The sequence below is a fragment of the Podarcis erhardii genome, assembly GCF_964252035.2.
Source record: "Podarcis erhardii genome assembly, chromosome: 2".
In the NCBI taxonomy this organism is placed as follows: Eukaryota; Metazoa; Chordata; class Lepidosauria; order Squamata; family Lacertidae; genus Podarcis; species Podarcis erhardii.
This window is the reverse complement of record NC_138498.1, coordinates 67,684,176-67,828,354: the sequence shown is the minus strand read 5'-3', so window position 1 is coordinate 67,828,354 and position 144,179 is coordinate 67,684,176. Positions and strand designations below refer to the sequence as shown.

At 42.5% G+C, this 144,179-nt stretch overlaps 2 long non-coding RNA genes across 2 annotated transcripts; one reads left to right on the top strand and one right to left on the bottom strand.

The window, feature by feature from the left end:
• Positions 1-37,566: 37,566 nt before the first annotated feature.
• On the bottom strand, positions 37,567-110,147 carry LOC309336137. The gene is made up of 3 exons (XR_014153908.1): positions 110,084-110,147; positions 105,659-105,866; positions 37,567-37,982 (listed from the first exon to the last, which is right to left on the bottom strand). It is a non-coding gene; the product is annotated as an uncharacterized lncRNA (long non-coding RNA).
• LOC309334776 lies at positions 54,592-58,548 on the top strand. Its single transcript, XR_014153267.1, has 2 exons — positions 54,592-54,901; positions 58,266-58,548. It is a non-coding gene; the product is annotated as an uncharacterized lncRNA (long non-coding RNA).
• Positions 110,148-144,179: the final 34,032 nt, after the last annotated feature.

Below are 144,179 nucleotides of genomic sequence, written 5' to 3'. Positions count from 1 at the left end.
CAATATTAACTTGCTTCTAATGTTTCTTAACTCTCTAGAAAACTTTTTTATTTTTTTGCAGTAAATACAATGTCAGCGGCATAGATAGAAAATGCAGAGGTCAAGTACATTGCCAATATTCAATATCCACATTCATTTCATAGAAATCATGGAGCTAATTTCATAAAATTGTCAAGTTGAAAGAGACCCAAAGGTTTGTCTAGTCCAATTTGAAATTATTCGCTTTACAATGGGGATTCCTACTAATGCACCTACAAGTAATTCTAGATAATTTTTCAATACCATTTTTCTGCTTGGTTTGTTTTAATTTTTGATAACAAGACACAAAGAACCACGTGGAGCAAACTGTTTAAAATAAATAAATAAATAAAAGTGACTGAACGTCCCCTCCCCTCCCAGCAAATAACTGCCGCAACACAGCTTCACAACCAGAAGGGTGAACTTGATCCCACTACACTCAACAGAATTATAAAGAAATTCTAGGACAGAAAGCCTCTTTCGCAGGGCAAGAAAACTTTTGACAACCTGGAGGACATGTTTTGGAGCAACACCACTACAGCTGGCTTCTCCCCAATTCTTTGTTTTGCTTTGTTTTCCATTTAGCCTGATGGAAGAGTTATGGAGAACTCAAAGCTTGTGAACTATTCTGTGATATTTGGGTTGGCCTAATATGGGATTTGGATTTTTTTTCTTATGGGCCAACACAACTCCCTTTTGTAACACAAGGAGGTCAGGGTGGAGACAGTAGGCATTAGTCCTCTCCCTTCATACTGTATACCAGTTTGCTATTGTTCAAAAAGGTTGTATATCTTGTGAAGTATTCTCTGCATTTTCCCTATGCTTTTTGAAACTCTTGTCTAGTGTGATCTCTAATTGCCTCTTTTAATCTAGCCAATTCAATATACTCTCACAGTTTGTCTTGCCATTCCTTTTTTGTTGGCACAGTATCTTTTTTCCAGTTTTTAGCAATTAGGATCCTTGCCACTCCTGTGGCATAGAGGAATATTTTCTGATCTTCTCTTGCTATACCTGTGTCCATTATCCCTAGTAGAAAAGCTTCTGTATTTTTCATAAAGTTATACTTAAACATTTTTTTAAGCTCGTCATATACTGTGTCCCAGAAGCTTTTGATTTTTTCACAGGTCCACCAAACACGTATAAGTGTCCCCTCTGTTTTACCACACCTCCAGCACAGATTTGTTTTTGTCTTATACATTTTAGCTATTTTGGTAGGTGTTAAATACCATCTATAAAACATATTGATTAGGTTTCCCCTCAATACTTCAGTGCCCTAAGATACATACCTGGACTTGTTTCGATTAATGTCTGCAGGAGACTTTGTGGATATTTAAGTTACAATTATAAAAATCTTAATAATTATTCATAAAGGAAACAGTTTATAAGAGGTATATAAGGAGGCCAGACAGATACAGGATAAAGGAAGTCTTTTATTTCGTTGTTTGTATTGTTGTATGTTATGCTCACTCTCTGTTATGTTCACGTTTAATGAGGGTGGGTTGTGTATTGGGGGTGGGGGGTTTATGTTATGTTGTAAATAAAATTCTAATAAAAATTTAAAATCTTTTTTTAAAAAAGATTGTATGTCATTCAATAAACCCTTGATCTTCTGAACAATACATCTACCCTTGTAAGTCGCTTCTGAGGAAACTTTCTACATGTCTGTTCTACATGCTTAATCCTGTCCCTACCCTATCAAAACTTGGGAGGAGGTATCCTAGACTCATTTATCTGGGAATAATGGGGCATTTTCTGAATAGGATTGACTTTTTTTTTTGGCAAGTTTGAGCATTGTTCTTTTAAAAAAACCTAACATTAATTTTCCAATTGTATCCAACATATTTTCCTGGACACCAGATTGGAACAAAAAGAAATTCAAAGTAATAAGTTTATTTTATTTTTTCCAAAAAGCAACTCTTATTACTTTTTATTGAATATTTTTTCTGGCATGAATTGTTTCTGGATATTATTTTTCATAATGTACAGCAGATATTCTGATGCCCAGTGAAGAAACTGAAATCTCAGTATTAAAACTTATTTATTGCTTCATAAATAACAATGTTTAAAACTATGAAGAAGAATTAGCCCTACTTAATGTCTACAGCTAATAAATGTCTGTTGACCCATTATGGATGCATAAGGGGGGGCGGAGAATAAAAGACCACTGTCACCTGTGACCTTAGAATCAAAATGGAAATTAAGAAACTAAATGCCTTTCTGAAGGCTTGCTCTTTGTTAAGTCAATTGTTTGTTGAGAGAAATCCTACTCCATATCTTATAAGATCATATCTACATAAGACAATCTAGTTCTGTTTGAAGTAGCTCAGAAGTAGGATGACCAAATATATATTCGAAAGTAGACAAATAAAGCAAATCCTGGGTAATCAGAGGCAAGAGATAACAGACAAAGCCACCAGCAGATGGGTGAATGTAACACTGAATCAAGACCAAGAGTTCCAAATCACAAGCAGTAATAGGCTAATTTGGCTTAAATCTCCCTTGTTGCTGTGCTTGGTCTTTAGAGTCTTTACAGATTTTAAAGCTGAAATGGATGCTTTTGGTTCGCTAAAATGTATGTGTGGGGCAAAATGAGAATGTTGGGTATACTTTTACTGGCCTGTCTGGAAGATAGACCAGCTGCCTATTCTGGACAGAGTGGCCCTCCCTTTAAAGGAGCAGGTATGTAACTTGCTCCTTTAATCCAGGGTACTCCTGGATACACCTTTGTCATTGGAGGCCCAACTGACCTCTCAGAAATCACTCTACCAGGTTCATCTACAGCCGTATCTGGATCATGATCACTTGTTCACTGTATTTTTTTTAAAATAATATTTATTAAGAGTTTAAAGATTACAAAAAGAAAGAAAGAAAAAATTAAACAAAACAATATAATACAATACCAAAAAACAAAAACAAAAACACAACATAGAACATTGAATTAACAAAACAAAACACGAACAATTAAAAAAAATCCAATATTTGCAATCTTATCTTTCAATCACTTGTTTCATCGACTTCCTCACGCCTCCCTTTTTGTATTCCACTTCAATTAACTGTTTCAGCAATTCCTTTCCATCTTCCTCTGTTTTCTGTCCTGTAATTTATCTTAACATATTCTAACCTTGTTTTTTTCCCTTTAATACATTAACAATCTATCTGTACCTAGTTCCTTATAACATTTCTGCCAAAGCCATATAACTTCATTCCACCATTTTTCTAAAGCTCATTAATTTTACAATATTTCTGTAAATAATCTTTAATTTTTTTCCAATCTTCTTCCACCGACTCTTCTCCCTGGTCTCGGATTCTGCCAGTCATTTCCGCCAGTTGCATATAGTCCATATAGTCCATCAACTTCATCTGCCATTCTTCCCGGGTGGGTAAATCTTGTGTCTTCCAATACTTCACGATGAGTATTCTTGCTGCTGTTGTTGCATACATAAAGAAAGTTCTGTCCTTCTTTGGCACCAATTGGCCGACCATGCCCAGGAGAAAGTCCTCTGGTTTCTTCAGAAAGGTATATTTGAATACCTTTTTCATTTCATTATAAATCATCTCCCAGAATGTCTTAATCATTGGGCATGTCCACCAAAGGTGAAAGAATGTACCTTCAGTCTCATTACATTCAGTCTCATGAGCCCAGCCTTGGCTGGGGAGGGCGGGGTATAAATAAATTATTATTTATTATTATTATTATTATTATTATTATTATTATTATTATTATTTCCAACATTTATTTTCGGGCAAATGGTAAATTTTTGCAAGCTTGTTCACTGTATTCCATGCAGCGTTTAACCCACTGGTGGACGAAAGTGGGGGTGACCTGCCCCGGGTGCCAGCTGGGGGGGTGACATTGCAGCCGCCCCCACCCCCCAGGACACTCACCACTTGCCATGCATGCCCCGAGATGCGCATCACTTGCCTCACACCCTCTCAATACGCGCCACACCTCCTGAGACGCGCACCAGCCACGCCCCCGTATGTACGCCACTCCCGGTGCTGGAGCAGGTAGCTTCGCCACTGGGTTGACCTCAAGACTGGATTACACTCTATGTAAGGCTGGTCCAAAAGCTCCAAGTGTTGCAGCATGCAGTGGCTGGATGACTGGTGATGGCAGATGGTCAACAGCATGTAACACCTCTCATAAAACACCTAGACTGGCTGAATAGATGCTGCCAGGCCAGGTTCAAGTTTCTGGTGTTGATATACAAAGCATTGACCAACTTAGGCACAGGATACCTTGGAGGAATGCTGTTACTTATCCTCTGCATACTCTTCCAGCAGAGACTCAACAGGCATCCTCACTTTTTACTTGCAAGCATCCTTGAAGACCTTTGTATGTCAACAGGACTTGGCAGCTGTTTATTTCTTCTACTACTACTACTACTACTTCTTCTTGTTAGCAGCTAGTCACCTTAATGATTATCTGTATTTTTAAAATGTCATTTTAGGTTTTAACATTGTGCACTGCCCTAATACACACACACACACACACACACACACACACAATATTTCTATAAATAAATAAACAACAACAAATCTGGAGTTGTGAACCAATTTACCCCAGCTCTAACCTGCAATGTCTCAATCCCGTCACTGTGGCAAACCAAATAGTAGATATTATAGTAGATAAGAGTTGGGGGAACTGTATAACTGGACTCTGACAAGATTTTTAAGGTTCAAATTATAGCAATGTCATCATTTCAGCATCTCTCCAAAATCAGACTCACCCTCATATATACTTATGAGGCGGGCAACTAAAGAATAAGGATATTGAACATGTAAATAAATGGTGTATTGGAAGCATTCTAAGCTCTGCATGTCTCACAACAGTTCTGAAAGGTAGTACAGTATTCTCCTCCATGCAGTCCAGGCGAACAGAGGGAAGGAAAAGGCTGTGAAATAGTCTCCTGACAAAGGCTGCCTAGTAAGTTCATAGTTTGTGAGATCTGATCCAGGGGCTTTCGGCTCTCTGATGACATTCTTACATCACTATGCTAAACCAGCTACAACAAGCATCCTCTACATCATCCTTTAAAATATTCTGTATGTTCATGCCAATAAAAATGCTAACATTTCAGTATGCTGATAATGACTCCCAGGTCTTTCTGGTTTTCCCCAGCTAAGTCACATGGAGGCCAGCACTGCCTTCACTGGGCCCTCAGCATGGGGCCTCATGGGGCCCCACCTGACGGCAACCAGGGCCTTTTCCCAAAGCTGCTGCTTGCCACCATGGTGCCACACATTGCCTCCCTCTCTGCTGCTATGATATCACTAGTCTGATATCTGTTGGGCACTCTTCTCCAGCATCAGTCTGCCCATCCATTAAGATGAATGGTATGGAGATCTTTGTCTGGGTTTCCTGAAATCTAAAGTGTGGCTGGTGTCAAATGGAGAAACCAACTTTTCAGTTCTGGCTCCTTGACTTTAGAATGCCTTCCCCAGGGAGACCTGCCTGGCACCAAGCAAAAACAGGATCTGTTTCTCCAGGCTTTAAAAAAAACTGCTATTACTAATGTTCTTAAACTTAGAAATGTTTTTGATCTTACTGTCTAAACAAATGGGCTATTGCTATTGTTGTTTGTTGCATTAGTTGCTATGCTTTTTTCTTGGTAAGCTTTATTTTATTAGTTTTTACTTTTTGATGTGCTTTGTTTATTACCTTGTTAGATTATCGGAGATTATTTATGTTATGTTGAACATACTGGATATAACTAGTGTAAATAATAAGAAATGAAACATTTCAGCATGATTTGGAACATAATCCAAATTTGCACTGGGTATCGACATCCCATTTTTCAATTTGCCAGTATTTATCCTGTGGCTTATCTTAAATACAGACATAGTTCTATAAGAAAGGAAACCCGTCAGATTGTTCATAACTGCATGATTATTCCAGAATTGTGACCTCTGGGCCTTTAAGATAAATTTGATGCTGGAAAGTTCCCCATTGTTTTTCACAGTGGGCATTATTCCAAGTGATGGGGACTGCAGACAACATGACCTCCTCTTGTCATTCTAACATCAAGACAATAACAGCAGCTGATCCAAAGTCTGACATCTAAGGGATATCATTATCTAAGTAATAAGTCAATATGCATGACAAACAACCTTTCATCAAGTAATCACTTTTACCCTTGAACAAGTAAAACAGTATGGAGGACTCCAGGTCAGTGCAACAGCAACAGACTGATCAAATTATTACTGTGGCTATTATGGGACTATGAACAAGCAACATCTCCTGACTGCTCACAGAAATAAACAGAGCATGTTCTTCTTTTACCAGCTGCAGTGCTAGATGTGGTAACAAGTGAACAGTAGAAGGCAGTACTGAATGTCATTGCTATGCAAGAGAAAATGTGGCCAGTTTCTGACCATTATACTTTATGCTTTGTCATTTCAATATTAGCGAAGTCGATGGCCCTACAATTTTTCTAAAAAGAAAGTTAACATAAAGTTCATTATTTCTCAAAGGAAGCCTTCTGTGTGATCTTAACAAAGAAAATATATATATATATATATATATATATATATATATATATTTGCTTTCGTAGATTTTCACGGGTACAGGAATGCAGGTTTTGGTGTCCTCGGGTGTCTTCCCGTGTAAAAGTTGGGGTGTCTAGGCGACGTTTCGACGAGGTCTCACTCGTCATCTTCAGGCTGGTGCTTTCGGCTTCTTGTTACTGGAACAGAGCAGGATCTCAGTGTTTGAGTTCCTATAAATACTGTAGAGGGGGTGTGGTGTATAGCCTCCAATGTTCTGGGCAGAGAGGAAGTTCCCAGGCTAGTGTGCCTTTTCTTCTTTTGTTCCTTAATTACTTGAGAGATATCTTGAGTGATTTCTTGAGTGATATCCTGAGTACCACTTAGGTGGGTCATTAGGTGTGGATTAGTTGTTAAAGTCTTTGTGTCTTGACCTCTTGAACTTTGTGAAGAGTTTTCCTGAGAAGATGGCTGTACTGTACTTAGTTGTGCTCTGGCTTGGCTTCGTGTATAGGGGCGAGCTGTGGTTTTGTGGCTTGTGTCAGCCAGATCTGTGTAGGGATTGCAGGGGGGTGCAGCATCCGGAGGTGCCACCATGGATTGGCTACTGGATGGTGTCTGTAATTCATCTGTGGAGAGGGTCTGGGTTTGGGTCTGGTGTGGTTGATTGGTGTTGGCGTTCTGTGTGCCTCTGGATCTGGTGTCAGTTTTTGTGGGGAGGGCTAATTTCCAGATGTCTGGCAAGCGGGATGTGTCGTCACGCTTGTTCATGTTGTGAGGGTGTTTCTCTATCTCGATGGCTTCCATGATTATTCTCTTGTGGTGATGTTCCGTGTTAAAGAGCAATTTGGAATCTGCAAAATTAATTTCGTGTCCTGTTTCTTTCATGTGTTGGAAAAGAGAGGAAGTTTTTTCTTCTTTTTTGACGGCATTCTTGTGTTCTGCGATACGTGCATTTATTCGTCTGTTTGTTTGTCCAATGTACGTGGCTGGGCAGACTTTGCAGGGTATTTCATAGATCCCTTGGTTTTCCAACTGGATTTTATCCTTGGGGTTTCTGAGGATATTGGCTATTTTTTGGTTGGTGCAAAAGGCTGTTTTGATATTGTGTTTATGGAGGATTTTGCTAATTTTATCTGTAGTGCCCTTGATATAAGGAAGGAGGGCCATGCCATTGTTTTCTTCTGTGTCTTGGTTTTTGGGGGGTGTTTCCTTTTGGATTAGCTTCGTAATCCTGTTTTGCTGGTATCCATTGGCAATTAACACGTTTGAGAGATTCTGTAACTCAGTTGTCAAGTGGTCTTTGTCAGCCAGGCGTTTGGTTCTGGAGATGAGAGTCTTGGCTACGGAGTTTATTTGTGCAGGGTGGTGGTGTGATTGTGCATGTAAGTAGCGGTTGGTGTGTGTTTCAACCACACCAGACCCAAACCCAGACCACACCAGACCCAAACCCAGACCCTCTCCACAGATGAATTACAGACACCATCCAGTAGCCAATCCATGGTGGCACCTCCGGATGCTGCACCCCCCTGCAATCCCTACACAGATCTGGCTGACACAAGCCACAAAACCACAGCTCGCCCCTATACACGAAGCCAAGCCAGAGCACAACTAAGTACAGTACAGCCATCTTCTCAGGAAAACTCTTCACAAAGTTCAAGAGGTCAAGACACAAAGACTTTAACAACTAATCCACACCTAATGACCCACCTAAGTGGTACTCAGGATATCACTCAAGAAATCACTCAAGATATCTCTCAAGTAATTAAGGAACAAAAGAAGAAAAGGCACACTAGCCTGGGAACTTCCTCTCTGCCCAGAACATTGGAGGCTATACACCACACCCCCTCTACAGTATTTATAGGAACTCAAACACTGAGATCCTGCTCTGTTCCAGTAACAAGAAGCCGAAAGCACCAGCCTGAAGATGACGAGTGAGACCTCGTCGAAACGTCGCCTAGACACCCCAACTTTTACACGGGAAGACACCCGAGGACACCAAAACCTGCATTCCTGTACCCGTGAAAATCTACGAAAGCATATATATATATATATATATATATATATTCACATCAGTTGCAAATATTTCATTTCAAACATAAAGTACAATCCCCTTATAATAACCAGCCAGCTCATGCCAAAATTGGTGCCTGCTTTTGGTTATTATATTATAGACCGCAAGGGTTATTGTGCATAATTAAACGGGGTGGGGTGGGGCTGGGGGAGAAACTCTCCAACCTGGAATTATAAAACCGTCACCACAATCCAACAATTCCACTTGATGTGTATTAAGTCATTTAATTTATTTTGTTTTCTTCTTTTAAAGGGAGAGGGGAAAGCAAATGAGAGGAATTTTTTTCCCTGCCTTGTAAATCATAAAAAATGCATGAAGGTTTAAAGCATGCCAGAAACAACCCGCACATTCACTTAGGAGCATATGCAGAAGAAACCTACTGCATTAAAAATAAGAAAGAAGGTTTTCTGAAACTGGCATGGCATTCTATCAAAATAAACACTATACGGCCTTTGGGAAGGAAATGCTTCAGGGAAGTAAGGGGTATCTACTAGTTGCAATGTACTTTTGCTTAAAAAGGGGTGGGGAAAATGCAGTGCATCTGCCTTGTAATAATTTAGTTTGCCAATGCTTTGAATTTTGCAACAGCCCATAAAATCTTTTTAAAGGTTCGTCCTAGAGGAGATGGAAAGGCGGAGAAGTATACTTTCCTGTTCTTATGTGTGGATCATGGAGTTGCTGGTGCAATTTCTGCCTCGAGATAAGGCAACCACAGTGTCAGAACTCACCAGGTCAAACATGAGTATATTGAGAATTCTACACATACCTGAATTGTGTCTTGCAAACAATGTGTCTGATAATGCTGGAGGTCCTCAGTTAGAGATGAGACAGCCATCTCTTGGGGATGCTCCAGCTCTAGATTTCCTGCACTGAACAAGCAGGTGGTTTAGAAGGCCTACCTATGGGAACCACCCCACCTCTATGATCCTATGATTTATATAGTAGCATAAGTGTTCACAATGCTTTCCAGGATAACATAAGCTGAATATAAGTTCCTGACCCAAGGAGCTAATAATCTAAATTTAAAGACTGCATGTCAGGAGGCTGGGAGGCTCCTTCCTTGGAGGTTTTTAAGTAAAGGTTGGATGGCCTTCTTTCATAGATGCTTTAGTTGAGATTCCTGCATCGCAGGGGGTTGGACTAAATGACCCTTGGGATCCCTTTCAGCTCTACAATTGCATGATTCTATGTGGGCAGAAATACCAGATTAAGAGAAAGAATGATGGGAAGACAAAGTATCATTTCAGAGAGAGACAAGGAATGGGAAAAGCAAGGTAAGCAATGGATGAGTTTAAGGAGAGCACTAGAAATCTTCCAATATTTTTGCCCAGGAGTGGGGTAGCAGGGCACTCACATGACAAGATGTTTGAGGAGCCAACAAGCTTAAATAGGAGGGTAGCTACTTATCAGCTTGAGAGCTCATTCAGTTCTGCTATATGAGATAGAGATCAAAATCACTCCCAGTCATTGATTCTCTGGCATTCTGGAATATCCAGCTGCCCATGTTAGGGGCAAAATTCTAAAGCAGTGTTCCTAGAATCGATGTGTGAACCAAGAAATAGCTTCGTTTTAAAATCCTTGAAGGGATGCTATAAAAATAGCTCTGATTTTGGTGCCAAAACCCTTTCTTGTGGAATATAGACACTGAAAAGTCCTGCAGGTTATCCGCATTCCTCTATGAGAGAGATGTGCCACATGACTGTAGGAACTTCTCGTTGCAAAGTGCTGAGTTGTTTCACTTTTCTTCCTAAAGAGCCACTTCTGTACATACATACACTTTCCTTAACTAGCATCAATAACAACAGCCTCTGTGGCATTTTAAGAGATTAACATATTTATTATGTTATGAGCTTGTGCAGCAACAGAGCTCAGTTCATTAGGTGCCTTTCTAATGAATGGCTGTTGCCATTCACGCTTTGATGACTTCCAGACTTGACCATTGTAATGTGCTCTATGTGGGGCTGCCTCTGAAGATAGAAATTTAGTTAGTGCAGACTACAGTGGTCCACCTGTGTAACCAATACTCTGATACATCACCTAATATACTGTTGATTTCTAGGTTCAATATTCAAGTTCTAGTTCTCACCTTTCAATCCCTGTTTAGCTCAGGTACTGATTATCACAGGGAATGTCTCCTCCTGTGTAGGCACGTCCCCAGTACCAGTTAAGATCTTCTGTGGAGGCTCTGCTCCAGATTCATGGGGGTTGGCGGCTAGATTAGCAGATTTGGAAGCAACATCAGTGCTATGGATTTCTCTCTCAAAGTAAGTTCATACAGTTTCCACCTTGCTGGTAGGTAAACACTTTTTTTTGGTCTCAGGTGGCATTAGGGAAAATTGCTCATTTTCCCTTCCTCAGAGGGAAGGTTGGGTGATGGTGTGCCATGCCCCAAAGGGAAAGGCAGAGTGCCTATGTGGACCAGTGGTTGGATGCATGTGTCCATTGTGGCAATGGCTAACGGAGAAGGACATGGGGAAGTGGTATATGAACAACCCATCCACCCCTTTCCCAGGGACAGAGATATCCAACCCATCTCACTGTGCTGGGGTGGGTGGCTTGGGCAGATGTAGCTTTCCACCCAGCTCTCCTAGTTGAGCTGCAGATCTTCTTTGGAAAATATGTCTGATTAAGATTAAGCTTTTGCTGGATCAAATAGTAGCTCTCCCCTGATCCAGCATAGAAGAGTAGAAAACAGCAAGCATGGGCCTGCCTCTTCTGCCTACCTGGTGCACATGACTCAAGTCTACCATCACTGCACATCTATGCAGTGACAGAACATGACTGAACATGCCCTACAGCGGAAAGGAGCAGCCAAGCATACTAGGACTCAATTTCTTGACTTTAAGAAAGCCGACTTCATAAAACTTAGGGAAGTGCTGGGTGAGATCCCATGGACAGTAATACTAAAAGGAAAGGGAGTTCATGATGGCTGGGAGTTTGTTAAGAGGGAGATAGTGAAAGCACAACTTCAGGCAATACCAATGAGACGGAAACATGGAAGGTGCCTAAAGAAGCCAGGGTGGCTATCTAAAGAACTTTTAACTGAGTTAAGATTTTAAAATGATGTGTACAAAAAATGGAAAAGGGGGGAAACCACCAAAGAATTCAAACAAATAGCCAGCATGTGTAGACACAAAGTCAGAAAAACTAAAGCACAGAATGAACTCAGGCTTGCTAGAGAGGTTAAAAGCAACAAAAAAGGCTTTTATGGGTATGTTCGTAGCAAAAGGAAGAACAAAGAAACAGTGGGGTCACTCGGAGGAGAAGATGGTGAAATGCAAACAGGGGACACAGAAAGGGCTGAACTCCTCAATGCCTTCTTTGCCTCAGTCTTCTCCGATAAAGAAAACAATGCCCAACCTGAAGAATTTGGAGCAAATGATTCAGCAGAGGAAACACAGCCCAGAATAACTAAGGAGATAGTACAAGAATACTTGGCTAGTCTAGATGTATTCAAGTCTCCAGGGCCAGATGAACTGCATCCAAGAGTATTAAAAGAACTGGCAATGTGATCTCAGAACCACTGGCAGTCATCTTTGAGAATTCCTGGAGAACAGGCGAAGTCCCGGCAGACTGGAGGAGGGCAAATGTTGTCCCTATTTTCAAAAAGGGGAAAAGAGAGGACCCAAATAATTACCGCCCAGTCAGTCTGACATCAATACCAGGGAAGATTCTGGAGCAGATCATTAAGCAAACAGTCTGTGAGCACCTAGAAAGGAATACTGTGATCACCAATAGTCAGCATGGATTTCTGAAAAATAAGTCATGTCAGACTAACCTGATCTCGTTTTTTGACAGAATTACAAGCCTGGTAGATGAAGGGAACGCAGTGGATGTAGCCTACCTTGATTTCAGCAAGGCATTTGACAAGGTGCCCCATGATATTCTTGTAAAGAAGCTGGTAAAATGCAGACTTGACTATGCTACCACTCAGTGGATTTGTAACTGGCTGACTGACCGAACCCAAAGGGTGCTCATCAGTGGTTCCTCTTCATCCTGGAGAAGAGTGACTAGTGGGGTGCCACAGGGTTCTGTCTTGGGCCCGGTCTTATTCAACATCTTTATCAACGACTTGGATGATGGACTCAAGGGCATCCTGATCAAATTTGCAGATGACACCAAACTGGGAGGGGTGGCTAACACCCCAGAGGACAGGATCACACTTCAAAATGACCTTGACAGATTAGAGAACTGGGCCAAAACAAACAAGATGAATTTTAATAGGGAGAAATGTAAAGTATTGCACTTGGGCAAAAAAAATGAGAGGCACAAATACAAGATGGGTGACACCTGGCTTGAGAGCAGTACATGTGAAAAGGATCTAGGAGTCTTGGTTGACCACAAACTTGACATGAGCCAACAGTGTGACGCGGCAGCTAAAAAAGCCAATGCAATTCTGGGCTGCATCAATAGGATATAGCATCTAGATCAAGGGAAGTAATAGTGCCACTGTATTCTGCTCTGGTCAGACCTCACCTGGAGTACTGTGTCCAGTTCTGGGCACCACAGTTCAAGAAGGACACTGACAAACTGGAACGTGTCCAGAGGAGGGCAACCAAAATGGTCAAAGGCCTGGAAACGATGCCTTATGAGGAACGGCTAAGGGAGCTGGGCATGTTTAGCCTGGAGAAGAGGAGGTTAAGGGGTGATATGATAGCCATGTTCAAATATATAAAAGGATGTCACATAGAGGAGGGAGAAAGGTTGTTTTCTGCTGCTCCAGAGAAGCGGACACGGAGCAATGGATCCAAACTACAAGAAAGAAGATTCCACCTAAACATTAGGAAGAACTTCCTGACAGTAAGAGCTGTTCGACAGTGGAATTTGCTGCCAAGGAGTGTGGTGGAGTCTCCTTCTTTGGAGGTCTTTAAGCAGAGGCTTGACAACCATATGTCAGGAGTGCTCTGATGGTGTTTCCTGCTTGACAGGGGGTTGGACTCGATGGCCCTTGTGGTCTCTTCCAACTCTATGATTCTATGATTCTATGATTCTACATGTTAAATCCAAAGCACATAGGCCAAATGTTCTGCCGATCCCGTGATTTTTTTCTTAGCAACACAGGAATGCTAGGAAGACCAAGCCTACACTCAGTCCTCTTGAGGCAGTGAGTTGGATTGGGGGCGGGGAATGTATCATAAGAACATAAGAAGAGTCACTCTGGTCAGACCAAAGTCCTGACCTCCCCAAAAAAGCTCAACAATTTTGGTCAATCCAGTGGTTGGATTACTGCTGCCAGTGTTTTTATAGTGGGAGTAGATTGCAGTCTCTTGAAAGTTGGACATCCCTGGTCTATGGGAAGCCCACAAGTAGGCCTGTTTTGTGTTGCCTCCTTCTGGACTTCTCACAGAGCAGACACACGAAGAAGGGCCTCAGATGATGATCACAGGGTCCGGGTCAGTTCATATAAGGAGAGGTGGTCCTCGCTGCCTCTTGTGAGAGCAAATCCCACAGTTCTGCTGGGTGAAGAACTATGCACTGTGTGAAGAAGTACTTTCTTTTGTTTGCACTGAATCTTCCATCCTTCAGCTGTGTTTGATGGTCCTGGGTTCTGCTTCCATCTGTCCACTTTCTCCACACCAAATGTTTTCCTTTCTGCACAGGAGAGTTGTGGCAGCCTTGTCATCTTTTGGGGTGTTTCTTTCTGCCAAGGAAGGGTCTAATTCCCTTTTAATGAGAACACAAAAAGACATCATCCGATTGAATCTCCCTTTTCATATCACAAAAGTACTCCCATTGGGGAATTTTACCCTGGTTTCAAAATATGTGGATTTAGTAATCATGTTCCAGATTTAGGGTTCTCTTTTCACCTGAACTCTCTGGCTAGCTGTTAAGAGAAGGTTGCATAACTGCAACCTCCCCCCTCCCCCTGTGCTCTCTTTCCCTTAATGATGCCATTTCGTATCATAGTCACTAAGGTTGGCCTTAGTCAGCAATTTCCTACCTTTTGATTTTCTTGCCCCTTTTGTCAATATTCATTTTAAATGCTTGAAGTCAGGCTCCTTTTCAGCTGACATGGCTCCATAGCCTCCCACACCCTTCAGGTGTATAACTGACAGGTGACCAGTAGCGCATCGGGAGACTTTAAATGAATCCCAGAAGGCAGTATTTGTATAAGCATGAAAGGGCATCCCAGCCTTTCTGCTGAATAAAGGATGTGATCATAATTATAGGGAGCTAATACAAAAGGACTTTCTGCTAACCAGGTTTTTGATCAAAAGATGTGAGAGCTTAAAAAAATCACGTGTATATGGCAAACATGTTGTTCTGCTGACTTTGAGAAGGAGCAGCTGCCAATTAGTGAATCAAAAAAACTAGCCATTGTAACACATATTCATGTCCTTCAGTTTACAAGTGAAATTAGTGATGCACACACATTGCTCCAGAATACGTTTACTTCAAATAAGTCCTGTGCAGTGCTGTCCTAGATATGTCTACTTGGAAGTAAGTTTCCTTGAGTTCAAAGGAATTTAGATGAAAGTTGAGTGTGCATAGGACTGCAGCACAATCCCCTCTGCATTTACTCAGAAGAAGCCCTATTGTAGTCAGTGGGGTGGAAATGGAAGCTCTTCAACATATGACAACACAGATTTGCAATAATGGTGGAAGGACCATAGTGGTAGAGTTTTTGCTTTGCATGCAAAAAGTCCCAAGTTAATAGAATCACAGAATTGTAGAGTTGAAAGGAACCCAGAGGGTCATCAAGTCCAACCCCCTACAATGCAGGAATCTCAACTAGTTCATACATGACAGATGGTCATCCAACCTCTGCTTAAAAATCACCAAGGAAGGAGAGTCCACAACCTCTCATGGAAGTCTGTTCCAATGTTGAACAGTTCTTCGTGATGTTTAGTCAGAGTCTCCTTTCTTGTAACTTGAATCCATTGGTTTGGGTCCCAGCCTCTGGAGCAGTAGAAAACAAACTTGCTCCACAGCCCTTTAGATATTTGAATACGGCTATCTTCTCTCAAGTCTCTTCTTATCCAGGCTAAACATGCCCAATTCCCCGAAACATTTTCACACCCCTGATCATCTTGGTCATCCTCCTCAGCACACCTTCCAGTTTGTCAATATCCTTCTTAAATTGTGGTGCCCAGAATTGTCCAAAATACTCCAGGTGTTGTCTGGTCAAAGCAGAATAGAGCGGGGCTATGACTTCCCTAGAATAGCATTTAGCCTTTTTTAAATTTTTGCTGCTGCATCACACTGTCGAAATGTTAAGCTTCTGGACTACTAAGACCCCTAGATCCCTTTCACGTGTACTACAAGTAATCCAGGTGTCCTCCATCTTATATTTGTGCAGCTGGTTCTTCCTACCTAAGTGTAGAACCTTATATTTTAGGATCCTTTCCTTCATTCTACAAATAATCTCGTCCAACCCTATGATTCTGATTTCAGCCACCCCATCCCAAATAAAACAGCTCTCAAGTACACATATAATCTATTCCTTCAGGAATGCAGAGGGAAGAATGGGCTGGACTGAGAATTAAGGGGGTGGACATTTTTGTGGTATATTCCAAACCAAATTGTATTCCATTTCCTTGCGATTCCCCCCTGCCCCCATCCCCACCCACACACTTCATGATGAAAAGAGAAGTTTATGAGGGGGGAAACGTGGTTGCTGAGGAAGACTTGAACAAAGTTCCCTTGGGATTCAGCTGCTGCAAGACAGATGAACTCACTGAGTGACCTTGGGAAAATCTTTTCAAGGCAAAAGCTCCTGCTGTTGGAATCAATTTGGGTGGGGTGAAACAATATTAACGAGAACACAATCAATTTAGATTCTCAAAAAATCATCATAAACCCCTTCAGTCTTCCACAGGAATTGCAGCACCTCACAACACTGTTCCAACACTGAAGGCACTTGGCAGGGAAAACATTGTTTGAGACTTTGAGTAAAAATGCAAGTCACAAATGGAGCTCAAGTCTTTGTACCTCTCTGTACATACACCCAAAATGGATAATGTAGCTTTGGGACAGGGGTTATCATCCCTAAACCGTCTGATACTCTAAGTCCCCCCCTGCTGACACCAGACAGCTGAGGCAGTAACTGAGGTTGGCACTCACCCCACAACCCCAACGTCCACATGCCAGGAACTTTAAAGCTTCTGAGAAGGAGGTCTGCTCTCCCTTTTACAGATCAAAAAGTCATCTGAGAGGTAAATTTTAAGTGGAGAAAATGCTTTCACCTCCAATACCCTCATCCAAAGGTCCTTTTAGGGACACCGACTTTCTTCAAGGATCCTGGAAGAGACAAAATGGAATTAGGCTGTGTTTGTGTCCTCCCATTATTAGGTCCTAGGTCTGCTGCTTGCTTCCTGTCAGGCTCAGCCACCCATCATACCAAAGTTTTGCACCAGAACTCTGCTCTCTTGCTGCAATGTCTCCCTAATCTGACCTCTCCTTCTATTTCTCTATCAACCTACCAACCTACACACACAAACACACACACATTTACCTAGGCTGTTTCCCCTGATATGCAGAAGCCATTATCGTCTCTTGGGAATGGTTCATTTAGGAGGCAAAGTACAAATGTATTGTTTTGAACTAGGGATGGATAATTCTGTGAATTATGGTTTCTCTCCGTTTCTTCATCTTAAGTTCAGTTCTCCACATTTTCACATATGTTTGTCATTTTTTAAAAGTTCTCAAATGTTCTTATGACAACCAACATTTTAATGCAAATGTATCCTATTGTACAAAGTTTTGCCCATATTACTTGGCTGGAGAATTGCATTGCAAAAATTGGAGTATGAATCACATTCTTCTCCAGCCTTCATCCAGATGAGCAAGAGGTATCATCAGAGTTCAAGGACAAATTATTTGAGCCAGGGAGAAAATTCTCAAGGAAGGTAATATAAAGCCCTACACAGCTTAGGCCCAAGATCATATTCCCTCCTACACACTTGTATGAAGTTCTGAGCTCTTTGGGGGAGGACCTTTGGGGGGAGGAAGCAGGAGAGGGCCTTCTTGGTGGCTACACCCAGACTCTAGAACTCCCTCTGTGGAGAAGAAAGACTGGCTTCCTCCTGGTTGTCCTTCTGCCAGCAGGTTAAGACCTTCTTGTTCCAACAAGCTTTGGGGAACTGGCTGCTTTTAATGAAACAGCTAGTGCCATGCTGTTTTTTCATGGTAATTATTTGTATCTTTTAAACATATTTTATATACATATATCATTCTAATTCTATCCGTGTTTAATTGTTTTTTAATTATTATTTTTTTGTGTGTTTTTAGCAATTCTTGTTTTTATCTGTAAGCCACGTTGAGTCCCATCAGGAAAAAAGGCAGGGTGTAAATAAATTCATGAAGTTGTTGTTGTTGATGATGATGATACAAAGCAGGGCTGAGAGGGAAGGCCTGGATAGAGGAGGTATGACTGATAAGAAATGACCTGGCGGTAGTCTTGAGGGCTCCATTCATTTTGCCTCTGAGTCTGAGGTTCCCCACCAGCCTTTAGGATCTTTAAAAACAAACAAACACCTTTTGCAGACTTGGGGGTTCCTCCCAGTATGGTGATGTGTCTCTTTTGCTTATCAGTGGCCAATTTTACATCCACTCCTGCCACTCCTCAGCACTCAAACGCTCTCTTAGTTGGAGTGAAGATGATGAAGATGTAACTTGCCCTGCAATGCTTCCCAGCTCTCTCCAGCAAAAGCTTAAGTTCCCCTTTCTGTCAAATACACGGTGAGAAGCTCTTGGGCTGGAAAGATGCCGTCAGTCAAAATGTTGCCTCAAAACAACACGCTCTGAGGTTTGCTTGCTCTGTGTAATTTCAAAATTATCCGACGACAACGAGGATGCTACACATTCCGTACAAAGTTTTAGGATAAAGGGAAAAAGTGACACACATCCTGAGATGCAAATGAAGACAAGCAAAGCCCCATGTATTCCGGATGAAGTCTCTCCAGCTGCCTGTGCTTGGCTGAGGATGCTGTCACTGTGAGTGATTATCCTACAGTGCCTCAGGAAAGGGCTTTTGTTTGTGTTTCAGGTAGACAGCTTTACTGCATTATATATGATCCTGGTGATTGTTACCAATATCTGCTTCACCCTAAATACAGTGTGGATGTTCATTGCTTACACGACTGTCATCTCCACCATTCACACACCCACTCAAGGTGTCGCATATTGGTGCCAGCAGTTACAAATCAGTACAAATGAGTCCCTATGTTTAAGAGGTCAGAAATGGAGGGGGAGTGGATTCGGAGCAAACTTTCCTGCATATCTGTGAACAAATCGGAAGAGCCAGTATCTCACAAGCAGAACAGAAATCTTGTCCAGTGGGTCATGTCTATATCTTTGGTAAGACAGGGTTTGTTCTGACAGGCTTTCATCAGATTTATGACACATACAAGTCATACACAAACAAATTTTATCTGCTCATTACGGAGTTTTCCACACATGGCACATTTCAAACTGGGAACATGTGCGAAAGCATTGGTTTTGGTTTTTTGATGAATCTGTTTTCAAATGTCTTTTCGTGTTTAGGAGGGGTTGGAAGATGAAAGAGAAATCATTGGATTTTACTGTCTGATCTCAAACTAAAGCAGCACAGCGGGTGGAATTTAGGGTCAGATGAGCAACTCTTTAAAATGACATGACATCATGAATGTTCTATATTTATGCTCCTCTCTGTAAAGCTCCTATCAAATCCACTCATTCTGAAGGTCAAAATACAGTAGTAGTAGTCACTGACTGAGCAGTAGGTTCAGCTTGGCACCTGAAAATCAAAATGGACTTTTGTTAAAAAATATATATATCCTTGTCACCTTCCATCACTTTGGCAGAGGTTGAGGGAAGGAGATCCTAACTAACAAGCAAGCTGTTATCAAGATATGTGAACTAGGACAAAACACAATTGTGTTCTGCCCTTGCTTGCTTTCTGTCAATTCTTGAACTGGTGATGTGTGTGAATATATATATATGTGCGCAAATCTGCTAAGGAGAGTATGATTCAAAAATAACTTAGTAGCACAGTGCCAAGATGACAGAGCCATACTTTTCCTAGGATACATGATTTCAAAGACATAAAATAAAACTGCAAGCAAGTACTTTCTGAGAACCAGTGTGATCCCAGTGAACTGCGGGAGGGTTCGAGCCAGAGCTGAGAAACATGACATGGGTTTTATAAATCAGTTTAACCAAGGAATAGGAGACCACTTAACACACAGTGATTGCCCTACAAAGAGAATGCTCTGGTGAAGAAAAATAGTGTGTCCACAGCCTGCATTCATTGAAGTGCAATGCATTTACTTCATAGTATTTATACACAGTGGAAAAGATAGGCATGTGTTTATCACATGTTATGGTGGTGTACATGCAATTTTCCTACAGTAAAGTGATATCTTTGAAGCAAAATTGCCATATCTCTCTCAGTGTATAGCCTTAGGAACGTCAATCTCAGGGTTTTTTTCTTATCACCCCCAAAATAGGAATATGTATAGTGACATTTCTGAAAGGGGTTGTTGTGAGGATAATGGAGGCAAAGTGCTGCAAAGCATTGTCTTTCCTTACCTTACATTCCCCATAGTGCATGTATAGCATAAATGTGCAGATTTACATTGAATGGAATGAAAGTTTTTCTCATCTATAATCATTTGTTCCAAGGGAAAAATTTGTTTGAAGGGGAGGGGAAGGAGAAATCTGTACTTTTAATGTTGAGAAAACAGATGGAAACTGTTGACAGCTTTCCAACTGGAGCTAATAGGAATGAGTCCTGGAGAGGTGAAGGCAAATGTCAACACGGTGAGTCATTGGAGAGCAAAGAGGAAAAGCAGAAGGCCATGAGATGCTCTCAGATGAAATCCACCTAAAGAAGGGAAGGCAAGTTCACCCCTTGAGCTGCAGCTCATTAGCTTCCAAACCCTTCCAAGCTTGTTTTCAAAAGTAGGTGAACTTTGTGTCAGCATCACAGCTGTAATTGCAGCTTTCCCTAAACACTGTCTGCTAAAATTCATCAGCTGTTAGCTTAATAAAAAATGTACACAATGAAGCAGACTCCTCTGCTATCAGCATGTGTCCTGGGTGGCATTCAGTCAAATGGAAGGACATTTACGGACAGCTTCAGATTGTTATGCTCTATCAGCAAAATGCTGCGGTGGTTTTTCATAGAATTATAGGAGGAGGAGGAGGAGTTTGGATTTGATATCCCGCTTTATCACTACCCGAAGGAGTCTCAAAGCAGCTAACATTCTCCTTTCCCTTCCTCCCCAACAAACATTCTGTGGGGTGAGTGGGGCTGAGAGACTTCAGAGAAGTGTGACTGGGCCAAGGTCCCCCAGCAGCTGCATGTGGAGGAGCGGAGACGCGAACCCGGTTCACCAGATTACGAGTCCACCACTCTTAACCACTACACCACCCTGGCTCTCCAGGGAAAGGACCCCAATAGATAGAGTGGAAAGGACCTCAAGACTCATCCTGCCCAACCCCCTGCAATCTCTAACAGATGGCCACCCAACCTCTGCTTAAAAACCTCTATTGAAAGGGAGTCCACCATCTTTTGAGACAGTCCATTCTACTGTTGCACAGTTTTTACCATCAGCATGTTCTTCCTAATGTTCAATTTCCATTCCTGCAATATGAATTCAATGTTTTGGGTCCTAACCTCTGGAGAAGCAGAAAACATATTCACATGGAAGCTCCATCTTCCATGTGACAACCCTTCAGATATTAGAAGACAGCTCTAATGGACTTGGATAGGACCCCGGCATGGGGTCAAAAATCCACAGTTAGTCACTTGGGGTATGTTCCCTATACCAGATACAAACTGCCCTTACTATAATGCTCGTACTAGCTGCTGAACAGGTGGGACACATGGCCACCACCAATTGAAAAATGATGACTTCGCTAAAGCACTGACTCAGCACTGCAGTGATGTGACTAAAGGTGACATCACAATAAAGCTAAAGGCTTCTCTGCATGAAATAATGCTTCTCTAGGGAATAGTTTCCGTAATTTCATTATGTGTATGTATGTGTGTCCTTTAACCAGCAGACGTTCTTCAATCTAAACTACATTAACTATGACAATAGTATGCAAACTAGTTTGCCAGATTAATTGACACACAGCTGCCACTGCCAGAGTTTGTTGCTCATTGCTCATGTTTGATTTCTGTGGAAAATGGGAAATCCAGAAAGAAAGAAATTTCTACTTTCAGACTCCATTAATTATTTTGGAAGTTCTGGTTTGCTAGAAAATTGTGACAGTATTGTTACAGGTGCAGCACAGAACCCCCACATTTTGTAGAGACAAGCTGTGCAAAATGATTCCCTCCCATGGAATGACATGACTACTGATGTTGTCATTAAAAAAATGTTGGGCAGAGCATGGGGACACAGAGTGCTACTGCCCTAGTCCAAACTTCCCAAAACTGATGTCCTTCACATGTTTTGGGCCACAACTCCCAACATTCCTGGCCACTGCTTTCGCTGGCTGGGGCTGATGGGAGTTCTAGTTCAAAACTTCTGGAGGGCACCAGGTTGGGGAAGACTGCCCAACTATTTGGAAATAGAACCAATGCTACTGAATGAAAACAGAAAACCAGGTAGGCACAGTAATTGCATCCACTTCTTCAAGGACTCAGACTTCAATAAATAACTCTATGAAATATTGTGCTGGGAACTTTAACTTTTCCCATTTCCTTTTGTTGCTAAAGAGAATGATATGCATATTGTAGCTTTAAGATTAACTGGGTAGCAATGACTGAAAAGATTCCACTGATTAAAAATAGAATAAAAACTGCACAGACCACAAGAACATTTCATTTTATTGTGCCCTATTGTTTTTTAAAGATTGACTGGAAAGCTACAATTTAAAACCAGCTCAGAATGTGCGCATTGAACTCACAAAACAAACTGGTTCCTGTCGAATTCCCATACCACTCACTGCTCCTGACACTTTCCACTCCTGAGTATGCCAGCATATCCCACTTTTCTAAAATCTGAGATGACCAATTCAAAATGACACTGAGCCTCTCTTGCCTTCCACACATGCTAATGGAACATGGATAAATAATAGCACAACTATTGCTAGAGCTGATCTCTACTGGCAGAAGTAGTCTGACTGAAACAACAGCTTGTAAAAAAGCTAACATGTCACTAAAATCTGTGTTTTAACTTGGGGGGGGGGTGCGTGTGTGTGTGTGCCCAGCTGTGTTTCAGTTGCATTTATGTGGCTCTGGATTTTATGCTTTTGTGTCTTTATTTTTTCAAATTGTTTTCTTAGTTTTTTTATTGTAAGCCACCCAAATAACTTTGTATCATGGGCTGCATGATAATTTAATAATAATAATAAAAATACTTTATTTACTCTTTCAAGTGCCCATTCAGCATTCCTGATGTTTTATCAAATGCATGCAAACGGAATTGGTTAAAAATAAGGCCAGATCATTTCACAAAATCGCAGCCCAGCACAAGGGAAGGGCCAGGTTCCATCCCCTTGCACACAGAAGGACCCTAGTGTAGCTGCTGATGTGACTGATCTCTGCCTTAGGCCCTGGGAAGCCATCGGCAGTCAGAGTAGATCCCCTTAAGTACAAACAGACTAGGCAGCTTCTTATGTTCCTGACACTTCAAGAGTTAAACTACAAAATACGAACTGAAATGGGGGTATTTTTTTGGCAATTATAACACTTACGACACAGGCTACATATACACCATACATTTTTAAAGTGCATTTAAAACACATCCTCCCTCCCAAAGAAACTTGGAAACTGTAGTTTGTTAAGGGTGCTGGAGATTGTAGCTTTGTGACAGATAAACTGCAGTTCCTGGGTTGTATGTTCTTTGAATGCATGGTACACACACAGCCACAGTCTAATACAGAAATTACCGTATGTTTTGCTCCATAAGAGGCACCTAGTTTTTAGAGGAGGAAAACAAGAAAAAATATTCTGAACAAAACAGTGGATGTATGATTTTTGTGGTTCATACTGTGGCCACAGACATGTTATGTGATTTGACTGTGAGTTTGGGGTACCCCAATGCAAAAATCCTGAGAATCCATGTGGATCCATGCTTTGTAACCATGTTTTTGCACCATTGCGGCCCCACAAAACAGTGGATGTGTGATTTTTTGGGTGCAGGCTGTAGCCATGGACATGCTATGTGATCTGATGCTGAATTTGGGGTGACCCAATGCAAAAATCCTGAGGATCCATGTGCTTTTACCTTGCCCCTCCCAGGCAGCCTCCTTTATCTCTGGAGTCCCTTATCTCTCTCCTGATCCCTTGCCGAACAGCTGCTCAGCTGCTTTGTTTCAACACCCCCTTCCCTCTTGTTTGCCTTAGTGTCTTTTCCTTAGCTGGAGCAGTTTTTTGCTCCCCCTTTTCTTCTAATTTCTCTCCTCATTGCTTTAATTTTCCTGTCTCCTCTCCTTGCAAGTTTGCTGTCTTTACCTCCCCCCTCCCAGGCAGCCTCCTTTATCGCTAGAGTCCCTTATCTCCCCTCCCGATCACTTGCTGATCAGCTGCTGAGTGGCTTTGTTTCAACACCCCCTTGCCTCTTTCTAAAAAAAAGAGCACGATCTGCTTTTGCCCCTGGGCAATTCAGCTCCAGGGACCACACATTCGCTCCATAAGATGCACAGACATTTCCCCTTACTTTTTAGGAGGGGAAAAGTGTGTCTTATGGAGCGAAAAATACGGTACATCATTTCCCAGAATGCTTTTAGAACCTTACAGGTCCACCCCATGTGATAGAAGGTGCCTTCCTTTTGCTTACATTTCCAGCAGATATTTGCACTTGTCTTGTACATTTTTGCGGTCAGTTTTGTCATTTCGGCATAGTCCAACAGCTTGGTTTGCCATTCCTCTCTGGTAGGGACTTTGTAGCATCCACATTGCTGTTGTCACATACATGAAAATTCTTTTCTGGAATGTTGGTACCTATAATTCCTAATAAAAGGCTTCTGGGTTTGTTTGACCCCACCCTGGGTCCCAGCTCACAAGAGACCAAAGTCCAGTCCAAGCTATATACAAAAGGTTTTATTGAAGATCATTGTCGTCATTACATCCAAACTCCGTGGCTCCGCATCTGTTACCCTTAGATGTTAGAAGTCCCCTCTGAGTCCGTCCCTCCCCTGCACCAATTTAAGAGGCTTGTGCTGCTCCACCTTTTCCTCTCTTTCCTTTTCCGCAGGGTCTTCCTGCCCCCCTGTGTTCCCTCCTTCCGGGACTCCCCAGAGGCTGAGTCTTCTCCTGCCTGCTCCCCCCTCCTTCGTGCTTTGGCACCAGGCTCCTCCCCAGAGCTCTCCCCACTTCCGCGCGCCTCCACATTTGAACTTGGCGCGCGTACGTTGCTCCTGACCTTCCTTTCAACAGCCACACTGCTCCCGGTACTGCTTTCCGCCCCTTCCGGCAGGACGTCTTGCCCCGATCTCCTTCCCCCCTCTGCTCCTTGTTCTGTTCCTCCCGACCCACTGGTAACTCCACCCTCTTCACTCCGTTCCGGTGGAGAAGCCGGTCCCGATCTCCAACTCCCACTGGCGGTTCCCCCTACGTTCCCCTGCTCCTGACTGCTTCCCCCTTGGGCTCCCCTTGGCTTGACCAGGGGGGCTCCCTTTTGGGAATCCTCCGATTCACTGGACGGACTCATGGACCATCTCGGGTCATTGTCGTCCTCTTCCTCGTCAGCCTGGAATCCTTCTCCCTCACTCTCGGTCTCCTCCCTCCTCTGCGCCTCTCTCCCTGAACCCCTGACATCCATCCCCCCCTCGAAGCCCCCCCTTCCCCCCTCCCCCCCATCGGGTGCGGGTTGTGGGAACTGCAGCTCCTCGGAGGTAGATGCAGGATACAGTTCGGCTACGTCCATGTCCTCTGCTGGCAGCTCGGTGTACGTGTGTTCGAATTCGGGTTCTTCACCCAAAATGTTCGCAGTTCCCTCTTCCATTGCTACTTCGTCTGGTGCTGCCGGCCAAGGCCCCTTCAGCCATTTCTTGCGCCAGGCTTCCTCTGGTTGCTCATCCCACCAATAAGAGGGCTCTGTGTCCACCCCCGAACACGATCCCCTGGGCGAGTTTGAGTCCGGCGTTCTTTCCTCGGCTGAAGAAAAGCCGTGGAAAGTGCTGCCTGAACATGTGGGGGTAAAGAGCCAGTCATCGAAGTACTCGGCTGGCATGGGTCTATGTGGGAAAAGGGCATGGAACTCGTCCTTTAAAAGAGGTTCGTCTAAAGCGTAGTCCGGCACCCACCCACTGGCACTGACTGGTGCACCCTCTCTGACTAGAAAGTATTCTATTCCCTCTTCCCCCCATCTCGAGTCCAGGATCTCTGTGACCTCGTTGAGTGGTTCGACCCTAGGCGATCCCTCCCTCCTAGGTGACTCTGTGCGTGGCTGCGGTACTGTTTCAGACTCCTGAAACCTGTGCGGGGCCTTGTAGGGAGTGAGCACCGACCTATGAAAAACCGGGTGGACTCTGGAACCTTCGGGGAGGGCCAGTCGAAAAGCCACGGGGTTGATCTTAGCCTCCACCTGGTATGGTCCTAGCTGCCTGTGCCCTAGCTTCTTCTTGGCCAACGACTTGGCTGGCATCGCCTGGGCCGCTAACCACACCCAGTCCCCCACCTGGATGTCCTCTCCCACTCTTCTGCCTTTGTCTGCCTGCACCTTATATGCTTGTTTGGCTAGCTCCAAATGTCTCCGCAGCTCCTCGTGCACCTCTTGTAGTTCTGCAGCAAACTGGTCGGCCTCTTGCGGCTCTCCCTCTCTTGGTGCTACGAACCCCGGGAAGGTCCTGGGATGACGTCCATTGTTCGCGAAGAACGGCGTCACCCCCGTCGACGCATGCTTCGTGTTGTTGTAGGCAAACTCCGCCATCGGTAGGTAGTCCACCCAAGCTGCGGGTCGCTGATTTGCGTAACATCTCAGGTACTGCTGCATGATCGCGTTGACCCTCTCGGCTTGGCCGTTGGTTTGTGGATGTCTTGCCGACGCTAGGTTGATCTTGACGTGCAGGATACCTAGGAGCTTCTGCCAAAAATTGGAAATAAACTGGCGCCCCCTGTCGGACAGGATGGCCCGCGGCAGCCCATGCGCCCGGAACACGTGGTCGATGAAGAGCTTGGCGGTCTGTTCCGCCGTCGCCACCTTCGCGCAGGGAATGAAGTGCGCCATCTTGGTGAACAAGTCCACCACCACCAGTACCGCCGTCTTGCCTCTGGAACTGGGCAGGTCAGTGACGAAGTCCAGCGCCACCCTCTCCCACGGTTGCTGTGGTGTTTCCAGTGGTTCCAGTAAGCCCGCCGGCTTCTGGTGTACTGGCTTGGACCTCTGACAAGTGTCACATCTGGCGACGTACTCCGCTACTTCTCCTCGCATCTGGGGCCACCAAAAGTCCCTGGCCACCAGTTCCATTGTCTTCTCCCTGCCGAAATGGCCCGCACTGGGAGCGTCATGCAACTGCTGCAGAACCTTTGCTCGGAGCTCGTCGCTCGGCACGTAGACCCTTGTGAGTTAACAGTCCGTCGCGTAACTGGAACTCATCGTCTCTCAGCGAACCCCTACGCAGCTCCTCTATTTTGGATTGTGCAAACTGATCTACCTGCAACGCGCGTCGTACCGCGTCCAGGTCGACAGCGATGGCAGCGCACGCCCACGCCTGCGGTGCAAAAATGTGCCTGGCTGCTATTGGCGCCGCTTCCTCAAGATATTGCGGTTTCCTGGAGAGCACATCGGCTATGACGTTGGAGTCCCCTGGGACGTACTCTATCCTGAAGTCGAAATCCGCGAAGAACTCAGCCCAGCGCATGTGTCTTTGGCTCTGGAGTTTCGCCGTGCGCCAATACTCTAAGTTCTTGTGATCCGTGCGGACCTGCACTGTGTGCTTGGCTCCAATGAGGAAATGTCGCCACGCTTTGAACGCTGCGTGAATGGCTAACAGCTCCCTGTCCCATATGGTGTAGTTTTGCTCCGCTTTGCTGAGCTTTCTGGAGTAAAAGGCACCGGGTCTCCAGTTTCCATGTGGATCTTCTTGCAGGAGTACGGCTCCAACCGCTCTGTCTGACGCGTCGGTCTCTAGTCGTATGGGCTTGCCTGGATTCACGTGCAGCAGCTGCTCCTCGGAGGCGAAAAGGCTTTTAAACTTCTGAAAAGAGCGCTCCGCCTGTTCCGTCCACACGAACCTCTTTTTCTTGGAACTGAGAGTGTCCGTGATCGCTGCCGTCTCCTTTGCAAAACCTCTGATGAATTTGCGGTAGAAGTTGGCGAAGCCGATGAATCTTTGGACTTCCTTCCGATTGCGAGGGCTCTTCCAGTCCAACACCGCGCGGACCTTGGCGCTGTCCATGGCCAGCCCCTTGTCGGACAGCTTGTAGCCTAGGAAATCCACGTCCGTCACATCAAACTGGCACTTCTCTAACTTGGCGTAGAGCTTGTTCTCCCGTAGTCTCTGCAGGACTTCCTTTACGTCCTTCTCATGGGCCTCCTCCGTTTCCGAAAAGATCAGGATGTCGTCGAGGAAACACACGCATTTCTTGTAGAGAAGTCCCGCTAGCACGTGATGCATAAATGCTTGGAAGACGTGAGATCCATTTTGGAGACCAAATGGCATAACTCTGTATTCGTACGTGCCCAGAGGCGTGAACATGGCCGTCTTCCACTCATCGCCCTCCCGGATGCGTATGAGGTTATACTCTCCACGCAGATCCAATTTGGTGAAGATCTTCCCCTTCCTTACGGTTGCCAGGAGATCATCTATCTTGGGCATGGGGAAGGCCTTGGGTTTGGTCTTACTGTTTATGAATCGATAGTCCACAATGAGTCTTTTTTGGGGCGTGTCCTTTTTCTTTACAAAGAAAACAGGACTGCCCCCCACCGCTTTCGATTCTCGGATGAATCCGCGCTTCAAATTGTGCTCTATGAACTCCCTGAGTTCTTGCATCTCGTCCTCAGACATGGAATACAGCTTTGCAGTCAGCAACTGCGCCCCTGGCACCAGGTCGATGGCACAATCATAAGGCCTGTGGGGCGGCAACTGGTCAGCTTCCTTCTCGCAGAAAACCTCCAGGAACCCCTCGTACTTGCGGGGTACTGCCTGCACCATGCCAAGTTGCAACTGCTGCTCAGCTCCCTCCTCCTGGCTGGACTGGATGCAATGTTGAGCACAGTACGATGAGCAAAAGGTGATCTGCCGTTGGTACCACGCTACAGCAGGACTGTGTCTCTCCAGCCAACTCATGCCTAATACTATAGGCGTGTCTGAAAGGCGGGTGACATTGAAGCTGATGACTTCTCGATGATTTCCAATCCTCATCACCATGGGAGGCGTCTGTTGCACAACTTGTCCTCCTAGCAATTTCCTGCCATCCACCGTGACTACGTTCAGAGGTGTTGTCGCTGGCAGAAGCGCTATGCGATGCTGCTTGACAAAGTGCGTCCCCACAAAATCTGCGTTGCTCCCAGAATCAATCGTGATGGGGACTTCCAGGGTGGTTCCATTCGGCAACTGAAGTGTTGCAGTGAGCTGCACCGCTGGCTTGGGTGGTAAAGGGTCTGTGCGTTGCAAAAGCGCTGGGGACTGCTCTACAGATTCGCCTGGCTGAGCCCCAGCAGCTCTGCTTCCAGCCAGGCACTGTCGTTTCCCTGAGGTTGCTCTGCTTGCATCATTTCTGCTGCAACAGTTGCTAAAGCTGCAGTGTGTTTCTGCAGCCTCTGGGGACACTCTTTCGCCATGTGCTGTGCACTGTCGCAAATGTAACACTTCCTGGTCCCTCTAGGAGGCTTTGCCTTCACTGCACCGGAAGCTGGGGCTCTGGCTGTTGCTTGAGCCTTAGCACCACCAAGTTCCATGGGCTCCTCCCCCTGCCTTCCCAGTGGCGAAGGATGTGACTGACTGAACTCCCTGGGGATGAAAGAAGACGTCCTCGCTGGTGGACGCACCTGACGTTCTTCCTCAGTGTGCCAAGGACGTCCCTCGTGCCGTATCCCAATCACCAAAGCCCTCTGCACAAGCTCCTCCAGGGTCTGGGGTCTGTCTCCCCTGGCAAGTTCATCCTTAATGGGACCGCTGAGCCCCTCCCAGAACAAATCCCTCACAGGTGCACAATCCTTCTCCCAGCTTAGCGCAGTCAGTAAAGCAAAAAATCTAGAATGGTACTGACGCACAGTGGCTTTGCCTTGCCGCAATCCAAAAATTTCCCTGCGTGCAAGATCCACATCTACAGTTGACTGGAAGCAGGCATCCATCGCTTTAATGAATTCATCTGCATCGCGGCGGGCAGGGCCATCTTCACGCCACAAATTGCGCAACCAGTCTCTGGCCGGCCCATGCAAGTGAGAAACAATAAACCCCACTTTCTCCTCCTCATCTTTAAAGTCATGACGAAGCAAGTGCAATGCATACAAAACGTCTGCTCTGAAACTGGGGTAGTGCTTCAGGTTCCCATCGAAGTGGGTGACTAGGCTGCCCCCCCTCCGTCCAAGTCCAATCCCCTCTGATCTGGACCCTGGGAACCCTTCCCTGCTTGCACGTTCCCACCTTGTTTGCAGGTCCTGGCAGCGCTTCTCCATTTCGTCATGCTTCTTCTGAGACGCAAGGACTGCAGCAGTGAGTTCGGAAACTGTAGTTCGCAGCGCTGTCAACTGCTCCTCCGCACTCATGGCTGTCACCGTTCGTGAGCTTTGCAAAAAAAAAAAAAAATTTTGCGTTCTTTGGAGGGGACTTTCTGTCAGAGCCACCCTGGGTCCCAGCTCACAAGAGACCAAAGTCCAGTCCAAGCTATATACAAAAGGTTTTATTGAAGATCATTGTCGTCATTACATCCAAACTCCGTGGCTCCGCATCTGTTACCCTTAGATGTTAGAAGTCCCCTCTGAGTCCGTCCCTCCCCTGCACCAATTTAAGAGGCTTGTGCTGCTCCACCTTTTCCTCTCTTTCCTTTTCCGCAGGGTCTTCCTGCCCCCCTGTGTTCCCTCCTTCCGGGACTCCCCAGAGGCTGAGTCTTCTCCTGCCTGCTCCCCCCTCCTTCGTGCTTTGGCACCAGGCTCCTCCCCAGAGCTCTCCCCACTTCCGCGCGCCTCCACATTTGAACTTGGCGCGCGTACGTTGCTCCTGACCTTCCTTTCAACAGCCACACTGCTCCCGGTACTGCTTTCCGCCCCTTCCGGCAGGACGTCTTGCCCCGATCTCCTTCCCCCCTCTGCTCCTTGTTCTGTTCCTCCCGACCCACTGGTAACTCCACCCTCTTCACTCCGTTCCGGTGGAGAAGCCGGTCCCGATCTCCAACTCCCACTGGCGGTTCCCCCTACGTTCCCCTGCTCCTGACTGCTTCCCCCTTGGGCTCCCCTTGGCTTGACCAGGGGGGCTCCCTTTTGGGAATCCTCCGATTCACTGGACGGACTCATGGACCATCTCGGGTCATTGTCGTCCTCTTCCTCGTCAGCCTGGAATCCTTCTCCCTCACTCTCGGTCTCCTCCCTCCTCTGCGCCTCTCTCCCTGAACCCCTGACAGCATGGTAGAAGAACCAACAGTGGGTGAGCATCCTTTTCCTACACCCTATCATGGTCATGCTGGCAAGGTGGAAGGTGGAACTCGTGATTTTTCCCATTTTTTCTCCTATTTTACGGGGTCCTCGTTATTATTATTTAAAAGAATAGCTTCCTGCTCATTTATTCCAATGGGAGAATAATAAGCTAAGACAGCTCCAGAGCTGATGTGGTTTGTTCTCTATTCTGGAGGTATGTCAAGGGAATGTGAGAACCACCCTGGAATTATGGCTGGAGGCTGGCATGCAAACTTTTTTTTTTTTAAGTTCTGTTTACTTACATGCAACACATGAATGTTGCTCTGGCTTCCCCCTTATTCTCAAGTAATCCGGTGAATTAATCGTGAGTAAATGCTTTCAATATTGCAGCCTGTACAAATCCCCCCCCCCCAACAAAATTCCACGATCACTCACACCTGATGGGTATTCCCCAATGACAAGAAATGGTGCTAAACTCATGCTGTTATGGAGACAAAAAAAGAAAGAAAAGAATATATTAATTTTAAAGGGAGTCAAGGAAAATATGTTGCTGTTAACATCACCAGCCAGCCTCCTTTATGTCGAGAAGCAGTGCAGCTCAGCCTCTCTCTTGCTGATCGCAAACTACATCAGCCCAGGACGCAGGGAGAGCAGGGGAGCAAGTGGTGAGTCCTAGAACTGCCTCTGAGATGATTTAGAGATTGACTCTTAAAGAGCAATTCATTATGAGCTGCTGCAGGCTTCCCAAATGTGGAAAATTCCAAAGATCGGTGGGCTATGCTCAGAAAATATCCAATAGACAAAAATGAAATCTAGACAGGCTTTTCTCAGGCAAACCCTTGATTAGGGTGGGAGAAGAGCAGCTGGGAAAGTAAATCTGTTCTCAGCTCTTTTGCATAATTTCTTTTCTTTTCTTCTTTACTGCTTCCCTTGGCACCACGAGATTGGCTTTTGGAGCCTGGGAAGGAATATGAACAGCAGATGCTGTGCGTGTCTCTCTGTCACAGGGTAGAGCAAAGTAGAAATCGTGGGGCAGAATTCATCTGTGAAATATACACAACAGGTTAACCAGTTCTGGAGAGCCAAGGTCACAGATCTTCCTGTGAAAGGTTCTCTCTCTCTTTTACTATTATTGAGTGGAAATGATTCTGTAAAGCCACACCAGCAGTCCTGCATTTCCTTTCAGATGCACGTGCCCTATTCATGGAGTGGCTCCTTTGTTTTTCTTTGCCAGTATTTTCTTGCTTTGATACAGAATGACAGAAAAACAATACTTTTTTGAAAAAAAGAAAAGAGAGGGAGAGAAGTAAACTTTGGGTTGAAACTAGCACCTCATCAGGCAATTGGCTGACATTAGCCCTCCTGAAATCAATGAATACTGTTGTTGTTGTAGTAGTAGTACTTAAAGGACCATTTGCTAGGAAATAAAGGGTCATTCTGAAGTACTGCAAAGTTGCTTCCTAAAGTGCACCCAGCACTTTAGAAGCCAAGCTTCAGGATTGGTTTTCAGAGCCAGGGCTTATGCCTGGAATGCATTAGTGACTACAACTGATGAGCAATTGCAACTAATCTATGTCCCTCTAGCATGGTGCTCCCAGATCATCCCAGATCATTGTCCATGGTGGCTGGGGCTGATGGGAGTTGGAGTCCAGCAGCAGCAGGGGGCATGGGGTGGGAGACACAGGTTCCCAACCCTGTGTTTAAAGAGACCAAAGGCATCCAGGACAAAAAGTGAGAGTTCCCAATTTTTTGAAATCCCATGATATTTCATATTGGAAAGTAGTGTAAGATTGTAAATAAATTAATCAATGGTCCATCTATCTGGTAGGCAGCTGCATACACATTCCCAGCCTGAAAAGCTCAGGGCCAGTGAACTTGCTGGTGAAAGCAAAGGTATGGCAAAGATTTGACACCCAGTTCTAGGCAGATCTGGAGAGGGTGCGGACAGAGGCGGAGCAAGGTGGGTGCGGTGGGTGCGGTCCACCCCAGGTATCACCTCTGAGGGGGAGGTGACAAAATGTTATGCGGCACTGTGAGAGACGTCTGTGAGAGACCCTGTGGCTTTGGCGTGCACAGCCTTCTCTGGCTGCACAATTATTATTTTTTGAAATAAAGTCAAACCAAATTTCAATGGAGGGGGTGGCAAGAAATTTTCCATTCTGGGTACCACCTGACCTTGCTACGCCACTGGGTGCAGAGTGTGCATGAGGGGAGAAGTGGGGCGGAGACCTGTTGCACAAGAGGGAATCCTTGCACTGATAGGATGCTTACTTAGTGTTGCATTGGCTATAAGCCGGAAGTTCTATTCACGTGATGTAACTGGGAATCAATGTGGGGATAGAGAAGGGTGAGATCGCACACTGGCCTTTCTCTCTGTGTGTTCAATGGAAGCTCTCAGCAGCTGCTTTTGCAGCACCTGCTCGTGCATGCATTTCCACATGCAGCTAAGCCTAGATAGGCTGAACGTTGTGTAGGGTCACAACGAGGGTATGAAAGTACTGCATTTTCAGAAGGCAAAAGTGCAGCCTCATCTATCCTCTGTCAAGAAGCCTGACATTGAGGGCATTAAGTTTCCAGGATGGAGATGAGACCTAGAAATAATGGCAGTTTCCCCGAATTGGAGTGCTTCCTGGTACTTTCCCTTCCCTCCACATGCGCCACGTTTTGAAGAGGATAATAGTGGTCCTCTGAATCTATAAAGCCACTCTTGTAATGGAGTACTCGGCAGTGCTTGAGAGAAGGTTACGTATGTGTCAAAGCAGGGCAGGAGAGAAGGGAACTGTTGCAAGCACATAATAGTGCTTTCTGAACTTAGGCCTAGTCAGCTGAAAATAGCCTTCAAATTCTAAACTTCTCTCAGTAGCTAACTAGCTAGCTTGCTAGATATGGATATGTTGATTTTACATTTGACACACACAAACACATTGTCCCCGAATTCCCCCCCCCAATAAAATTCAATTTTTCTTAAGCACAAGGGTTAGCCAAACTGCAGGAGACTAATAATACTGATTTCCTTTAAGCAACCACAAAACTCAGGCACAATAAAGGAAACTACATATATTCACTGCCCCGAGGCCTCATTTCTGACCTCAGAGGGCCACTGCTTATGTGAAAGATAATTAATCATCCATGCTGGCTCAGGCCTAGTCTTTTCCCCTGAGTAGCCGCCACCACTGGTGCCAAATTGGGCCTAGCAGTGTAGATGATAAACAGGGTCTGACATTCAGTCCCATGGACCAGCTGCCTGCAGTGGATCACTAGCCGCACTCTGCAAGCTAATTACCTCAAGCTCACCGCTTCTAAGCAGGCAGCCACTCCGCCGGTGACAATTTTTCATGCGCAAGCAGAAGAAACTGACAGTTTCGCTTTAAAACAAACGTTTCTAGATTGGAATATTGATTGCAAGCACAGGAAAATGCAGGCCCTTGACATGAAATTATCACATGCCTTTTATTCAAATTAAAATAAAAACTTCCAGATCATGAGGGGGGAAATGGCCACAACAGAAGAAATAAACCCAAAAGAAATAAATTCTTTATTATTATTAAAGAGTTAAAAAAATTACCCCAACAATGTGTGTGTTTGTGTGTGTGAGAGGGGGGGGGGCAGTGAAGTGCCACTCACAAGGCAGGCAGCACTCAGACTAACTCTCTTACACATTAAAATATTGTGAATTGCTCTGTTTTTAAAAAAATCTACTGGTGGTTTTTATTAAATGGTGCTATTGGTGCTGATGTTTTAATTTTATAAAATTGCACTGCAACTGATTACCATACTTTTCCAGGTATAAAACGAGGTTTTTTTTATTTAAAAATTACCGTATGTTAAAAATTGGCAGGTGAGTGATTTGTGGCAATCCCTCCCCCCATAAAAAGCTCAACAACTCTGGGCAATCTTCCCCCATTTTCTTAATCTGGAGTCCCCCAAAATAGGGGGTGTCTTATACATGGGGGAGTGTTATACATGGAAAAATACGGTAATTAAAAGCATGCTATGGGTCCATGTGGGCTGGTGCTATCTCCACACCTATACACAATATGGCCACACTCCTGCCAGTCATGCATTCAGCATCAGGGGATGGCTGTCCCCAATTGCCTTTCCCCATCCTCCTCCAACTTCAATGACATTCATAATAAAGTTGGTTCCAGAAGAACTCATGAACCCTTTGGGGTTGAGACATAAAAGACTGGAGGGTAGTGGGTGTTTGCTAGGTACTAATGCCAACTCTGAGGCTACTTTTGGATGTGAAGTTACTGGATATTTTTTACTTGACTTTATGGTTGGCTTTATGCTTACTAGTTGAATTAGCATGCTGGCTGAACGGTTAATTGTTTAATTTTATTTTGTAGGGATATACTTTTTGTTAGGAATCATTAATATGCTACCGTATTTTGACTGTTCGTTTTTAACATGAACTGGTCTTGCTCTGCTGGCTCTTTATTGCACCGTGTGCTTGGCCACCCAGCCATTAGTTGAAATAAAGAAAAATCCTTCCCATTGCTGCCTTGTAACCCATGGACCAGAGCACACCAGGCACTCCTGTCTTCCACTGCCTCCCGCACTTTGGTCAAACTCATGTTAGTGGAAGCAATAGCAGGAATTAATTTATGTTTTGAATTTTTAAAAGTCTAAATGAAGAGTGCAACTCTGGAAGTAATCCAAACCCCACCTCAAAGTTGATGGCTGAAGGTTTATGTGTGTTAGGACGAACTGTGGATCCCTCTCCACGGTTCTCTGTGATGGAGGCACAACCTCTGCCTGAGGAGGTAGGAAGCTAGCACCAGCAGTCATCTTGTCTGGTAATAGCTGGTACCAAGATAGAGTGCTTTGAGGCAGGGTGAAGCTGTGCTAGCCAAGGTCCCACTGGATCCTATCCTGACCCATTTTCAGCTGAAAGTACAAACTCTGTGGTCAGTTTTATTTGGTTTTCTTGTAATGTTTTACAGAGAGCAGAGATGGCCTTGCCCTCCCATTCACCCTGTTTCTCTACAGCACTTTTTCAATGCAGCCTTCCAAACTCATCTATGGACAGATGGAGCTAACATCATGGTACTTTCCACATATACATGAAGAGAAAATTGGGGGGGGGGGTCACCCAATTCAGAGATATGCTATGAATTTCATTGTGGCCTATTTGCAGTAAAACCCTGCTGGATTCTACAGAAAAATTTAAGTGAATTACTATAGATCCCCATTTAATTTCTTCCCTTTATCCCCATCCCACAAAATACTTTTATTGATTTAAGAGTTTTTGTTTTTTTAAAAAGTCAAACTGAAACTTGAAGATCACGCTTGATTGCATGGGACAAACCATTTTAAGTGGTGAGAGTGAGGGATGGAAAAAATGAAAATGGTGTAATTTAATCACATCCCACAACAATGGGGCAAGAAATCTTCCAGGAGCATTGCTGACAGTGATCATCTTGGCATGCCAACCCCCTTGGCTGAGAGGATCCAAGATTTTCCCACTCCCACCCTTTCTCAAACATAGGCCTTGCTTATTCCATATTTCCAAGTACAAAACAGAATGTTGGCTGGTTTGCATTATGCTGCTACATACCAATTAGTTTTTGAGAAACTGGCAGATTAAATATTGGATACATATGAATTTCATATAGTTCTAGAATAATAACTCAGAGATGTTGGTGTTTTTTTGAAGAAAGCAGGCATCACTATTCATTTTCCATAGATCACTTAGGAGTAGACTAACTTGACCAAAGCATAATGACCAGAAGGGTCTTTAAAATATATGACCAAGTAATGATGATTGTCCTTCCCCATTTGTCTGCAAAGAAAACAAGACCTATCAAATAATACAGTATTCTAAACAAATTATAGATGCTTAGATTTAAGTGAAGAATTAATACCCTTGCATTCCCAAGGTTTAATGGAAAAATCTTAACCTTCTTGTGATCTATAACCTCATGTGATGTTATTTATTTTGTTTCCTGTGAAAGCAGAGTTTAACAGATTATTAACAATGCAGACACTGTGATCAAATATGGAGTACATATTGGATTAGGATCTGGACTGATAACCAAGCTTAGTCAGGGGCTTGGGCAAATGAGTATGGGTCAGGTTACATACCTGCTACCTAGAAAGACTGGTCATGTGATGGAACAGCAAAAAACATACATGCCTCCAAAAGCATGAGCTTTTATATTGCATATGCGCAATGTCCCAGACTTCTATAATCTTTCTTCTGCGTCGTAGAAAATTATTATTCCTTTTGAAAGAAAGCACATAATATAAATTTAATAAACTGCAAGGCAAAAGGCAGAAAATGGGCAACACAGAGATCTACTGTACTTTTTCATGTATAGGGTTTCTGAACGATACATGTTTCAATTGACCCCATCTTGGTGCCCCACTTCTGCATTTGGGAGAAGTTTCTTTCATACACCCCAGTTGCATACATAAATGAAATAGCTGCTGAAAAACATGTTTGTATATGTTAAGATTCTAATAATTAATAGCGAAAGTCCTGTCCATTGTAATGTTGGTTTTTATTTTTAACAGAAAGTAATTTGACTCTCTGTTTGTTTACTGACAATCAAGTCTCACTGCGTTCAGTGGGACTTTCTTACTATGTATGCATAAGACTGGAACCCTAAGACAATGGACTTCCACCAAACCTATTCTTCTAAGTCCCAAGCCCTAGTCTTTAGTTCCCAAACTCTTATTTCAGCCAGTAAACACATCACAAATTGACCAGGTAATGTCCTCCCCATAATGAAAAGTCTGTAAGTTCTGCCTATTAAACGCTTATTGAAGGCACACAAACCATACAGGGGACAGGCGGGAGATGGATTTCCAGAATACAAGTTTCATTCATTATATCAGTTTCATTCAGCTTCTGAAGAAGTGACTTCCAGTATGTAAATGGTTAATTCAGTCTCCAGTGTAGCTTAGCAGGGAGCCATCCTCAGCAGGGATGGATGCAGGGACTCCTGAAATGACAAAGGCCACTGCTCAACATTTCTAACTTTAAAGCTTGAGTCCGTCTTAGATTGACAGCCCTGACAAAGTCCTTTATGCTACAAGCCTGACATGAACTACCAGCTACCCAAGAGTTCCAAACCAAACTCTTGCTGACACAATGCCCCAAGAGCAATATATGGAGGAAGACCTGGGATTTCTTTATACTCATTAATGCATTTCAGCATTAACCATTTTATGTGGAAGGCAATAGCCTATTAGGTTTATGAGAGTCGGTATTAAATAGGTAACCCAGGAGCTACTAAAAATTTAACAGGATAAAATTAACAGCACATGAAACAAGAAATCCACAGCACACTTATGTATGTTGCCCTTTCTTGCATGCAGTTTTGTTAATTGTCCATCAGTGGTATGAAACTAACAAACCAGGTTTTCCTAAAGTTACAAAAGCCTTACTTGCATAAGGCAATCTGATACCCATCTCAGTGGCAGAACATGGTGGAGAAAGACACAGGTGTCATCAATTCTCTGAAGTATCTTCAGTTTATAAGCAGTTGAAGGCAGGAGGAAACATCCAGAGGCATTCTCCCATACCAAGAGAGCTGTCTCCACTGTCAACCTACTTTTGCCCCTGCTGAATTGTTTCAGTTTTCTTGCCCTTGGAGAATGGAGATGGGTAGCAAGCAGTGGGAGAATGAAACCCTTTGAATTCTGTTTTTAATGGTCAAACCCACCGTTCCATGCACTGAATGAAAATACCACACGCCATACATCACAAGGCTATTTATCTACCTAACCAGCAGCTACCAAAGTCTTTATCTTTGTTTTCTGTCTCTCACAGGATGACATTCATGGGGCTATTTCATTTTTTTGGGGGGGGGGATTCTTAAATTAGCTAGTAAGAGCTTCAACATTTTGCTATAAATAAGTAATAAAACCGAACGAGAATCAATTGCTCCTCCGGATGTTATGAGATGTTATGAGAACAAACAAGACATATAGGATGTTATGAGATGTTATGAGATGTTATGAGAACAAACAAGACATATAGGGAGGCTGACTCTATCCAAAAAGATAGATTAGGATTCAAAATTTCTTTTTCTTTTTCTTTTCTTTTTTAACTAGAAACACTTTTCAAGAAGATATTTTTAGTGTGCCTTGGGGGAAGGGAGAGTGGGGAAACAAGCCTCAATAGGAAGAATTAAAATGAGTTGGGTAGTAATAAATGCCAACCCCAAAGTGGTATAGCTGTCAAAAACCCAGATTGTCCTAGGCTGGAAGGCTGGTCTATTTCTGTATCCTGGGAGAGCCCCCTGATCTCTCTTTCTCTCTGCTTTGACACAACCCTGACTTATGGAAGGGATTATCCCTTCCTATCAAAAAAGGAAAGCTGCAGAGCAGACACCCGTCTATTCTTCCAAAGCAATGAGCCTGAAAGGCTTCTTTTCAGCCAAGCTCCCATTACCAGCTGCCCTACAGTGAGAAAGCTAAACTCTACATAAGGCTTGTGTCAGGCCACTGAAGGAGCTGGGGCTTGAGGATGGGAGACAGGTGAAGTGTGTGCTGGCGGGCGTGAGGGGGAGGGGAGAGAAGAAGCCTGCACAGACTATGGAAGTGCTAATCCTATTTAGCACATACAGTATATATTACCAAAGACCGTGTGTGTGTGTGTGTGTGTGTGTGTGTGGTGACTGGGGTGAGGGGAGAAACAGGGAAGCTGAGAAACAGCAACAATGACACAAAGCCATTCACAAGTGGCTTGCAGTGTCAAAAAGGTGACACAGTCTGCTACTGGCTTGACTCCAGATGCTTAATTCATGTTAAAATAAAAGCATCCTGTGCAAGTAGCCAACCATCCCTCTGACAGCTTGTTTCTATTCAGTACCTTCCACTAGGACCCACCACAGCCTGTTTTCTGTCACTACAGTGACAATTTGAAGCAAGTTGGCCAAATCCGCTAATGCAACGTTTCCGTGTAACATCACGCCATTTAAATAATGCTTCAGTGGCAGCACTTGGTGGATTGTGCCCAGTTTCTGAAATTCTCACCTGAATTTTGAAGTCTTGAATTCTGTGGGGTTGCTCCTGAAGTACTATGCCCAATAGACAAAATAAAAACTGACAAATCTCCAGGTCAAAGAACTCAGATGTGAAATTGCTGTTCTTCTAAGAAAGCATGGCACTTCCCTCCCCACCCCCCACCCCCAGGATCTGGGAGTGGGGGTGGGATCCTGGAAATTACAGACTGGTTAGTTTAATGCCTTCCCCTAGAAAACTGGTGGGAAGTATTGTCAACGATAAAATAGCCAACCATAAAGAAAAAGGACTGATGAAGCAAAACCAACATGGCTTCTGCAAGGGCACATCCTTTCCCATAAAACTATTAGAGCTATTTGAGAGTGTTAGAAAGCATATAGATAGAGGTGATCTGGGTGACATTCTGTACTTGGATTTTGAAAAAGTTTCAACAAAGTATCTCACCAAAGAGGTAAGCTTAGAGGTCCTCTTGTGGATCAGAAACTGGTTAAGTAACTGGAAGCAAAGAGTAGGGATAAATGAACAGTCCATTGAATGGAGAGAAGCAGAAAGTCAAGTTTGCCAAGGATTTTTAACTTATTGATAAATTATCTAGAGTTAGGAGTTAGGTGGTTGATGATAGTAAATTCTTCAGGGTCATTAAAATAAAAAGAGAGCCAAAAGAACCTTTCCAAATTGAGCGAATGGGTAGTAAAATGGCCAATGTAGTGATGCATGTTGTGGCAAAAAAATTTAATAATTTCACATATATGCTCCTGGGGGAATGAACTGGCAATGACTGACCAGGAGTGACATCCTGGGTTTGTAGTGAACAGCTTGATGAAGATGTCAAACTAGTGTGCAACAGCAGTGGAAAGAACAAGTTCCATGCTAGGGATCATTAGGAAAGGAAACAAAACTCCTGATAGCATAATGCCATTATACAAAACTATGATGTGGCCATCTTTGGAACACTGTGGACAGTTCTGGTTGCCTTATCTCAAAAAGGAAATTATAGAGTTGCACCACAGTCTGACGGGGGCTGATGGGAGTTGCTCTGCTATCCAAAATATCCTGATTTACTCATTAATCAGTCCCTTGTCTATCCTGAGCCTATGTGGCTGTGGTTTTTTTACTCAGTCCAGAGCAAACTTTGCACTAGATTTCTATGAACTTAAAAGGTCATATGAAACCCCGTTAAATTTCTTCTGGACCTTTAAGGGGGGGGGGACCCTAAACCTTAAAAGTCTTATTGGTGAACAGTTTGCAGCTATAATGATAAATACTGATAGGTCAAGTTTATTGCTGAATATATATATTTTGTATATATTATATTATTATATTATATTATATTATATTATATTATATTATATTATATTATAATATTATTATTATATTGTATTGTATTGTATTGTATTGTATTGTATTGTATTGTATTGTATTGTATTGTATTGTACTGTACTGTACTGTATTATTATTAATGTGTTAATTTTTGCAAGTTAGATGACACACATTTGTTTCATTTCTAGCTTTTGGGCAATTTAAATTAAAACAAACACAAATACAAACATTTTGGCTTGTCACAAATCCTTCACACAGAAAGATTGACAACTTTCAAGGGACTTGAAGCCCACATTTATTTTAAATTACAGGGAGATCAAAGGCTAGCTGGGGCAAGTGATTTGAAATGCATAAGGAATCTTAGGCCGTGGATCTTCTCTTCCCCACACCCCTAAAACTACAAGATGTATTTTGGACAAACCACTTGACTGCTAATGAACCACAAACATGGCTCCTTAATTTGCATTCAGTACCAGAAGAGACCAGCTTCTAATGAGCACTGCTGGTCACCCTTCCACAGCTGCTGAAAGGCGCTTGCTTATTCCTCCGGGGAAGCCGCGACTGGGTAAATCCTCAGGCTTTGGATGGCAAATCACATTGTGCTGCATACCTCTGGCTCCCGTTTCCATCGGCGATGCTCTTGCATTCTGCCTGCCATCTCCATAGGAATCAAAAGGGCAGCAGGGGTCCTCAGATCCCCATACTGTACACACAGAGAGATTTTAATCCAATTATGCAGCTTCTGCTCAGCAAGAGGTGCTCCCTCCTTCTCTCCCCCCCCCTTTCTCCATTTGCTTTCAATAAAGAAGCTTAATATGTTTGGGAACTTTCCAGAGCTACAGAATCAGCCCTTGACCAAGAGAAAGCAGCAAATCATGGTATGTGTTTAAGTGATGGGGTGGAAATAGCATTGTGATTTCAGAAAATAAAAATAAAATAAATAAAACAAAACCTTATTAAGCAAGCTGTATTTCAAAAGAGGCCTGAATTATTCATATAGCTAAAGATTCTACATAGCCTGTCTCTTTAAAAAAAAACACACCTAGTAATGGACGGTGCAATCCTATATGTGTCTACTTAGAAATAAGTCCCACTGAGTGCAGTGGAGCTTACTCCTAGATAAGTGGGTGTAGGATTGCAGCCATAGGCACCAACAGAGCCCATGAAGCATTGATTTTGTTACTTAACAGAATTAGAAATGCCATCTTGCACCTGCTTTCTTAAGCTTGAACAGATAATGTATACTCATCATAAAAACCATTAAGGAAGCTCCCTTTTATTACCAAGATCCTGTTATATTTAAAGTGTTATATGTAACATGCACACATGCTCACAAAAAGCTACAGAATGTTAACTCTGTTCTAAGAAATGGGCCAATTTACTGCACCTCAGTTGTGGGCAGTATAAAGCCCTTGGGCCACACACAGCACTGCTGCACAGGCGCATACAGCCTGTGGAGTAAAAAAAAAGGTAAGGGATCATCAAGATAAATGGATCTTCTACTTTCCCTTGAGGACTAACAGGTAAATGGTGGCTCCACCCCTCTTGAAAGGGGAAATTTACCACATTTTACACGCTGGATTTTAGGTTATTCCACCTAACAGAATATCCAAAAAGAGGTCTTAAAAAAAACTCCAAGAGGGCTTTTGTGGATTGCATCCTCAGTAGGAATGAGGGAGAAATCTGATTCAGTCCACATTTAAAGATGAACCTCCCTAGTTTGAGCCATTCTGAGAATGGAGCACCTCCATACTTTGAAATTCACACTTCAAGGAATGTGGATGCAGTTCTTCAGCCAAGTAATGTGTACAAAAATATATGTAACCAGGGGAAAGTGTGCATAAAAATCCAGGTGTTCGTGACACCTACGTAACAAAAAAATAAATTCTATTAGGAGAAATTGCTTTGCAAAAATGTGCATCTTAAGGAAGACTGCATACCATCCTGTGTACCTGTATATTAGTGCTAGACGTACTAAAATGCTGGTGTATTTTACGAGGACTTTAAAAAGAAATATTTCAAACTGATGTGGAAATGTGGAGAACAGAACTTTAGACTGAAAACATGAGAACATGATGTGCGTAAATGGAAAATGATTTTCCCATCCCTAATCCTTAGTTGTAATGAGACTTGGCTCCTGGCTATTTATTAAAGCAACTGTTGAAGGAGAAAAGCGTTGAACGTTCACCAGTGCTGCTCAGCACATGGTAAGGGTTCCAGTGGCAGACTGGGGAGAGAAGCAATTTTCACCAATTTCCCCTTCCCTTTGCACCTCTCTAAATTTGGACGATTCCCAAAAAGAGGATCCCCCAAAAGAGCAGATTCAGGGGCATGAGGTTGCTGAGGGGAGGGAAAATTGCCAAAACTTGCTTCCCTCCCCATTCTGCCAACAAAAGCCTTACCATCAGCTGAGTGATGCTGCTGGATACAACCCAACATATATTTCATACGTGTTAGTTTAACAATTTTGGAAATGAAACAGTTATTTTAAAATGCATTGCCCAAGTTTTACAGCTTACTTCATTTTAATTGCTCATTGTGCAGAGGGACAGGGCATTAGTTGTTTGGAGCAATTTTGCCATACAACTTCTCAAAGTACAGACAATTTTTGTACTGCCATTAGAGCAATAAATGCTTTCACTGCCTCCAACTCTGTAAATCCCTAAACATCACAAAAAGCTATGAGTTTCTCCTGCAAGAGATTAGAGATGGGACTTTTGTAGGTCACAACTGGGAACACTAAGAAGAGGTTTTCTACCATTTGCTTACTTTTTTCCTTTTCTCTTTTAATAGTTATTTTTGTGAAATGGATATCCTGAAAGAGGGGGAGAAAGACAGCAAGAAAGTAATCAGTTTTCACTATGAAGACCTGCTTCTCTTATTTCAGAAAGAGTTTTTGAGTTACTATCAATGAAAAAGGTGTGATATAACCAAATAAAGTAGTAGTAGTAGCAGCAGCAGTAGTAGTAGTGATAATAGTAGTAGTAGTAGTAAAGGTAAAGGGTAAAGGGACCCCTGAACATTAGGTCCAGTCGCGGATGACTCTGGTGTTGCGGTGCTCATCTCGCTCTATAGGCCGAGGGAGCTGGCGTACAGCTTCAGGGTCATGTGGCCAGCATGACTAAGCCGCTTCTGGCGAACCAGAGCAGCACACGGAAACGCCGTTTACCTTCCCGCCGGAGCGGTACCTATTTATCTAGTTGCACTTTGACGTGCTTTCGAACTGCTAGGTTAGCAGAAGCAGGGACTGAGCAACGGGAGCTCACTCCATCGTGAGGGTAGTAGTAGTAGTAATGCTAATAATAATAATATGTTGGAAATGATTTCAAGTGATTAATTGCTTTCTTTAAAAAAACTTATTCCTGCAACCAGAAGACAATAAAGACCATACAACTATTCATGTGCATGTATCTTTAAATGTTTATTTGTGGCATATAATATATAGGTTATATATTTACTCTAATGTAATGCACGCCTTTTTTGGCCAAATTACATTGCGAAAATTAGGGTGCGCATTAGATTTGATGGCGCATTAGATTTGAGTAAATACGGTATGTAGTGATTACACTGCCTGTTATATACAGCGTGAGTCTTTTAAAAGAGGCCCCATGGAACATGTGTACTCTGTATCCATGGGACCTCTTTTAAAGGACTCACCGTGTGTGTATTTTGTGTGTGTGTGTGTGTGTGTGTGTGTGTGCGCGCGTGCGTGCACACACACACACACACACACACACACACACAAAGAACAATTCTGATGATATGGGTGTTGACCCTCAGAATATTTTAAAAGAAATTAACCATTTTTCTGGGTTTCGGACAAATTATTTTTCTTAGGCATGGAAAATGGAAGCTTGCATCAAAGTTGAAGGCTAAAAGGCAAACAACATGCTATCACAGACTCCCATTGAGCTTTTTCCTTCTCACCATAATATATAGGTGGACTTCTTCACATCTGAATTTCCCACAGCTTCCTTTTCATAATTCATTGGTTAGTTCATTGTGAGAAATGGGAAGAAGGAGCCACAAGACCAACTCCTTACTCTACAGTAGCCTGACCAGCAATCAGCTCAGATGGGTGGCAGATGGGGCTGGCGAGATGCCACAAGCTTTCAAACTCTTTCCAATGGCTTATAAGGAGGAGTTGTGGAAGCCAGAGAGAAGTCAGAGACAACCAAGCAAGCAACTACCCTGAATCTGGGTGGGTACAGCAACCAGTAGGGAGAGGTTATCTGGACTATCTTCTTCCCCCTGTCTCTGTGTTTTCTTACTTCTGTCTGGCAATAAAATGGCTGATCTGCCCAGTGACTGTCTTATAAGAGTCAAAAGCTGCTGATTCCCACCTGCCATGGAGCAGGGGAGGTTGGAACGATTGAAACTGTGGTGTTCATGCATAGTGGGAAGAGATGCAAATGAACTGAAGCTAAAACTAAGTTCTAAGAGCTAGGCTAGAATTCAGAAAGGGTGGAGCCCAGGGCAGACCGAACAACAAAATACAGCGGAAAACCTTTAATCTCTCAGTTTGATATGACATTGTTATGTCAAGTATTCTTTCATTGCATTTTCCCTTTTCTCCTCCAACATGTAATTTATTTCAGCTACCCATGATGTGATATCATCTTGTGCCTCTTTGCACTTTTTTTCTTACTTGCCACAATAGTTTCCATGTCTGAAGACACAACATTGCTTCCCCACCCACCAGTGACAGCCTGTGTCACAGAGAGAGTGGGTGGGGAAGAAACAACATTACGCCTTGGAAAAATAGAATTAAATGTTTCAAGGAGAAAGGGGAGATATCAAGGACAACAGGGAGATGTCATACTATAACCACCACTGCATATCTGTCATAACATGTAGTTTGGGCTTTACGATTAAGCTGGTGAGATGTAGAGATGTTAGAGTGTTGGACTTGGACCAAGGAGATCAGGGTGCTCCTCCGCAGCCACAAAGCTCACTGTGGGCCAGTCACAGACTCGCAACCTAACCTACCTCACAGGAGCGTTGTGAGGATGATTGGGCAACCATATTAGGGACATATGCAGGCCCTGAAACAAAACAAAACCATTTGTCTACTAGCTAGCACTGCCACCAGTGTCATGTCTGCCTGTCCTTTGAGTAGTCCACATAAGTACAGTACAAGTTGGGGCCTGCCAGAAACCAGCTATTTCAAAGGTTTTCTGAATCGCTGTGGATGAACATTCCTTTCAAGAACCTCTGTGTGTATACCTGTTATTTTCCACGTCTTGTTTTGCTTTCCATGGAAACGGCTTTCCTCATTTTGGCAGGAAGAGGAAAGGAGGATGTTGCCCACAGGGTCTTACTGTTCAGTCCTGTTTCCCATTGGCGAGAAGATTGGTTAACACACTCCTTTAAAGCAGGTATCTCACTCTATGACACTATAATTAACCATTATTCCTAGTCACTCTGTGGGTGTTTTGATATCCTCTTCCTGTTGCCTTACAGAACTAGATTCAGAAAGTGGCAGAATTCTCTGAGGACAGAAACACATATGTTGCTATTAACTCCAGTCAAGTCTAATCTTTTGGAAAAGAAAATATCTGCCCTTTTGAACACTGTTCTCAGGTTTTGAATCAGACACCTTTCTCCCATACCACTGCTTCTTAAAGAGAAAGGCTCTTGTGGTGTTGTGTCAAAGCAAGAATGGTCATAATTTAAAATGACAGCTCTAAGGAGCCTCAGTATCCCTAATAGCATCATTAATTTCAAGGGGAAGCCTAAAGTGAGGTATTCTGTAACCTGATCTCTTCCAATAAATCTACCTTCAGAAATTCTCTTGAGCACCAAAGCTTCAGCTGCAAGAAAAGTGCATGGCCTCCCTTGCAGGTTTGGCATGGGGGGCTGAGGTGGGATGCCAATACCTGAGTGACAGCAGCAAGCACATATTAAAATAACAGCAATTTTAATGAGTAAGCTTGCATTTTTCATGTGGGCTTGTCTGCGCAATTTCATATCCCTGGTGAGCAATTTTCTGCCACTGGAGCTCTACTGCAGTTGCAAACCATTAATGGAATAATATTTTCATTGAGCCGCTCTATATGAATGGGGCATTTAAAAAATGTATCCATTAATGGTGGTAGATATCAGTTATATGCTACCATTAAGGGTCTTGGAAATATTATTGCAAAGGTGGTTCTCCTCTGACATATCTTCTCTAGACCAGGGCTGAAGGGAAATGAACTGAAAGTTCTATTTGTTTGGTTCTTTGGGAAGTTGAAATTTTTAAGGTTGACCCTGAACTTCCCAATGCAAACATTCTCATGTTTGGAGTTTAGAGGAGAACTCAGCCCCTTTGCTGAATTCATATTGGGGTTGCAATTCTATCCCTGCTTCTTTGGGATTAAGCCCCATGGAGTTCAACAAAACTTAGTTTTAAGTAAACCAAGAGATAAAATTATAGGATCTAAAACTAGGATTGCCTAAGATGCAGATATTGTCATGGAGCTTCTAAGTGACTGCCAGTCTGAACAAGAATCGTGTCACAGATGTGGAAGTTCCAGTATGTGCACAAAACTCTGCATCCTATTTCAGCAGAGAAAGCTGAACTACATGCACGCTCCTCTATACAAGCAAATTCTCCATGGAAATTAAAAGGGAACTCTGCAGATACAGGAGCTCTGTGTGAACCTCCCTGTATTCATGATCCTCTGGGTCATAAGAACATAAGAAAAGCCCTGCTGAATTAGCCCCCAAAGCTATCTGTTTCAGCATCCTGTTTCCCACAGTGGTCAACTAGATATGGTCAAAGCAAGTCATTCTTGTTTAATGCCATTGGTCTGGTTCCAGTTCCATTAAAATCACTAAATTTTTCAAATTCCATTTAAAAATACATCCTACACCCCATAAATAATATCATGAGTTTTACAGTCATTATGATGAAATTAACAAAACAGGAAATACTAGTGAACAAAAATCAAATTTTGAAATTAAGAAACATAAAAATGGTAAGCGTATTTTAGCTTTAGCTGTAGTAAGTAGATATGGTTCAGACCCCCATTTGGTGCTTTAGAAAACATTATCAGATACTTGATCTGAATGATCTTTGTCTACCTTCCTCCCCTTCTGGCCCCCATTCCCTATTGGAAAATCAAACAATGGCTACAGCATATTTTATTTTTATTTTTATTATTCATTTCATTTCTATACCTCTTTATATTTTTCAGAACAAATCTCAAAAATCTTTTCTTTTTGGCAGAAGTGAATGAAATTTCAAAGTGTGATAAGCCCTCTAGAACAAGTAAATCCTGCCAAATCACAGGTAAATAGGACCAGGTGGTTTCATGCTGAGCACCTTTAAATTTTGATTATAGTTGTACCTTTGTTTTCGAACAGCTTAGTTCTCGAACATTTTGGCTCCTGAACGCCACAAATTCGAAAGTGAGTGTTCTGGTTTGTGAACTATTTTTGGAAGTCAAACGTCTGACGGGGCTTCTGCACACTTTGGTTTTCAAACGTTTTGGAAGTCAAACAGACTTCCAGAATAGGTTCCGTTTGACTTCCAAGGTACGACTGTATCATCATCATCATCATCATCATCATTATTATGAAATAATAACTTTTTTTCAGCCTGAGGGCCACATTGCCTTTCAGGCTAAGGGCCACTTGCCAGGAGCCAAACCCCTCTCTATTCTCCATCCTGTCAAGCGAGGCATTTTGTCACGATTCAAGAACTAATGTCAGACAGACAAATGCTCAAGAAGGGTGGAAAGCAGAGCCAGAGGGGGATGTCGCCTGGGGAAAGAGTGTAGCCTGCATGGTGGATGTGGTCTAGAAAGACCTGGGGTGGGGGAGGGACTTTATGGAGGCCCCGCCTGAAGCTCCTCATCCCTGCTGTAAGAAGAAGATGGAATGCCATGCTGTATCACCTCTTGCCTATCATTTCAAATGATCACAACGCCACTTGCTCTTTTTCTTTTTGGTAAGGAAGTACCGTATTTTTCGCTCTCTAAGACGCACCAGACCATAAGACGCACCTAGTTTTTGGAGGAGGAAAACAAGAAAAAAAATATTCTGAATCTCAGAAGCCAGGACAGCAAGAGGGATCGCTGCTCAGTGAAAGCAGCAATCCCTCTTGCTGTTCTGGCTTCTAGGATAGCTGCGCAGCCTGCATTCGCTCCATAAGACGCACACACATTTCCCCTTACTTTTTAGGAGGGGAAAAGTGAGTCTTATAGAGCAAAAAATACGGTATTGTCTTTCCCCTCCACATTTGCATATTTAGAGCTGAGTAAGACAATATACATGGGACGTAGGTAGCGTTGTGGGTTAAACCACAGAGCTTAGGACTTGCCGATCAGAAGGTTGGCGGTTTGAATCCCTGCCACGGGGTGAGCTCCCGTTGCTCAGCCCCTGCTCCTGCCAACCTAGCAGTTCAAAAGCATGTCAAAGTACAAGTAGATAAATAGGTACCACTCTGGCAGGAAGGTAAACGGCGTTTCCGTGTGCTGCTCTGGTTCACCAGAAGCGGCTTTGTCATGCTGGCCACATGACCCAGAAGCTGTACGCCGGCTCCCTCGGCCAGTAAAGCGAGATGTGTGCCACAACTGGACCTAATGGTCAGGGGTCCCTTTACATTTACCTTTAAGACAATATACATGACAGGGAAGAAAATGAAATTTTGCTATGCTAAGTCCATGCTTGCTTAATGTTTTCAAATGTTAAGGGCATAAGAAAACAGGCTTATGGTGATTCAAACCACTAGCCCATCTAGGATAATATTCTCTACACTGATTGGCAATGGCTCTGAAGGGTTTCAGATAGGAGCATTCTCCATGCATACCTGGAACATTTCTCTTGCAAACTATATGTGGTCTTCCACTGAACTACAAGAGCACAACTTAGCCTAAGCAGTCAGAACCTATTAAATTTGCAAAACACTCCCTGGGAATTTTACTAAATATACAAGGTTCCTGTGAGTTGTAAGCATGAAAGACTTAAGAAAATGGAACCTCTGAAGTGCAGCACCTTGGATCTGCCTTCCAATAGCCAGTTTGGATGGGGGGGAGAGAATCCTCATTTGTTTTTTGGCACCGTGTGTCTGCTTTTCTTTGTCAATAGTTGTAAGTGGATGTCTGGAGCCAAGTGCACCTTATTTGGCGACATAGAAGTGATTACTTCTTTATTTTAGTAGCAGACCCTTGAGGAGTATAACTGAGCTGAGATGAATTATGTGCAGAGCAATGGAAGTTTAATGAATAGAAGGCCAGTGGAATTCAATTGCTGTTGGCACATTAGCACACTTTTTCCTTTGCAAAGTAACTTGTATCATTTTCCGCACATTAAGGGTAAAAAGGGCCCCTTCCACGTTATTTAAGAAGTTTGCTCATTTGAAAAATATGCTTTATAGTTAAACCTGGGTCACTAAGGTGATCTCTCCTTCTCTCTCTCTCATACCTTGACACAAAATCCATATTCAAAATACCCTTTCTCCGCCATGCACATGTATAGCATTATTTTTATTATTATGACTTCATTTCATTTGTTCTCTAAAATGCATTTGAATAGAAATCAGGGAATGAAAAGGCCCATGCTGATGGATGTGAATTTCAAAACAACAAGTGATTAAAAAAACCCTCAATTCACACATCATAAGAGCCTTCAGGCCTGAGGCTCCCCATCCCTACATTAAAGAATTACATTAAACATAATCAGTAGCTTGAAAATCTGAGTGAACCCAATGGCTTGAAGAACGTGCTCATCTGAATGTCATATCCATAAGAAACGATAATTGTGATTTGAGGACCCGATCCCCGCTTGGGGAATAAAGACACGTGGACACAGTATATAAGGTTAATGGGCAAGGAAAAGGCCACAACTTTATTGATTACAGCACGTGAGAAGGTATTGGCTTAGGCATTGGACCATGGAGAAGGGGTTAACCACCAGTAGGGGGAGCCTGTTGATGCTAATACAACTATAGGCTCTCTCCTGATGTCACCGAGGGTCGTGCCATGGCCCCCCGCCACACGGGCATCGGACAGGATCCACGACCGCTGGATTCCTTTAGCGAAATACCCAAAATTGATGGGGTAGGCGATGGCCACACCTTGCCCCCCGAAACACCAACAACACATTCCAATGCCTAACCGCCAAATACCACGAAAGTTGTGACGGTTGCTACGAGGTAGGTGAAAAAAACCAAGAAGCCGGGCCAATTTAGCCAATTGGAAAAAACTCCTACCAGGCCCCCTGGTCAAACAGGGTGATCAACCAGAGGTCCATAGCAAAGTTTCAGGAAAAGCTAAACTCTAAAAGGGAGTGGTGGGTGGGTGACTCGAAGAAAATGTGTGTGCAGTGGCTGGGATGGCTGGCGCGGCCGCATTTGAGCGGCAAGCCATGCCCCCGTCAAGCTTCCCTATTGGGTGCCCAACTGGGGAGGGGCGTGGCACGCCAGCCAGGGAGTTGAAGCAGGGGGCGGAACGCCCCCTGCATGACGTGGGAATCGTCTCCCGCTCACAACCCATCCCCTCTGTGAGGAGGAGAGGCCTTGTGATTCGAGGACCCGATCCCCGCTTGGGGAATAAAGACACATGGACACAGTATATAATGGGCAAGGAAAAGGCCACAACTTTATTGATTACAGCATGTGAGAAGGTATGTCATATCCATAAGAAACGATCATTGTCTAATTTGTTGTGTTTTAAATATATTGTAAACTACCTTGAGAACTTGGGGTAGTAGATGGGGCATAAATTTTCCCAAAGCACAACGACACTTTACTGGAGGATGGTGAGCTTTGTTTCACTCACAATACTCCAGAAAACCAAAGACCAGTTTGAAGGCTTCATACTAGCTTGTGGATCACTTGATAAGAACGTGTTTTACAGATGTATACTGTTCTAAGTACTGGTGTATATATGGGAATACAGGTTTTCATAATGTATTTTCAGGGGTCTCCAGGGAAAGTTCTTTTTCCTCAGTGTGGGTTTGGGTTATCTTTGTTTCTAGAATGTATATGTAATGATTATGATAATAATACTTTCTATTTTTAAAATACTCCCAAATAATAAACAGTCATGTGGCTTAATGGGCTTGCATAGAAAGGTGTTAATAAATTAATCATTCCCCAATCTTGTGCCCTCTGGATATTTTGGACTATAAGTCCCAGCAGCAGCAGCCAATACTGGGAACTGTAGTCTAAAATATCTGGAGGGTACCAGGGTGGGGCAGGCTGATATAGAAAATGACCATCTTAGAGACTGTGAGTTGTGGATAAGCAAAGAACCTGTGGCAGGATAAAATTGTGAGCAAATCTGAGGAAAAGATTTTGGACAACTTTTGAAAGTAATCCAATAGGGCTCGGTTGTCACTAATTTTTGCAAGATGACAAACTTTGCTGTGGCTATTTTTTACCAAACTTGGGATTCATTGTTCAGTCTGCCATACAAGTTTGTCAAAGGCTTACACTCAGGCACATATATATGTGGCTTCAATTATCTCCTCGTGTTTTCATGATCGTTTTGATAATACAAAAATAAAGTTGATGCCAATGATGTGATTCTCTTTTGAGCTGTGATATGGCTGATAAAAACATACACACAGGAGGAAAAATGGGGTGATGGTAGAATGAATGGATGATTTCCCCCTGTGACTTAGTAAACAAAATTTGAAGAGAAACTGTTATATGAAATCTTTTTCCTTACAGTGAAGAGTAAAATAAATTAAGTTAATGATAATATTTATGCTATTCTGATATTTATGTGATTGTTACATTTAACTCTTCCATATTGTTTTCTTACTTATATACTAATACCCACTGGCCCCACCTCACCCACCAAATTCCCATGTGCTTTCTGAAAGCACAAACTGCTCTTCAGATTTTTTGGCCCTCAGTCTACACCACACTGATTTGCTTACACATTGAGATGTGTGTCAGAATCACATTCCAGTGTGGATGAGAATGTGCATTCCATAAAAACTAATGCAGCATGGCTAGAGCAGCTGAATTTGAAAATGTGTAAGAATAGTCAAGAACACCTCTCTAATGGAACCAGAAGACACCTTCTCTGGCAGAAAAGAGTTTTAAGGCGTAGCTAGATGTTATGCATGGAGAATGCACAGCTGCCATTAAACCTTATCTGCCTTGTGTGATTCCCAGGTAACATTTACTAAAATGTGAGGTCATTGCATTCAGCGACCCTCACCCCCTGGAAGCAGCAGACAATGAAATGCAGCAGAGATAGAAAAATGTTGCACACACTGAGGTCAAGCGTCGAGGGCCTTCTGGCAGTTCCCTCACTGAGAGAAGTGAGGTTACAGGGAACCAGGCAGAGGGCCTTCTTGATAGTGACACCCGCCCTGTGGAACGCCCTCCCATCAGATGCGAAGGAAATAAACAACTGACTTTTAGAAGACATCTGAAGGCAGCCCTGTTTAGGGAACTTTTTAATGTTTGATGTTTTATCGTGTTTTTATATTCTGTTGGGGGCCACCTAGAGTGGCTGGGGAAATAATAAATTATTATTATTATTATTATTATTATTATTATTATTATTATTATTAATTTCAACAACATCACAGATCTTCACATAATATATAGCTAGGCCTTATACTGCTGCCATCACCAAATCACTAAGCAAGTGCTTGAAACTTTACAGTTTCACACGTGTCAGTGGTAGCAGTACCTTTGGTTTTTCCTCTTATGGTATTTCTACAAATTATTTCTACTGGAGGCTGGGTTGCATTATTTTGTGTACTTTGGCAAGGAAATAACAGGGAACATTGTGATGTGAATGGAAGAGCTATGTGCGTGAGGACGAGTATTGTGTGGCAGGGGCAGCTAATTAAGTACTTGAAGAATTAGGAAAGCCAGACTTGTGCATGCAGTGGTACCTCGGGTTAAGAACTTAATTCGTTCCGGAGGTCCATTCTTAACCTGAAACTGTTCTTAACCTGAAGCACCACTTTAGCTAATGGGGCCTCTCACTGCTGCCACGCTGCCGCCACGCGATTTCTGTTCTCATCCTGAAGCAAAGTTCTTGACCCAAGGTACTATTTCTGGGTTAGCCGAGTCTGTAACCTGAAGCGTCTGTAACCCGAGGTACCACTGTATTGGAGAAAGGTGGGAAGACCATTTTCAGCAACCACTGCATAGTTATGTCCATTCTTAAGGAATCTATAACTTAAGATGTCTATAACTGAGCATTTGTAAAAATGGCTTACCTTCACAGCTATGCAATGGAAGATTAGAAGAAAGGATGGTGATGTCACTCCAGATGAAACACTTGGACCAATAAGAACCTTGGAGTAAAGAGAGCTGCCAAGATGGCTGAAGTACCATTCTTGGTCTCTGGTACTGTCAAAATGCTTCTCCTTTCCCTCCTCCCACACACTCATCTCACTTCATTATGAGCAGCCCAAAGAGCTGTCATGGACTCTCTTAACACATACACACACCACTCCCCAGAGCTTGGTAACTACCTTGCATTGTCTCTTTGATAGGCATGTAAGAAACAAATGAGGAGGAGGAGATGCCTGAAGGGTCCATTAACATTGTTAGGTTAGATGCACTGACAATAAGTCGATTCTTTTTGACACGACTGTCGCAGTAATGAAGGTATGTTTCTCAACGACTCTCCTTAATATAAGATAAGATATGGATGGCCCGTGTTTTTCCTCTGACACACGTCCAGTATATCAAAGGGTGGCAGAAGAAAAGGTTTGCTTATTGACACACTAATAGGAGATAAAAGTTTAAGATTAATAGCAACGCTGCCTTTGTCTGTCCCGTTCCATTTGGTGGGTCCTCCAGAGAATGGAAAATTCGCTGCTCTGGCTTCTGAAAAGCAAAGGGAACAGAGAAGAGGAGAGGGATGCATGGAGGCCACAGTAAAAGGTCCTCCTTTCCCCCAGAGTATAAGGAAAAGGCATGCAGAAGGAAAACGTGTGTCTTCCTGAATGTCATGCTACGTTCCATTCTCCGTCTGTGACTCTGGTATTTAGATGGGCTTTTTGTAAAGAAGGAGCACAGCACAAGAATGGCTGAGGACTTTGTGTACATGCGTACACAGGTAAGCGTAGTTTTTCCTCCCCCTGTGTTAAACCCAAAATGAAAGCAATAAATGGGTTGTTATATAGCCTTGGAGGTCGAACAAGAGCCGTAGCCTTGGGATTAAAAGAGGTGCTGCTATTGCATTTCTCTTCTATAACCCCTTTCCCCCATGCCTTAGGCACAGGCATCCAGACACCAAATGATCTATTTTTCCAACAGTGTGGGAAATATAATGTCTGCTTCAATATGTCTGTGGGTCTAAGAGACTTATGAGAGGGGCAAAGCTTCATGTTATGTCCCTGTGCATGGGGTGGGGGGAATCGGAGAAAACAGGCTTGAGATTTCCCTGTCAGCACTGAATGAAGCTGTTCCATTCCAGGGATTGAACCTGGGACCTTACACATGAAAGGCAGACACTCTGCCACTGAGCTATGTCCATGTCTGCTAAGAAAACCACAGATCTTAGGCTCTTGCTCTGGGCTTTTCTAAACTACTAGCAGACAGTCTCCAAGTAACCTTGGAGTCCACCTATCCTCTCCTGACTCCTTGTTTGCCCCAACCTTGGAGCGCACAGCATAAGCAGTGAATCTCATGTCTAGCTTGGGGTGTCTACAATAACCGACCAAATTCCAGCATTCACACTTATGAGGCTTCAAAACAAAGGAGGTAGGAAGTGGGAGGGGATAGGATAGGGGGGGGAGCATAAACTTAGCATCCAGTTTTATCTAAAGCAAAAAAAGGTGCCACAGTAATGCTGGGGAAAGCATGGATCTTCTGGGTGGTATAAAACCTTGGAACAGACTAGACTGCAATTAATCCTGGCTAGAATCAAAACATGGATCTATTATAAACTTTATACTTCCCAAGAAGTCACTAAGATATACTGCTAAGTTGTAAACCTACAGGACCAAAATGAATTATCATAACTATAAATGACCTGCTTCTAGAGACAAGCCTCCAGGGTGGCGGCAGCTAGAAATCAATCAAGGTGGTTTTGGAGGAGCTTAGCAACATGGAGATGATTGGGCAAGTCCCCTAATTATTTCAGCAGCATAAATATTTGCATCTGCTGATTATGATTTTTATGCTATCGATTTTCATTAGCAAGATTCCTTGCAATCCACCTTCCCTCTCAGAAACACTTTGCCTTTTAATAGACACACAAAGCCCTACAACATAGCAGCTCATAAATGGATATGATAATACCTCAAAAGCAGATATGAACATACTGGATTATACAAACTTATGCTAAGACATCTTTGATCAGCTTTGTATATTGTAATTTTCATCATCATCATCATCCACTTCTACATTGGGTGTAATCCTATTTGCCTTCCCTAGGAACTCAAGGAAACTTTCTGTTCCCCAGACCCAATGTCTCCCTCTTTTTCTGAGAGAATCCAGGGCTCTTCACATAAATTATCCAAGTGATCCTTGTGATAGGAGTTGTTAGGCTAGTCTGCTGCATCAAGCCAAAGATCTGTCTAGTCCAGCCTCCAGTTTCTTGCAGTGGCCAATCTCATGCTGCTGGTAAGCCCACAAGTAGGACAGGAGGATAATATCCTTCAACTGCTCTTGCCACTTCCCAGCAAGCAGCGTTCAGAGGTATACACTTCTGAACCTGGAACCAGCAATCATGTCTAAAGGAATTCTCTGGAGTGGTCTACAAACCATAAATTAGCTCAGTATTGATAAGGTGCTTTAGTTTGAGTGTTTGAATCTACTGCCAGTCAATTTCATTGGGTGACCTTGAATTCTGTTGTGTTGGGGTGGGGAGAAAGAATATGTAACTATTGAAGACACTTTTGTTTAAGAAGGCTTTCCACGAAGTCATATTTTGGACTATTAATTCTACAATGGTAGAAATGATTTTATAGCTTTTAGTTTTTGAATCCATGATTTATCTTATTTTTATCTTCTTGTGCATTGCTTTGGTAGCTGTGAAGTGATTTATAAATCTGCAAATAAATGAACAACACTTGTTCTGCCCACTTTTTTTCACAATATGCATAATTTTATAAACCTTTACCATGTACACCCTTTCTGACATTATTTTTGTTCCTAAATGCAGAAGCTCCAAATGCTTTGGTGTTCCAATTCCTTGGTCATTTTGGTTGCCTTTTTCTGGAAGCTCCATTGTAAGAACTGTCCATTTCCATTTACTCCTACATTTATTTTGTTGTGTAGAGTTCTCCTGCCCTACTTTTTAGTCCCAAAGGGCTGTCACAGCTGCCTACAAAAGATTTGCACAAAACGTTCTCATTTAAGTGTAGTACCAGGAACATAAATGACATGATGTCCATATGGTGCCAGGTTTATCCAGTCAGCAAGCCCACTAAGGACCTCGTAGGCAAGGGATTGGGGCTGAGAAGCCGGAACTGTTTCAGCCCATGATGGAGGCATGTCTACATAGCACTTCCTGTTCTTTAAGCAATCAGTGATCCGTAAGGGAAACTATCTTCCTATCCCATGACTGCGAAATTTTCTAAATAGACTTCTTTTTTTTAGTTCAACTCATAGTGCTTTTTCAGGAGATGACTGCAACAAACCAAAGACAATCTACAGATATTCACATGCACAAGAAAATAAGAATAAACAAAAAGAAATGTGAGCACTTAAAGCACGTTATCATTTTTGTTTTTATATAAATCATGGGAACTTTTATATTTACTTGATGCTTTATAAGCATCTAAATGTGTGTAGCACTTGACGGAGCATGGAGAGTGGATGGATATGTGCAGCAGAAATATTCGTTGTAGATATCATGGCATGCCTCATCCATAATAAGATTTTTTCCAGATGCTTCTGAAAATTGCTGAATGGAAAACATCTCGCTTTAAACTAGTACATAATGATTTCCCTTATTTATTGCCTTCAGTTTCCTTTCCATTTTGGCGAAAAGAAACTAAAGTTTTTCTTCTTAATCCAGGTTCTGAGAACATGTATGCGTGCATGAATGTAACACATCCATGAGTATAAGGAAGCATTTTAAAACAGGGGTAGCTGACATGGTATCCACCAGATGTTGCTGGACTACCACTCCCATCATCCCTCTCCATTAGCCACACTGATGGACAACATCTGGAAGGCAGCACATTGGATACCTCCACCCTTTCAGAATTCTGCAAAGCCTTGTTTATCTAGACCTCTCTGGCCTGGATCTTTCAACATACTGTACATCTCTTAAATAAATCTATTGCTTTCTACCTTGACAGTCCTTCACCTAACCTCTTACTTCCTAAGCTGAGCAGAGCTCACCAGCCGCTTACAGAATTCCACCCAAGAAATAATATAACAAGCTATGCTTGTTGATTGCTTGGGGATTCAGAAAAGTTTGTCAAGAACCTAGCAGACCACAGTGTAGGGCTGGAGAATTGTTTTCGACTTGGTGAGGTATAAAATGTGCAGGGCAGCCTTGCTCAACAGCTCACTAGCAAGATCAACATTCTGCTCCATTCTTTTGCATGAAATAAACAAGTTGGTTAGTTGCTGAGGCCAAGTTCCTTCCAATCCAGCTTCACACGACTTCTTTTTGAAGAAATGCCTTCAGTTGGCCTCTAATCCCCCACAACTTTAAGCAAGAGTCTTGCTTAATAGAATTTATGATACTAAAATAATGCTGCATTCTAGCATTATAGGGGGAATCAGAGCATTAAAGAATTCCCCATAGCACCAATTTGCTGCCCTTGTAGCACAATAGTAGAATCTTAGTCATCTTTACCAGAGCTGTGAAGTTGGCTTCACGCCAAAGAGGCTGATTTCCAACTTCCTTGCTTATGTTTTCTCCTTTCCTGGTTCTGCATCAGAAGGTTCCTTTAAAGCCCAAAAATCTATGTGGGTAATGGACTGCGAGAAGCTAGCATTATTTATTTTCATGAAGTCTAATGTAGGCATATCTGACTACCAGCTTCTTCTGCTCCTCTGCCAACCCCTACTCCTACGTTGTCTGATGCCCCTTGCTCAGGATGCCTCACTGTGCAATAGAGATTGGCCTTCTCCACAGTGACTTCACCACTCTACAACATAAAGAACAAGGAGTGGGAGAAGAAGCTGCAAGGGCCACAGGAGAAGGCAGAAATTCTGCACAACCACAGCTAACATGTCCATCATCTTCCAGAACCATGAAGTGGGGGGGGGGAGATGCCTTCAAGCAGAGAGCCCAATAAACATCCTGCCTGAGGGTCCAGCAGATTATTCTGTATCCATCACACTGCTGAAGGAGGAAACATGTGAGCCTCGTTGGCACCCTACTTCTTGCCGCTAGAAACCAACTGCGCTGGCAGTTAAATCTTCCTTTGGCACTGGTAATGGGATAGCATTGCCCAGTGTACCAGCCAGCCAGTTTAGGTAATACAGGGCAGGCCTAGTTGAACACATAGGCTATGTACACACTAAAGACACTTTCCCTCAAAGAATTCCAGGCACTGTTATTTACCCCTCCCAGAGTTGCAATTCCCAGTAACCCTTAACAAACTACAAGGCCCAGAATTCTTTGAGGCGGGAAATGTGCTTGGGATGTGCTTTATATGTATATTGTGCAAATCTAAAAAAAGTAGTATAAACACTGACAACTGGGAAACACTGGCCTGCGAGCACTCCAGTTGGAGAACAGCCTTTACCAAAGGTGTCATGGGCTTTGAAGACACTCGAACTCAGGACACAAGGGAGAAACACGCTAAGAGAAAGGCAGGCTTGGCAAATCCACACCATGATCAACTCCCGACTGGAAACCAATGTCCCCACTGTGGAAGGACGTATGGATCCAGAATTGGCCTCCACAGTCACTTAAGGACTCATTGTTAAAACTGTGTTTATGGAAGACAATCTTACTCGGCTACGAGTGATTGCCAAAGAAGAAGAAGAAGATATTGTGTACATAGCCCAACATTTACCCTCCAACACCTCAGCACCATTCCATACTACCCTAGCAACTGCTGCCCAAAGTGGCCATTTTACTCTGCCAGATTGGCCACGGGGGAAGGGAACTGTGGGAAAGAAGCTTTCCCTCTGTGAGGACTTCCCTCTTGGTAAATATGTGCAGGGTTGCCTAAGGCTGTGATCCAAAGGGCAGTAGCTCAGTGGCAGAGCATTTGCTTTGCATGCAAGATGTCCCAGGTTCAATCCACGACATCTCCAGGTAGAGCTGGTAACGAGTGAAACCTTGGAGAGCTGCTGCCAATCAGCGTAGACAATACTGAGCTGGGTGGACCAATGGTCTGTCTCAGTATAAGGCAGCTTCCTAGGTTCATATGCATACCTCCTAGAAAGGAAGTCCCATGGAACTGAGTGAGACTTACTGCTGAATAAATCTGTTTGGAATTTGGCCATAAAAGTGCTGTGTAAATGATTAATATTAAAAACAGTCCACCCTTTTTATTTGCAGTAACACAGTTCCCTGTGTGCATGGTGGGGGAAAATAACAGTGAACATAATGAAAGCGTGCCACATTTGGAAGGATAAATCCTTACAGACTGACTCAGTAATGGATTTCTGACACAATCCTGGCACTCATCCATAAAAACCGGACCAGGTCAAAGATTCAGTTTTCTGTGATATATTTTCTTTTCCAAAATATTTATGTACATGGTAGTAAATCATGTCATGGCCCATTGCACAAGCATCGCAACATGTTTAGCATAGCATTTGCCTGTAGTCTGAACTTCAGAAAGGATCAGTTTATGGAGTCGTAATCTGGCGAAAGCTTTTCCTAGGTTGTACACCTCAGAATGAGGCATGTGTGAATGGTCACCTGATTTAAAACTCCCAATGTGTAGAAACTTGCATGTCAGGAAGAAGCGTTTGGTCATTCCCTGACACACTTTTTTATATGTCCCAATAGCCTTCCTGGTGGGGGAAGCATCCAAATTTGCACCACCCACCCTACATACCCCCTCCCTCTACAGCTTTAAGTGGTACATCTCACTTTAACCGGTACAGGAACAGCTTTGTCATTTGTATGTTTGCGCTAGGATTTATGCTGCACCTTTCCACCCTCTAAAGAGCATCATGAAATATAAACATAACACAAACCTCACTTTTATCAACACAGCAAAAGAGCAGTTATTGAAAGTATACTAGAGGAAAAGGAAATCATATGCAAGTCAGGCCGAACTTGAACGATTCTGCTGAATTGACTCACAAATGGAGAACTACGGTATTCAAGTCATGACCCCTGCAAACAAATAACCTTCCCATCCCCAAAGTTAAGTATCTTTGGGGAAACCAGTTATCCTAAGCAGAGGGTTGGCTGTCAAAGTCCTCATGGTCCTTGAAAAGGCCTTCTAGGATTTGAGCTGCCTCTCCTGCCACTCAAATCCTTGCCAGTCATTCTGGAATTTTACAGGGCAGAGCCTTTAGTGCAGGTCCTGGCTAATGACTGACGAAAGAATGTTGCTATTTCTTTTTAAATATTTTTGACAAGCAATGTCAGGGCAGAGTTCAGAGTGGTTTCAGATTCCCACAACAACAATGAGGCTCTGCACTTTCCCAAACACTTGCACATTTCCTTAGAAACAGGTGACAGACATCTGTGAAGCTGATCTCAGAGCTGGAACGGGCCTGGCCTCACATGCTCAATTGTGGGTGTTCTGCTCTGACAACAGTGAGAAGGATAACGTTTAAATATTTCCAGACTCTACTGCAATTCCCGCCCCCCAAATTGTAACTGGGTGTGGGAAGAGGTCAACTTACTAAGGAACAGAATATGAATGCAGAGGAAAATCAAAGATATTTGAACTTAATAGTTATGTAAAGTTATGTAAGGTACGCTTAAAGGGTTAACTGGAGCCTATGCAACATCCTATCTATTATTCAGCACATTAAAATTAATCAAGCACAGAAAATCGCTTGTCAGGTGGTATATGGGAGCTCCACACACTTAATGTGAACAACTTCCAGAGGACTAGCCTGGGTCAGTTTGCTACAGAAAAGAAAGGTTTGTCTTTTCTCTTGGATGTCACAGTAAACCATGGTTTACTATTATGGGAATAGGTCTGTCCCCCTTTGCATTTGCATGCTCCCCCCCCCCCCCATCCTGCAGTGCTGCTGTAAGGAGAAGAAGAAGAAGAAGAAGAGTTTGGATTTGATATCCCGCCTTTCACTCCCCTTCAGGAGTCTCAAAGCGGCTAACAATCTCCTTTCCCTTCCTCCCCCACAACAAACACTCTGTGAGGTGAGTGGGGCTGAGAGACTTCAGAGAAGTGTGACTGGCCCAAGGTCACCCAGCAGCTGCATGTGGAGGAGTGGAGACGCGAACCCGGTTCCCCAGATTACGTGACTACCGCTCTTAACCACTACACCACACAGGAGGAGTTCAGAAGCTTCAGATTCCATTTTTGATTGACTGCCCGTTGTCATTTCATCCAAATACAACAAACCTTAAGTATGGCTTGTTTAAAGCAAGCCAACTTCAAACAATGGGTTATGAAACAAACCATAGCCATTGCTTAGGGTAGGGAACCTGTAGCCCTCTAGATGTTGTTAGATTCCTACTCCCATCAGCCCTAGTCAACATGATCAAGGGTCAAGGGTGATTGCAGTTGTAGTCTAGAAACATCTGGAGGGCCACAGGTCTCATAGCCCAGGTTTAGAGTTTTTATGTAGCCCAAACTGGGGCTACTCAAAAATAGAAGCTAAGCTGTGCCAGAAGAGGAGAGGGGAGAGGGAAGTGCATGAGGCTGAGGCTCACCTTGACTTGTTCTTGACATGCTAAAGCATGCTTTGAGCACAGCCTACATGGTCTAAGCTTTCATGGGTTAGAGTCGATTTGACTGAATGTGCTACTCTGCATAATCAGAAGGATATCGGTAGCTGGTGTAAAATTTCTGCATCTTGAAAAGGAGCTGGAGACCTAAACTGAGGGAGTTTGTATCTTTGGGAAACTGAGGCAGAACAGCAGTAAGGTCAGTGATGGATATATCTGGAGGTAGGAATTGGATAGGGATTAAGAATCAAATCACTCCCCTGGATATTAAAAATTCATAATGTTTATTGCAATCCCAAAATAACACACACACAAAACCACCACCCAAATATATTTATTTCCTTCCCCTACACACACACACACACACACACACACACATTTAGAGGGGAAAGAAAAGAATCATTACATGTGGTGTGACTTTTCTGTTTCCACTAAGAAATCACAATTTACATTATATTGTTGATAATAATTAGTGCAAGTCATTTTGAAATCTGCAGCTCAAAATCATAGTCTTATTGGGCAGAGAACTATGGAATTGTAGAGATATATATGGAATAAAATGAACAATGTTCATTTTATCTCTTAAAACTGCCTTTCTAACAGTGTTTAAGTATACTAACAGGCCAAATTTAAAGCTTGCTTCCTTGGAAAGAAGTCCCATGGACTTCAGTGACTATATTCTAGCCTAAGTATAATTGCACATTGAGATTTTGAAACCAAAAAAGAGTAAAAGAACTGACAACACTGCCTCTCTCTTTTTCTCATCGAACAAGTGTTCATTAATTCAGCACTCATCCAAGTATATTTGTAATGTTTTTTGGAACAGAAATATTTGTGTTGGAGAGCATCATCCTTTGTGGAAAAAATATATAAAATACCATTTTTTAAAAAACCTCTCTACATCTGTGGAAATCTCATTAGGTAGTTTCAGATCAGCTGGCATCTGGAAAAGATCATTCCTTCTAAACAGAAAAATATGTCATAAATGTCATGAGGGGTGTTGGGAGAACCACATGAAATTAGTTTGGTTCCTCAAATCAGCAATGGGGGCCTGAATTGTAACTGGAAAACAGATTTCTTGAATAGGCATTAAATGGATTTTGGTCAAGGTTTAGCTGAATGGGCTCTACATTAGAAGGAACATGTTCCAAGTCAAAGTGGGCTCAATATTTTAGTGGACAGGACGAGTTCTGTCTTCTCATACTTGCAATGTATTAAAGGTTGTTTTCTATTTTATGTTTTCATTGTGATGAATTAATGGTTGCAATTCTGCACAAAGTTACACCCCGCCCAGTACTTAATGCACACTGCAATTAACAAGATTCAGATTCATGAAACTGTCTGCAAAACTGAAGCTTAACTAATTAAAGGAACCTACAGCAGAATGAAATAGGTTGCAGCCGTAATGGATTGTTAAGTTATTTATCATGTTCCTTTTCATCTAAGGAGTACAGGGTGGCATACATGGGTTTATCCCATTTTGTCTCTACAAAGAGAAATGGATCAGAGTTCTACCTGAGCAGAAATCCAAGCAAGTTGGGCTCCAGTTGGGGCAGGTGTGCTTCTGGGTTCCAGTCTCATTCCATATGAAGTGGAGCTAGTGGACCTGGGGACATCTCTGTGCCATGCCATGCTCACTTTGTATGGTGCAGTTTCTTTTTGGTTTTTGAAATACATCCTTGTGCTCACAAAAACAACATTGCAATATACCCTGCCCTATCTGCATGCTATGGAGGAATGTTCTACATGAAAGCAGATGCTCATATTTCAAGTTGGGGCCAATCCACTATGATCTGGAGCCAAACTGAGATAGGGCTCACACCAAACTTCCACCACTTCCCTGCCAGTGCTCTATTTTTATGAAGCAAAAGAGGCTTACCTTTTGTAAAAGAGGTAACAGGAAGTGGTGGGCAAGAACGTGGACCAGGAAAGATCTGGCAGGACCATTTATCAGCTACAAATGATGTTCCTGCCAGGCATTATCTACTGCCAGGGATTACAGGGTTTGGCTATGTGCTCCATGATCCTCTGTGGAAAATAGGGCAAGCTTTACAGTTGAGGAAAGACCCTGTGAGGTCTCCCTCTTCCATTCATCTGCATGCAACCACCCATTATCCCCTCTTCCTTTCCCAAGATAATGTCCACAATACCTGGTGGGAAATGACCTACAGAACATGTTTCTGCTAGGCACCATAGAGGTTATATTCAAGGTTCTCCTGGCCTCCTGACTTTCTGTCCTGCCTCCCACCACTTGGGAGTCACTCCTAAGGTAAGTTGCTTCTTAAGGGGGAAAGATGAAAGAGCAGCATATGGCAGTAGGGACAGAAGCATGGAGGTTTATGGAAAGAGGGTAATTGGGCTTTTCGAATGCCCAAGTTGAACTAATTTGTGGAGTGAGCTAGAGGACATTTCACCCAGTTCTAGAAAATGTTCCCTGAATGCAGAAAATCTGAAAACCACCTACGATGTACCATTTTTTCAAATCAGCAAACAATACTTTCACATATTGAATGTGGCTGCAGACTGCAAATATTCCAAGATATCAGCTGTCTGTTGAGTGTCAAATACCTGGAGATATTCAGAGAGAATGTGAGCCACCAAAGAATAGCTGGGAAATAGCGTCACAATTAGCAAAGGGGAATTTGGGACAGAGCAGGGAGATAGAGACAAGTCCACCCGCGCTCTGTCTTCCAGAGGAATACATCGCTATTAAGTACGCAAATCAAGAACGCAAATGCAAAAGGACTCTCATTGACAACACTTATTTATTTCCTTGTTTGTTTTGCTCTTCCCACAGCACAACTGGAAGAACTGTGTGAGGAGAGGAACAATCGCCAGAGACAACTTGGAATAATATCAGGATAAAGACCCCCCCACACACTCATTGGAAACAGGGCCTCCTAGGTACAATTATCTTCAGATACACAGTGTTTTGGTCTAAATTTGTGCAGTGGCAAAACTGAAGGTGATGTACCTCCCGCTGCACCATTAGTGAAACCACTAGCAAATGCAAGGTAAAAGCAGGAGGGTGCCAACGGATTGCTCAGATAGAGCCACTTTCCAGGCTTCAAACCATGCTAACCTGGCACATAGGACGGTGCAGCAAATTTCTGTCTCCCATTTCTTGGAGCTCCAGGCAAACTATCTTAACGAGGCTGTATGACAAGAGCAGGCAACATATTACCACAGTCCATTGGGCTGCAAATATTCTCTCAGTCACTATTGTGTGCCTTGCAGGACCCTTACTGACATCTCAATCGAGTGGCAGTGTTCATTAACACGGAGAATCCACCATCTCCTGACCGAGGCTAGAAAACTTTGAAATCAAAACAGGAAAGCAGCTGAAAAGGTCAGAAAACAGAAGCCATGCACACAGAAGTTCTCTAATGTATTTCATGTTTAAATGCCATGGTTTCCAATCTTAATATTATGGTTTTGAAGAGCAGGGTTGCAAATTTGAATTTGCACTGGATTTTTGCAGAATTTCTAATATCACACCCACCCACACCATTCGTCAGTTTCTCCAGATAATTGAAAAATCCCAAAGAGAGTTTTTTCTGGCTCAAGTGACATCACAAAAGAAATGTGACATGACCCTCATAGCCTGTTATGCAGCTTATCCATGTAAATGTTATGTCAATGATATACATCTATGAACATGTACATGCAAATTGGTGCCAACCATCCCAAGTCCATAGTATGTACTATGTTTAGTTTCTATGATTTGCTTAACATTGACTTTTTAATATATAAAAAAGTAAATTAAAACAAGATTGAAAACCTGATCTTCCACCCTTCAAATCTTCCACCCCACAGCCCAGGCTTTAGTCATGATAATGGCTTGGAATTTCAAACCTCCTGAATTGTACAACTGGAGAAGTTGCTGTTTTCACCATGAGGATTAGTAATGTAATATGACTGTATCAGTGGTGCTGCGCCTTTCTATGCTTAAAATGTATGTTATTATGATGGAGATAGTGATGGTTGTATACTGCAAGAATCTCTGGGGAACACAATGCACGTCTTCACTCTGTGAACACAGACACAAATTGCCCGTGCATAAACTCATGCAAAGACATAGCTGCTACTAAGCCCATGCAGGGGGAGGAGGCAGGCAGGCACATTTCCCCAGGTCTTGGAGGGTTAGGCTGGCCACAGTGCCCCACCAGGGACCAGCTTCTTTTTTGTTTGAGTTTATTCTATCAATACTCCCACCCCCAGGCCTCAAACAAGCTCTGCAGAGGCCTGCCTGCTACTGCAGGGATGTGAAACCTGTGGCCCTTCAAATCTGCCATCCCCAACTCTGCTTTGAAAGGTTGGAGGGAGGGGAAACCCCATAACATATTGGAGGGCATGCATGAGGAGAAGAGGGGAAGAGGTTTCCATCGCACGCAGGAACCTCAGTCATGCCAAGAAACCCTATAGGCACCTGCCTAGTTGTTCTCAGGTCCAGCCATGAAGAATCAAGTCTGCTGTTGTCCGCACAGGCCCTTCCTGGGTTATGTTTCTTTGTCCCTCCAAAGTAACAGAATGTTGGCAACTAGAGGAGGGGTGGGGAGAGAAGAACCATCTCTGGAGGAAGAAGTCTACTGCTTGGAGCTGAACTTGCTATGAAACTCACTTCAAGACTCATTTCACATCACACACAAAAACCATGCAGCTGCTGGGCAGCCAGAATAAGAGAGAGCTAGTGCCTTGATGTCCTTCTTCTGGGCTTCTTGGAAGTTCTTGTTGGCCACTCTGGGGAACAGGATGCTGTGGTTCCCACAGCGTAGAAATAACAGGAGTTGATCCCCCAATGCATGGGCTTTGATGATTCTCCCAGGGATAGTGTCCCACAGCTGTAAGGCTGAGAGTCTTTCCTCTATGCCCTCAGAGTGCTTAGTAAGGTGCATAGTGTCATGAAGCTACTGACAGTTGGCCTTAAGGACATATGGAACTCAATGGATGTTGCTTATCCTAATTTAATAGGTAGGCCAGGTATTCAATGAGGCAGATGCCCTCCTGGGCAGCACAGGTCATCCTTCAGAGATGATGTCATTGATTTAAGCCAGATCAGCATTTTGATCTGACATTTTAATTTAACGATATTCATACTATCTGAATAACAGAGAGAAAGTGGAAATGTAGACATGAACAGACTTGCCCCCTTGATGTTACAAGCTGCAAATGAACTGACATTTTCTCATCTGGTCTAAGTGCCTGGGAAGTCTTGGTGCTAACAGGTACATGTTAACAAGGAACATGCTCATGTCACATTGCTAAGTATTTTTGGGTGGCTGGTCAAGCATAGCTGCCTTTCAAGCTGCTTCAGAAAGGAGAAATATTAATAAACTCCTGGCAGCATGCAGATTTGATTGAATTTCTCATGGATCACAGCCCGCCCGCAGCTGTGTGGCGTACCTGTCAAGCAAAGACATTGTTCCATAATTGTTCTTGATGCATTGTGTGCTAATTACCATTGCTGAAAATAATCTCCAAAGATTATGGCAGGCGTCATAAATAACAAGCCGGCAGTTCGACACTGCATTATGACAGGACCTCAATCGCTCTTATCTTTTACTAGAGTGCAGCTTATGCATTAGTGTTACTAATGAATCTTTTTCATTTGTACAAGTGATGTTTCCATTTGACAATGACATGAACATAAAGTGGAGGTTAATTTACTCTATTCCAAGAGGTTCATTATTTAACCTGACGTTGAGGACAAAACAATGTAGCCTAATAGACGGCAAATAGAAATTAGTTGTGATGAATTTTGCCTTTTGATGCTCTTGAATTCAGTGGCTTGTTTGGCAGAAACGTGGCAGGAGACTGCAGGTTGCCTCGCAGGCTCAGTCACCTTATCTGGCTGTGTAGCGAGGGGAAATTTTCTGCCCTTTCATGAACTCGCCCTGATAACTTGTAAAACTACAATGGATTTACAATAACATAAAGGGCTGTCTGTACTAACGGCCAAGCACTGTCACTGTGTCAATTTTTATCAGATTAGTTGGCATTAACGCTGTATCACCAATTGCTTTACAAGTCAAGCCGCAGTGAATTGAATTGGATTCGGGTAGCTATTAGAATTGCCAATTTAAACACTCTGAGCTTATCTAAGCTTTAAGCCATTGACAAAAAGGCTTGGTCAGTCTCACAACATTTTTCAACACACATAGGTAGGTCTCCTAGCAGTCACTGGAATATCCAATCATCGGAGAGCAACTGGAGATCGGAACCTTATCATAAGGGATAGTTACTGAGTTGATGGTGGTAGATGCCTGAAAGGTAGTAGCTTTCATGTGCCATTGCCATAAATTTTGCATATAATGGATATGAATTTTGGAGGCTGAGAGGCTATGGAAGGTGAACACACTGCATATTTTCTTTACAGTTAGTTCCAGCTACAGTTTTTCTTCTAAATATTGCACAGGACAGGGTGATCACAGAAAGGCAAGGGGAACAGGGCATGGTGAAGTTCTAAAGAGAATGGAATAGAAAAGGTTTAACTGCACCTTTCAGAAAAGTTTGTTTATTCTTTATTGAAATATTTATACTTGGTGTTTCCATCCCTAAGGGACCATTAAGGTAAAGAAATGTGCACCGACCACAAGATTCAGATCGGATCCTGATTTGGTGCTGCAGAAAACAGCTTGCTTTGTAGGATGGCCAATTTGGTTTAGGTATGAATCCAAATCCCAGTTGGGGGGGATTGTTCCTCCTTCATTCACGACCTTAGGGAAATTCTAAAAGATTATAGGTTTGGCAGAATTGAATGGAATTTGCAAACATCGTAGCACCCCCCCCCCCAATAGATAGAGCTTGGGGGCTTTTGTGCTAGGTTGCATTAAAATAGGGAGGGGATTAAAGGGAATTTCTTCCCTCCCTTTGGTTTCATTGGGAAAATTGTGGAAGTGCCCCAAGAAAATATTAGAAGACTGGGTGTGGGAGTTATGGTCAATGTAGGTGGGCAGATTCAAGCTCGTGTTCTGCTGAATTGGCACCACAGTTCAGAGAAACTGAGTGTAAAGCTGATTTGACAGAGGTGGATGTGTGGACAGAAATACTTGAATGTGCAGAATCTTTGTTGTTGTTGTTGTTGTTGTTGCTATGTCCAAGTATCCCTGCATTTTTGTTTGACAAGCCAGGGGAGAAATGTTTCAGTTTTTGCAGACACAGTATCTGCATAGTTGTTGTTGAATCTGAATCACCAAATCACTTCGGAGGTGCCCACTTTGGATTAGGGAATTTTGCAGAGATCCTGTTTTGACTTGAATAAGTGCCAAATCTGTCCAAAGTAGCTCATTTCAGTTCTTGATTTGGAATCCACCCAAAACTGTAGTATGTTGGAAAGTGAGGCAAGTTTACTATGGTTTGAGAAAGTCCTGATAACATTATCTCTATGTGGCAAAATTATTGAATTGTTTGTGTGGAGGTTCTTGTTATCTCCGTATAACTATCCTAGGGATATAAGCCCCATATCAAGCCTTGCTTCTTCTTTTTATACCTGAAGGAGCATCTCTACCTCCATCTTTCAGCCTAGACACTGAAGTCCAGCTCCAAGGGCCTTTTGGCAGTTCCCTCACTGCAAGAAGTGAAGTTACAGGGAACCAGGCAGAGGGCCTTCTCGGTAGTCACACCCACCCTGTGGAACACTCTCCTGTCTGATGTCAAGGAAATCAACAACTATCTGACCTAGAAGACATCTGAAGGCAGCCCTGTATAGAGAAGTTTTTAATGTTTTATTGTGTTTTTAATATTCCCTTGGGAGCTGCCCAGAGTGGCAGGGGAAACCCAGTTAGATGGGCAGCATATAAATGATAAATTGGTTGCTGTTGTTGTTAGCTGGTGTATCAATATATAAATTTAGAAACTATGAGATCTGAAATATTGATTGTCATAATCAATTGGCTCACTTCTTTTTTCACTTTGTGGATAACTTGTTGTCAAGTATTCAGCTCCTTTTCCCCCTGCAGCATTAATATATAGAAGTTTGCTTCAAAAAGAAGCTTGAGGGTTCCAGAATGCTATTGGCATCCTACACAGCATGGACATAGTTGAAGGCCCAGATCTAGCTTGTGTCAATGCTTTCTCATCACCTAAGAAGTGTAACTTTGCCAGTAGGTTTATCTAATTGTACCCAAAATGGCACATGAATGCTGGCTGAAAGTGGGAAAGCACATTCCTGAGAATACACAATTCAAAGACTAGGCCGTGCCAATTAACATGTTATCATCAATATGGTTTGAATCAAGCGAATAGTTCCCTTGTTTATTGTAGGAGCATATTGTGCTGTTTTCAAGCAGTGTTATTTATAGTTTGTGGTAAATTAGCAGAGCAATTTGCCATAAATTATTGGAGTCATATTTTTAGCAGTGACACATTGTACAGGACAAAAATTGACCTTTCCCATGCCATAAACAGAAGGAAGGTCTGTGGGGGCATCCATCATAACCCTGCCTTTGGTGATTGCATATCACCGATGCATCAGCTTCTCACAGACCATAAAATGCATCTACTCAATCTCACTTTTATTTTAGTATTTTATTTTATTTTATTTACAACTAATTTAGTTCTCTAGCATTGTCTTTGTATTTTCAGACCTTGCATAAAGAGACCATGGCTTCCCCGCCCACCAACTAAGAGATTCTTTTTTCTTTCCTTATTTTTGTCATATAGAAAGGCCTGAAATATTCATTTTAGGTATGCTTCTAGGATATTACTATCTATAATGGGCCAAATATTCCTCTTCCCAAGTGCTTGGTTTACATCCATCCTGTATAGAGAATATTCAAATGACATGCCTTCATAACTTGTGCTTTTCAGCCAGGGAGAGGGTAGAATCCTGAATCGGCATCAGTATCAATTCATTAGTGGTCAATTCATTTTGAGCTAGACTCTCCTTGACCAAGCTCTTCACTGGCCAGAGGCCTCTGGTCAAGACATCATTCTGCCAGGTCAGGCATCTGTAATGACATCTCATTTCCCAGCAAGAGAGACTCTCATTAGGTGACAATCAGGGCCTGACTCTCCCCTACACGGCTTTAACATGAGACAACTCCATGTCTATCCTGAGCAAAGTTGCCCAATAAGCAGTGACAATTTTGACTTGTGCAGCTCTCTTCCCCCTTAGGGAAAATTATCCCAGGCATGGTGTTTTCATTGTAATTATTTGTATAGTTTTAATATATCGTAGGTAGATAGGCAGGCAGATATTTTAAATTCTAAGAATGTTTAATTGTTTTTAATGATCGGTTTCCCACTATGCTTTTAGCAGTTCTTATTTTTATCTGTAAGTTGCCTTGAGTCCCATCAGGAAGAAAGGCGGGGTATAAATAACTATATAATCATCACCATAATTAACTCAAATCACCCCAACATTTCCCTAGCAATATATTATCCAGGGTTCTCTGAATGCTCCACCAGCTGTGCCACTCTCCTTGCTTAGGAAATGTACTGTGCCTGTTGACAGGATTTTCTACTTGCAGTTGATTGCATTAAGTATCTTTAAGAAGGGAGAAACATACTTCCTAATATTCAGCTACCTACAAATTGTGAGAGGGAATAATCCCAGTGGGCAGTGCCGGAAAGACTATTGTTGCTGCTGCTGCTGCTGCTGCTGCTGCTGCATCCTTCATCTAACCACACCGACTCAACCAAGTAAATAAAAGGGAAGAGAATATTTCAGTTCCAGGTTTTGGAGATGAACATGCTCATGAGTCTGCTATTAGCACCTCAGATTTCACTAAGGCTGACCTATTTGCTTCAGAAGTCTTGTTGGGTGATAAAAAGTTCCATAATCTCCCATCACCTTTTTCTCTGCTGCCACTAATTTATAGTCCCAATGGCAGTAATGACTTGGTTATCTGCTGCTGGGCATCCTTTTATTTTTGGGCCTTGGCTTCAGCCATATATAATCAGATACAGCCACATTTTATTGACTTGGGGTTGTATATGCTGCTCATGCATGAGTGAATAAACTTCCACTCGTGTACTGGGATTTCACTTTCTTCTCTGAATAGCCTCACAATCTGCTCTGGAGAGTTGGGGAACCCTGTGGATCAGATCTGGGGGTGGGTGCAGGGAGCTGTAGGTGGCCAGAGAGGAAGCTAATGGAGCAGGGCCACTGATATAGTGTTGCCCCAATGGAGGTTCTTGTGCATTTTAACAGTGGCATGACCAACTGAAATTCAGCTGTTGAAGAGTTCACCATCACTGCATGTCCACTGCTAGGAAAAGCAATATCTACTGAATTGTTTAGGTCTAGTTAAAGCTTGCTAGCTTACCTATTACATTTACAGTAGTAGCTCTAGTTATGTGCTTTCGCTAATGGGGCCTCTTGCTGCTGCTGTGCCACTGGCACACGATTTCCGTTCTCATCCTGGGGCAAAGTTCTCAACTCGAGGTAACTCTTCCAGGTTACCAGAGTTTGTAACCTGAAGCGTTTGTAACTCAAGGTACCACTGTATAGCCCAACTTTTCCCCAAGGAGCTCAAGGTAATATACATGGTTCTCTCCATCTCCACTTGGGTTGGGGTAAGTAATTGAGACTAGACCAAGGCCACCCAATGAACTTCATGGCTGAGTGGGGGTTTCAACCATGGTCTCCGCAGGACTCTAACTACTACATGATACTAGCTTCTTTAGATAGAGGGCCTGCTTCCAAGGAAAACATGAATTTCCCATGGCACCTTGCTATTAAAAACAATTATTTCATAAGTTGAATTTTTTTCAGGCATTTTCAACCTGTCATTTTGGCTTGCATATTCCTTTTCTGCACCATCAAGAAGATAAATAACGCATAGTGGAGTGAACAAGGGGAATGGTCTTTCTGCTACTTTGGATGCTTCTACATGTAATGCTTGTATATAATCAGCACTCAGAGCCAATTGCTCATAAGATAAATGTGTAGGTCTTTTTTCTGATGACTGCTGATCTACACAGTCTAGAAGACCTATTTGGAAGAAAGAGCCACTGTCTTGCCAAAGCCCAATCTAGCAGATCAAATGCCTATAGCAGGGAATAACACTTTAATTAAGTATTTCCTGGTGCACTTCCTGTTTTCCTGATAACAACGTTACAGCTCAGCATGTGAAAAGGCACGTAGTTCTTCATTTGTTTCTACATTGTTGCAGCTGTATAAAAAGCACTGCCATCCCGCCTTGCGCTTTGTGAGAAGTCACCAATCTTGCATGAGACAATCCAGTTGAAAGGGGTTATTTTCCTTGTACTAAAACTGGAGGAATGTTTTGAATAAATGGACACCATGTGCAATTAATACAATACTGAAATAGCAAATGCTGTCATTTGAAATCATATCCATGGAGGGTCCTTATCTATGTAACCATCTTGCACATGAATAGAATAATTATGAATTTTTCTTTCCAGTCCCTTCACAGGCACAAAAAGAATATTGCTTCTAAGGTTCTAGGTGTGCAAATAACCACTCGCCTTAGAGAACTGTGTGTGTGAGGGGGGGGGGAGAGATTTACAATATTAAATATGGTCCACTAAGAAAAGTCCTCTGGATAGTTTGCAATTAAGAATTAAGATCATAAAGTATAAAAATAGAACATAAAATCTAAAACAAAACACAACCAACAGTAGAATAAAACCAGTGGCAGATGATAACAACAGCATAACAGATCTAAACACACGGACACATACAATTTAAGAGCAGTAAAGGAAAGGTAGTCTGGCACCAGAATTGTTGCAATGTGGATACCAGGTAAGTATCTCTAAGGAGAACATTCCACAGCAGAGATACTGCTACTGTAGGCCTTCTCTGTCCCTCCTTATTTCAGACCTGGAGCCAGAGAAGATAATCCAGGGAGGTAGATAATCCAGGGAGGAGGCAGTCTTTCAGGTAACCTGGCCCCATCCATGTAAGGTTTTCAACCTTACATGACCAGCACTTTGAATAGAGGTAGGACATGAACTGGAAGACAATGAAGATGATAAAGCATTGGTGTAATATTACTGGATCAATCTAGTCCCAGTTTCTGGGCTGCTTTCAAAGGTAGTCCCATGTATAACACACTGCAGTAATCCAAAGAGGAGTTTATCAGAGAATACAAAACTGTAGCAGGACTCGTTCTGTCCAGACAGAGTCATGGTTGGGTACATCAGTCAAAGCTGATAAAAGTCAATGAATTCAAAATTTTCAAAGAACATCTTGGTATGGTTTTACAAAATGAGAACCCAAATTGTCCACGGTCAGATGTTGAAAGAAAACTTTAGTGAACAGAACCTGAATTAGCTTTAGTTTTGTGAAGGCTTTCTCCAGAAGATATTGACTAGGGAATACAAAAGACTTCTAAAGTAGCAAATGGATATTTGTTTTCACAGCAACATAGAAGAGAGTGCCACCTACTGAATTGAAAAGCTAAACCTACCAAGGTAGCCATGATGGTGGTAAAGAGGGAATGGAGTTACAATCCAGTTTCCTTGAGCAAAATGAATTTATTCTGGAAAGAAAGAGTATCGTTCCCAGAGTGGTTTGGGTAGCAGTTCTACGATGCTGTATTTTTACTGCATATTATTACAGCATTACATTCATAGTTAGGGTCAGCTGCCATTTCCTGAGGTTTATAACTTGCCTGTTTTAATTAACATCAGGCCGAAACTTGGTAGGGGAGTTAGGGTTAGCCCAGATGTTAATGTTATTCTACAAATGCCTTATATCAGTTAAAACATTCAAAAATATATTAGGTAGTAAACATTTGGAGATGTGGTTTTGGGTGTAGTTTTCAGAAATGAAGTTAAGGAAAGGCTTGTTTTCGGGAGAGGGAATAATGCCTTTAATTTTCTTTCTGTATGGATTTGTTGCTGACAGGCAGGTAGGTAGGTTGAGCAATGGAAACAACTTTAGAGAACTTTTTTTACTTCACTCACAAAATAATATAAAAATATGATGCATAACTAATTGCGAAGTTGTCCACTGTGCCTTTAATTGTATGGAAGTGATTTGATATGCTTGGAAGTGTATTAGAGACCTGGAATGACCTCCTCATGCTAATGAGATGGTCTCATGACATTGTGAGTAGAATAAAGGACACACAAATTCACGACAGCTTAAATCTCCTGTAGAACGTACTATATAAACAATTCCATTGACTTTGTTCAAGAGAAGCAATTTGTATTTTACCTTGTGATACAAGTGTCTTACAATGGAAAATCCAAGGAGAAAGAGGAAACTATGGAAACATGAGTTCCCGCCCCCGCCCCGCTGTTGTTTCAATAAAAGTTGGTGGCAGTGATATGACCAAAGTAGCACAAGGAAGATCCAAGAGGAAGCATTCTTCACTAATACAACCCTGCTTTGTTGGGCAGTTGATATCATAGTGTGTTCAATCAATGTGACTTGAAGTGGCCAAAATATGCTATCTGTGGTTGAAATTACTTAAATTTCCTTATTAAATGCCTCCCAGCACCCAAACTGCCTTGCCTGCCTTTCTTCTCCTGAGGCACCACTCCCTCTTCTACATCCCTCTTTCATCTCTTTCTCTCGATCTGCATAAACTATGCCACTTTCCTTCTCACTTGGTTTCCAGTTCTTAGCCGCATATTGCTCCCTCAGAATAGTACCCAGAGCATGATTTCAATAGGAGAACTATGGGGAGCTGATACAGCAACAACAAGACCCAAACTATTCAAGGCTTTAAAGGTGAAGGCCACACCAGTGCTGAGCACTGAAACAGTTTGACAGCCAATGGAGATGTTTCATACCAGGCTGTTTATACACTCACGACAGCAATGACCCATCAGCAGATGAATTCTAATGTCCAGACATTTCCCTCTTCCCATTCACCACTCCTACTGCAGATCACCCCAAACGTCTTTCTCTCGCTTTGCACTCTGCCACTCCTATATTTTCTGACTAACACGAGTCTTGGAAGAATAAATTATTCTAATTTTGTCAATATGGCCACAATTTACATGATTTATTCCAAGAGCAGGTTCTGGGGCTCTCTCTGTTGCACAGTCTGGATGTTTGGGGACAGTGAATATACACAGCCCCAAGCATAGCTCATCTTAAATGATGCTGTCATCTGGCATGACGAGCAAGTGGAACTGGAGAAGGGGAGACCAGATCCCACTAACCGTCCCCACATCCCTTGCATTTGTTGACAGAACTGTTTAAATACAGCCCCAGTAAAAACAAAAGTGGTGACTGGAAGAATTGTGCTTCCCTCTGCATTTTCCTTAAAAAACTTTTTAAGAAAATTTTAAAAAACTCCAACAAAATAAAATAAATATCTTATACTAATGAGAAATGCAATCCTCCAGCTAATTCCTTTAATTTCCATCGGCCGTTTGTTTTCTAGAAGTAAAGCTTTGATTCAGATGAAGGCTAAAGTGTGCCATTTGTTTTGCTTCTCTCATTAGTGAACAGCAGGAAGGCAAGCTCGCAGACGCTAGATGATTCGAGTGGTGTTCTAGTCTTCTTTCACAGGCAGATCATGGAAATTCCTCGGGAATCCCAGATTGCTGCATCTTTGGGTAGATCACATGGCACTTGGCCATTTGCATTTAAGTAAAGAAGATCCTACTGGGTCAGGCCAGTGGCCCATCTACTACAGCATCCTCTTCTCACAAGGGCCAACCAGATGCTAGTGATAAGTTTATAAGCAGGATCTGAGTGCAGTAGTGCTCACCCTTCCTCTGTATTCCATCAGCTGGTATCCAGAAGTATTTTACCTCCAACAGTGCAGATATAACATTTCCTCCAATGCACAGGAAGAGGACAACTTACCCCTTCTTTGCCAGGTACCTTTGGCATGGTTATAGCCTTCAAAAGCTATCAGATGTTGTTATATGCTCAGAGGTTGCTGCACATTAGTCACAAATTATTTTCAAGACTTCCTCCTTTGCTACTTCCACAGGCCTATGCCTTAACAGAAGAAATATATATATATAATTTTCTTGCACTACTTACTTGAAAATGCAGGGCAATTAGATCCTTTACTCTCACTTTCCTCTAAATAAGGAGTAATTTAGCTGAAGCGTATAAGCAGAGTTCTTGCCATGTAATCTGCATCTTGCAGTAAAAACAGACTTGACTGTCAAAAACTGTACTGATTAATTCTAATCCAGCTCTCTGTTGGGGGGGGCGTTATTTGACAAAGAACAATTTCTCTTTGCTAAATAGGCTTTGTTTATCAGACTGTTGGTTTGTCCATAATGAAAGGAAAATAATGGGTAAGTCCTGGTTCTTCTTTTCTACCAACTTTAGAACAGGATTGGGCAAATGCATGGTGAATAAGGCTATCAGTGGCTACTAACCATGATGGCTATGTTCTGCCTCCGTTGTCAGAGGCAGCAAGCCCTGCACACTAGTTGCTGGTGATCACAAGTGGAGAGAGTACTATTGCACTCAAGTCCTGCTTTTGAGCTTCCCATAAACATCTGGTTGGCTACTGTGAGAACAGGATGTTGGACTAGATGGACCTTTGGCCTGATCCAGCAGTCATCTTCTGACACTCTGATGTTTTTCCCACTCCATTCTAATGTGCAAAGTGGGATTTGGGAATCTTAGATCTATTAGCTGCAGATGACTTTTAGACCTCGTGGTTTGCAACTCAAAAAGACCTGTGCATTTCACTTCCAACAACAAGGGGGGGTGGAATTCATGTGTGGCTCCTGTGACTTCCTACCCTGTTTTTCGGCAATGTCTAGCTAGGACCTAAAATTAACAAAAGTATTGTTGTGTTCCCCAACGCTTTGCATTACACCACAGAAGAATGTACTCATATGAGCATGCTGCTCTGTCTTATGTTGAATCAGGCTATTTATTTATTTTTATCTTGCCCAGCAGTTTAACTAAGTGGCTTTTAAAGTTTCCAAACAAATGTCATTTTACCTGGGATCTTTTTTTTTCCTCCAGACAAACTATTAATCACATGGAATGGATGGATAAATGGATGCATGGATGGATAGAGATTATTTTCCAAGGATTCCTAAGCAAGTTCCAGCAGAGGTGTACCTAGGGGTTGGTGGAAGCGACCTCTGCTGGGGGCATAGACCCAGATGGGGCACAAAAGTCACCCCATAAATCTGTTTCCAGTTATCTGTAAGGCCTTGAGTATCCATCTCAGATAAGAGATGGGAGCTGAGTGGTAGGAGAAATGGCAAGACGGTATGAAGGTAAAATGATCAGAGAGCGTGCAAGTGAGAATTCACCAACAAAATAACTGCAGTAGTGTGGCAAGATGTGGCATTAGACAAGGTGGCTAGGGGGTGGGCCCCTGGCTATCAATCAGCCAAGCATAGAGCAGGCAGCTTGCAGATCAGCATCAATTTCTTTCTCTCTTCCTCCTGCTCTCCCATGACTGAGATGAATTCCTCCCTCCTTTCTCCCAAAATCAGAAAAATAAAAAAAAGTAATAAGTGCCTTTTCAAAATTAGAAATTTGCAGGCTTCTCGCCAGTCAGCCACTTGAGGGGAAGCAAATTTACCAGGTGGGGAGCTTAGGCTGCAATCCTTATCTTGCTTACTTGAGAGTAAACTCCACTGAATTCAATGGGCTTTACTTCAGTGAGTGGGTTTGTGGGGCTCTGGGTCGGTGGAGCACCTCCATCCCATGCATAAAAGCTGTGGCTTTTCACTGGGATCATTGTGGAGAGAAACAGGAGCATGTTTGAGGAATACAGTAGAAGTTGTGATGCCTTGTGGTCTCTGAGCTTTGGAAATAGTAAACTTCAAACTGCTACCCCCAAAATGAGCATTACTCTTTGACCATCAACACCAGCTAGCTAACAGAGGAAGTTGTCCTTTATTCAACACAATAAGAGGGCAAGGATAAACCCCCTCAAGGGCTGGAACACCAGAGTTACCTTGAATTGCACAGCTATCCCACAGACTTCCCACATAAGTTGTGGCTGATTCAATCTCACACCACTATAGGGAGAGATGAGATAAGGAGGAAGTCTGCTCGAAGGATACTTTGAACTATGCTTTTCATCTTTTCCTCCTTCATCTGGTTCAGCAGCAAGGTTCTATTTGGAGCCACATGCAATTTATTCACAGCTAGACTGGTTTCTTTTTTTAACTCTTCAATTTCTATGTTGGTCGGTGGGCCATGCCCACAGTTGTGTGTGTTTTGCACCAACTTGAAAATAACATCGAATTAACCAACTTGGGTTATTTGTACATTTTGATAAATATATTGTTCATCTTCTATAGAGAATTCCTGCATTGAATTTAGACATGTCTGTTGCCTACCAAATAATGATGAATGATGATACACAAGGACTACACTGGCATGAGCTCTTCCAATGAAACAGTCATGTCAGTTCAGATGTGCAAGTCACAAAAAAAGTGATAGAAGATTGGATTGATAATCTAACAACTAGGTGGAGCTAGAAAGAAAAGACATTTCGCTGCATTCCCCACTTCACACAAACTGATCAGACTGGCAATGGAATCTTACTTTGGCATGGGCAATGGGGCAGTGTCCTCCACTACACTAGAGGGCAGCAAACCAGCTTAGAGGGCACAGGGCACACCTTGTTGCATGCACAGCTCTCGCCATTCCCTGCCCTTCAGCATTTCCCACCTGGGGACACAGACTCACTCTGCCTCAAAATAGGGCCGGCTTTGCCACTACTAGACCATTTGTCCAGGCTTCCGCTACTCCCTCCTCTATGCCTTTTGCCTAGCCCCAGTTAAGAGGCAGAGCATGGAAAACAAGTGTTAAGCATGCTGTGTGCTCCTGCAAATCGCAGCAGAGGCTCTCCCCGCCACCCACCCTGCGCAGCATTCTCTCTGCAATCCACATGTCACAACAGAGGGCTCAGCACTGAGTTATTGCCAAGAGCAACATTTCCCTCCAGACCTCAGAAAGGAAAGGAACCATATTAGAAAATTTATCGAGTATTTCGTTAGATCAATATGGGGTATGATTTAGGAATCCCTGCCTAGGCTCTTTAAATCTATTTAATCAAACCAATTAATAAAAAAAATGCAGAAAGTTGAAGTGTCTCCTCTAAGGTGCATCATAAATATACTCCCTTTACTTAGGCTTTTGATCGTAGCCAGGTAATTAACGGCTTTAGTTAAGTTCGAGTCATTCCCTCATGCTTGCTCCTGGTCATAAAACGCCCAGGGCTACATGTAGCTCATGGATTTATTATGTTTTTCTTGAAGCAAGAGCTTCTCTCACTCCTTTTTCCTTTATTTCACTTTATGTATCCATTGCTTTTGCAGCTGTCCTGTCAGCCACAATGGCTGATAGGCTTTGTGTTCAATGCAAAATTGACTTTCTGGCTCAGCAATAAGCATTCCTCCCCCACCCACCCCACCCCTCCTTATCCTCTTTTTTGGGGACAATGCATAACATCCACCTCTTTCTCTCCCATTCCCATAAATATAAATGAAAGAATATGAGATGCTTTGCCAGAGTTTCCTGATGAAGCCATTGTGCACGCCAAGCTTGGCCCAGTGTTGTTAATCAGTGGGGGGACATCCTCACATCAAGGGGAATGAACTCAATGGATCAGTCTCTACCTTCCTGACCTAGAAGCAAAGGGGATGAAATGATATCCCCCAAGAGGCCTCAAAGGTTCCTGGATCTTCAGCTGTAATACTTCCAGCCTGCCAAGAAAACAAGTGAGGATGTTGCCAGCCCATCAACAGGAAGTTGGGGGTGGGGAGAGCAAAGTGTGTTTCATGCTTTAGGGAAGGAAGCGACAAGAGAGGGAGAGAGAGCATTCCTTCCCAGAGTATTTAGAGGCAAGATAGGAGTTTTTATCTCATTTTGCAATCAAGGAAATCCAGGCTTAGAGAGAGGCAAGGCAGATGAATGGTTTCCCTCTCAACTCTCGTAATGTATATCAATATGTGAAGAATGTTGGCTATAACTCTTGGTATTCAGTGCAACAAAATAAATAATATGGAACAGCAGGAATTGGTTAGTTTGTAGGAATGGGTGAACTGAAACTGAAAATGTTAACAATGAGGAGGCCCCACTGTCTGCTTCCAATAGAGAGTCAATATTATTTCACTGAAAGAAGAGGTGGAGAAACGAGAAGTTAAAGCTAATTTGATTTATCCTTCCAGGAAGATTCTTCTATGAGCTGCACCATCACAGATAGCTGGACTGTGACAGCTCTCAGTAACTGAGGATCGGGCCCCATGGTCAATTCTAATATGGAATAATGCACTGTTTTTACAGAGCAAAGCATATTAAGAGTCAATTTAGGCACTGAAAGAAGCAGAGCTTGTGGTAGCTCATGCTTTGGATTTCCCACTTAGGATATAATCAGGTCCCAAGCGGGGCTCACAGAAGTATGACTGTGTGTCAGGTGGCCACTTATGCAGAAAGAAATGCATCACCACAAAAGAGGGCATGGATCCAGTGTAAAATTTATATGGATGCAAATTTGAAAAAATAATTTGAATAGAAATACAGTACCTCTCATCATAGTGGGGGAAACTGACAAGTTGACCTTTGTGCTTACTTAAATCTGCAGTTGAAGATGCTACCTTTTGATGGGAACCTTCAAGGCCCCTACTGTCCATTCTGGTGGTTCTTTAAACCAGATCTGGACCAGGCAGCCCTTCAAATAGGGGACTCCTTCCTGTAGAAGACTTTCTACTGTAAAGTAGGACACGTGGCCATCCAAAAAAGTAGAGATGGACAGCAGCAGGTGTTCTACCTCAACAGTCAGTTGCTGGGAATCGCAGGTGGGCAGAGTGCTGTTGAACTCATATCCCACTTTCAGGCTTCCCAAGGGCACCTAGTTGGCAAAGTAAGAACAAGATGGTAGACAAGATGGACCAATGGCCTGATTCAACAGGCTCTTCTTATGTTGGCTAGTCATAGCCCCTGCTGGTCCCTTGATTCAATCAAGTTACATACAGGTTTTGTTCTATTTATTTATGAGATATTGTACCCACCCTTCATCATAAGGTTCAAGAGCAGGTTCCAACACTACAGCATATAGTTATGAAAATAGTGACCATTATCAAAAACAGATAAACCTAAGTAGAACAGAACAGTATGATTTCAGCAAAGGCCAGAGTAAGACTTGTGGCTTCAGCATATGGCGAAAGCCATACCATGAAAATGCCAGATGCATTGCTGTGGGGAAAGAGTTTCACAATTTAGGGACTGCCCCAGAGAAAACCTCTAAGCCAACGTTCATGGTATTTCTGAGGGTACTTCTGAACTACCAAGACAGCCCCCTCTGCAGATCTTAACACTCAATAAGGTTGGAAGGAATGGGGTCTTTCAGATATTTCAGACATTCAGGGCTTTAAACACTCATGTGAGCCCCTTCCATTCTGGTGCCCAGAAACAAAGTGGCACCACCTTAGGTTTCTTATTACGTTTCACTATCCCACTATCAGATCATGAAGCAATTTACAAGCAAGGAGAAGTGCAATAATAAAATATATACACACATAAACATATTAAAAACAGACTTAACAATATACTATAATATTACTGATGCTGCCCAAATGCCCAGGAAAATAAAAAATTATTTACCAGGTGCTGAAATGATGAGAAGGTTGGTGCCAGATGCGCCTCCCTGCGGAGAACATTCCATGCATTTAATAATGAAACAGCACAAATATGGTTTTGTTGAGTGTCTTAGATATTCTACACTGACCAGAAAATGCAAAAGGTTGGGTCCAGTGGTTTCCCTTTGTGCACAGAAAGATCTTTGTTCCAAGGGTTTTTGTAAATGGAAGGAGGAAAGCAATATTTACTGATTCTCCCTTCTCTATGCAGCCCTATATACCCTCAGAAATTGGTTCAAGAGTGTTGAGGAACACTCTGGAATAGCATGGGAGGGAAAGTGGGGTAAGGGCTGCAGGAGAAAGGGGTTTGTGAAAATTGCCTTGCATTTCTGAAGAAATGTCCCATCAATAACACTTGCCAGCAGTGGCACACCTGTTTTGAAGCCATGGCTGTCCTCTTGCCTAGCAACGCATGATCTTGAAACGATTTGTTCTTTTCAGCCAGAAACTGCTCTACTTACATTTTGGCAAAAACTTTTTAAACTTCTCTCATTCCACAGTGAAAGGAAAGGTTATCTGTTGCTGAGCTACCACTCCCATCATACCTGACCACTGGCCACTCTGTCTGGGGATGATGGGAGTTGGAGTCCATCAGGAGGGTCACCACACTGCCTATCCCTGGCCTAAGCAATATTGTGGTGGCCATCAGCAAACAAGCTCTATTTTGCTTTCTCTTGCCCAGCTTGGTACAGAAACCTAGAACAATTGCCTGTCGCAGCCCTTCTGCACTATAATTCATGGTCGGCAATAGGGACAGGAGAAGGAGCCTTTTTAAAGAAAGACAACAAATCCATAGCTTTTAAATTATACATAGCTCTTATCCCACAATTAGTTTCTAATTCAAAAAGACTGCAGACAGTCAGACTCCTATGTAATAATCCATGAGATCGGATTCACATTGAACTGACAGGCTTTGAAGAACAATGTAAAAGGAATGCAAGAAAATCTCCAATCCTTGAGCTTCATCAATACACACCAACAGAAGATTCCTATTCCAATTCATCTCATATTGGCAGCTTTCTCCGAGTAAATTTACACATTTTCTTCTGAACAAGGCAGTAGGTGGCATGATTCTGGACTGTACCAAAAAATAATAAGAGTAGCATAATTCATATTAGAAACTCTCTTTCCATTTCTTCTTAGCACTCCGGATGTTTACTGAGGCAGGATCAGGAATCTGCTACCAGAAACCTTTTTACATGGGTATCTGATTCCTGACTGCTAAGAAAGAAACGGGATATTTTAAATATGAAATATGCTATGTGTTAATTGCTCATTAGTAATTCCCTGCTTGGCTGGTTAGAAAGGTATATCCTGCCCATCAAGAAGGTGTTTCTAGGGAGGAGGAGCCATAGCTCAGCATGCAGCAGGTACAAGGTTCAATTCCTGGCATCTCTAGGGCTTTTGCCTTGTACATTGGTAGTTCATAGTTACAATGGCACATGTACTCTTTAAGTTTTGCTTCAGGATATTACCAATGAACAAATCTGGTAACTGTTATAAAGTGTCTTGAGTTTCCAGAAATTCTATATTTCCAAGGCTGGGTTTTTTCATTTTCATGATGATTTCCTGACACACACCTTGCTACCTGTTGATGTGCGAGAAGTATTACAATGTCTGTTACAGAAGTTCTTCTGTGCACCTAAATGTATGTTTGGTCTATTGTAATCTGTTGTTTATCTCACAACACATGGTGTAATCATTAGTCTCAAGAACAGGACCAACACCATAGTTCTGTAGGAACTGAATGTTTCTGAACCATTTAGTTGGCTCTGCATATGCCATTAGCAGTGAATGAATTTTTGCAACCTCATTATGTCTGGCAAGATAATTATGTACTGGGCAAAACAGGGCAGCCCACTCCAGCAGGATCCCTGCTGACCTGGACTTCTCCTGTCTTTCCTTCAGGGCACACAGATCTCTCAGGTAACTTCAGGAAAGCTAGAGAACCACTTCACTGATGAGGTTTACATTCACATCCCCTCTGTTAACATAGGGCATTTCTCTTGCAGCTTTCAAGAGGTAAAATTTTGATCAGCCTGGAGTCCTTAGAGAATTGGGTGCTCAGATGTTCCAAGTAATTATGGAATGGTGATGCCTGTTTTTTGCAGCTTGAACATGTGTGTCATCTTCTATCTCCTTCAGATCTTCCTTTCTTAATGAATATGACTAGGTTTAGACCATTAATTGCAAATTTTGCTACTTTGAGCAAAATTTAGTTGAATGCCACCCATTGTCCTTATATATCGCTATATATAGGTGTTGTATATAACTGGTAAGCTGGTGATAGGGCAACATGGATTGCCAGACTTTATTTATTCTTTCAATAAATTTCTATTCTGCCCCTAGCCATAAATAACCTCAGGGCACATAGAGCACGTATGTGACGCCATGTCATAAAGAAATGTGATTGAATGATACCAATGGATTTTTATGTGTACTTTCAAAATGTTTCCACCAATTATACTATATTTTATCCTTTCCAGGGGCTTTCCAACTTACATCTTTTTCAGCTGTCCTTCTCCCAACATTTTCTTCCATATCATTGATTTCCAATTCCAAGTCATTTATAATATTACTTCTAATGGCTATGAAAAGAAACCATTTATATTTACGGCATTATGAGCCATCAGTCTGGACCAGGTCACTTTTCAAGAGATCCTGATCATTTTTTCATCATCATCATCATCATCATCATCATCATCATTCTTAATATTAATACTTGCCTGCTTCTTGCAGCTTTTGTAGTAGCATTTTGCCTCTTTCTCCAAATTTCTGTAGAATTGTTTTTAATTAACATTATACATTATTGGGTCTATGTATGTCTTACATGTTATGAGATACATTCTCCCAAAGTCTTTGCTCTCTGTTTCTTGGTTTCTGTTTCTCTGTATCAAGGTGATCCAAAAGTGATGCCATAAAATTTCTTTTCACGGAAATGATAGGATTTTTATTATTATTATTATTACAGAGTTAATGAAAAAAGTTTATTTGTGAGAATTCATGTATATGACACTTACAGCATCTAGATCAGGTTTTTTTTTTGTTATCTATTTCTTAAGTATCCTGTTTGAAGAACTATTTATCTTTCCCCATTTTATTCTTTATCAGCTTCAAACCTACAGCTTCCTCAGCTATGGTAGCTCCACAATATACTCCTGTGTGCTTGTTTCAGAATACTGCATTTATGTTTTCCTTTTTATATTAATATTTTTAAAAAAACAGACGAAGGTTTATAATATCGATTACATGTTGATGTCATTCATAATTTAGGATGCAATCCTATGGTTCATGGAAAGGCAAAAGAGGCTAGTCAGTTGGCAATGCCAGAAGACAACGTGAGTTTTAAACACACACCATAGAGTACGAATCGGGCTGATCTCTTGCAAACTTGGTTCTTGTCCTTTGATTGGAGATGAGGACCAGATTCTTCTTTGTCTTGCAAGGGAAGGCGTCGTTGCACAAAATATCAAGCTCTCTCATTTTATCAATATAATGGACAGTGTTTGATTCTCCAGAAATACAATACCTAGGAATAGTTCTAAAATTCAGGGGGGAAATGCAGCTCTCAGTGTGTAGAAGTGGGCAATCCCCTGTTGTAGAATTATAAAGCAATACACAGTATTTGTTTATAGGTATCTATCTATCTATATATCTATCATCTATCTATCTAGTTATAGATATTCAAATAAATACATATGTAAGAAGATATTACATACTAAGCAGTCCATAAAATTATCCACATGCCATAAATATTGATTACGGACCTAGTGCACAATAAATCAAAGGACCACAATCATTAAATCAAAGATTTACACTAGTAAAAGAGCAACAATGCAATTCATCAATTCCCTATTACAGCCAATGATTAATTAGGCTTCAGTGTGAAAGCTTGGAAGTTGGGTTTGGAGATGAAACCAGATCTGGAGGCACATTTTGTGACCTTTTTGTCCCCTGTGAAAATCTTCTATGATAGAAAGTTAGGCAATGGGTGGCTAGAGGAAAACATTGCACCCTTCAGTATACATTCAGACAACCTTGCCCTGAACTCCTCATATTGCCATTTAAGTGGTAGTGGCTTATCCCAGGGCATGGTCTGCTGATGCCACCTTGTTAAAGCCAAGCAGGTCTAGCTCTAGTCAGCACCACAGTGGAGAACCCCATCTATGTTGCCTTGGGATATGTGTATTAAATAACAGACCAATGAGCCTCTTTCCCATTGAAGCTCCCCTCTGGCCTCAGTGGCATCCTTACTTTGTCATCATTGTTACTAGGAAGATAAGAAATCTGCAGCCAACTGGGTCTACCCTGCCTGCCAGATTCCCAGAGGAACCAGCACTGACTGGAATATACACATGCAAGTCTCGTATCTACACACTTGTGTCATTTTCACATCCAATGGATATGCCATCTACTGAGACTGGTATTTACATATTCTGCATTGGGCTGGCTAAAATAGTATATTGAGTCCATTCATTTCCATTTAGGATGTGACATACAGACTGGATGCCAAAGCAATATCTACCACAGCATGTTCAGAAGGTGGCAGCATTTTATATGTGTGGAGGGGGGGGGGCGCTAGGTTAATTAGCTTCACCCACATTTTCAGCTCCATAGTCTCTGGACACTAAATCATCACTGACATATTTAGGTTGCCATTTGTTATGGGGGGGGGAATTAGGTTTAAACCTTTGCCATTAACAAGAAGTTTTTAAAGAGCCCAGTACTATACTTTCAGTGGGACTCACATTTTGATCCTTTCTAACCTAAGAATCTGATAACTGATGATATCTACAAACTGGGTTGCTAAAAAAAAATCTAGGTCCTCCCAAAGCCTAATTCATCACCCATTGACCCATGGTACATTAGGAAGTACTGCTGTGACCAGTGACAAATTCAGGCACCTTCGATTCTCCTAATTCAAAAAGTTCATGTGTCCACCTGCAGCTAAATTAAATTGTGCCAGCCAGCTAATATGACAGAAATGAGAATCTTATACAAATGGGATAATGGAAATTGCCTCTTTGCACATTATCTCTTCAGTAGCAGTCAGCTGGGAATTTTTCACATGAAGGTAGGTGGGTGCAGCATACTAAAAGAAGGAAAAGCACAGCAGTTGACATGGCTTATCCCCAGGAACACTGAGCAGAAATGGATCCTTGGGCACTCAGGAGAACCTTGCAAGGAAGTCCATCGCCACCACCCCTTCCCTGCTCCCCTAACAGTTGCCCTAGATCCAAACCACATAAATAAATTTGCCTCTTGGACAGCAGCCCAGTTCTGATTGTTTAGAATGAAGGCTCCATCCCTACTCACAAGGAATCCAAGAGGCTCTTGAAGTGCTCACCAGTGGTGGCTAATCTTCCCTGCTATTTCCCTTCTGAAGTGCTGGGAACAATAGTGGCTGGTGTGGTGGGACAAAATCACAGAGCTGCCACAGGATCACTACAGCTTGCATGGACAGGGCAGGGTATGGCAGGGCGATGGCAAGGCTCGGGCTGCAGTGGCAAGTGTTATATTGCCTCCATTGCTGTCGTTAAGTGTTATTACTCAGTCCCTCCCTACTTTCTGATGTCATTCTCAGCACAAATTCACCAAATGCCAGGCAGTTATTCCTCATTGTGAAGAGGATAGTGGGGTAAAACAAGTTTGCAGGAGGATTGATTTATTTATTTTACCTCACAACTACCCCTGTCAATAGGCAAAGTGAGGCAGCAGAATTTGCACATCATTTAAGGACATTAAGTGGTCAGTCATGACATTTAACATTTTATCTTTGGGGCCAGCTGCGTCGTCTCTTCAGAGCACAACTTGTTGGTATCAGGGCCTATTTGTTTTATTTTGTTTTTTAAAACTAGCAAATTTCCAATTTTAAGAACAACATTTACAATACAATAAAATGATTGCTAAAACAGCACCCGTACTAAAAGGCTAGCAAACCAAGCAGAGCACAGAACATAACTATCAGACTCCATTTCCAAAGGATTTCTGAAGAAGGCAAAGCTTTCGTCGATATCAGGAAAGCCAGTAAGTAGGGAGGAAGCTGTTCACATCTCTGTTAGAAGAGAGCTCCAGAACATTAGAATGTCCTCTCAAGAAGCCCCTGCTGCTGGTAGGAGCTACTTATTGAGGCATCATTATTGCAAGCACAAGAGAGGGCACTGCGTGAGTCACTGCCACAACCATCTCACTCCTGCTCTTCATCTCTTCCTGTGGCCTCTCTCCCTCTTCATATGCTGTCAGTGCCACCTTTCTTCCTTTGCTCTGTGCCTCCTCCCTCCTCATCTCACTCTAGCAAGGCCCTAAAGGAGCCTTTCTCAGCTTGAGATATTCTGCATGGGCTGACCAGAATAGTGCCTGTACTGCCTCCAGTTCACAGCAGTGACTAAAAATGTTGCCTAATCTTAGGAGGCAAGTTTAAAGTTACAGCAACTTCAGGTTAATCATAAGGTCTCAAGTAACAAGAGGGTCATGTAGGAGAAGTGGGAGATAGAAAGTAAGCTACAAAGCTGTAGAAGTAAATGACCCCGTCAGTTTTTCTATGTTCACAGAAGCCAAGGGGTTCATATATGGTTGCTGTTTTTCATTCAGTGGCATTAGAGCATTCAGTTGAATTTAAGGGTATGGCTTTTGTGAGTCAATCCAACCTCATTCAGTTGAAATAAAAAGGTGCACTTTCAAATCTGCCTCCATCAAGATATATAGAAGGACAGTAATGAATTACTCCCAACAATCTCAGCCCGCTCACATCTCCAGTTAGCATAAACAAAATGCTCAGCCAGTGCTACAAAAGAGATGCTTAGAAGTTAAAAGCGCCCTTTATAGTAAAATTATGTTGTACATCATCCCAAAATTTAATATGACTTTATGCACAATAGCAACATGCCGGGTAATGCAAAGGTATTTCTAAAATAGCTTAATAATAGTTCAATGTTCTCCCCTTTAAAATATGAAAATGTATGTCAAAAAAGGGGTGTAATGTAGCTGCATCTTGTATCCATTGATGGAGGTGATTTACATAGATAGCATTTAACATGCTATCATCATTATCCTATCAGTCTTCTGTCTAACGCAGATGTCTTGAGACAGAGTTCTCAAAGGTAAAAAAAAAAACACCCCAAAGCAACATTATGGGAAGTGGAGTACTGAAAACCAGAAAGAGGAACAGCAGAATTTCAATTAAGTGATTTTTCTAAAAAATAAAAAGATGCCTCGCTCCCCATAAATTTAGCCAAAGAATCAAATGATATATAGTGGGCATACCAAATGTTAGTTAAGAATATACTACATGCAACCAGAAAGAAAAGTAATGAACAATGTGCTTTCTTGCTATTAGATGACAAGGAGCAATAGAGGCGAGTATCATCAACCTACTGGTGGCACTTTATTACAAAACTCCAAATGACCTGCCCCAGAGGTTTAATGTAGACATTCAATAACAGCAGGGACAATAGCGAACCCAGTGGAACAACATAGGCCATAAGTTGAGGTGTCAAACAGCAGTCCCTAAGGAACACCTTCTGGACACAACTGAATAGGAGGAACTAGAACCACTGTAGTAGTATACTCTAAATGTCAACCAAGGCAGCAAATCAATGGTACCAAAGGCTGCCAAGAGGCTCAGGAGAATGACAAAAGAACTTAAAATACCAGTGTACAGTGGTGCCCCGCAAGACGAATGCCTCGCAAGACGAAAAACTCGCTAGACGAAAGAGTTTTCCGTCTTTTGAGGTGCTTCGCAAGACGAATTTCCCTATGAGCTTGCTTCGCAAGACGAAACGTTGGGCGAGTTCTTGCGAGTTTTCCCCCTTTCCCCCCCTTTTTCTAAGCCACTAAGCCGCTAATAGCCGCTAAGCCGCTAATAGCCGCTAAGCCGCTAAACCGCTAATAGCGATAATCCGCTAATCCGCTAATAGCTGTGCTTCGCAAGACGAAAAAACCGCAAGACGAAGAGACTCACGGAATGAATTAATTTCGTCTTGCGAGGCACCACTGTATAGTCCGCTATATGAGAATTGTGAACCAGAGGTGGCCATTGCCTATGCAGAACATCCCCGCCATGCAGAAAAGTATGGGTAGAGAGCTCTATGCAGCATTCCTCGCAAACCCATAGAAGCACAGGTTGCAGCCATAAAGTTGCTGAAATCTTATTATGAATTCAACATCTTACCAGTTATTAAAAATGAACTGCAGACCCAGTAGGAATAAGTCGTTGTGAGATTATATCCACAAATGACCAAAATGGAAAGCTTTTTAACATGGGCACAGCCTTCCCTTTTATTTTAGTGTGAGGTTTGGAGACTCCTGCATGGAAACATAATATGACTTTATACCTAGAGAATCTAGTGTTTCTAGCGATTTCACAATCACAATTTGGAAGTAGCGAGGGTCAGGGAGGCAATATCTTTAATCCAGTCCTTCTCTATTATTAAAAGCATCACAAATATTGAAATTTCATACCATGTCTATACATTAACTAGTTACCTGAGGCACAAATCAGCCAAAGTTAAGCACTTTTCATTTCTGTTAATTTACTTACTTTTCAACAGAACTCATATCTTATTTCCAAAATGACATTAATACATAGATCTTACTAAAACAAGAAAACACAGTGTGACATGTTGACCATATACTTACATAAATTTTACTGTTGCATAATAGTTATTTGGTCACTGGATATATATAATATACTTTAATATCTTATGGTGCATTTTGCATCTAACATCTACTTTTTATATATATTATAATTCCTATGATTGATCCCAACTTCCTCTAATTCTATTTTTGTAAAAACAGGTTTGATATTTTGATATAAAGCATTATCGTTGCAAAAATCAATAAAATTTATAGTGTTCCATTTCTGTCTTCTTCCTTTTCCTTTTATTTGTTTATTTTTCTTTATCTATTTGATTTTATTTATTGATTTATTTGACAGAATGCATATACTGCTTGTTTGTAACAAAACCTCAAAGCAGTTTACAAGAAACATTAAAATTATCAATAAAAATGTTTAAAAACAAGTGATTAAAAACATTTTTAAAAGTAAACTAAAAAGTGATTAAAACATAACAGCATCTACGTGTCTGGAGAGACTTGCCTAAACAAAAATGTTTTAAGCAAGTTCCAAAAAATAATAATAATACAGCAATGAGGGAAAATATATGCTTAACTTGTCTTTTGAAATTATTTGGCCCTAAAGCACTTAGATCCCAGGTGGAGAACCTGTGGCACTCCAGATGTTATTGGACGCCAACTTGCATGAGCCTTAGCCAGCATGGTCATTCGTAAGGGATGATGGGAGCCATAGTCCAACACCATCTAGAAGGCCAAAGCTTCTCTATCCCTGGACTTGATCATCCTCTCCCAGTGTAGTGCCTAGATATTTTGGGTGACAATTCCCATAATCTCTGACCATTGTCCATGTTCATTGGGACTGGCAGGAGTTGTAGACAAAAACATCTGGCAGGGACCTTTGTTGGGACAGGACCATGTTCTTGATTACAGTGGTACCTCGGGTTACATACGCTTCAGGTTACAGACTCCGCTAACCCAGAAATTGTGATTCAGGTTAAGAACTTTGCTTCAGGTTGAGAACAGAAATTGTGCTCTGGCGGCGCGGCAGCAGCAGGAGGCCCCATTAGCTAACAGTTTCAGGTTAAGTACGGACCTCCGGAACAAATGAAGTACTTAACCTGAGGTACCACTGTATTTAGTTAAAAGCTCATACCACCAAAATAATAGCAGCTAAAAGCAATAGCAGCATAGTGTGTTTTTTGTGTGGTGCACTGGATCTGACTTTCCTTTGAAGCAAAGGCATGGCTAGTCAAATGCTTTTAAAAGATCAAGACCCCAGACTTCCCCGAACTGCAACTTTGTAGCCCTCTCTCTGCTTTCCTAAGAGAGGAGCAAACAGATGTCATTGAAATGACAGGATCCTGTGACAGAAATGACAGCTTCAAAAAAATGAAATGCTATGAGACTGACAAGCATTTCTACAGACTGCTGTGACAGTTTATGCTAGAGCATTCCTAAAGAACAATGATCAGTTTCCTAAGGCAGTAAAACCTGTATCCGAATGATGATTTGAGAGCCGGGGTACAAAGTGAGCTATGCATTCTAATGCACAAAGAATGCAGCTGGAAGTGTCAGCCTTTGCCAACTTACTCTTTCTAAAGCACAACCCTAGCCACTAAACCCTGACCAACTCCCCAGATTGATCACAAACCTGAATGAAGAACAAAAGAAGAACCTGCTAAATCAGGCCAATGGCTCATCTAGTCCTGCATTCTGTTCTCACAGTGGCCAACCAAGTGCCTATGGGAAAACTGCAAGCAGGACCTGAATACAACACCTCTCTCTCTCTCTCTCTCTCTCTCTCTCTCTCATGGTTTCCACCAACTGTTATTCTGCATCCTACTGTTCTCCAACCATGGAAGCGCAGCATTGCCTCCCTGGCCCTAGTAGCCACTGACAGACTTATTGTCCATTAGGCTACTGTGCTTGAATGTTTGTAACACGGCACAATTTTCATTTGGCACCCTTGTTTATTTTTCTCCCCAAACTTCATCATCAGTCAGCTGCCTTAAACGGAAAGCCAATTCCTCTGGTACAAAATTCATAATGTTTCACATTCCCTATTCCAAGTAAAAAGTACTTAAAAAACAAACAAACACCTCACAATTATAGGTGCTTCTGAAGAAGCTGGATACAAGAAGAAGGCAATTTTATAGCAAAAATGTTTACAATATTAAAGCATCTGGTTTCATTTACATGTTTCAGTTAATACAAATTTGCTGCAATAATGTGTCAAAACTGCAATTATCACTTTCTTTTGGGTGTTGTTTGAAACTACGATCAGTTTTCAGGTATTTTTCAGCCCAGTTTCCAAAACGGTTTTCTGTTCTGACTTTTACTGAAGCAGGAATCTAAAAGGGAATGGATCTTAGAGCTCTTAAAAGGGCACAGCATTCTGCAAGTTTTCATTTGCTGCAACAGATCCTTTGCTGGAGGGGTTATCTCTGCCTTTTGTAAACTGTACCTAGATACTGAATCAAATTCAGCCATCCAGTCAAGATACAAGCCCTTGTCACATCTTACTCACGTGTAAAGTAATGGCACATTAACTCAGGGTTATGCACTGTACAGTCATACCTCGAGATGAATGAGCTTCGGGTTGCGCGCGTTCGAGTTGCGCTCCGTGGCAACCCGGAAGTAACGGAGCATGGTACTTCCAGGTTTCGCCACTCACACATGCGCAGACACTCAAAATGACATCACACGCATGCGCGGAAGCGGCGAAATGCAGCACGCACACGCTCAGACGCGCCATCGCATCTTGCGTTCCGTTCGGGATGTGAACGGGGCTCTGGAACCACTGTATTGGGCTATAACATACAGTTCTTATATTTTCCATACAGTAGTATAGAAGAATTCCGAACAGTAGATATACAAAACTATTTTGCATTCTCCCTAAGCTTTTTTATATTTCTATTTTCTCACAAAATGCAGAGAGATGAACTAATCTCTGCATAACATAAAACATCTCTGTGTGCTTTCTATTAATTAGAATATTGCTTTAAAATGTACTTAAAGTGATAGTAACTTCCTTTGTTTTTCTAAGGACATCAGAACTATCCCCACTATTGTGCCAATTGTTTGATCAACATCATAGGAGAAAAAAGCCATCTCAAGCACACCTAGATTTACTATATACTGGAATTCACTTCACGCTTTTTAGTACAGTGGTGCCCCGCAAGATGAATGCCTCGCAAGACGGAAAACTCGCTAGACGAAAGAGTTTTCCGTTTTGGAGGTGCTTCGCAAAGCGAATTTCCTATGGGCTTGCTTCGCAAGATGAAAATGTCTTGCGAGTTCCTGCAGGGTTTTTTCCCTTTTTCCCCCCTTTTTCTAAGCCACTAAGCCGCTTATCTGCTAAGCCGATAAGCCGCTAAAAGCCGCTAAAAGCCGCTAATAGCGCTAATAGCGCTAATAGCGCTAAGCCGCTAAGCCGTCAATGGGCTTGCTTAGCAAGACGAAAAAACCGCTAGACGAAGAGACTCGCGGAACGGATTATTTTCGTCTTGCGAGGCACCACTGTATCACTGATAAATATCTCTCCCTATATCAACCTGTCTGTGCTGAAGATCATAGGGATGGAGCACTCTTGGTGGGTCTGATCCCAGCTGAGGTGTGCCACTAGGGGCATAAGGTATGGCCTTCTCTGTGGTGCCACCAAATCTCTGGAATGATCCCTGCCCCAGAAGTGCATCTGGCTCCATCACTGATGTTCTTTTCCAGCAGCTGAAGACACACCTGTTTGCCCAGACCTTTGGAAACAGCTAGTCACGTGTCATTTCTATGACTGGTATTCAACTAAGGAGGCTTCCACACATACTATTTATAGTGGAATAGTTGCTGTTTGGTCCAACCTTCTTAAGAATGAATTTGTAACCAATGGTCTGCACCTTTGCTCCCATGTCACTATTATCAGGGAGTGAGTGCAGGGTTTTCCTTTCTGCACTATTGGCAGGCTCTGCCTGAATTTAGAAAAAGTCAGTGGTGACAGTCAGACCCCTAAAGGACCTTTGTGTTCCTTTGGCCAGGAAATGTCAAAGTTATGAGCATGTGCATAGGGACAGCCCTTTTTCAGTGGTGTGAATGGAGTTGCTTTTGGAGGCACGGCTATAAATGCAGCCATAGCCGTTTTCCCTGGACTTGCAGCAGCTTCAAGAGATTTCTCATTCTGCAGCAACGCAAGCCTTGAGTTGATTGAAGGAAGAATCATCACACAGGAATGTCACATATTGTGACACAACGTACACTGCCTGCTAAAACCGCAAGACATTGCAGATAGTATCATTTTATTTTATTTTATTTTATTTCTTTAAGTGCTGAACAGCATGGTAAAATATGGATATAAGAATAAAAACAGATTTAATTTGTCTGAGGCATAAGAGCAATGGGAATGTTCAAAGTGCCGTAGTGGCACATGGGACTCCGCTGGGGGAGTTTTCTTCGAGGCAAGAATGCTAATGCACACCATATCGTTGTTATTTGTTCAACGTTCTTCCCCTCCGCCCCTTGGGGTGAGGGCGGGACTGGAGGGGAAAGCCTGTGGTCATATCGGCTAGGCTGCATGTTTGCTCAGAAATGACTTCTCTCCCTTCTGGCTGCGCTGCAGATTGTCTTTCAGGTTAAACAAATTTAACAGACAGGATTCCAGCTCGCTTTTCTGTTTGGCTTTTGCTTTGCAAATGGAAGGACAAATGCGCCAGCGGTTCATATCCTGCCCAAGTAAGGGTGCGAGTAAATTCAGCATCTGTGTTGACATTTCAGCTTCTCAGAGGTTAAAAAAGATAAAGGAGAACGGTAGGAAAGGTGACAATCTAATTGTTTGGCTTTACACAAAGGTAATAAGCAGAGTTATGAACCCAAGAGAGTCTTGATGTATATCCCTTTTAAAAATGTCATGTGGTTTTTAGCTCCCCTTACAATTTACTCTAAGCACATGGCTAATAGGTGCAGACCCTCCAAGTGTCCCTATTTTCCAGGGACAGTCCCAGATTGACAGAAGCTGTCTCAGTTTCTGATTCGATCCCAGAATGTCCCACTTTTCCTTAGGACGTCCCTATTTTCATCCGAGAAATGTTGGAGGGTGTGATAATTGTATCGTTTTTGCTTTGCAAAGAACGTAAAAGGGGGAGCCCAGCTGCATCATTCTATACAGGCCTATCTAGTCCGGCATCCTGTTACTCACAGTGGCCCACCACCTGTCTAAAAGAAAAAGAACAACAGTAATTATAATTTGAATTAGTGGTATGGAACAGATCCTGCCTGGAGAAACTGGCAAATGTTTTGAACCAAGTTCAAAGCAGCAAAATGAGGAAAGGAAAACTCAGCAGCATTTCAAACATATCTTTTAAAATGTTATGGAAGATCTGAAGAAATGCAATGGAATTTGCTATCACATGGTGTAGTGACAGTCCCTTGCTTGGATGGATTTAAAATGAGATTAGAAAATTTCAGGCAGCATAAGACTATCAGTCAATGGTGGTCATAGCTGCTATTGTGTTGGCCAAATAATGAAGCAAATTAGGTGATTCAAGAGTCTTTCTCCTCTCCCATGTCGAAGTGGTAAGTCAATAAAAACCCTGAGTTATCAGGGCCCCTCACAAAGCCTTGTGTCTCCCAGTTGTTCTCTTTTAGTTCTGCCGCTTACAGTTCTATGTTTTCCTATAGCCGCCGGCTTTGCAAGAAGTGAGGCTGTCTAAAAATGTGAGAGCACTGAAAAGCACAGGGAGCGGGCCTGTGATAACATACATTAGCACGGGATTTATTTATTTATTTAAAGTTTTTTAAACTTCATTGATTTTTTTTTTAAAAAAAAACTTACATTGCTGTTATTTGACTGAAAGCAAGCAACTCCTTTCCCCAGAGCTCTTCAGAACTCCACAGGCATCCTTCTAGACAGAGTTGGGGCTATTGAAGGCACAAAATAGCACTGGAACAGGTGGTATGAAGCTGCTGTGTTCGAAAAATTTTGCAAGGAAGAATACACACCAATCGGCCACCTCTTATTTATTTTAAGATAAGAAAGTAAATGAAATAAATATTATCCTCATGGTGTTATGGGCACAGCTGAAGATAGGGCTTTTGCTCCATAGCAAGTCTAGACCACAGGTAATCAATATGGCGCCTCTGCATGTTGTTAGACTACAGTTCCCACCAGCATCACCCAGCATAAATGGTCAGGGATGATGGGAAATGTAGTCTAAAAGCAACAAGAGCCCCCTCACATTGGTGACCCCTGGCCTTGACCAATCCTATACATGTTTACTCAGAAGTAAGTCCCATTTAATTCACTTGGGCTATGTGGGTATGAGTATGTGGATACAGGATTGCAGCCTGAGCCAGTTGTTGATGCTTCAACTAATCATTAGTAGGTAGTGGTTGGCATCACACAGTGCAAAGCACTTTATTGTGAATCAGTTACTATTCATGTGTGTGAATTTTTGTTCCACATTGCGCTTGAGGAAGTTTAAAAATGAGCCTTTCTCCCTCTTAGGACTATGTTTAATAGCAGAAGTATAAAGTTAAATTTTATGTCTTTGGTCCCATAGGCATAGAAAATGAAATTTTAAAAGTCTCTTTAGCATAACCCTGCTATGCTGGGACCCAGACTGCCAAGTGGCTTACATCTTGCTTTCTAAATAGAGAAATATTTCCAATTTATCCAGATGCTGATGGTTTAAATAGAGCTACTGCTTCCTTTCAAGTACCCCAGCCACTGGCTAGAGAAATATATGTGTGTGTATATATATATATATATTCTTCCAATTCCAATTGCTGGCTACAGTTCCAAGACTACTCTGCTAATGTGCATATAAATAAAAACTGGGGGAAATGCTTTATAGCAATAAGTACAGAAGACATTTCTGCCATCCTGTATGAAGACAGCTTGATACATTACCGATAATATCCATAGTGCATTCAAATAGACAGTCTGGAGGTTCAAGGCTGAACATTTCTGATACCAGAAACATAAATTTTAGTGAGGGGTTTGGTTTGGGGGTTTTGTGATTGCTTCAGGAAAAGCATGGCAATAATCCATTACCATTAGTACAATATAGAACATGCCAACCAAACACAAGACTTCTCCAATCTAGTAAGTCAGCTGCCTGTGGGCGGGACTGTTCCATGTCCTTCTGAAGCCAAAGTATTTTGCAATTATCAGTATTGTCCACATTGATCACACACACACTTTTCCACCACTGATCTTAGAGCTGTATATGGGTCCCCCCACTCTTTATCCTCAGGACAAATTAGTTATCCTAGCTCAAAGGCAGCCAGTGACCTTAGTGGTTGACTGAAGATTTGGCCATAGATCTTTCCCGCTGAAGTCCAATACTCTAACCACTACAGCCACATTGCCTCTCAACTGTATCCACATTGAACTGCAAGAATACATACAATTTTATCTATGAACCAACTCCCTTCTAGCTTTCATTGTAATCCCATTTACAATGCATGAGAACGAAATTCATTCAAATCTTGCATTGTTGGCCTGCAGGGTACGTTCATATAGAAATTAAGCTTCCAAGCGTTTTTCCCCCTGCCAAAAATTCCCAGGAGTCTTCCTTAACAGCTATTAAAAATGCTACTAAAAGAAGAGTGCACATTTAATAATCCTAGGGAGCCTAGTCATCATAGCACTTCATGCCTGCAATGTACAAAGTCAGAGGGTAAAACTACTGAGGCCCTGCTTTGCCAAAATGAGCAAATGCCTTATCTCATAGGAGACCTTTGAGGAATCCCATGCTCTCCTTGACTCAGCAGCAGCAGCAGCATTTTCCTGTATGCACAAAAATTATCCATCAAATGTAATGCCATTTTAACTTTACAAATTGCATTTTTTCTATGCAACTTTTCCTCCTTATTTTTTCAATTAGCAGAAGACATTTTATTCTTCAGTGAGATACACTCCAGTCTCTCAATCACAGATACAAACTGACTGTATTCTTGCTATGGTCATTTTTCCAAGAGACTATTGTAGGCATGGTTTCATGGGAAATTTATAAAAAAAAATGGGGGAGGGAAGTCAATTAATCCATCCATTGATTTATCCACTCACCCATCCATTGTATCATCAAGCACACTGTCAATTAATTGCCTGACCCATTGGCTTATCCATTCCTCATGTCGTCCATATATATTACACAGCAGTGTTGATTTTCCTGTTGGGATCCATCTGTTCTTCACTGTGGATCCATAAGCCTTCTCATAAACTACCAAAGTCAGTCACAACAATTCTGTTGATTTCAGCGGGACGCATCACAGAATTTGCTGATGACGCATTTTTACAGACATTTTAATGTCTGGTGAAGAGCCTACTGGATCAGCCCAGTGGCCCATCACAGAAGCCCACGGGAAGCCCACAAGCCTGACCTGAGTGCAAGAGCACCTTCCCCCATTGTTTCCATCAACTGGTATTCAGAAACATACTGACTCCAACTGCGGAGGTTGAAATACCCACCAGGGTTGGTCAGGAGTGGTCTGGCCCATTTCACTGCCTGAGGTGCCACCCCCCCCCCCCCGAACTCTCATCAGAAGCCAGCACCACCACTTCTCTTCACTTCTCTAGCATTGGCAGTGGTGGGTGGGGCACCCGTAGGAGTGCTGCCCCATGGGAGGATGCTGGCCCTGGGGTTAGGAGCCATTGGTAGCCTTACCTTCAATTAATTTGCCTAACCCACTTGTCAAGTCATTCAGGTTAGACAAATATTATTTAGGGCAGGAACATGGAAAACACATGGAAAACCATAGGCAAGCTTTCTCTAACAATAGCTTGCACACCAAGCTCAGCTGGTGAACGGTACTCCCAGTGGCAAATCTTGGGGTCTCTAATTTAAGTAGTGCCAAAATCTAGTGCCTCTCACACTCCATACTAAGTCAAAGTTGCAGCCCCGAGGCTCCACACCCAGTATGACTGAACTGGTTGCGCTCTCCTGAATCCACCTCTGTTACTCCATGCCAATGATGCCACTTAAGCCTCTAGCTACAACGCTGGATCAATAACCACTCTCAGTCTGTGAATCTGGTCCTTTAAGGCAGCATCCCCCAGTTCCCCAGAAGTTTGGCCATCCTGCTCAATGGCCATGCTGGCGGAGACCAATGGGAATTGTAGTCCAAAACATCTGGAGGGCACTAAGCTGGAAAATACTACTTAAGGGGAATATAAAGGAAAAACAAGGTTGATTGTCACTGCATATTGATGACACCCAATTCCAAATCTCATTCATCAGTTTCAGGGAGACATTAAAACATGATGTGATTGTGCCTGAATTAAACAGAGACTTGCCCAAATATGCTCACTCATAATATTAATGATGCTCTGAGTCCATTAAATTTGAAACATTATCATTACTCCTCTAAATTTTGAGATGTTATCACTACTTCAGAGCAGAGAGATATGGTCCGTATACAGTATAGTTCCCTTTTACCCTATTGCCAAATGCAAAGGCAACAAGGTGTATGATCAGCAGCAACATGGAACAAGCATAACTTGTGGCTGAGATCCCACTTCTTCCCTTCTACATTCACTGAACTTGTAGATGGGATGCCTTGGTTTGCTAAAAGGGTGTTCTTCCATTAACTGTATGATGGCTCTGGAGTAAATGTGTATTCATTTGCTGATGTCATTTTGATAGATTGTTGTGGATTTAATTTGTTCTGATTACATTCTGGCTTTGATATTTGTGCTGGATTTTAATGATCACAGGCTGCGTTCTGATTTATTTATTTTCCAATGGAAAGTCGGGATGTAAATGTTTTGATACATAAATAACTGTGTAACAAGGAAACTAGTAATTATTAAATGATTGGCACGTGTACACACACACACGCACAAGGTATTGGTTCTAAATCCAAGCCTTCAAACTTTCTACACTGCTTAAACTTAAAGAAAACAATTTCTCTGAAAGAAAGGAGTATTTAATGGACTTTGTGAAACTTTTAAAAAATGAACAGAACAGTTTGTGAGTCTGATCAACTGCAGTGTTTTTCCCCTTTTATTTTTTTTATTTAAAAAATCCAAATTTGGTTATGCTGGCAGTTATATTCACAAGTGACAATTACTTTGACATTAATTTGATAGCTCAGCAGCCCAAAAGTGGTATGGAATCTACTAGTAGCTGGCAGTTTTCATTGTGCCACCCTGTCTACATGGTAACTGTCATCTTCCGTTCAGTATAGTAATGCTATCAGCAGACAGTCTTCTAAAAAAGTTATAATTTATTCCAAATGATTGAAGCCCCCATCCCCTTCTTTCAAGACATAGCACCATGAAGCAGTATTGATGACAGGTCGTTTAACACCAGTTCTCGGTGAGATTAAGTAGTTGTCAGACAGATATCATTGGAGACTTACGGATTGCTTTTGGAAATCATTCTGAATTGCTAACTAATGCAGGGACGTGTTCTTAGATGGGCGTTGATTCTTTTGTGTCCCAATTCAGATGCCTGAAACATCGAAGTTGTTTGTGCTCTCCAAAGTTAGCCACAAATGATTTGTATTGGCCACCACAATACAAATATGATTGTCCTGCGTGATCATAATTTACAAAGGCAGAAGACACCCAAAGCTCCTGGTCTTCCATCTTTTATAGAAAATGTGACCTCTTCCCTATATGAAGCTAGAGGGAATGTAATGAAAGAAGTTTGACTATGATTGACTCATTCAGCTAATATATTCATAACCAGCCCTTCATCATACAAGCCCAAGGTGTGGTACATATAGTGGTACCTTGGTTTTTGAACAGAATGCGCTCCAGGAGTCCGTTCAACTCCCAGAATTGTTCAAAAACCAAAGCACAGCTTCCGATTGGCTGCTGGAGCATCCTGCAGCCAATTGGAAGCTGCAGAAGCTGCGCCGGATGTTTGGCTTCCGAAAATCATTCGAAAACTGGAACACTCACTTCCGTGGTTCGATCGTTCGGGAGCCGAACTACAGTCCCCAAGTACAGTTGCTGTAGCTGGAGTGAAAGTGGAGGCTTAAGGTGCAGCAGAAAGTATAGCTTTGTTAACTAGGCAATAGAATGATATTTATATAGCATTCTCACTTGCTGTATAATCCTAGGAGGGTTTTGATCCTTGAAGTCCTTGGCAGTTGAAGTCCTTGCCATCAGTTGAGCTGAGGCATTGCAATGTATTGTTTCCATTCTGGACCAGGCCTTTGATGTGGCAGCCCCTTCACATCATTCCAAGCATGATGGATTAGATCAAGAAGCATCTCCCATTCTTTAAGGCCATCCCAGCAAGCTGCCCACACTGAAGGAAATGGAAAACTCTGCTCCATTGACTCAGTTCCCTGTTGACTTTAATGAGCATGGGCACCAACTCGATACTTGTTTCATTTTTTAAAAAATAATATTTATTAAGATTTCAAAAAAGTTACAATAATAAAAAAGAAAAGAAAAAGAAGGGAAAAATACAAAACACAAAAAGGTAAAAAAACAACAATTAAAAACAAATCAACCTTTCCATATCTTAACTTTCATTTACTTGTTTCCCTGACCTCCTCACACCTCCCTTTTTTGTATTCTAGTTCAATTAATTATTTCAGCAAATCTTTTCCATTTTTGCTTTTATCCTAATAGTTTATCTTAATATATTATAACTTTACATTCTCACCTGTTAACAATCCATCTTTAAATACTCCTTTATAACATTACTGCTAAGACCACATAACTTCATTCCAGCATCCTTCTAACATTCCTTAATTTTACAATATTTCTGTAAATAGTCTTTAAATTTCTTCCAATCTTCTTCTACCAACTCTTCTCCCAGGTCTCGGATTCTGCCAGTCATTTCCGCCAGTTCCATGTATTCCGTCACCTTCATCTGCCATTCTTCCCGGGTGGGTAGATCTTGTGTCTTCCAATAATTCGCGATGACAACTCGATATTTGTTTCAAGGGATCCCAGCCCCCTCAATGCTGAGGGGGCCAGTCGTGTATTGCACGAACACAACATCACATGCAACACGCAGCTCAGCTTCAGCGCTCGGCTCCACCAGAGCACTTGGCCTCCTCCAGAGGACATGACTTTGCGCACATTCTGCATGTGATGTCACAAGCATGCAACACACCTGCGATATCACACACGCACAATGCGCCCTGGACCCCCTCAATCTTGGGGGCAACCTGGCCCCTGTAGAATAATAGCACTGTAGAGTTGGAATGCAAGAATCTTTCTCCCAGTGTGGGACTTTAAACCCCCTACCCACCATGCTCTACTGACTGATGAATGCAGAGGTGCCATCCTCCACTGAAAGCCCTATACAACACTTCCCTGTTTATATCAGCCCACCCTCATGCACAAGGCTCAGCGGGTTGAATCCTGGTCTCATTCGCTGGATCGTCAGAGGTCAAATATCAACAGTTTGATGCAAGATTACCTATTGGATGACCAACACTCCCCTCCCCAATTCCATAACTGTAAAAGAGTGATTACAGAGACTTATCTGACAACGGTATTGTGCAATTATTAGAGCTGGGAAAATATCGCTATGAGCTTTCAGTGACAAAACAATTACATCCAGTCACTCTCATAAATACCGAGTTGGAGACAAAGACTTATGAATGGGAAGGGATAATTGTTATTAAACAGAGAACTGGTTCCGTCATCACAATGTGTTCAGCGGCATTCCGTTTCAGATACAGGACTCCTCTTGCCATCCCTAGGTCAATAAGGGATCAGAAGCTAGTCTCATGGTCTACACCAGCCTTCCAGGCATTTTGGACACCAGCTCCCATCAGCCCCAGGCAGCATGGCCAATGGTCAGAATGATGGAAGCTGTAGCCCAATAACATGTGGAGGGTGCCCATTTGGGAAGGCTGGTCTACACCCATATATGTGATATACGTTTACAAGAAGCTGCATGACGTCTTTCACACTTGCATATTTCCAGGAGAACTTCTTGCCATTTCAGAGCCTCTCCTTTGAAAGTCCTCTTCCTCCCTGCCCACCGCTATACCCTGCCCCTCCCTTACACTTTGTGAGACAAAGGCAGCAGCTGTTTCCCAGGCCCTTGACCAGTGGTTCTGCCAGATTAACATATCCATGTATATATATATTTATGCCGGCGAGAAGGAGGGAAAGCGCGACTTTGACTTGGTGCCTAAATTTCCTGCTTCCAAAGCCCAGCTGGATAGCAGGAGTTATAACAGAAAACAGCAGCACAATTAGTTCGGAGTTCTGTAGCTGTCTGCAGCAGACTGCTTGCTCCTATCTCTCTATAGGTGGTCTCCCAGTTCATCAGTTCATAAATAAGTAATTTGAAATGTGTTCCTGGGGGAAATTTCCCTCCTTCTCTCCTGAACAGACTGTACTCATCAGTTTTCCTGTTCTCAAGGTACCCGGTGTTCTCATTTATAATGGCCAGAGGAACTGTGCTGTTCTAATTCCTGCTTCATTACATCTCCTAATGCTTGTTTTCAACAGCTTCACAACTCCACATTTTCTTTATATATTGATAAAAAAAACTCTTTGCATATATTATTTATTGGCACTTTCATGTTAGCTTTACTGCTGATTTAAATGGAATATTTTTACATACCAAGTAAGTCTGTGAAGTTAGGTTTCTGGTCTGAGGGTTAGAGATTTCAATTTCCATGACGGCACCAGTCACTTCGAGGGGAGAACAGAACAACGAGGAAGCAGAATTGTTGTTGCCGGACCATTCCCTTCCACTCTCATCTGGCGCCTTCATCTTGGGCTCTGCTGCCTTCCTGGGATGCTTGCCTGCTGGACAACACTGGCCACAACTGGTAAAAGTACGAAGAAGACAGCAACAAAGGAATATATGGCATGTAGGTAAAAATAGCACATTCCCGTTCCCACCTCTGCAATAAAGACGCTGAAAACAGTGCACTGGGGCTATAGAGACTCTGGCTTTTTCATGCCTTTAAAGAAGTGGCTTCAGCAGCTGCTGAAATACCTGCCTCTGGTTATCCAGATCATCCGAGTTGTTTTATTACGCATTGTCTGTGTGGGTTTGCACAGTGAAGTCCATGTCTGCTGAGCTGCAGTCAAAGAAAGCCCCTGGATAGCTCAATTGGTTAGAGTATGGTGCTGATAACACCAAGGTTGCAGGTTCGATCCCCGTATGGGATAGCTGCATATTCCTGCATTGCAGGGGGTTGGACTAGATGATCCTCAGGGTCCCTTCCAACTCTATGATTCTATGAAAGGGGGAGGTCGAGCACCCTCACTAAGCCACCACTGCTGGGTACTAATCAGGTTGCGGATGGGATCCCAGTTTGGGCCTTGCAGGCACCACATCTGTGGTCTCTAGCCTCTTCCACAGAATCATGATCTGGACACGTACAGTGAGCACCCATGGAAAAGCCATGACTGTGCTTTAATTTTATGTCACCATAAGGCACAGAATTTGTCCAGCAGTGTGGCAATTTCAGTATCTTTCAGTAGTCCAAGAGTGTTATAAGCAAGGTATAATTTCTTATGAGGTGTAAGTTGTGCTTTTGAATAACCATTTGGAGGGTCCGAAAGTGGCTGTCTAATACGAAACACAAATTCCACAGTCATCAGGAATGCATTGAAGGGCCATAGAAATTTAACCATAGTATGTGAATACTAGAGCTGCAAGCTTTCATCATATTAATCCATTATTTCCTCCTAATGCTGAGAAGTCGTGTGTGTTTATTGAATTTTCTCTTAGATTTCCTTCAGTATGTCAAAAATTGTACCTATACTGAAGTTTGGGGCATATGTAAACATAATCAGTCAATTTATCAATCAATTTAAAGGCAGGTGATTAAGCAGCTAATAATTCCTTAATAGAATCACAGTATAATCCTTTTTGTGCCTACTGAGAAGTAAGTCTCCTTGGGTTTTATGGGATTTAATGTCAAGTAAGAGGGTATAGGATTGCAGCCTCAGAGCCCTAGAGATTTTAAGCCTACAATTCTAAACACACATGCTAGAGAATAAGTCCCATTTAACACAGTCAGACATACTTCTGAGTAGGTCCATGCTATGATTGTGGTGTTAGTCAAATGCCTGATTCTCTTTAAAGCTTTGACTGTACCTTTAATTATAGCAACATATTTCAATGATGATGAACAATAATTTCTCTGCCTCTCTTTTTGTTCATTTGAGCTTACCTTCCACTGGGCTTGGTGGATATGTCAGCAACAGTCCTAATGATGATGTCTGTATTCACCTTAAACTGCATAGTACTAAGTTAGGGGTAGCCAATGTTGTGTGCACCTGACCATTGGCCACGCTGGCTGGAGCTGATGGAAATTGTAATCCAGCGACATCTGAGGGTGCTATGTTGGTTATCTCTGCACTAAGCAGTAGTTAGTAGTTGCATAGGGAGAACCGCCTTTTAAACAAGTAAAGAGGATGAAAAATCTGTGGCATATGAAAATCTTTTCTAAGTCCCCTGAAAAACTGGGAAATAAACAGTAATAATGATGACTAGCATTGATTATTGTCACTAAACCACCACTAAAAGGCTTAATATGAATATGGGAGTACATTGGTACCTCGGGTTAAGTACTTAATTCGTTCCGGAGGTCTGTACTTAACCTGAAACTGTTCTTAACCTGAAGCACCACTTTAGCTAGTGGGGCCTCCTGCTGCCGCCGCGCCACTGGAGCACAATTTCTGTTCTCATCCTGAAGCAAAGTTCTTAACCCGAGGTACTATTTCTGGGTTAGCGAAGTCTGTAACCTGAAGCGTATGTAACCTGAAGTGCATGTAACTCGAGGTCCCACTGTATTTTGCCTTTCCAGACAAATGGAAAAACAAAGCACAGTATTCTAACCTTGCATGAAATAAAATAAAACAACAAAATGGGGGGTGGAATGAATCAGGCAGCAGAAACTGACTCAGTGATAACCATGCCTCTTTAGCAGTACAGGGGTCTGTTGCGTTTTTCACAGAGGTAGGGGAGCAAGATGACTTATTTTCAGGTTGCAGCGATTTTCAGTTGAGATTAATTCAATGTGCGCATGCAGGGATACTGTCAGTGAGTGAGAGCATTGCACAATTGGCTCCTAACAAATCTTTTGGACAACCTGATTCTGAACATGCTTAGAATTGGCAAAAAAAAAGAGCAGCTCCCCTTTTACACACATAGGCGTGTGTGCGTATACACACACACACACACACACACACACACACACACACGGCTCTTCTTTCTTATACCCCCAGCTCATTAGTATGCATCTGCTCCCTCATCTCAGTGCCTGCTGTTACCCCCACAGCACATTCTAGGCAAAGCAGGAGAATGGCTGATGGAAGAAGGAATGCGCAAGGGGTTACTTTGCCCCAGGACCCCTTATCTAAAGTCCTCCTCAAAAGAGGAAATGAGTTGATTTGCATTTTCCTACTGAAGCATGCAGAGTGGTGGAGGAAGGTTTCTTGTTACATTATACCATATTCCTGGGTTTGCCCCCAGGCCCTGCTCGCAGGCGCTCCACAGCTCAGAAAACACCTGTATGGCTCCCATTAAAATACACGCTTCAGACAAATCTTTTCAGAGGCTTTCAAAAGACATAGACTAATATTTTTCCTTGCTTGCATGTATTTTCTTTTTTCCTGGTGCCGAAGGCAGAAATTAACCATTTGATTCCCATGTTCTTTCTTGCCCCTCAGAAAATGTTCCTACAAAGACTTTGGCTATAGGCTGAGCCAAAGCAGATAACTTCCTTCTAAGCAAAACATTTGGGAAATGGGCTCCTAGTAGGGCTATTGTAAGGCAAGTCTACATTTTTACTATTTGCCGAAACTGTAACACAAACACACGCTCACACACAGGGAATCCTGTATTCTTCTATAATTATATTTTCTTTTCAAAAGGTTGCTGGAAAATTATCCCAGACTAACTTTGCTCCAATTTTTGAAAGGTTTTTTTTTAATGCTTTAAAAAATACATTAAAACCAAAACAACTTTAAACACACACTCATACAAAGCCTGAATTTTTAAAAAGTGAAAAATGCACATTTTTGCCAGATTTTATCCTGTCAATGACGGATTTGGCAGTGTTAATTTCAATTAGACTATTTGTACAAAATGGGGTTATGCTCAATGTGTTGTTGCCTGTACCCTATTATATATATAATGAATAAGAGTGGGAGAGATGCAGTTTGTCTGACCACACCAGGTGGCTGCACAACTCACTTTTTGAAGAAACAATAGGAAACCAATACAGAACTCCCCCAACCTCATTGTGACCTCACCCATCTCCATCCCAGTGATCGCAGCCCTGCGGACACCAAGAGGGCCCTGCTTTCACTCTTTCTGGCCCCGCCCCTTATGCTGCTGCTGCTGCTGCTGCTGCTGCTGCTGCTGCTGTAGAAGGATCCTCAGGGCTGGGTTATGCTTTGAATGAGCCAGCCGTGAACAGGAGCATCTTGCCCCCAGCTAGTCTCATATGGCGTTTTCTATCTTCAGCCTAGCATGTGCCCAAATAGGATCCCACCAATGCTCACGAGCTGGAGTTTCTTGTGTTAATGGAAGAAGAACTTTTTTTTTAATTAAAAAATAAATAAATGAGCAGATCAACTCTTGCTCTTTCTCTCTGACATACATGCATACATTTCTTTTTTTCTTTTTTAATCCCCAGATAGAAACAATCATTCTACCTGTAAAAAGAAAAAAGAAGGAGGGGAAGGGAAGCTACTTTCCTCCTTTCTCCCCTCCTTTCTGAACATATAGCATAACTGTAAAGGCTAATTATGAAATAATGTTTAAACCTTTGGGACTAAGACAGGAAGTTACAAGAATGCGTTAAACTCCCACTGCAGCAATAGAAGAATTTGATTAACTAAAGCAACAGAAGCATTGGTGGAAGTTTTCAATAAAGCAAAGTATTCAGAACCCTTCTGTCTCCCTCCCTCCCTCCCTCCCTCCCTCCCTCAAATAAACCCTTGTTATTGATATGCTACGCACAAGCATTTCTATTATTCAGACCAATTATGCAATAAAATTTAGAATTCAGGGTCTGCGTACCTTTCTTGTCCCTGGTGCTGAAATCTACTGTGGATGCTCAGGTGGCAGCTGCATCTGGGAGTGCTTTTGTCCAGCTTAGGCTGGTATGCCAACTGCATCCATTCCTGATGAGGTCAGGCCCATCCACTATGACACATGCCATAATTAGCCATCTGACGGGATTATCACAATACAAGGTACACTGGCGCTACCTTGAAACTGTGTTGGGTCCAAATGCAATAGTAAATACAGTGGTACCTCGGGTTACATATGTTTCAGGTTACATACTGTCAGGGGCTCAGGAGCAGAGGCACAGGGAAGAGAGGAAATGGAGAGCGAAGGGGAAGAATCTGAGGGCAGCGTAGGAGAAGATGACAGTGGCCCAAGAGATTCCATGAGCCTCTCCAGCGAATCAGAAGATTCACAGAAGGGGGCGCCGGTGGCCAGGGCAAGGGGGGTCCAAAAGGGGACACTCCAGAAGCAAGGGGCCAGCGGGGACTCCCAGAGCAGCAGTTGGAGATCAGGACCAGCTTCCCCACCAGAGCGTAGTGGGGGGGGAGAGTCCCAGATCTCGGGGCCAGCGTCTTCCCCAGCAGGGAGAGAAGATGAGTCAGGGCTGACCACGCCTCCATCGGAGAGTCAGGGAACGGAGGGGAGGTGAGGTCCAGCTAGCCTCCCGGAAGAGGGAAGTAGTGACAGAAGCAGTGTAACGGTCAGGAGGAAGGTCACTGGGTTGGTGCGAGAGCCAAGTTCAAATGTACAGGCGCGCGGGACAGCAGAGAACCCGGATTGGGAACCAGGTCCTAAAGCCCGCCGGAGGCAGGGGGAGGAGTCAGGGGACTCAGCGTCAGAAGAGTCCAGAAAGGGGAATGCCCCAGCGGACAGGAGGACCCAGAGGAGGAGAGAGCAGAGGAAGAGGTGGAGCAGGTCTAGAGTCTTAAACTGGTGTCAGAGGGGAGGAGATTCAGACGGAGCTTCGGCGGTCTAGGGTTTAAGACGTAGAGCTGCGCGCCACGGTTTTGAAATAGAGACTGAACTTCAATAAAGACTTTTGTATATAACAACAACCTGGCGTTGGTCCTCTGTGAGCTGGGACTTCGGGCAGCTCTGACACATACGCTTCAGGTTACAGACTCCTCTAACCCAGAAATAGTACATCGGGTTAAGAACCTTGCTTCAGGATGAGAACAGAAATCGTGCTCCTGTGGCATGGAAGCAGTGGGAGGCCCCATTAGCTAAAGTGGTGCTTCAGGTTACGAACAGAACTCCGGAACGAATTAAGTACTTAACCCGAGGTACCACTGTAGTAAATGCATCATATTACACCTGTCCTAAAGTTTAGATGGGCTTCTGATTTAGTAAACAGAGAACTGGTTTTGTCCCGTGCCTGCTTGAATCTGCTGCACCAGTTTCTGTTCTTAATATACCGTATTTTTCACTCTATAGGGCGCACTGGACCATAGGGCACACCTAGTCTTTTTTGGGAGGGAAATAAAGAAAAAAAATGGATCCCGCTCGCTGTCTTGGTTCCTTTTTAGCCGTGGGGCTGGGGCGGGGGAAGCCCGAGCTTCCCCCGACCCCAGCCCCCAGAAGGGGTCCGGGAGCGGGGGCGAGGTTGTGCACAACTTCGCCTTCTCTCTTGGAGCTTGCTGCTATCCACAAGCCTTCTGAGCCCGGCGAGAGCTCCCGCCAGGCTTCCCAGGCTTGCGGATATCTGCCCGAAGCCCGGGGTGCGCTGTGCAGCACTCCCTGGGCTTCGGGATGCAGGCTGCTATCTGCAAGCCTGGGGATAGCTTCCTGGGGATAGCTTCCGACCCCTCTCACTCTCCAGGCTTCAGCGAAAGCCTGCATTCACTCCATAGGACGCACACACATTTCCCCTTCATTTTTGGAGGGGGAAAAGTGTGTGTGTCCTATAGAGCGAAAAATACGGTAGTGTATTTTTGGAAAGTATTGTATTTTGTAGTGGTTGTTAGCAACCCTGTGTGACTCCTAAGCAGTGCTTTTCTTCTAGAAAAAAATATGTGTTGGTCGCCATGAAGTTGTTACATTAAGTGCCATACTTCTAAGCAGTGCTTTTCTTCTAGAAAAAATGTGCTGGTACTGTGTACACTTGGGTACCCCCAGAAAAAAAGCACTGCTCTCAAGCACTAGAAAGGTGAGATACAAATTCCTGTATAAATCAAAACAAACGAAAAGCCAGATTTGCCACTGAGTAGACACATAACAGGGCGCATACACTCATAGATAACCCGTGCATCTATGTTATACAAATGTTTGTTGCATTCCCAGGTTACAAATGATCTGTACCAGAATGATAGTTTCATAAACTCTGTCAAATTGGGATGGAATGGAGTTTATCCCATCTTTAGTTTGTGGGTTTTTAGCCAGCCAAACTTGTGTAATTGACCAACAGGCGTTACAACTGAGATGAACCATGTCAAATGTAATCGACGTAAAACAGCACATGATCAGGATTTGCCAAACCATGGCAGGCAGTTATTAGACCTGCCTCAGCCTGCTAGCTGCCTTCTCCTTCCAAAAGTGAGAAAGAACAGTAGGAGTTACACCTGCCTCATTTCAAGCCAATCTTTATGGAAAGCAGGAATGGTTGGGCTGAAGCTGCAATGGCTGCTGTGACCCCACAAACTGTGGACTCCGGGAACAGTGGACTTCACACAAAATGTAAGTGCTCGTGAGTCTCTATACAATAGAGACTCATTATAAAAGTGAGCTCTGACCCACAAAGTCCAGTTCTCAAATACTCACAGGCAAACCCTCAAACCAGATGAGTTTGGTGTCAAAGCATCTACCAAATTTAGTGAGTGTACTTACTCCAACCCTCATTTTGTAGTGTCTATATTCTCCAGATATTATGTGGCAGGCACAGAGGGGGTGCCAGGGCTGAGGAGGGCCAGGGCAAGGTCCAAGGTGGCCACTGTGCCACCCTGGGGTCTTCTTGTCTTTCTTTCTTCCTAACTTTTGTACTAGTGTGCTGGGTATGCTGCAAACCAAAGGAGGGCCAAGAGGCATTCTGGGAAAATGAGGATGGTTGGAAGCTACAGCAATTGTTTCCATTTGTATTACACTGTTCTAGGTAAAGAGAGAACAGTTTTAAAAGGAAGGATGTCTGCAAGGAGTGTCAGCCCCTGTCAACCTGGTATTTGCCTAAGCATACCAGGTGCTATTGCCAGGCCAGGCCAGCCACATGATAAAATGGCAAGCCTGTGGTAGGAGCATGGAGGGAACATTAGTTGTACTGAAATCCAATACAAAAGTAAACCAGCATCCATGGCCCCTCTTCTCTAAGAGAAAGCAGAGCCAATGGTTGTCTCAGAAACTAGCCTGTCTAACCTAGTGTTTGACATCTTCAAAGATAATCTCTCAGTGGTGGAATCTCTACAATCTTTGAAGATTTCAAATGTTATTCATGTTAAAGAAAGCACAGATTGACTGGAGGCACACAACAAGACTGACTCAGCTCCTGCAGACTCTGCTCTGTCATGTGTATAACACTGGTATGCGAGATCAATTCATCTGGGATGCTAAGGCAACTTTAGCATGGAAATGGGGTTATCCCCTCCTTTGCATAAAAATCTTCAGCAGGGTAATACACAAGCTACAGTTCAGTTCAGGAGAATTTAATGCAACATGAACTGATGTTAAATAAAGTGGAAAAATAGAGGTTTGGTAAAGTATTTATTTAAATGAAGCACACCCGCTCCATGGCATTACTGCATAAATGTGCAAGCAAACATCAGCAAGGCGGGGGTTTTTTCAATAAAAAAATTGAAATTTTTTACATCTTGGAAAAAGAAATGCCAGCATGGCGATCTAAAATAGGTAAAGTAACGACTTGTACTAGGTTAATTTACTCGTAGTGTACTGAGTATGTGAACCTTTAATTTACACTGGCAGAATGGAAGTGTTATTCTATATATTCTGCTCTATCTAAGCTATCCTATTTATTCCACTTTATGTAAAGGAGATTTATTAGATTAGGATTAGATTTCTTAAAAAAATAAAATAAGAATTTTTCTTTTGTACATCAGTTGTATGGAACAAAGGTAACAACTAGGCTTGCTGGCCAGAAGGCAGTTCGAATCCCTGCGACGGGGTGAGCTCCCATTGCTCTGCCCCAGCTCCTGCCCAACATAGCAATTCTAAAGCATGCCAGTGCAAGTAGATAAATAGGTACCACTGCGGCAGGAAGGTAAACAGCATTTCTGTGTGCTCTGGTTTTCGTCACGGTGTTCCTTTGTGCCAGAAGTGGTTTAGTCATGCTGGCCACATGACCCAGAATTCTGCCTGCAGACAAACACTGGCTCCCTCAGCCTGAAGCGAGATGAGTGCCACAACCCCATAATCACCTTTGACTGAACTTAACCATCCAGGGGTCCTTTACCTTTTTACCCTGTATGGAAGAAAACAGTTCCATAAGAACATAAGAGCCCTTTTGTATCAGGTCCATGACCCATCTAGTCCAGCATCCTCTTCTCACAGTGGCTGACCTATGGAAAACCTGCAAACAGGATTCAAGCACAAGAGAACTCTCCCCTCTAGTGGTTTCCAGCAACTGATATTCAGAAGCATGGCTACCTCCAGCTACAGAGGTAGAGCCTAGTACTGTGTAGGTTTCTGGTCATTGCATGCAATTGTTCCTTTTGCACATTCTTCACTCTGTGTGTAGTTAAACTACGGAACCTGCTCTCACGAGGGGTAGTGGCGGCCACCAAGTTAGATAGCTTCAAAAGTAGTTTTGATAAGTTAACAGATGATAAGGCTATCAATGGTGACTGGCCACGAGGGCTACGTTCTGCCTTCACGGTCAGAGACAGAACGCCTCTGAGCATCAGTTGATGGGGATCACAGATGGGCAAGGTGAAGTTGTGCTCAGGAACTGCTTGTGGGCTTCCCAAAATGCATCTGATTGGCCACAGTAAGAAGAGATGCTGGACTAGTCATTGGCGTGATCCAGCAGGACTCTTCTTTTGCCTTTGGCCATGGTTGCTGGTACTGATGGGAGTTGTCATCTAACAACATATAGAGGGCACCACGTTGGCTACTGCACCCGGAACAGTTGACCAGCCAAGCAACTTCCTTTGGTTTTTTGTAGTTCTCCCCTGAATGACTAACATATAGGTTTCTTTCTCCTTTCTTTCTCCTTTTCTAATAAATACTTGTCCCTTTCCCAACAACTTCCACAAGATTTGACATATTTTGATTATTAGTACCCCAGGCTCCAAAGCAGGAGTTGTAATACCAGTTTCCACGGATGCTAACATCTGTGTGCAGTGTATAAATTTTAAACATTCCAGCCTTGCAGCCGTTACTAGTGGGGGTGTTTGATTGTATAAATACTCTAAGGGCTGCTTCTGCATGCAACAGCCAGGAACTTATATCTTGGAAACAGTCAGAAAGTCAGTTCTCAGAACCTGATCTGTTCTGGTTGGTTCTCCTTACAAAGAATATCAAAAAGTTGGGAAAGGTAAAGAAAGGGACAAGGAAGGCTGCAATCTTATACTCGCTTACGTGGGCCTAGACCCCAGATAAGTCTACTTCTGAGTAGACATGCATAGATATTGCACTACAAAATGATAAAGTGGTAACAACAGGGGTGAGGAGTCTGTAGTCATCCAGAGTGCAGTTGGACTCTGCCTCCCATCAGCTCCAGCCATCATGGCCAACCATTGGAGAAGATGGGAGATACCACTCAGCAACATCTGGAAGGCCAAAGGTTATCCTCCCTGGATTAGAGCATCAGCCCTGCAAGAAAAGGCTACGAGACTGATATTTCTATTTACAGAAAATATGACTAGGAAAACGCATGAACCCTGATTATACCATTATGATTGATGCAAAGAGAGTGACTATGTTAGAGTGACAATGCAAACAGATTCCAGAAAAAGTCACAAGACGTTCAAAGGCTGCATACACACCATACATGAAAAGCACATGGCTTCCCCCCAAGAATCCTGGGAACTGTAGTATACCCCCCTCACAGAGCTACGATTCCCAGCACCCTTTAAAACTACAGTTTCCAGGTTTTTGTGGGGAAGAAATGTACTTTAAACGCACAGTATGTGTGCAGCCAAAGCACATCTGGGTCCTTCCAGCACCACACAAGATATGTTATCTTACAACGTGAGCAATGATGTTTATCAGGCACTGGGTGCCTGACTTTGGAAGCCAGAGAAAGGTAGGAGAAAATAACAGAGCTTAATGAGTACTTTAGACAGGATTTGAGGCTTTTTAGAAGGGTTGTTCTTTCTCCCTTGCCGGATTTACAGACTGATAGAGTGAGGTCTGCCTCCTCTATACAGAGAGGAAAGGACTGGCCCTGCTCCAGTGCCTGACATTCCTGTCCCTTCTTCTGCACCATCTCCACCCACACTCTGGGAACTGACTGCCAGGACTATCAAACTTTGGAGACGCACCAGATTATACCACAAGGATAAAGAGGGAGAGAAAAATACTTCTTTTTATTTGCCGGTATTTCCAGCTTACTTTAAATCTGCCATCAGATTGTATCAACCAGAACCCTTTTATGGGAGCTTTCCCATCCATTTTTTACTTCGTCCCCTTCAAACGAACTTTCTTCCTCCCTGTTATAAAATTAATTTTATCCTCTTTGTTCATTTCCCTAATCTGCAAATTACATCCTCCTGTAGCCTGATGACTTATACTATTGGAAAAACAGACCTTCTATATATCCCCCACAAAACTCTGCTTCCAGTTTGAATATTCTTTGTATTATCTTGATGACCTTAATCTCTTCTCTTTTTTCCTCCCCTGCTGCCCTTTCAAGGAAGAAGTCAGCACACTAGCAACACTCGGGCATCTTGGTCACAGAAGAAAAGACAGAGGGAGGAAAGGAAAATAGAGAGTTTTGGTTGCTGCTGTCTGTGCAGCCTTTGAGCTTGCTTGCTCCTTTTCTTTGCAATTGCTTTCCTCTCCATTGAACCCCCACCCTCCCAAAAAAGTGAGATGAAACAAAACCATGATAGGGTGGCTGATTACAAATCAAATGAACTACCCTCCTCTACATAATCTCTCCTTTCCTATTAGAAAGGGCCATGGATACGATCAGTCCAGTAGCCAGAGACTGATGATTCAGGAACTAGTGGCTAATATAACAGGAGGATGCTAAACTTGCTCTGTGATAACTTTGGAAGAGGGGGATGTTTCCACTGACCAGTCAGCCTTTCTCAACCTTGGGTCCCCAGATATTTAGAGACTACAATTCCCATCATCCCTGACCACTGGTCCTGTGAGCTAGGGATCATGGGAGTTGTAGGCCAAAAACATCTGGGGACCCAAGGTTGAGAATCACTGAATAATCAACGTTTCCAAACTGAGATTATTATCATGAAACTGCCTATGCCATCTATTCCATGGAAATAACCACTGGGTCAAAACATTTCCTTGCATTACCCTCCATTTCTTTACCGATAGGGGAAAGAAGGCACATTTTTCATCCTTTCAATGAACATTTGAAGATAGGGTTGCAGCCCCCAGCAGTGGTTGTGCAAACATTCTACACAAATAAACACAAGATCAGGGAGTGCAAGGAAAGATGTGAGGGGAAACACACACAACCCCAAAGCCTGGCTTAAAAAAAAAAGTTTGGTTCTGGGGACGTGCAATGACATGAAAACAATGCAAACATTATACTTCTTGTGGAGATCAAATGCAGAGATTCACAAATCTAGAAGGCAGCACATTAGATTAGAAGAATGGCAACAGAGCCACATAACCCATTTGCAGACCTTAAAAGGCATCAAATGGCTTGCAAAACAATAAAGAGTTGTCTCATTGACCAAAGAGGCATTTGGTATTCAGAACAGATTTCCTTTTACAAAAGATATTGAATATATATATAACATCAGGAAGAACATGCTGACAGGAAGAGCTGTTTGACAGCGGAACAGACTCCCACAAGAGGTGATAGACTCTCCTTCCTTGGAAGTTTTTTAGCAGAGGTTGGATGGCCATCTGTCATGGATGAGCTAGTTGAGATTCCTGCATTCCATTGGGTTGAACTAGAAGACCCTCAAGGTACCTTCCAGCTTTGCAATTCTAGGATTCTACAACCCTTTACATCCTTTTCAAGTAAAACAAGAGCAACCCCCCTATTGATGAGGTTCAGGGGTAATACGTTTGCATTAGTGAGTGGCATGGTGGAGCTACATCACTCACCTGACCTTCCTCCAGCTGTCTCGGCTGCATACTAGGATGGAGAGAGGGAGGGGCAAGGTGGCAGCAAGCCAATCCGGTGCTCCTGCCAGCACAATAGCACTGTGCCAACCTTGCTGCTGCCTTGCCCCTCCCATCCTGGTACGGAGCAGCAACTTAGCTGAAGGGAAGTCAGGTGAGCAAAGCGGCCCCACCATGCCATCTGCTATTTTGCTTATGACACGCCTGGTAGATGTTTGGTAAAGAAACCCAAAATATGTCAAAAACTAAGAGCTTAGAAGTCAGTGTAAGATGACAAAGGAAGTCAGACTTGGCTTACGCTTATATGTGTGAATGAAAACCAGCAGATAACATGCATCTGGCTGAACAGTGAATGCATATTAAGTGCTTTGAACTCTTGAGAGTGTTATCCAAACATTTACTACTATTACTACTCTCTCTCTCTCTCTCTATGTGTGTGTGTGTGTGTGTATGTATCATAAGAAACCTGTCCAGTTTTGCAATTCATCAAAGAAGTACTTTCACGCAGGGAAACTTGCAGAAATCAATAAACATGAAGACAGAGTTGATCGCTTTATTCCACAACATGTGTGAGAATTCCAGCAAGAGAAGGATCAAGGAAGGCCACATTTCTCCTATCTCAGTTTTGTCAAGTTTGCAGCGGGGAGTTTTGTGTTTTGGTTTTTGCCATAAGTCTTTTGTGCTCTTAGTTTCTATGACACGCCAGAGTTCACCTGAGCATCCATCTCCCTACCTGAAACCATCGCTTCTATAAAACCAATGGTGACACCAGGGGGAAATGAATCAGGGGAAGAGAAGAGAGCAAAGAAGAGGCAGAGTGTATGTTATGTACTGAGCATGAAATCACTTTGCGACTCTGAGTATATTTCAGTGTATTTCTAGGTGGTCGAGTTGTGCCCCACATGTTGAGTTCTGAAAGAAAAATAACCAGGTGGGGGGATCAGGTGGGGCTGCCGCTGGCCCTCTCTGGTGCCGCCCCTGTATAAAACACACACACACAAGAGAGCACTCTTGGCTATACCTAGTGGGGGGGGTTTGGGGGGGGAGCAGAGGTACACATACCCCTAAGCATTTGTGAATCTAAGTTTGGCCTCATTGAGGGACAATATTTCAATATGAGTAGGAAAATGAGAGTACCTCTAAACATTTTTTTTTGGGGGGGAGAGAACTGGCTATACCATTCAAGAGCCAGGAAACATACAAAACATACATACAAACATTCAAAGCAAAGTGTATTCAGTTCCCAATCACTGAGGGACTCGCTGCCCCGAAAGGTCCACCAAACAATGAACTTGAATATTTGGGCTGGGCATCAACAGAGTTGCTGGTTAAGCAAGCAGAGGATAATTTTAATATAATTGGTTATTATGAGAACAAGCTGGCCACTTTTACACCTCATTGGTTAGAATTGTGTGTGTGTGTGTGTGTGTGTGTGTGTGTGTGTGTGTGTGTAGAGAGAGAGAGAGATGGGCATAAATCACTCCAACTGAGATCAGGGGCACTTTCAAGATGTTTAATTCTGGTAGAGATCGCTCTCTGTTATTAGGGTCAGCTTTAAGTATTTTGATACCCCAAGTCTTGAGGAACAGGACAGAAATTCAACTAAATAATAACAACCCCAATAATCAACTAAATAATAACAACCCCAATAATCTGAAGAAGTGTATCTGAAGAAGTGTGCATGCACACGAAAGCTCATACCAAGAACTGACTTAGTTGGTCTTTAAGGTGCTACTGGAAGGAATTTGTTTTGTTTTAACCCCAATAACTTAGTGTTAGTATTTAAGCTGATCTAACTTAAATTCTTTCTTCTTTGGCAGTGGCCTTGGTGTACAGAGCTTTTACCACACAAGGCAATCTCGAAACTAACTTTTGTTAGAAAGCAGCGCCATCTAGCAAGAAAAGCCAGGAATGCTTGCTCAGTCGGCAACTATAAATTAAACCCCTGAATTTGAGAATGTTTTCCAGGAACAGTCTGAAAAGCAGACTTTTTACGGGACAATATACGTGAGCATCTTGTTCTCCCTTTATCTCCTAATGGTTACATTCTGTATTTAGAAACTGCACAAATAATTGCGGAGGCTTCACAGAGGGAAACTTTCTTTTTCTGGCCAGCTTTTGTCTTGATGTTTCAGGCTTTTTAATCTGCCAGTCCTGTTATTACCATTGTTTTATAATGGATTGTGATATTTTAATTGTTGTGAACCACTGTGGGTAATATGACCACATTAGAACAGCAAAATAAATAAATAAAAATCTGGAGAAATAAAAAATCCTGTGAATCTGCTTTCCCTCCTTTGACTACAAACACAGTAGGTCACATTCGCACAGTATAACTAGTTATAGTAGCATCTTCTACTGATGAGGTATTGCTAGCCCTGCAACTCCAGTCAAACGTATTTCTTTTATGACTTAATAGTCGGCTGAAACTGATTTGTCAATATGTTTAATCTGTTTGTTAACTGCAGGTTATAACTGTGGATTTTTAATCAGAGCTGCCACTTGTATAAAGGAATTGATTGCTTATAACAATGGCGCCATGCCGATGCATGCCTGGAGTTCAATATTACATTTACAGTGCAACACCCTGTAAGTTAACTCAGAAGTATTACCCACTATGTTCAATGGGGCTTACTCTCAGGGATACACTTGCCTACAAGAAAGCCTCCCTGAAATGAAAGGGACTTACCTCTGAATAGTCATGCAGAGGGCTGCAATGTAGGATATTTCCCCACCATGAGCTAATAATTTATCTGTGCCACTTAGCCTATTGATTGATTTCTCTCCACTAATTACCCTCAAAATATCATCCTGTCTTTGATGATGCAAATATTGAAAAGAAAAGAAGAAGACAAGAAAGTGAATACGAAGATGGTGAATGGTGTTAACCTGGCTTGATCCATATTACACTGGAATTAGCTCAGTCATATTCACTCCAAAACAAACTCAAACAAGGGCTTAACACTGTTTTATGGGCATTGGTCAATCAGGTCCATAATAGAGACTTGTTCTAGTCCATAATTAATTCACTTGAAAATTTCACATGCTTATTGCCGGCAATTTGCTTACAGGACAAAAAAAAAAGGCAACATTCATTGGATCAATAATTCATCGTGAATTATCCTTGTAGCTGTGCAAAGCCTAAAACGCCTTACTGTACAGCCTTGCTGAGCTTCTGCATTGAGCCATGAACATCCTTGCTTGCTCGTACAGTATTTGTATTTTCAGCTTGCCATGTCATAAATATTTGCACACTTCCCCAATTTTCACAGCAATTAATAGTTGCATTTAATGAAACAGTTCTCTAAATAAAATCATTTTGTTTATGGATTTTACTCCTGGGAAGTCTTGCAAACCAGACTTGCCCTATCTCAAACTGTAAAGCCTACAGCAGTTCCTATCTAATTATTAGAGAATCTTAAGGCAGACATATATTTGCAAGCTAAGCTGCCTGTTTCTCTGTACCACAATATATCTGTTTCCTTTAATAGTCACACTGCTCCTAAAGACCCATGTTCACAGGGTTTAGTAGTGATCATAGTTGAATACAATCACGTGCACCCTGTAATGTTGTTTTTTCAGTCCCACTGAATTTAAGGAGCCCACTATTTCCTCTAGTGAAAGCCTTAAATGTTTAAGGCAAATCTGATGCATTTGAATTAGATATTTTCAGACTCCGGTTGAATAGATATAATCATGCCAGTGGCATGACAGTGTAACTATAGTGGTATCATACTTTGGCAGGTTGAAAATGCCCATCCTGTTAAGGCTGCCTGACACAGAGATTAATCTCCATTGGATAAACCAGGGATAGAGAATCTGTGATCTCCAATGTTGTAGGACTCCAACTCCCTTCATCCCCAGTCTGCATTGGTCAATGGTCTTGGATAGTCTTAACAACGTCTGTATAAACAAATCATGTAGCTGGGAGTAAATAAATAGTAGTCGGATTACCCCTTTTAAACACCAGATTACACAACAAGTCATAAGAGATACGCAGAAAATGTGCCAATTATTGTAAGGCAACTATGCGGAACAGGAAGCCTCAGTCAGGAAGTCTCAGGGAGAAACTACCTATGACAACAAAGACTTTAAGACCATGCATTAAACATTGTATTAGTCTTTCAGGGTCTCTAAAGACCCTCTGTTGAACGGCTAGGCTGTGTTGCATAGACCAGGTGTGTTCTTTCCTATTGTGTGCCATCTGCTGAGAAAGAAAATGTCCATCCTTTGTTCTCTCTTCAGCTGTGACACAGTGCAGAGATCTGGCCCACATACAATCATCTAAACAAGGCCCCACACATACAAAAACCTCCATGCCGTGCAACAGCTATCAGCTCTGGCAACTACTCATGGCCAAAGAAGCCCTCTCTTTGTTACCAGCTGCGGCTCATGCATCCTCCCCTCATGAGCCAACATTTTTTCCTTGAACAGGCAGATAGGTGGAGAAAATTGATACTGCTGGGCTGTTTTACTTCCCTTTTATTCTCTTGCTCAGTTGCTTTTCCCTCCCTTTAGAAACAGAATCAGAAAGGACCCTCTGAATAATAATAAATAAATAAATAAATAAATAAATAAATAAATAAATAAATAAATAAATAACTTTTATTTACACTCCACCCTCCCTGGCTGAGACCGGGCTCAGGGCAGCTAACACCAAATATACAATACATTAAAAACACAAAATCAAACGATTAGTTTAAAATACAATTTGAACCACATTTAAAATCAAAATAAAATTAAGTGGTAACGAATCATGACCGCAGGGGTAAGGAATTAAAAGTTCATGAGGCCTGTCCACTTGCTGGTCCCATAGGAGCGGATAGAGAGAGCCAAGGAGGCCACTTACATACAGGATCCCATAGCAAGAAGGGGGTCAGACTGGGCCCAGACCAAAGGCCTGGCGGAACAGCTTCGTCTTGAAGGCCCTGCAGAAAGATGTCAAATCCCACAGGGCCCTGGTCTCTTGTGACAGAGCATTCCACCAGACCAGGGCCAGGGCTGAAAAGGAACTGTTTCTAACTATTTCTATACTAACGCAAGGTGCCTCACAGACCCAGCATACTGGGTGTTTGCCAGGACCCACATGAGTCTTAAGGGCTCACCTGAACTGGCACCTAGTCTTCGCCCACCATCACTCACATCAGCGCTGCCTTCTCCCATGCACTTGTGACTGAGTACAGTTCTGGGCACCACAGTTCAAGAAGGACACTGACAAACTGGAACGTGTCCAGAGGAGGGCAACCAAAATGGTCAAAGGCCTGGAAATGATGCCTTATGAGGAACGGCTAAGGGAGCTGGGCATGTTTAGCCTGGAGAAGAGGAGGTTAAGGGGTGATATGATAGCCATGTTCAAATATATAAAAGGATGTCACATAGAGGAGGGAGAAAGGTTGTTTTCTGCTGCTCCAGAGAAGTGGACACGGAGCAATGGTTCCAAACTGCAAGAAAAAAGATTCCACCTAAACATTAGGAAGAACTTCCTGACAGTAAGAGCTGTTCGACAGTGGAATTTGCTGCCAAGGAGTGTGGTGGAGTCTCCTTCTTTGGAGGTCTTTAAGCAGAGGCTTGACAACCATATGTCAGGAGTGCTCTGATGGTGTTTCCTGCTTGACAGGGGGTTGGACTCGATGGCCCTTGTGGTCTCTTCCAACTCTATGATTCTATGATTCTATGATTCTATGATTCTATGATTCTATGAGTACAGGCTAGTGATGGGAAAGTGTCATTTCCAGTTTCTGTCAGTTTCTCATTTCTTAAATTCAGTTCTCCACATTTCCACATCAGATTGTTATTTAAAATCTGACTACTCGGCTGGGGAACTGCATTGCAAAATTCAGATAAGTGTTAAGAATAGCTGTTTTTTTGTTTGCATCTTGTTTTGGAAAAAGCGAATTGGGTAAATTCCTCTTTAACTGTGGACTGAATCAAATTTCTCCCCTATCTCTAGTGCAGGTTCACCTAAGGAGCAACACTAATAAACAAATTAACACTTCCTGTGCTGTTGGAGATAAAATATGACACCTATCATATGACCTTCAGAGGTAAAATGGTGGCTCAACTCTTGCCCCACCAAGACACCACCACTCTTGGCCCACTCTTGACACCACCGCTTGCAAGTAAGCAGACAAGGGAGCATGAGGAGGTGAATGACTGCAGCAATGTCATTACCAGGCAGCCCAAGTGTTGGTGGGCAGGGGGATTGGTCAGTGCTGAGGGCACCCCACCAAGGACTTCATTTCCAGATGTTTTCCTTCAAATTCTTGAGCCAGGTTTAGTGCCTGATACCAGTGCATGACACCAGCAAAGACAGTGGATTGAGTGAATACTCAGAGCAAATCCTTTAGCTGTGACCCCAATGGACTCCATTCTACAAAGTTCATGTCATAGCAGAGTTTGTTAGACTTTCAGATTCCACAAGACTTTTTGTTCCTCTCAATGAGAACTGTGTGGGTTTACATCAGTTGGGAATTAACAGAGCTCGGGTTTCCATTATCATCAACCCAGAGCCAACATATGTGCCTTAACCTGTTCAATGTGGCTAGAAACAAAGAAACAGAGTCTGCTAAATGAGATCACTCAAAATGTCACCATTTGTCATATTTGTTATCTGCTCATGCAATAGAAAATAGTACCCTTCAAAGTAGTTTGCTATGTTTAACAGAAGAATCAAAATTAAGAAGTGTAATTTTTTATTATCACCCATCAAAGCTTTATCATACTTTAAAAACACCTGTTTTCTCCTTCCTGATCCCAGTAATGCAACTTCTTGTGCTATTAAAAGCATGTATGTATAGCCACATGTTGTGGTTGGTCAAAATTCAACCTGCAAAGAATTCACACAAATTCCATCGACAGTTTCCACTAGAATAGGGATTCTTATGAGGGGAAACCCTCTCAGTCCATATAGACAGTCTTCTAGGGGCCACGTGCCTGTGGTGGGTGAGGCCAGAGGCAAAGGTGGGCAGAGCAAGCCACTTCAGTTCCTTTATTTCCTTCTTGGTTTTAAGCTCTCTACACATTACTCACACATGCAAGGAAGGCATGCTGAAATGGACCCTTGAGTGAACATTTAGCTTCACCCTCCAAAATCATGCTAAATCTTCTCTCCTCACCCTTGCCACTGTTGTATTGAGAATAATGCCTGCATCAGGAAGCCTTCTTGAAGTGTGGAGCCTTCTCTTGCCTCCCTGAATTCTCTAAATCTTGCGGGAAGCTCTACTCAGAGAGAGAAGGCTCCACACCATGGACATTATTCTGCAGCAAGAGTCTTGGCAGGAGAAGCAGGCGTCTTAGAAGCAGAGCTAAAGGAATGGCCCCAAGGTCTCTGTCAGGGTACTTTTTCTCTACATGCAGCTGGCATGCAAAGAGGAATTTGGCTCCTCTAACGAACTCACACATCCCAGCCGCTGCAAAAGCACAATGACCTGTCTTAGATCACATTATTCCTGGCTGAGTAGTGGAACTCTTACATATAAGATAAGGCTGAGAAAGTTGAAAGCTTGTGTACATTCTCACCCACCTAAAGTGTTTTTACAAAACATGTCATCAATGATTTCTCAATCATTTTCTCAGCAACAACACTGCAAACTACAAGAGAAAACAGAACAAAAGAGTCCCTATAAATGAGAGGTGTTAAACTGAAAACACTGGCTTACAACATTATCCTAAGCTTTGCTGTGCTAGGAAATAAATCCAGCATGGAACATCTTGTGATGCTCTAGGTTACTATTGCAGCTGACTATTCATTGGTATATTGTGCATTACTAGGGAGAGCAGGGACTGAGTCACAGAAGATTTCCCCATATCCTATGAGCGATCATACATGGTATTTTGCATGAGTGGAAAATCTCTCCTAAGTGTACAAAGACTATACAAAGTGTATAAGATTCTATGTACTGCAGTCATCTCAGTCAACTCATCAGATGTCCAAATTCGGAATCACCTATGAGGAGTAGACCCTACATACAGATCCTTGAAGGCCAGGTTTCAGGTGTTGATGGCTGTGGTAGTGAACCATATTAGTCCACAAGCTTGCTCTGAACTGGGAATTGCTACCGAAGGCAGAAAACTGCAACGCTTCCTTCCCCAAGTCTGAAGTGCATGCATGGAGACACTATGGGTGTGCCCTGGGATCATAACTGCCATCTGGACTCAGAAGAGGATTTCTCTGTATGTGTTGGAAAGTGTCTAACACATTATAGGAGCAGTGCAAGGCACAGAAGAGCGATATAGATAAATGCTTCTGTATACACATTGTATGTCTCAATACACTATCGAAGACTGAGCCAAGCGAAGAGAAAAAATATTATACCTATACGAGAGTATCAGGTATATAACTCCACTTCCTTTGTACAAATTCATCACAGAAATCATTGGAAAGCAACTTCACCGACTCACCAAGGTAGCTATGTGGCGGCTTTGCAGTTCTTATCTTACCGGTGACTCTGTCGCAAGGCAGATATAAAAGCCTTATTCTTTCCAAGGAAGGATTGCATGGAAGAGAAGGTTGCAAGGCCGTTGGAAGACGGGCTGTATAATATCTGAAATTGCTAGACACTGGAAGAGAGAAATGTCTTCCTCTCTCTCTCTCTCTCTCTCCTTTGAGCATTGCATCCAAAGTGCCAGCTGCCGATGATTTATACACGCTCGTGCTTATTATGGACTACACATAATAAAGAAATGATAGAAATCATATCTGCATAGCTTCAGACAGCTCCAAGAGAGCTGCTGCCACTTTTGTTTGACAAGACATTCAATCAAGAGGAAAGGTTCAAAATATTCCAGGAGGAGCCTTTTGCATTTTTAAGACCCAATATTTGTATCCAGATAACAGAAATCCTAAATGAGTAACATTAGTATACATTCCCCATAAGCTGCATTCTGTGAGGCAGGGGCGGGGGCGGGGGGAATATTGTGAGCCCGGTTGCCAACATTTCTGTTACGGCTAACATAAACACGTTCATCATTTTATCATCTCAGGACTAGCAGAAGTATTCCTATAGCCTCTCTTTCTTCCTTTTTCATTTCGCTTTATGAAAGTGCATGAATACCACATTGGCGGGAAAGGCTCATCATGCACTCCGTATGCATGGTTTGTTAATTGGATGAGAAAGATTCCCGAGCTACTTCCTTTTAAGAACAGAAGAGGAGTCCTGCTGGTTCAGATCTAAGGTTCATGTAGTCTAGCATTCTGTTCCCAACAGCCGCCAGCCAGCTGCTTCTGAGAAGCTTACAAGCGGGGCATGAAGGCAACAGCCCTCCCCTGTGAATCTGGTATTCACTGCCTTCTGCCTCTGAGCACAGAGGTGGTTACTAGATCTATTCCTCCACTGTGAATTTGTCCAGTGCTTTTATTTAATTAACAATGTGCAGGCCAATCCGACTTGGCCAGAGGGAGAAGGCAGATGAACCACCAAAGGCAGAGCCATCTTGGCTTACACTGGTAGGGTAGACATTAGAGTTATTTCCTTTTGTTTGTTCTGCATCATTTTGGGGTGTTCTTTTCATTTGTCTGTTGCAATTTTCCTCCCATAGCAACCTATGGGAGGAAAATTCAGTATCCCTGCCCTAGTCTTCTCCCTGGTTTCGGGGTGTTCCAGAGGTATGAAAATTCTATGCTCTGCATCTGCAACACACACCACATGCAGTGATGTGTTTTAAATGTTTAAGTCTTTAGCTGATGTGGAACACATGTGTAAAAATAATTATCTTCCGTGAGGTGCCTTGGAAGGCCTTTGTCCTGAAAGGTGTTCACAGTACTTGTCAATAGGGTTTGCACCCAACCCAGATAATTTATTTAAGTGAACATTGATTGAATACTCAACCATAAAGGAAATTATTTAGCAAACAAACTGAAGGAACTAAAACTTAATGGAACTTGTTTTCCTTTAATTAACCACTAAATCTACTTTAAAAATAAAAACTTAACAAATGAGACACAAAACGCCACATCTTTGCTATAGTGCTAACCAGGCATATTGTTGTTGGCATCTGTCTGCCTTGGGCGACAATGGAGGAGTGTGCCTTTGGGAATGAAGTCAAACCATTGGAGAGCCATGTAGCTGTGGCTGTAAGTTGTTGCAACTACTGCTAATAATAACAATATTGAAATAATATTACGGGGGGGGGCTTTCTGGATATGTGCCATAATCTATGAGACTGGATTTCAGTTCTGCCAGGTTCAGATGAGGAGGACAAAGGGCAAAGTCCCACCAAGTCTCCCACTGCTAATGTCAAGCACATGGACCTATTGGGAACAACCCTGAATCTAGAATAGTTCTCCGGTTTCAGCTTTCAGAATTAGGCCCTCTTTCTTCAAGTACAGTGCTTCCTTTCCAAATTAGACCCAGGGCACAATATGTAAGAGAATAACCCTTAATGTTCATTAAGGCTTGTATTTATACAAGAATCTGAGAATAAATGTGTTTGCTCACACAGAGCAAGAAGCTTTTGAGGAATTTTGCATTTGAGGTTGCCAAACATTTTCAAAACAAAGAATCTTTAAAAATTAATTATGTGATATGTTTTTTAGAAATGGAAATCCCAGACCGACTGGTGAAAGATTAGTCAGTGTGATGTATCAGCAGCAGTAAATACTTTGAGGATTTTTGTCCCCTCTCTCTTCTGATATTCAGCCTTTTTCTAAGGGCTCCCAACTAACACTGTCTTGTGCTTTTAGATTAATGAAAGAGAAGCCTGGAAAGAGAAGTCCTTCTACTGCCTCTATAGTGATGGGCAAATCAATTTCTTACATTTTCTAATATTCCCCACTTTAAATTCAATTCGCCACATTCTACATCAGTCTATTTTTTAAAAAAATCATCATGAAAATTTGTCAGAATTTTAGGACAGATTTCCAGTATCGCCATTTTGTATGCAATTTTGCCTAATATGCACTGTTTGAAAGCAGCTTCCCTTAGCAGAATACAATTGTATACCATTAATACGTGCCTTTTGTGCACACTTTCCCCTAGTTTATGCAATGTTGTAATCATTCTTTTTGGAGAACTGCAAAATTGAGAGAAGTGTGAATTCTGAAGACTAGCTTCATTTTGGTATGTTCAAAAAGCGTAAATTAGTTTGGTTCTTCTTAAAATATGAATCAGTTTCTCCCCCATCCCTACTTTTGTGCACACAGCAACATCAATATGTGTGGATGTGAACATTTGGTTTGAATTACCAGCATCTTATAAGCAGTTTTTCCCTTGAGGAAAATACATTTCTGAACTGATCAGCAGACTCAGCTCCCATTGAAGTTAAGACCAATAACAAGAGAGTAGCTCAGAGTTGCAGCTCTCCTTTCTGTTGTTTTTTTATATATATATTTTATTAGGATTTTTAAACATAAATGCAAAGATAAAAAACAGTATAACATATATCATAACATACTTTCTTAACATCTTTGGACTCCCTCACACGTCCCGCTCCCATCTGCATCATTGTCAATTCTTGCCCGCAATTTATCATCTTATTTACACTCTTGTGTCAGATTCATTTAATTATAATCTATTAATTCTCCAGTAGGTTTATAATTTTTCCTCAAACTTACTTATCATCTTAATTCCATCTAGTTTAGTGGTGCACAATTATTTACGATCTAGCATCCTTTCTTAACATTCAACCAAATTACAGTGTTTTTTTAAATAAATCTTGAATTTCTTCCAATCTTCTTCGACCCTCTCTTCTCCCAGGTCTCGGATTCTGCCAGTCATCTCGGCTAGTTCCATATAGTCCATCAGTTGCATCTGCCACTCTTCCAGTGTGGGTAGATCTTGAGTTTTCTGCAGCTCTCCTTTCTGATTGGGCCTAGAGGAATAGGCAAGCAAACAGGCAACTAAAACAGCCAATAAGGGAGGAAGTGGCAGCACTCCGGCACCCTGTTGGCATCTTGTCCGCAAGCCTCACAAAACCCAGATCCATCACTGGGCAGGCAAGCTTCATTTTCATGATAAGGTTATCAATGGCCACAAGCCATGATGGCTATGTTCTACCTCCACTGTCACAGGTCTTGCTTTCAGGCTTCTCACAGGTATCTAGGTAACAACTGTGAGAACAGGATGCTGGACTAGATGGGCCATTGACCTCAGCCAGCAGGCTCTTCTTACGTTCCCAAGCTTTGTGGAAAGCATCCCCTGAATATTTTTTCTTTTAAAACCCCACTAGTCTAGACCACAGGCCAAAAGAACTAGTAAATAACAGCCTTATAAAACCAAACAATGAATGTGCTCAGACTCTTATGTGCAATGAGTGAGAAAATAGCTACAGACCAGCAGATAATACAGTTGAAAACATCTAATTACCCTTATAACAAACTACCGCAAGCTGAAATTGCCATTGCAACAGCAAAGAAAGCTACTTTTTCAGCATTCCCCATCTGTGTTAGCAAGCAGCTACTTGGTTTTCTGCTGGTTACAGGAGTTAGCACAGTCAAAGGGAATAACCAGATCTTTCCATCTTATTTCCTGCTAAATAAGAGGACTGCAGCATATAGGGAGGAATTCAGTGTAGAGCTATGGGAACAGCCCAGCAGCGCAAGCTTTTCAGCTTGCCAGGGGGAACAACCTCCCCTCTCTTCCCCTCTGGCAAAAGGATGCAAGAGGAGTTCTCCCTGGCTGCGCCACGGTTTAAGTTTCCTGCGGTCATGTCTTCTGCCGGTGCCGATTGGACAGCGGGGCCACCCCTGGGTGGGGGACCGCCTGGTGCCAGTACCACAGCCCAGATGGAAACAAGGGGGGGCGCCAATCTCTGCCCTCACCGGATCACTGCAGGGGCCCTGATGCCTGGCCACAACGCTGCCCACCCGATAAGGAGAGCAGACTTCTTGGGTTTCTCCCTAGAGCCAGTTTCAGGGGGGCAGGGGGAAGGAGTCCCACTGTGCCAGCAGCAATCCTTGTGCAGGTTTCTGTTAGCAGAACTAGTTAGCTGAATCCCACCTATACTAAGAAATGCCCTCACCTAGGCACTCATCTCAGATACAATTCTCGCCAATGAAAGGGTATATCCCTATATTGTCCATCTAAAAGGGCAAAGAGCTTCTGGGATAGTTCTATCACACACACCCCTTTTAAACCCCCATTATTCTAGACTAGTCACTAAACGTTCACAGGCAAAAGTCTGTCTCTAGCAATACGTAAGGCAGAATGTGCCATATGTAGGCCAGAAAAAAGAACCATAGCAAAGTGATGAAAGTACAACATTTCTTTGCGGCACTTTTCAGATCTGACAGTTAGATAAAAAATGCTTCAAGGTGTTATGTTCCAACAGAGATGGGGAGAGATTTCTTTTTTTAAGGGTAATAATAAAGTTAAATGTAATAGTTTTCATGTATAATTCTTTAGAGAGAGTGGTTTATGTTGGCCTATCATTTGAAGGAGCACCAGTCATTATTAACAGGAAGCGCAGAGAAAGTGGATTTAAATCACTGAAGTAATAAAATTGGAACAAGAGCTAGCACCTTGAAAGGCATTTGGAGAGAAGATTGCATACAAATGCAATTAAAACGATGCTTATAAAATACTAAGATGTTAATTGGGTTTGGTCCCAGAAGCCCCAGCCGTACAGTATGTCAGAAGTTAGCTGGTTTGAAGTTTTAAAAGAGTGGTTTAATTTGTACACCTTGTCCTAATTACGAGGCTTTCTGCAGCCTGTGTATCTGCGTGGTTTATTGTAGCTTAGAGTTTTGTAAAACAAACACACACCAGTTAATTGGGTTATTGCGATGGAAAATTGGGCCGGAGAACTGAGAGCTCTCTTGCTTGTGTTCCTTTACAGCTTGTAATGAATGCCCCAGCACAATGTCAGGCTCAACTGATTTGTGTGTTGTGTCATTTACAACTTGCTTGCGCCACTGACCCCAAGCACCCGAGAAGGCTAAGCAGGGAAAACAAAGGCTTGCATGATAAGAGGTTGCTGTGCGAGTGGGTTCAAGCCCTCCAGCTGGTGCACTTTGGTTTTTCCAAACCTAAATAGATTCCAGCAGGGTTGAGCTTCACTTTCCCATACTGAAGAGGCATTTGTTCAGTGAGGAAGGGAAACATTCATTTCCAGAAACCTTTAATTCACCTTGCAATACTCTTTGAGATCACAGGTTACACTTGGAATCAGTGAGAGACTAAGACGTTTGCATTCCTTACAATCCTCCTAGTTTGAGGAACAGTTCACTCAGTCCTTCCCTCTGCACACAGAAGCTCCATTGCCATTATGCGTAGAGCATCATCATGAATGTAGTGTATGGGTACATGTATTTGTGCAAGAAGTGGGTGGACAAACACAAACGCATGTTAAGTATTGTAAGCCATAGGTTACAAATGGCATTCTGCTTAGAAGCATGCAAATCTGAGAATCAAACAGCCCTTATATAGAGATTACTCAGCAGAGAACTTTGTGAACCAGACTTGGAATGATGTCCATGTGGCAACACAACTCTTATCTAGCTGATGATCCTCTTTGCATAACTTGTGCACAAGCATACATTCAACAATGCACAGTTAGCATCAGAGGCAGGCACTTCACATGGGATTTCATAAGCATGGAGGCTGAATTCCTGCCCCTCAACCAAAGAAGAAGAAGAGAAGCTTGTGTAAATCAGACTTATCACCATAATTCCTCTCCATGAAGCATCTGGTTTGTGGTACATGGCAGAAGGGGTAGTGTATACCCGCCTCTCCATCGTACAAAGAGGGCTGCAGACGCAGAAGGAATGTGAAGCAGCACTTTATGCTTTCATAATAAAGTATATGAAGTACAATATGTACTCAGTCAATGCATAAAACTGGTTTGTATCAAGAGATCTGCAGGGTGTTTTTTTAAATATTTGAATGTTTTAAATTATTGTATACCACTTAGAAATATTTTACACATTAAGTGGTATAGGAATGGCAATAATAATGATAGCTGTATCAAAATATAAATGAAAATACAAATGAAATTCAGGAAAGTATTGCTACTGAAGCATTGTGGTTAGGGAAAATTGCATTGCGTTCATGACCAATGTAACCCTTGTCCTCCCTGAATTTGTCTACAGTTTGTACCTCGTTGTGCAGCTGGGATCCGTTCCAGAGCCCTGGCCACTAGCTAAAAAGGACACAGGGCAAAGCACTGCATCTGCATGCGGAGTGGTTTGTGCTTCTATACATGTGCAAAGCGCAAGTTAGCGTTTCTGCACATGTGCAAGCGGCAAACCCAGAAGTAACCCGTTCTGGTACTTCCGGGTTTGCCATGGATGTTCGCCGGAATGGACGCTAGACAAGGTGGACATTCGTGGAGGTATTACTGTAATCTTCTCTTAAAGCCATTCAAATTGGCAGCCATACCATTTTTTATTTCCATGTTTATTAGAGTTTCAGAGAGCATGATACAAATGAAACAAACAAGAATATTACAAGAATCCAAACAGCAGAAAAATAATAATGAAGCCGATAGTTTTTTCCCCATTTTATCTGTCAGCCTTCTTGATTCTGGGGAATATGTAGGATATAAATAAATATAGGTAAAAAGGTAAAGGTAAAGGACCCCTGGATTGTTAAGTCCAGTCAAAGGTGACTATGGTGTGTAGCGCTCATCTCACATCAGGCTGAGGGAGACAGCGTTTGTCCACAGACAGCTTTCTGGGTCATGTGGCTGGCATAACTAAACATCTTCTGGCACAACGAAACACCATGATGGAAGCCAGAGCACACAGAAATGCCATTTACCTTCCTGTCACAGTGATACCTATTTATCTACTTGTACTGGTATGCTTTTGAACTCCTAGGTTGACAGAAGCTAAGACAGAGTAATGGGAGGTCACCCTGTCATGGGGATTCGAACCGCTGACCTTCCGATCAGCAAGCCCAAGAGGCTCAGTGGGTTAGACCACAACGCCACAGTAAATAAATATAACAACTTACTCCACTGCCTGCCCTGTTTTGCACTTTTGTTTATCTTTTCCTGTCTTGTTCCTTATCACCTTACTTATCTGACTGGAAACAAAAGATTGAGTTTTCCATTATTCAGAAGCCCAAGACTGCAGCAACAGCGGGAACATAATTTGATTATTAGAAGACGCTTTCCTTCCCAAGAACTTTGTACCACCCAAAGGCACATTGCAGTTGTTTTCTTTTAAAAAAGGAAAGTTTAGTTTTTGTTCTACTTTTAGTTACAATTCATCATTTTCTTTTCTGGTATGATTTATCGGTAATGAAAAAATCTTAATAAGCCACTGATAAGGAAGGAGGAAAGTTCATTGTTCAACAGCAAAGCACACCACAGTGATTTGCTAATGGCACATAATATTGACTCGGTGAAAGGAATATCCTGTCTTTCATTTATTATACAGGTGTGTTGATGGGTTTGGGATGCAACCTGTAGATAGTCACATCTGTGTTAAAGTTGCTTTAAAATACCCCTATGGAGCATCTCCTTGCTTTCAGGCAGTCACAGCCCATAAGGGCATCTTAGCTGTCATGGCACAAGCATCTGCTTATCCTGCTTATAGCAAAAGTTGTCTCCTAAGCATAGCAGGTGGGAAAGAGCAGTAGAGCTGGTCATTGAAAAGCCTCTCAAAGTCATTAACTGCTCAACATCAAATGTTCAGTATTGCACTAGTAATGGAGTTTCAGGGTTGTTCTGATGACCCCTGTGATCCCATGGAAAACATATAAACCCTTGCACCAAGAATGAGTTGGGGCACAGCAGGAATGTGACCGAACTGATGGCAGCTGATGCAAAGATTATGTGACGAGATCCTAGCACTGGCGCCAAGTGGACACACCTATCTCCTTTTATACGGGGCATAGGTTGCAAACAGTGGTGTCAGTAGAATAGCTGGTAGGATAGGTCCAGTCACAAAGTAGCACAGGGATGTCCTCTTTGTTTCATATAAGGAACTGATATCCAAATCACTTGAGCCTGCTCTTTTTAATTGTCTGCATCACAGAAGGTTTTAATACAATCCTTTAATTTAGTGTTCACTCGTTTCATGATATGAATCCAGGCTTATTACTTTTTTTATCAATTCTTATTTTTATATGACTCAGTCGCTCATATAAAAAGACTACTGTAGGTTATAGACTTTTAAAAGCGATTCCCCATAGGCAGTGTAAAATATGGTGTCTATTCCATGACAGCTTAGTGTTTATTGCTAATTTTGGCGTATTGTTCAAGAGAAACCCATTGAAAGATGACAGAGAATAGATTCTTCGTCTTGTAAAACAGGAAAAGTAAAGTAGCAGTTCTCTTTAAGTATTTCTCTGCAGTGTTTTTATATCATATCACCATGGATGTTCCATATAATCCTTTTAAGAAATGTAATAATAAAAGAACATCACTCTTAGAGTACAAATAAAATGGCGAAGGTTCCCCAGCACCAGCGCCCTTTTAAAACGGCATGTAGAACTGTAATCTTGGTGAAATCTATTGCTACTCTTGATTAATGACCAGTGTGTTAGTTAGCAGATGCTATTTTAACTAGAGAGGAAGATGGCTTACAAGAGAGATTCTTAAGCATGATGATGGAGTGCGGAAGAGGACCGGAATAATCTATCACACTGTCACTTATGGCAACCCCAAAAGGAGGAAGCATACCTTGGACCAGGAATGAGAGACAGCATTGTGGCAAACAGTACTGTTGGGGGCTCCTGTTTATCTGAACCTCAGTTGTTGCATCATGTAACCAAAGGTTAACCAAGCATGCATAAAATCACTTGTTATTCCAAACCTCTGGCCGTCTGTTACAGATCTACTCTACCTTTTGGGTGGAGAATATTAGGAAAACCTTACTAAGGAGTTAGAAGACGTCAGATCTGAGTTGACTATACATGGGAGCGGCCATGAGTCAGTGGTAGAGTGTATGTTTTGTAGGTTCGATCCATGGCATTTCCAAATAAAGAGGAAATTTGGAGGGCGAAGGCTGGAAAGTGTTCCCCAATAGCAGCAGCCAGTAGGAAGCCCCCAAATCTGTCATTCAGAGGGCAGGGAGGATCTGAATTACTATCCTTGCCTCCTCCCCACAACTTACACAATGTTTTTTTGCAAAGCAATCCTAATTTCACATATATGCACACGTTGTCTGAACTGGTGGTGAGAGACCAGGAAAGGACCTTGGGGTTATAATGCATAGCTCAGTGAAGATGTCGACCCAGTGCGCAGCAGCTGTGAAAAAGGCAAATTCCATACTAGGAATCGTTAGGAAAGGAATTGGAAATAAAATTGCCAATATCGTAATCCCATTATACAAATCTGTGGTGCAAACACATGTGGAAGACTGTGTACAATTCTGGTCACCTCACCTCAAAAAAGGATATTATAGAGTTGGGGAAAGTTCAGAAAAAGGCAACCAAAATGATCAAGGGGGTGGAGCAAGTCTTTGGGACTTTTTAGTTTAGAGAAAAGGCGAGTAAGATGTAACATGATTGAAGTTTATAAAATTATACATGGCACTGAGAAACTGGGTTTTTCTCCCAGTGGATATCCAACGAAGCTGAATGTTAGATGGTTGAGGGTGGATTAGGACTGTCTCCTATGAAGTCCTCTGGCTCTAAGACCCACTAAATTTGATGTGATTTGCTTCCTAGTAAGAGTGCTTTGCATGGCATTTACTCTGGTGCCCAGGGCAGTATCCTGGTGCAAAAATTATGCACAGAGCAGCAAATCAAGCCAAAAGAAAAGGTATTTTTCTTTTCGCCTTCTATTTCCTGTCTCTGTCCTCCTATCGCTTCTAACATGAGAATAATAATTATATATATATAATGTCTCAGTGAAATACATTTCCCCTCTTAAACTTTGACAGGAAATCGGGGGGAAATGATTAATAGAGTTAAAAATTAGGGTGAATTTCCTGACCAGATTTTTTTTTTCTTTTTACACAAGTTAGGAAAATGTTAAAATAACCAAGTCACAACATTTACAAAGGGCTAGAGGTGGCACCTAGGCTTCCAGGGACTACAAAGAAACCATTGGGCTCAGGATAAAGATGAGAAGTTGGATACAACTACAAAATAATTTCTCTCCATTCAATATAATAATAGACCCATGGCTGACCTTGATACTTCCCAAAGATGTCTCTCTATTGTGGGATTGAAATGGGGAGACAGTAGAAACAGCAGAGGGCCTCTGATCTTTGAGAATTTCACTCACTTGCTGAACTTTTGAGCCACACATTCCAATAAATTCAGCTGCAGATGAACCAGAACTTTATTTTAAAAAATAAAAAAGTTGGAGGAAGGGGGCTATTCATAGTTTTAAAAAAGAATGGTGGGGTTCTTCTTTTTTCTTTGTTGTCCCATCTGACTTCCAAAAGAAATCTATGAGGTCCTTGTCAAGTAGAAAATGAAACAGATGGAAGGGGACAAAATGATAAGAATCACATTTCAATGAAACCACAAGCAACAGAAGAGGAAACCTTTAAAGACTCCAAACCCAAAGGGAGGGGAAATCAATGGGATAAAGTAAAAATGCTTTCGAGCAAGTGGATCATGAATGCCCCAAGAATAATCTGGAAATATCATATAGACTTTGTTACATTTTCACACCAGATTGATGACGATCAGCATTTAAGATGTAAATGAGAAGCTCTCCATCATCAAAAGGGTTGAGTTATCAATAGCAAAATATGAATTGAATTCCAAATCCGTACGTCCCAGTGATGTATCTCTAGAGGATGGCCAAACGTGATCTGCTATTGAACGCCAGTGAGAGAGTTGGAAAAGAAGGTTGTCAAGCACTCAGCCGACAGAAAAGAAGGAATTGAAAGGAACTGAAAAGTCACAACAGCCACAGTAATTCTACCTATGGTACTCTTAATGGAAAGAAATACATATTAAAATTATAAAAGAAAGAAAGACCATATTACATATTCTAACTTTGTGGTTTTTGTGTTAAAAAAACAACCCAGTAGTAGTAGTATGGGAAAAACCACTTCTACTTAGCATTCATTTGGAGCATTTCAGAGTTAAAAGCACTTTTCCTGCATTATCCCAGTATAATCCTTACAAGATCAGAGTTATTTTCCGTATATTCCGTATAAATGTGAACTGGAGAGCTCCTGGCTCACACTCTGGGTCAGTTCCACCAATGGAGTAATAAGTCCTTCTGTATCATCTTAAAAGGGAAGGATATCAATGTTTTAATACACAAAGTAAGTAATTTCATTGTCAAACAGTACATTTAAATAATGAGTTGCCACATACACAGCACTGCACTGTCTCACATGTGTGTGTGTTTTGAAATCTGGAGAGCATCTACACGGAGAAATGTGATTGTGCTGCAGGAATATATGACTCTCGTGATCTGTTTTTGATGTGCCCTTATTGGTGAACACATTGCTTGGCTCTATTCTATTGTAATTGAGTTTGAACGTTATATTCCGTTACAGCTTTTGCAAAATGCCAGAGCTGATAATACACTTGTCTCCAAACTACTGCACAAACACAGGGGTAATGCAACTCAATATCTGTTTTAAAGAGATTAGGTTCAACAAGAACACTTCCAGCAGCACGGAAAGTATTTGCGGGAATGTCTGGCTTATTTACTTGTCTACATGCTAGGTACATCACAAGGATAACACTGCTGTAAATGGAACTGAGACATGTCCCCATGACTCAAAAATAACCTTAACAGTACGATCCTCTATATGTCTTCTCAGAAGTAAGTGCCACTGAGTTTAATGTGTCTAGGATTCCAGCCATGGTATATTAGTAATAGAGATGGCATAAACTAAGATTAACAAACACTACATCTTATTCTACTGTTTTGAATTGAGAACATAAGAAGAGTCTTGCTGGATCAGACCAAAGGCTGGTCTTTTTCTAGTGCAGCATCCTGTTTTTGAAGAGGCCAACCAGATGCACATGGGAAGCCCCCAAGGAAGACATGAGAGGGCAATAGTCCTCTTGTGTTACTGTTCCCTAGCGACTGGCATTCAGAAGTATTCATTCTGCCTCTGATCCTGGTGGCAGTATATAGCAGCCATCATGTCTTGTTAGCAGCTTGAAAGTCATTGTACTGATATGTTACATGTATACTGATTTTATTTTATTTTTAAGTGCAAGCTTTCAGTTCCTAAAAGATCAACCTTTGCCCAGGCTCCTCCAGATGTAAACAAAACTGACATGTCTATCAGAATAGACATGCTAGAAAAGACTGGAGAAAGCATCGACTTGAAAGATCCTTTAAGAAAAATGGTACAAATTATAAAAGAGGGGAACTCTATCCAGATTTTGTTTTTGTCCCCCCGGGCCTAAAACTGGAGGAAAAGTACGTTGTTTCCATTCTGTTAAGCCAGCAAGCAATGCAGATCTACTGAGATCCATCAATCTGGTCATGTTTACAATGCTATTCTTGCAGTCCACGTGAGGTGGTGGTTGTGCTTGATGATTTACAGTGAGCTATGACAGCTCAGCTGCACTTTGTGGAAATTGTTCACTTTCTTGTTGTCTGAAACCCATGGTTTAGTATCCAGTCCAACAACCAAGCTGCCTGTCAAGAGTGGAGAACTCTTCTACCAAGGTGGTCTGTTTGTCTTATACAGGGATATACTACTTTCAGAGGTTGACTTTGTTTTTCTCTTGCTTGTCAGACTGCTTGGCTCAAAGCACCTCACACATACCCCATTGGAACTGCAATAGCATTTTTATCCTTATATTGGGCAATAAATACTGCTGCCTTTTTCTTTTCATGGTGCTTCCACAGTAGAAGACCAACCTGTGGGGACATATTACTCATTCATAGTAGATGGGAGGTTATTGAATGTATTTTGCTGTGCCAGTAAATGATTTGTATTGAGCCACAAGCTTTCATTCAGTAGCAAATATCATTAATTCAAGGTGTTGCTTGTATCTCTGAGCATCAATTTTCATTCAGTTCATCTGGTATCATAAACAGCTGTGCTCCTAAATCACCATTATTTCTTTTCTTAAGTTGTTGGTATACAGTGTTTGGTGGGGAGGGGGGGAGTGGAATAGGCCTCAAAAAACAACTTATTAAAAATGTATACAGCTTATGACAGCCTCTTTCAGAAACACAACACCTAACTAATTCATGTTCACTTACCCTGCAGATTTCTATTTATAATACTTTACAATTTCCCTGTATTTGTATTATAAATTATTCAGTGACATCAAGGTTTTTATTTTGATGAGGGAATTTTTGATGAATTTGACAGAGTAATTACTTCAGATCCTGTTCAGGATTGCTATGAAAATATTTAATTTTATTGACTCCAATAAATAATTAAAGCAAGAGAGTAGCAGGCATCCTTGAATCACTTATGGCTCCTTGTTTCTGTTTGCTTCTTTCTAATTAAAACAGTAATGCTGATATGTGCACCAATTTTAATATGTTTATGTCCACTTGGGTTATTTTTAAAACATACTAAGAAAGTGTAGCCCACCAGTGATGTCTGGTGTTCATATGGAACTGTTCCAGCCACACCTAATTTCCTGGTTACAACAACCCACATTTTCCTTTTGCCTTTAATATCCTCAATATAAAAGCTTTTGGTTGGCTCGCAGTGAGCAGAACTGCCCTTACACCATTCAGGAGTTTCATATCTGAACCGCACAACTAGCCCAAGTAGAAACAAAATTTGATAATTAATCTTTTGAAATGACAAGGAATCTCCTTCTATAAAAGATAATGGGGGAGCTCACTGATAGGAGAGCATGTATTTTTCAATCTCCTAAATAGCAACACTGATTGTGATGTGAAACTCTTATGAATACTGCTTCAGGTGTTAATTTTGTTGCCCCTGACAAAACCCAATGTTTACTGGTGGGGATGATGAAGACTGTGAAGTACCTGATGTTTGAGCCATGAATGGGTACCAGGACTTTATGGACTGGCTGGCAGATGGTGATGGAGAAGATAATGGAATCAGTCTAGGGTCAGAACCTTGGATAGCTCCTGTGGGAGCTGGATAGAAGGGAGACAGCAGGGAGCACTGCTCCAGTGCTGGTCTGAAGCATTCTCAGGCATGAAAATCATCTACAGTATTCCAGCATGTCCTCTCCCTATGGAAGTGGAATTTTCTTGATTAAGGACACAGGGCTCGTGAGCCTTGGTGATGTTGGTACTGCTCCCAGTGCCTCTAAGACTGGCATGGTGGCAATGTCAAGATCTGGGTTTCCATCATGGCTGCCTTTTCAGGTAGTTCAGGAAAATATTCACAGCATCTTGCTGTCCCAAGAGGCCTCCTCTTCTGATGCAGAAGCGTCTGAGCTTCCGTGTAACTATGCCATAATACTGGCAGACAGTGACCAAATGTCGTACACATGGACATTGACAAATTGTCAAGCTAATGTCCACATGTTTACATTTAAAAGGTGATTTTGTTAATTATTTTATCATTTTAAAAATGACATCCTGTTTTCTTTTCTTATGAAAAACTAAGGCAGCCAACAATGAAATAGCAATTAAAAATAGTTACAAAAGAAGGTGGCAATAACAAGTAGACAGCAAAATGAGGTACAAACCTTACACAGCGCTAGTTGAAGCAGCAGCAGCAAGTAATCAGACACCCTGAAAGACCTCTCAGAAAAGCCTATCTTTGACCAGGCATTGAACAACCCTTAAAAATGGAGTCAGGTGGGGTTTCCAAGAGACAGCATTCTGCAGAGTTGCCACAACTGAAAAGGCCCTGCACCTTGCAGATACCCACTGTATTTCCAATAGTGCAGGGACACAGAACAGGATCTCTAATGTTGAGCAGCACACATGGCGAGGAACATTCAGGAGAAGGCAGTTCTTGAGATACCCAGGTGTCAAACCATTTAGGACTTTAAAGAATCGAGCCTAGAAACCAATCAGTAGCTGGTGCAGATTAAACATCCCTGGAAGCCCCCTTCATAAGAGATTTGAGATGAACGCATTTGGGCTTAAATCTACTTAAAACTGATTAAAGGGCAAAAGGGGCTCTTTCAGGTGAGGACCTCATTACTCAGCAGCATTCACATCCCTGTCTTTCAGCCAGGGGTCATGTCTGGCATCTGGGTGAAGAGAAAAACACTTGAGAAGAGTAACTAGAGAGGGGTAAGCTAAAAGCAGGCTGGGTGAAGCATTCTGCATTCCTTGCCCTTTGTGCTCTTAAAACCAGACCCTTGACTTTCTTTCTTTTTTTACATGTGGTTGGGGAAGTTCCACGTTTTTGAAACACAGGGAACTGCTGCCTTCACATCCAGTTTGGCCCTAATAGGCACTCACCGCTGGTATCTGACTTGATTGCACATCAGTGAGTTAATGCAACAGCAGACTCTAATAACATGACTTTCAGGTAACTGCAAACATCTTTCTGTGGCAACCTCCAAGAGCTTGTGCAGCAGTGAGTAATGCATTCTGTCACTGAGAGTTGCTGGCGTTCTGGCTGCTCGGCATGTGTTGTGAACAATTCATCTGCACTGAAACCTAAAATCTTGCACCTGACTGTTCCATTCATTATCAAGCCTAAATAAAAATTCACTGGCACCAACCAAATCGGAAGCATAAACCTGATGTGACTGGTACGCAAAAGCCTAAAGTAGACATGACACCCAGTCGTCTGTATCTCCCTCCCCAACACACACACACACACACACACACACACCCCTCTGCCTATATAAGAATATAGCAACAGCCTTATATTGAGCCAGACCATAAGTTCATGTAACTCAATATTGTCTGCAGGGACCAACAGTGGCTCTTGAGAGTTTCAGGTGGGCATCTCTCACAGCATGACCTGGAGATGCCAGAGACTGAACCAAAGACCTTCCACATGCAAAACAGATGCTCTGTCACTGAGCTATGGCTCTTCACAGTAACAACAGCAGCAGCAGCAGCAGACATGGTAAAGGCTAAAAGGGACCCCTGACCATTAGGTCCAGTCGTGGCTGACTCTGGGGTTGTGGCGCTCATCTCGCTTTATTGGCCAAGGGAGCTGGCGTACAGCTTCCGGGTCATGTGGCCAGCATGACTAAGCCGCTTCTGGCGAACCAGAGCAGCGCACAGAAACGCCGTTTACCTTCCCGCCGGAGTGGTACCTATTTATCTACTTGCACTTTGATGTGCTTTTGAACTGTTAGGTTGGCAGGAGCTGGGACCGAACAACGGGAGCTCACCCCGTCGTGGGGATTCGAACCGCCGACCTTCTGATTGGCAAGCCCTAGGTTCTGTGGTTTAACCCACAGCGCCACCCATGTCCCTCAGCAGACATGAGCTATGAGTTAAAGCAGAGAAATAGCAGAGGAAAGTGCTGTTTATTCCTTTAAAACGACTGCCCCCCTACCCAGAATCTTTTCCCCTTATGGAGAAAAGCAGAAATTTTGAACAGAAAAACAACAGAGAAAGTATGAGTTAAGCCACCAGTTATGCACTTAAAATCCTAAATATATTCAGGGAAAAGATACAAACAAGTGCATGTCAAAAACCTAGCAATCAGTAACTTTATTTTGTCTTTACAAAATACTTTTTTTTAAGTTGCAGAAGGAGCAAACCTAAGGCTGCAGCTGTAGGGATAACTGATGGCTACTGTGAGCTAGGTGGGAACCTGCATTCATCCTGACTGAAAATACTCAACCATTCTCTGTTGAAATGCTGACAGGAATATCGACTATGAAAGAACCTTGTGTATACATACATTATATTCTTGAATTTTTATAGGGACAAATGTACTTAGGCAGGAATAACCAACTGCACAAATATAAGATGGGAAACACCTGGCTTCCTAGTAGTACATGTGAAAAGGATCTAGGTGTCTTAATGGACATGAGTCAACAGTGTGATGCAGCAAAAAAAAAAGCTAACGCTATTCTAGGCTGCATCAACCAAAGTATAGTGTCCAGATCAAGTGAAATAATAGTACCACTCTGTTTTGCCTTGGTCAGACCACACCTGGACTACTGTGTCCAATTCTGGGCACCACAATTTAAGGAGGATATTGACAAGCTGGAAC